The sequence below is a fragment of the Myripristis murdjan genome, chromosome 24, assembly GCF_902150065.1.
Source record: "Myripristis murdjan chromosome 24, fMyrMur1.1, whole genome shotgun sequence".
NCBI classification, from domain to species: Eukaryota; Metazoa; Chordata; class Actinopteri; order Holocentriformes; family Holocentridae; genus Myripristis; species Myripristis murdjan.
The window spans coordinates 24,221,831-24,356,986 of NC_044003.1; the positions used below are offsets into that span (position 1 = coordinate 24,221,831).

General features: G+C 43.2%; 11 protein-coding genes across 18 annotated transcripts; 4 read left to right on the forward strand and 7 right to left on the reverse strand.

Moving 5' to 3' along the window:
• Window positions 1-7,028: 7,028 nt before the first annotated feature.
• lrfn5b (leucine rich repeat and fibronectin type III domain containing 5b) lies at window positions 7,029-18,380 on the reverse strand. Its single transcript, XM_030047226.1, has 6 exons — window positions 18,039-18,380; window positions 11,774-12,690; window positions 10,759-10,933; window positions 9,185-9,524; window positions 7,891-8,191; window positions 7,029-7,724 (listed from the first exon to the last, which is right to left on the reverse strand). Exons 2-6 carry the CDS (start codon window positions 12,662-12,664, stop codon window positions 7,029-7,031), a joined length of 2,403 nt encoding a protein of 800 aa, XP_029903086.1. The 5' UTR covers window positions 12,665-12,690; window positions 18,039-18,380.
• Window positions 18,381-18,985: 605 nt separating this feature from the next.
• Window positions 18,986-22,358, reverse strand: LOC115356370 (sterile alpha motif domain-containing protein 15-like). The gene is made up of 3 exons (XM_030047507.1): window positions 22,159-22,358; window positions 21,428-21,526; window positions 18,986-20,397 (listed from the first exon to the last, which is right to left on the reverse strand). The coding sequence occupies exons 1-3, from the start codon at window positions 22,228-22,230 to the stop codon at window positions 20,224-20,226; spliced, it is 345 nt and encodes a 114-aa protein (XP_029903367.1). The 5' UTR covers window positions 22,231-22,358; the 3' UTR covers window positions 18,986-20,223.
• A 270-nt stretch (window positions 22,359-22,628) lies between these two features.
• LOC115356382 (methylmalonate-semialdehyde dehydrogenase [acylating], mitochondrial-like) lies at window positions 22,629-30,331 on the forward strand. The gene is made up of 12 exons (XM_030047525.1): window positions 22,629-22,867; window positions 23,173-23,214; window positions 23,415-23,489; window positions 24,010-24,171; window positions 24,657-24,735; window positions 25,768-26,070; window positions 26,413-26,534; window positions 27,200-27,389; window positions 27,531-27,712; window positions 28,401-28,580; window positions 29,281-29,379; window positions 29,498-30,331. Exons 1-12 carry the CDS (start codon window positions 22,829-22,831, stop codon window positions 29,600-29,602), a joined length of 1,578 nt encoding a protein of 525 aa, XP_029903385.1. The 5' UTR covers window positions 22,629-22,828; the 3' UTR covers window positions 29,603-30,331.
• A 974-nt stretch (window positions 30,332-31,305) lies between these two features.
• Window positions 31,306-40,488, forward strand: entpd5b (ectonucleoside triphosphate diphosphohydrolase 5b). Of its 3 annotated transcripts, none has more exons than XM_030046987.1 (14): window positions 31,306-31,428; window positions 33,529-33,761; window positions 34,194-34,273; window positions 34,582-34,725; window positions 35,263-35,338; window positions 35,861-35,896; window positions 36,259-36,347; window positions 36,442-36,524; window positions 37,071-37,132; window positions 37,542-37,643; window positions 38,060-38,203; window positions 38,516-38,572; window positions 38,785-38,900; window positions 39,459-40,488. In XM_030046987.1, exons 2-14 carry the CDS (start codon window positions 33,536-33,538, stop codon window positions 39,540-39,542), a joined length of 1,299 nt encoding a protein of 432 aa, XP_029902847.1. In that variant the 5' UTR covers window positions 31,306-31,428; window positions 33,529-33,535; the 3' UTR covers window positions 39,543-40,488. The 3 variants fall into 3 exon arrangements, with proteins under 3 accessions (XP_029902847.1, XP_029902848.1, XP_029902846.1); XM_030046988.1 differs by having other exon boundaries at window positions 34,197-34,273; window positions 39,459-39,595; XM_030046986.1 differs by lacking the exon at window positions 31,306-31,428 and adding an exon at window positions 31,460-31,971 and having other exon boundaries at window positions 39,459-39,595.
• Window positions 39,390-50,398, reverse strand: znf410 (zinc finger protein 410). 2 transcript variants are annotated; one of them, XM_030046983.1, is made up of 12 exons: window positions 50,273-50,398; window positions 49,782-49,869; window positions 49,630-49,681; window positions 49,319-49,451; window positions 47,650-47,835; window positions 46,187-46,408; window positions 45,133-45,292; window positions 43,712-43,893; window positions 42,972-43,061; window positions 42,707-42,826; window positions 41,317-41,436; window positions 39,390-40,832 (listed from the first exon to the last, which is right to left on the reverse strand). In XM_030046983.1, the coding sequence occupies exons 3-12, from the start codon at window positions 49,660-49,662 to the stop codon at window positions 40,732-40,734; spliced, it is 1,347 nt and encodes a 448-aa protein (XP_029902843.1). In that variant the 5' UTR covers window positions 49,663-49,681; window positions 49,782-49,869; window positions 50,273-50,398; the 3' UTR covers window positions 39,390-40,731. The 2 variants fall into 2 exon arrangements, with proteins under 2 accessions (XP_029902843.1, XP_029902844.1); XM_030046984.1 differs by having other exon boundaries at window positions 49,630-49,701.
• Window positions 50,399-52,108: 1,710 nt separating this feature from the next.
• cipcb (CLOCK-interacting pacemaker b) lies at window positions 52,109-58,466 on the reverse strand. Its single transcript, XM_030047239.1, has 4 exons — window positions 58,140-58,466; window positions 57,123-57,306; window positions 56,150-56,334; window positions 52,109-55,187 (listed from the first exon to the last, which is right to left on the reverse strand). Exons 2-4 carry the CDS (start codon window positions 57,229-57,231, stop codon window positions 54,252-54,254), a joined length of 1,230 nt encoding a protein of 409 aa, XP_029903099.1. The 5' UTR covers window positions 57,232-57,306; window positions 58,140-58,466; the 3' UTR covers window positions 52,109-54,251.
• An 846-nt stretch (window positions 58,467-59,312) lies between these two features.
• On the reverse strand, window positions 59,313-68,801 carry LOC115356301 (vascular endothelial growth factor A-like). 2 transcript variants are annotated; one of them, XM_030047416.1, is made up of 7 exons: window positions 68,690-68,801; window positions 63,909-63,942; window positions 63,617-63,813; window positions 63,373-63,452; window positions 63,249-63,278; window positions 63,096-63,167; window positions 59,313-60,049 (listed from the first exon to the last, which is right to left on the reverse strand). In XM_030047416.1, exons 1-7 carry the CDS (start codon window positions 68,753-68,755, stop codon window positions 60,028-60,030), a joined length of 501 nt encoding a protein of 166 aa, XP_029903276.1. In that variant the 5' UTR covers window positions 68,756-68,801; the 3' UTR covers window positions 59,313-60,027. The 2 variants fall into 2 exon arrangements, with proteins under 2 accessions (XP_029903276.1, XP_029903275.1); XM_030047415.1 differs by having other exon boundaries at window positions 63,096-63,170.
• A 4,665-nt stretch (window positions 68,802-73,466) lies between these two features.
• On the reverse strand, window positions 73,467-81,850 carry actr10 (actin related protein 10). The gene is made up of 13 exons (XM_030046772.1): window positions 81,656-81,850; window positions 80,481-80,553; window positions 80,292-80,374; window positions 79,774-79,882; window positions 78,856-78,963; window positions 78,553-78,620; window positions 78,262-78,341; window positions 77,443-77,478; window positions 77,146-77,225; window positions 76,871-76,944; window positions 76,453-76,534; window positions 75,164-75,365; window positions 73,467-74,625 (listed from the first exon to the last, which is right to left on the reverse strand). The coding sequence occupies exons 1-13, from the start codon at window positions 81,730-81,732 to the stop codon at window positions 74,444-74,446; spliced, it is 1,254 nt and encodes a 417-aa protein (XP_029902632.1). The 5' UTR covers window positions 81,733-81,850; the 3' UTR covers window positions 73,467-74,443.
• A 1,310-nt stretch (window positions 81,851-83,160) lies between these two features.
• armh4 (armadillo like helical domain containing 4) lies at window positions 83,161-91,532 on the forward strand. 4 transcript variants are annotated; one of them, XM_030046770.1, is made up of 8 exons: window positions 83,161-83,465; window positions 84,801-85,855; window positions 87,226-87,615; window positions 88,569-88,718; window positions 89,026-89,184; window positions 89,271-89,302; window positions 89,468-89,617; window positions 89,841-91,532. In XM_030046770.1, exons 2-8 carry the CDS (start codon window positions 84,820-84,822, stop codon window positions 89,913-89,915), a joined length of 1,992 nt encoding a protein of 663 aa, XP_029902630.1. In that variant the 5' UTR covers window positions 83,161-83,465; window positions 84,801-84,819; the 3' UTR covers window positions 89,916-91,532. The 4 variants fall into 4 exon arrangements, with proteins under 4 accessions (XP_029902630.1, XP_029902629.1, XP_029902628.1 ...); XM_030046769.1 differs by having other exon boundaries at window positions 83,161-83,459; window positions 84,619-85,855; XM_030046768.1 differs by having other exon boundaries at window positions 83,161-83,459.
• A 3,380-nt stretch (window positions 91,533-94,912) lies between these two features.
• On the reverse strand, window positions 94,913-99,761 carry naa30 (N-alpha-acetyltransferase 30, NatC catalytic subunit). The gene is made up of 4 exons (XM_030046773.1): window positions 98,726-99,761; window positions 97,351-97,474; window positions 97,016-97,071; window positions 94,913-95,858 (listed from the first exon to the last, which is right to left on the reverse strand). The coding sequence occupies exons 1-4, from the start codon at window positions 99,584-99,586 to the stop codon at window positions 95,721-95,723; spliced, it is 1,179 nt and encodes a 392-aa protein (XP_029902633.1). The 5' UTR covers window positions 99,587-99,761; the 3' UTR covers window positions 94,913-95,720.
• A 17,242-nt stretch (window positions 99,762-117,003) lies between these two features.
• LOC115356137 (homeobox protein OTX2-like) lies at window positions 117,004-120,039 on the forward strand. The gene is made up of 3 exons (XM_030047172.1): window positions 117,004-117,321; window positions 117,786-117,937; window positions 118,499-120,039. Exons 1-3 carry the CDS (start codon window positions 117,225-117,227, stop codon window positions 119,123-119,125), a joined length of 876 nt encoding a protein of 291 aa, XP_029903032.1. The 5' UTR covers window positions 117,004-117,224; the 3' UTR covers window positions 119,126-120,039.
• Window positions 120,040-135,156: the final 15,117 nt, after the last annotated feature.

Consider the following 135,156-nt stretch of genomic DNA (forward strand, 5'->3'; position numbering starts at 1 on the left):
TGTGGTTTAGTTACTAAGCCCAGAGGAATCGTTTAAGATAGGAGAAGGGGTGAAGGAGGATCACTGGCACCTAAAAACCAATTCTTCATCTAGGGAAGGGAAACTCAGATTTCAAAACTCCACTGCCTTGTGGCTATACCCATTCATGGGAAAATTTTCAGGAGTAAACCCTGAGGGAAAAATCCAGAGCCTGGGTTCTGAAGGCAGGTTAGTCATTGCCCTCCACTTCATTCTGGCAGCTTGTGCAACAGCACTAGTGGATTGGATTCATCAGTGACTTGGAGAGGGGGGATGTGCTGCATTGGCAACAGCCTGTCCTCCATATCACATTGTCCAGGCTAGGACCACAGCCAACCCAACCCTCTCCACTCACATACCACAACACTGACCCTGGAGAGCAAACTCCAGCTTCACCAGACACAACACAGGACACAACACACAGACAGTGGACTGCTTGAGTTCTGTGACTATTACCATCTACACATCATCAACTCATATTTCCAGTCCAAGCCCCAGCACATGGTTTCCTGGAGGCATCCACACTTTAAGCACTGGCACTAGCTGGATCTGATCCTTGTCAGGCAGTCTTCCCTTAGGGACAAATTTCTCACCTGCTCTTACCACTGCACAGACTGCAACACAGACCACTCTTTGGTGTGCTGCAGGACAAGGCTATCGCCAAAGAAATTTCACAGCAACAGGGAAACCTTTGCATCAACACCAGTAAGATGTCAGACTTGCTCACAGCAACAGGGAAACCTTTGCATCAACACCATTAAGACGTCAGACTTTGTGGAGCAGTTTGCAGTGCCTGGGGAGAGTGCCACCAAAACGTGGGACTGTGAGTCCAAGTCGAGTGACATGACTCCTGTCATGGAAGCCAAGCACATTGCCATTGCACAGTTCAAGTCGTCACTGAACAAGAAGAAACTGCAGATTCTCAGGGCTGCCAGGAGCAAGACTGTGCAGGCTGCCAGGTTCTGTGCCAACAAGTACTGGACACAGCTCAGCGAAGACATCCAGACACCATATCAGGCAACATTAGGGGGGTGTACTATGGCATCAAGAAAGCATTTGGACCAGCCCAAAGCAAGACAGCTCCCTTTAAATTGCCCACTAGAGAGGCAACTGCAGACAAGGGCAAGCAGATGAAGAGATGGGTGGAACACAATTCTGAGCTCTATTTCAGACAGAACATGCCCCCCTCAACCCTTGACGCCACTGATTGCCAAAATATGGGAGAACTAGACGCAGACCTAACCCCAGAAGAGCTCAGCAAGGCCATAGACAGCTTGGCCACAGGAAAGGCACCATGCAGTAATGGAATCTCCACAGACCTAATCAAGCACTGCAACACCACCCTACTGCTTCTTCTGCATGAGGTCCTGTGTCAGTGCTGGCAAGAAGGAGTGATACCACAGGACCTGAGAGATGGCAAGATTATTACTCTCTACAAGAACAAAGGTGAGAGAAGCAACTATAACAACTACAGAGGTATATCCCTCCTCAGTATAGTCAGCAAATCTATACTGGTGAGTCTTGACTCACCTGCAGAAGCTGGCAGAATGCTCCCTTGTTATAATGCAGCTTCTGAGCTGAAAGGTTAACTGTAGACATAATCTTCTCTGAGGTTCTGACCCACACCAGCACACTCTGCTCAGACAGTGCAGGCTATGCTACCTGGGCCATAACTGTTGTAGGATCCCCAAAGATCTCTGTTACAAAGAATTGGCAACTGGAAGGGGAAAAACTGGCTCCCCCATCTACACTAAAAAGAAAAAGTTCTGCTACAGTGCAGAGACCTGAAACCACATACAGAGTCAACCTCTGCGATAGAGACTGTCACTCTTGCATAGGACTTCTCAGTCACAAGAAACGCTGTCCCAGAGGAGCAGATCTGTGTTGTAGTTTTGCATAGCCAGACCTATCTCCACAATTTGTTTTAATGCTGTGACAGCGCTGGAGAAAGGTCTGACCCCATTATCCTTCTAGTATAGGGGGAACACGCTCTGGCTTGTTTGTAAGTCTTTAAAGGAGCCACAATTGTCTTGGGCAGAGCTAAGCCCAGGATGCAGTGACATGCCCTTGCAAAACAGTGTCGGGGGCTAGGAGAGGGGGACTATTTCCGTTGGAAAATAGTCGGCCAATGGCAGGCTTATACCCACAGGCTACATTCTGTGAGTCAGACTATGTAGGATGTGACAGCCGTGGTCGACCCTGAGCGACTGAGACCTCAATTAATACTTGTTCTGAGAAAAATTCCTGAAACAAGTGGAAATACATTGAAAATGAGTGGGATTATCTCATCCCACTGGTGGATTTTTTTTCACTTATTTTAAGATACACAGTGTGAGATGTGAGAATGATTACTTGTTAACTTGTTGTTTTTTGCAGTGAAATTCACAATCTTTGTGGGCTAAAGCAAAAATGATTCAACTATGTGAGGGTGAGCAAGGCCCACTGACATGGAGGCATATACATTAACGTAATAGTTCAGAACCACTAGATGTCTCTGAGATGACTGAGCAAAGCCATGTGGTCCACAACCTCCCAGCAGCCTCCCATCATTCATTAACAGAAGCCTGTAGCGACGAAGATTTAGCATAAGCACTTTTAGAAAGCCACTGAATGGTACTTTTAAAGAGGCGTAACCATCCCTCCTTCACCAGCAGTTGATAGATAGTTAGAGCTGACTGGCAGATCTGCTTGGTAGCTGCACTGTTCTCTTAGTGATCTCCAATGCTGACAATCAGTGAGAGATCCATCATTGGGGACCTCAGCGGAGAGACAGAGAGCGAATCACCTCCATAAGTGATAGCAGCTATCAAGCAAATGGGCAGAAAATGGTTCCTAATGGTGCCTGGTATGTCTGGTGTAAACTGCAGCCAGCGTCTTTGTCGTCCATCACCCTGGAGCATATGTAACTGAGAGAGGGGAGGCGGCAGGAGAGGCAAGGAAGAGGAGGAAGCATCTGTTCATTCAGCGTGGGAACCCCTCGGGGGGCAGCAAGATAATCTGGGTTCACGTCAAACCAAATCAGGTGTCTGTGCCATGGGATGTTGCTGTGTCACTTAATAAGTCTGTGTGTCAAACAGAGGAAGTCACTCTGTCAGCACCCCTGGTGTGTGACCTCCGTTCAGCCGGCTCCACGCTCTAATGGGAATTCAAAAAAGCTCACTCATTTTCTCTCCCGGCTTGATCAAAATCCCACTGGTAATTGAAGTATCGTTGACTCAAAAGCAGAGATCATAAAAAATGAATGATTCCATTCTCCAAACCCTTGAGCTCGCAAAGTCACGGAACACAACAGGTCAAGAGGAAACTAAAACAGCTCCGCAGATGTGCAATTAACATAATAACAGCACACGCGGCAGCATTAGTTATCAACTTTAGTCATGAGCTTGACTAGACAGTAACAGTTGGTGCTGCGTAAACAGTGAAGTCTTTAGTTTTGATTTGACCATTTCAATTACCTCTCCCTTGCCCAGACTGCTGTTTTCCCAGAAAAAGTAATCACATTCAGTATTAATGAGCCATGTTCATCCTGGACCCATTTACTCTTCTCAATAATGCATACTCTTTGGAATTGCCTGTACATATTTTACACTGCACCATCTCCCCCTCTGTGCACTCCTCAAGAGGGATATCACTCGTGTTTCGGTCACATCCGCTATCTGGCCCCAGGCTCTTTCTACACATACTCTTGAGGATATCGCTTGGCAGCAAAACAATGTCTCATGTGTAACTTCAACTGAAGCTGCCTGCTGCGTGGAGATAATGAAATGCTGAATTGCTGCATGCAGGGTGAAGGGTGCTAACACACTTGTTGCGGCACCTCAGTCTTCTTCAATTAAACATTCCTATTACTCCTCTCTAACTGTGATTCTAATAGGCTCTCCGGTTTGTTGAAATAGGCTCAACGATCTCTTTAAACAAGACAATTGACCACAAATTGGACACATCAATGCCCCAATGTGATTTTCACCGCATCATGATTGTCATTAAAAGGAAGCAATTGTGGCATCGGTGACCATGTTGGTTTAAGTGCTCCATAAAGAGACTTGTCCTGTCAGAACAGACTGAAACTCACACAAAGGAATGAAAAGTCCATTACCAGTGACAGCAGAAAATGAATTTAATTGGCGGAACGCTCAGGCTCCTGAGAATGGAAAAAAGCTAATCAAATTGCTGCTGATGATCGCTCTGGCCCAGTGGTAGTTGAGTAGAATATCAAATCAGTCCTTGACTCGACGGTGATTGGCTGGCCTAGCTGTGGAGGGCTGGTCAGACTCAGAAGCACAAAAACTGTAGGCGAGTCCTCAAATGGGGCAGTGGATACGGGTCAGGAGTTTGGATTTTAGTGGAGGATGTTCAGGTGTGAGACAAACGTTTTGTAGTTGAGTGAAATGAATCAGCCTGATCCAAGATAGTCAACTGGATAGGGGCAGAGGGTGGTGGGAGGTAGGTTGCAGGAGTCAGATGATGTGGGTGTTGAGGTTTGGTGAGGTGGGAGGCCAGGAGGAAGTCCAGAGAAGGGTCAGAAATGGTACGATGGGCGTTCTGCAGAAAGGGCAGGTCCATGCAGTGTTGAGAGGTGAGCGTGTGCTTCTGATTTTGCCGCGGGGCACACATTGCTTTGCTCATCGCCAGACCTCAAGCCGAGGTCCATCACCACCCCCCCCACCTCAACCCTCACCACCTCCCTCCTCACCCCTTTGTAGAGGTGCACTGAATGCTGAAGAGCCAGAGGCTGCATGGCTGGCTTACAAAGAATGCTCTCTTTTCCGTGTCTTGCACTCCCTTTCTGTTTCGCTCTGTTTTTTCTTACTCTCAGCTTTTTTGTGCCCACTTTCTCTCTCTGCGTCTCTTTTCCTCCATCTCTGAACCCTCTTACTTTCTTTCCACCTCTCGCTCACTCGCCATGCCCCCCTCCTGCGCTCCCTCCCACCCTCCTTGCAATATTTGTTTCAAAACCTTCCATCTACTCCTCTCCTCTTCACCTCCTCTCTCCCCCTCGTTCACTCTCTCCTCCTCAGAAACACATCTATTATTAACACACACCTCTGGCACTCACCAAAGACTGAACCAAGGTCCAGGCCAAGCTCCTCAGCATTTTAATCACCTGTAATGAGCAAGAAATAATAAATAAAAGGGCTGGAATCCAGCCTGTTTGGGTGACAGAAATTAATTAATGTGACATATTGTATGTGCAGCTCATCTTAACAATTTTCCCTGTATAACACTTCGTCTCACTGGGACCTCAACCCAATATGCTGCATCCCTTGGGGTTCTGCTGTGTGAGAGGCATACTAGTGCAAAAGTATGAAAAAATCAATCCAGCAGCATCCGACCACCAAAACGCATGGCGAATCAGGGCTCACATTCCAGGAGGTAATGCATATCATGTCAGTCCTGTGATCCGAGACATTAGTGAAACTGTAGCTTGGCTGTGCGCAGGTCCCCACTGCGGAGGCAGTGTGTTTAACCTCTCCTGCGGCAGGCTTCTGCAGTGCCTGCCATCCCCAGTGCAGAGTCTGAGGGCAGAGGCAGCACTGTCAGACGTGCGTAGATGTGCGGGCGAGAAGTGTCCCCGGTGACTAGCATGGCCTCTTTTCATCATCTGCTTCCCTCTTCCCTTTGAACAAACACAAGGGCTCAGGGCAGAGATCTGTCAGAGGTCCAGTGCTCACAGTGAGAGGGGGATTATGTTGCTTCAAGATTACTGAAACCCAAAAATCATTAGTGCTTCAGCTGGTAGAGCAGGCCAAACTGAGGGATACACCAATTGTTATGTGCTCTCTGATAGGTCTTTACTTTTTGATAGCGTAGATACAACCCAAATGTAGGCTACAGCACAGACTGATCCGCACTCAACTGCTGATGCTATGAAGAGGGACTTGGGGAAAAGTTGGGCAGCTGGCAAATTCACAAGGCAAGCTGAAAGTGAATTAAATCTGAGAGGATGTGAAGCAAAGCTGTATCACTGCATTGCTCTTAAAAAAACATGAGCATGTCGCTTTTATCACTGTTTTATTTATACTGGTAAACATCAAACAGAAACAACAGCAAAATCAAGAGCTGACATCCTCCCATACTCGTGATTATCGTTTCTCTTACATTGACAAGTTAATTTACAATGGTTGTCATTGGTGTGACATGATATTGTCAGTAAGTAAAAAAAATGGAAATGAACGATGTCCTTTTCCTCTGGATTTCATCCACAAGTAATATCATCTCTTGCACCTGTCATGCTGTTGGTGTTGGTTCAATTGTCGTTCAAACCAGTCATGACAGGAATCCAATCATTATTGAGTCTTTATGTAATTATGTGATAAAAATGTATTGATTCAAACCGGAGGGCAGTATTAGGCTGAGTCAACTTGTGCCACAAATGCCGCATTGTGCTGTGTCTGGTGTGTCGTGATGAAAAGATTCGGTTCTGTCTACTACATTCTGTTCCAACACCTCTGGGATGCGCAGCACATTCGTAATCTTTCCAAACCACCGCCAAGGTAATTAAGACATGTCACCATCTGTCTGTAGCCGGAGACAAGAATCATGTCCAAAGTCTACAGAGATTGTATCACTTTGAGTAACAGGCAACGAGAGTACGAGTATAATAACCCCAAATCCCGCCTGTTTCTCTTCCTTTCTGTGTTGTAATATGTCCAACAAGGTTACTGCATTCAAAACCACGTGAACACTTAACGGTTGTCTTGAGATATATCTCACACAACTAAACATTTTTTGTACATGAAGTTGCTTTATACATTGTTGTACCTTTCATCAAAGTTCGATCAAATGTCGCTATAAAGAAGACTTTGATAGGTTATAAGGTAGAAAACAAATGTGAAACGCTTCCCATAACCCTGTATGCCTGCCTTGCCCCCAGATATATGAGAGAAGCTTACAGGTCCCTCAATAGAGAGCACAAAAGCTCAAAACAAGGCATAAAATCCCTGTCTGTTCTACGATGGGCCACAAATCCAATCCAAGAAAACAAGAGAACCCAGGTCATAAACTCCAAATCATAAAGTGCTCTCTAGAAGCCACTCAGACCTGGAGAGCTTGTCCCTGGCCTGGCGAATGTTTGTTGTGCTCTCGAGCTGCGGCAGTTCTCCACTCATTGACAGGCTCCTTTTGGAGCGCAAACTGCCCCCAGCTTTGGGGTACGCTACATAGTAGCGCTCTTTATACGTGTCCACATTCAGGGAGTGCCTGCGGTTCACCCTCACACCCCCTGCAGGCACAGTCATGTAATGGCGGGGGGCCTGTTGGGGCCGTGGACCCCTGGGAACAGCAGTCCATTTGGTGGGTTGGCCAGGTACAGCCACTGTGACAGTGGTGGCCATTTTAACCTCTGAGGAGTTATTCCGGTTCATGTTATCTAGCTCAACATCTGCCTGAGCTTCAGCTCGGCGGGTCTCAGAGGGTTTTGAGGGAGCGATGGAACGTTTGGGCCTCAGGGTGCCTGGGGAGGCCGGGTGCCAGCTGTGGCTGGCAGCAGAGGTAGAGACAGTGCAGTCAGGGATGGAGGGTTTGGTGGCGGTTACCATGACTGGCAGTCGCTGCTTGGCTGACTCCGGGGGCGGCAGGGCAACTCTCAGACAGTCTTTGTCATTCTTCTCCGGTCGGAGGACCTGCTTCGACAGGGATTTGGGGATCCCACAGCCTTGTAGCTGCCCATCACTGCTCAGTGACCGGATATCCCCCATCTCTAGTGCCTGAGATAAAGTAGAGATGGAAGGAGAAACAAGGAACAAGTAAGAGAGTGGGGGATGGTGAGACATAGGAGTAAGAGCAATTCTTTAAGGCATCCTTTTCGATATCAACATCATCGACAACAACAGTGAACAGAAAAAGAAGAGCATAAGAGGAATCAAAACAGACCTTATCAACGTCTCCTTGGTTACAGACCCGGTAGCGCACAATGAGGAAGATGATAAAGGCGAGCACTGAGGCCACAATAATCCCTCCAATGATAACCACAATGGTGCCGCCGAGAAATTGGGACTGCATGAAGTGGCACCTCAGGTATTGCGGCTCTGTGGTGAAGTGCACACAACCGACCACCCTGGTGGCAGTCAGTGAAGTCACCTGGTCATCATAGATGGCCAGCACACACAGGTCATACTGTGTGCCAGCCGCCAGGTTGTTTATCAGGATGTTCTTACTGGTCGGGGGAATCATCCTGTAAAACAAATGTGTGGTACATTCAGATGTGGAGAGGGTTAAATGGCAAGAGACAGAAGGAAATCAGATTATCCAGCTTTATTGTTTTGCAGTGATAAAATGACATGACAATCATTTGTCGCACTGGGGGCTATTTAAGATCTGTCTGAGGCATAATCCTTTGTGACATTTGATTTATTCTCGCCAACATCATTACTGATAAAAGGTTGCTCTCAGTAGCAAGGGATGCAGGATGCCTCTGCTTGTTCACAACATTAGAATTACGGGGCTTGATTCCCTGATGGGTCTCCTGCATTCAATAGCCAATGCTGAGTGCCTTATGTGTTGTTGACTTGAAGTCCATTTGGCTAAACGTGGCTGTGTGGCGATCATATCTCAGTGATAAGCACTAAATATGGAGTGAAAGAGGGTAGAGATGAAAGAATGCTCGGTACACCAGTTTCTCAGATGGGCATGTGTGAAGCCTCTGATGCTTTTGTAAAACACTGGCTGGTTTCTCTTTCATCTTCCTATCTGTCTGCAGCTTAGTGCTGACATTCTATTTTGATTTTGTTGATTAGGCATTATCAAGGTTTTGCACATAGTAAATGATACACTCTGGCAAGGGGGATTATAAGTCAAAGAAAAAGATGTCTGATACAGTGCATTAGTCTGCCTCCCTGATAGGATAAATAGACACCACAAATAATTATGTTGACAGCCAGGTCCAGTCCTTAATGACTGAATTCCCGGTGGGATTTAAATTAGACTATAAAGGTAAAACATGGGTCATGAGATTTTTTATGACATGGTTCATTACGGCTTTTAAGCAAAGTTGACATACAATCATTCAGATATCAGGTTCATCTAACTAGATAAAAGGGGTACAAATTCTGTTTGTAGGCCAGCGCTTTGAGAGAAAGGAGCCTTGCTGCCAGTTTTGTTCTACAACCCCAGCATGATTTTATGCTTGATATCAATCCAGCACGACTCTATGTGTGTTGCTGCCTACCTGTAGACGAGTGAATCATCGTAGGTGCCGTTGTATTGGATTTGGAACATGCGGATTCCAGGAATACTCCTCTGGAAGTTAAACCTGACCAGGGCCGAGGTGGAGGTAGCCTCAGCAATTACGACTTTCTTCTCTTGACTGGTCTTTGCGTTCCCCAGAGGCACGCCTGCCGCCTCTGCTCCCGTCCCTGTCTTGGTCACCGTGGCGATATCTGATGATCCGGGGTCGGGCTCCTGGTCTATAATCGTGTTGTTGGTGATATGGGGGAGTTTAGCAATGACCAGCTCCATCGTCTGCTGGGCCTCTCCAGCCGGGTTGGAGGCTACACAGGTGAAGGAACCTGTAAGATGAACCCAGAAGATTATCATCCTCTCTGATATTTATTACGATACACAGATCAATACTACAGGCCATCCATCTATCCAAGTTGCAATGGAATGGCATTTTGAGAGCAATGCTTGTATTTCTATTTTGAAACATGGGGAGGGAACACTCAGAACGGGCCAGCAGTGTAAATGAAGGGAAAGCAATGTCTTAAAGGGACTATACCAGTGATTTTGCATGTAAAGTATAACATCTACAAAATGTCTACACTTCATGTTTCTGCACATCTTTTCCCAAAGCAAGCCGAACTCCTATATCATTTTCCCACCTTTTTGTCCAGCCATTGGATTCTATTCATTCCCCTATGATATGAAAATGCAGTTTCAAAGACTTAAAGCTTTCTTCACATCAGTATCCTATCACTGTAATAAAGTCGTTCACGTAAGCTTTCCCTAAGAGCAGCAGCACTGTTGTGTTTTGATGACTTGAAATTGGGTGGAGTGAAACGGTCCAGAAAATAGTCCATGGGGAAACGTTTGCTTTCCACAGCCAATTATCAGCTCCATGGTTTATGAATGGTGTTGACTTAGCCACAGAAGCAGAACATTATGAGGTGGGTGTTTGAACCAAAAATTTGTGTTTGAAAATTGAGGGATTTTGATGATACGCTGTGAAATGATTTGCAAAATGGTTTGTTGCTATATGTGGAAATATGTGGAAATTGTAGTAAATGGGCCAAACATTCAAAATCACCGGTGTAGTCCTTTTGCAGGAGAGAAAGGCAGCTGTATAAGTCAGGCAGAGACCTATGATGATTGATGTTTTTGGTATGTACTGCATGTTGCTGCCTGCCTTACAGTCCTCTAGATTTATGAGCTTATAGTCAAATGTGTTCTATGGTACTTACTAACATGGTATTATAGCATTCTGTTAAACTCTAAATTGTCCCTAAACAGTGTATGAAGGTTCATAATGGAGACAAGGGACAGCAACATCCTATCCTGACTACTGAAATCTAAATGGGTATAAATGATAACATGGCAGGAAGTTAGATTAGAATAAGTGAAAATGTCATTTCCTATTTTACTGTGACTTTAATCAGTGTGTCAGCCTACACACTTTCCGTTCTCCAAATTTTATCAACTGATGTAAACAAACACTTAAGTCCTATAGGCTACTGGTAGATGCAAGTAAACAAGTAATTTCATTTAAGTCAACAACACAAGCACAGCCACTGGGTGTAAACAGACCAGAGTCCTTGACAGTGCTGATGAGGATGTCCAGTGTGCCATCGCTGTGGACCACAGCCCTGGAGGAGTTGGACATAAGGCGTCCGTCAGGGGCAATCCAGTGGATAATAGGGTCTGGGTCGCCCCGGGCCTTACAGCGCAGAGTCACACTCTGACCCTCCAATGCTCGCAGCTCCTGCGACACAGCAATGCAGCGCAGTTAGTGGTAGGACCTCGCCATTCGAAATCAGATTATGCACTGCATCCAAAAATTGAAAAAATACTTTGGATAGATAGTTAACATGCTGCATGACTCATTTTCAACAACTGAAGTAAGGACAGCCTGAATGACTGAGATACTATAATTAACCCAATTATAACAATCTATGTTTCTAAATTGTTGCATTTCAACGTTTTAGTGTCTGATATGAGAATATAATCAGCAATTGATCATCATTATGATTACGGGAATTAGCATGATTAAGAAGGCCAGATAATCAATATGTCAGTACTTTTGGAGTGTATGTAAAATTGTCTTGGTAAAAAGTTATTTTCTCTGCAGTTATCTGAAAGAGGTTTCCTGAATGCAAATGAGATGATATAGCTGTGATTATTTAGCGAGGATTTGTCATCAGATGAATTTGTTTGCATGCATCAGTCGAGAGCTCAATCACTGTAAGCTTTCACTGTGTAACAAGAGCATCACAGAAAACACACCATAAACCTACATATTGCTTTATAGCACTGATAACTGAAAATCCACGCGAAAGAACCACTCAAAACATCTCAAGGCCACAAATTGATTACATTTTTAAAGTTAATCCTGGTTGATATATTTTATTTGAAATAATGTCAGTAGCTAGATGTGACAAAGCTCTTCTGGGCTTGTAAGGTAATATTTGGTGTGATGGGCAGAGAAAGCATACAATGCCATCTTGGATTAATTTAAGTAGATTCAAATGTCTGTTTCAATATTTTCACTGGCAGTTACTGCAGAGTTATACCTTACAGTGCATGTTCAAGGCCAAAGTTATACCTGGGAGTGCCTGGTGATGAGAGGAGGCTCACACAGGAACTCTTCCTCTGAAACAGTCCAGAAGTAGCGTCCAGCTAGGTGTTGTGGGGAGGCACAGGTCTCCAGATCATCCTCCCTCCGCAGCCTCCTCAGCCATAGCAGCTCACAGTTGCACCTCAGTGGATTCCCCCCAAAGCTCAATGCAAACGATGTAGGGCCCATTATCCCTGACGTGGCCAGGACCCCGGCCCGTTGGAAAACTGGGTCAGGAGGAAGCTTCTGGAGCTTGTTGGAGGTCACGTCCAGCCTCTTGAGCTTCTGCAGGCCGGAGAAAGTTCCCTCTGGAATGTAGCTGAGCATGTTGTGGTCCAAGTTGAGGGTGTGGAGATTGGACATCCTCTGAATGGCCACCCATGGAGCACTTTCCAAGTTGTTGTAGGACAAGTCCAGCTCTTCCAGGGCTGTGAGGTCATTGAAGGCTCCGATGTGGATATGGGTCAGCTGGTTGTTATTGAGGATGAGGTGGTGCAGCTTGGACATGCCGCTGAATGTGTCATTGGTAATGCGTGTAAGCCGGTTGCTATCAAGGTGAAGGGCACGTAGGTTCTCCAGGTCTTTGAAGGCATGGGGCGCGATGGAGCCGATAGTGTTGCGAGAAAGGGTCAGGTCCACCAGCTTGGTCATATTAGCAAAGTCTTTACGTTTTATGCTGGTTACAAAGTTATCACCCAGACGCATCTCCACTGTGTGCCTGTCAATGTTCGGCGGCACAAAGAGCAGCCCCTTTTTGTCACATAGCGTTGCCAGGTTGGGGTTAAGCACCTGGCAGACACAGCGTTTGGGGCAGATCTGAACTTTGTGGGCCTTCACAGCCATGCCGAGGACTATCAGATAAACCAGGAGAGACTCCATTTGGCTTTCCAGTCAGGTTAATACACCTAAACAACACAGGTGATAAAAAGAGAGAGAGGGAGGAATGCTATTTATGAAACAGTTTGAGAATGCAGAGCATGAAATGGTGTGATTGTTTGTAATTTGTGTAATCTCTATCACACCTGCACTGAGAAATCCCCTCCTACAACGGCACAGGGGGATTCTCCTCTAAAGCTAAAATGTCAGCTTTTGCACTAGATTTGAAATATTATCACTGACAGCTAGGAGCTAAGATTTACAGAAAACACACACTCTGAGCAGGTGACTAAACAAGGCAAGGCTTGAGCAAACCATAAAGGCTCAATTAGCTGTTAAAATAATTGTTCACCCCCATATTTGAGAATAGTAAGATCTTTGCGACAGTTATACTTTTTAGCCAATGCTCTGCTGATCCTACTTTTGATATGATAATGCAAATCCTTTCATGTTTGTGTACAGAGGGATGAAAGTCTAGACTGGCAGTCCAGTGCCTCATCAGAATTAGACTGATGTCTCCCAGGATCATATCGCCAATGGGAAGGGATGATTGGGCTCACTGCCTCACTGAGGATATGCTATGCCTTGGCTATTGATTTTCTCTCTGCTCTCTCTCCTGCTACTCTTACTTATGGCACAAGTAAGATGGGGATAAGGAGGGATCCATTTGATGAATCCTGAAACCTTGTCAGGGATATAGCATGTCATAAAACTAAGAGAGCGGAGATCAGAGCACATCTCTGCAGGTGCACCACACAATGCAGCAGATTTGGTGTGACATTAGCAATGATTACATTTAAAATGAGACATTTTTGTTCAACACGCAATATTCAACCCTCCGGGTGTCCTATTACTGCACACAGAAAGGAACACCAATCCAATCAAACACAGGGAACGAAAGATCCGGTCCCACAACTGTAGTGAAAATACAAAGTCTTAACCTTTAAATACAGAACAGAATGGCTGATTTATGATTATAGCTTCCTGTGGTGTGCTGGTAATGCCTCCATTGCCGACGTTTGGTTTTGGAGATTGTGCATAAAAGTCTTGCCTCAGCAAAGGGCCAGCTAACCGAGTAACTTTGTGCTTCAAAAGCCTCTGCTGCACCAGGAAACACAGAACTCACAGTCTAATAACCTTGACAGTCAGAATATGAAGAAAATGTCAAAGAGTGAAGAATACTTCAGACAGAATGTGAGTGACATGCTGCCATTTGGGGGAATGTTTTTCATGTTAAAAGAGAATGAAGCCTGGTAGCATCCACTGACAACAGTTGCATTTTGACAGCTGTATATCACAGCCTGACAAGGAAGGAGAAAGGAGGTCATGGTAAAATGGCCCATAACTGCAAGGGGACGACTGATATCATTGGAGGGAACACGCTGGCTATGACATTTTCATGAATACTGCTGATCAAGCAGCAATGCATCAGTGTCTTTCCTGACCCATTTTTATGAGGGACAACTTTGCCCCTTTTACCAAGTCACACAAGTGCCCCGTTTTAGCCCTGATGTGGCTTTTTAGCTATGGCAACGGCAGCAGCTGAGAAATGGACTGTAGAGTAATTGTTAAATGCTGTTATGACTCTGCTTAAGGATGGCAGATGACTTCACCATCAAGCAATGCTGCAAGGCTGTGTGGAGTGGCGTGCGATCACCCATGTGGAAGAGAAGATGTATACTTCTACAGTATATGCGTGTGTGTGTGTGCGTGTCTATCACGGAGTGGGTACAAAAGAGAAGGTGCATGCGAGTGTGTGTATGTTCCTGCTTGTGCGAATGTGTGCCAACCACCTTCTGCTCTGCTCTGAGTGGCACAGCCTCTGGATGTGCAATGAGGCGGAGAGGACCTGCTACTTCCCGACTCAAATGGCGCTGAAGACGTGATATTGATTCACTCGGTGGAGATGGGTTTTTTTTTTTTTTTTGCCGGTGAAAACTCAGCCAAACGTGAAGAGAATGGTTGCAACGGTAATCCCTACGAAATTCGTTTTGTGAGGACAAAAGGACAGCCCCTCGCTGCTGAGACGGGGCGGGGACTATCTGTTGCTGTCTACCTAATTTGCATTTAATTATGGGGTGTTCCACAGAGATTTGCATAACAGGTCACACTCATCAAGTACACGAACAAATAAGTAGATAATCAATCAATGACTTCATCAATCATGCTCTTCATCTTTAAATGTCACTCCCTCGGAAAATCATTATCCTACAGGTTGGGTTGTTCATTATGGTGAGGCGACATGGGAGGGCCACAGATAAACAAGAAAACAGATAATCTACCGATGCCTTAATGATAATCTCCCTCTTAGTCAATCAAATGTTCCTTTACTACCTCTGAGCAGGTCTTTTCTCCCCGAGAGCGCAGACTGACAGCACACACCCACACACGCACACCAGTGGGTGGAATTGTGCCTAATAGAGGTAGCTCACTACACAACAACCCCCAGCTATGGAGACAGACATTCATGCGCAGCAGCAGTATACTGTAGGAGAGGATATCTATGCTCTCCCCCGGGCAGCATTCGCCAAGAAAAGCCTTATGCAGCATGCTGGATGCCAATCGGCCGCTGAGGTCATGGGGGATATGTTTTCAGATGGTCTAACTTATGCTGGAGCTCATGTGAGAAAGCCTCTGCAATCCATGCTTGGGCAGGGAATCAGGGAAAGCAGCCCTGAGAGAGGAAGTTAATGAGATGAGGTCTGTTTGGTATGCCTCCACACAGGTCGGCATAATGGCACACAGCACTGTCTAACCTGGGTTATTCAGAGAAAGCAGCTGGATATCTACAGCAGCCAAAAATAAGCTTTGTTGTGTCAAGGAGGTAAACTGATGCTGCAATACATGATGGTAAAAAGGTATCGACAAAACAGTGAAATGGGTACTCAGTCGGCCCATTTTATGAGACCAAATGGAGCTGGTGCATCTGCTGAAGTGGATCAAATTTTGACTGAGCTGGTAGAAATTCTATTGTGTCTGATAAATGCTCTTGTAGCCTCAGTCCAAACATCCTGACCAAACACTGATGCTGTTACGGACATCTAACTAACACATCTGTGTTTGTGAATGTGGGTATGTGTTGTGACACTCTTTTCCAACAGAGTCTGCCAAATTCCCTACCAATGTTAGAATGCGATAGCTCTTGGGTGACAGCCTTGATACCATGGCAACACAGAAAACGTCAGTTTGGGGTGCGATGTAATCAGTGGCTCATTTTCAGATCACCTAATAATATTTACAACAAAGAATGTTCCCTTGAAGAAAATACCCCAGCAATTTAGGTTTTTGCAGAGGTTTGGTTTGGATGCCTGTGCAGGCCATTTATGACACCTACTTAACTCTGTACCAGCGAGCAAAAACAGCGGTGATTGTATACTCAGCTAATTCAGTGCTGGATTTGATGTTTGGAGTGACTGAATCATTACCATGCTGCCAGTCTTTTGCATAAATAAAAAAGAGCAATGGCTAGATGGGGATCTCTGATGTGGTTATTTTTCTGTTTCAGTGTGCATGCGCGCGCGCGTGTGTGAGTGTGTGTGAATGTGTGAGCGCCAGGGGATAGCATACTAAGCAGACCCCACTGCATCAATAGAAGTGCTGTTCATCAGCATTTACAACTCCCCCTTGTAATTCCAAATGTTTTCCCTCACAGTATCAGAGGAGATTCAGAGCTACCTTCACAGGCTTGGTCTTCTATGACTACTGCTTCCCTTTAGTCCAGCAACAATGATCACAGAAAACATTCTTTATATTTTACATGGTGCCATCTAGTAGCAAGCTGGAGACTAATCTGGCCGTGTTTAAATGCTTTACATTGATTTCAGGCCTTAATACCTGCATGGCGAAGAAGTGCCCTGATGTGAAGGGCTTATAACCTGGGGTTTTCCTCCTGAAAGGAATGCAAAATCCTTCAGGAGCACATCTGAATATCAATATGACCTCCTCAATTTAATATTCTTCACACTTTGGTCACAAGTGTATAGATTTTCATTTCTGGTGATGATGGTGATCTTACACTGTGCAATCTCTTCAGGCTCATTAAAAAAAAAGCAAAATGCCTACCTCTCTTGGTGAAAATGTTCTGTGACAAAGCTTCTCAAACATTTACATGTGACTGTGTGGGGAAATGGGGACAGCCAGAATGAAATCTATGATGAGCATACCCATTCACTCATTTTCCCCTTTTCTGGAGACCCTTAGGAACTTGTTTCCTCCCTCACACAGCAACAAAATGGCTAAATAATGTATAATGTTCTCTCTGCTTATTGTGTTGTGTAATCAAAAAAAGCTGCTGTTATAGTCTGCACACACACATACACGCTGCATGTGGGCCAGGTGTGTGTGCATGCAAGTTTGTGAATATGCCTGCGGTGATGTGTGCATTTATTTTTTTCAGATTCCCTGGAATCTCAATGAAAACGACTGTGAAAAAAGAAAAGCTTCTTTTGTATGAGGAGCAAGATTTGGGTCAACGAGTAGCTTCAGAGCCCGTCTGCACAAAGCCTTGGTGTGGTAGGACCATATATCACTTCTTTTCCATTAGTGAAAGATAGCAGCATAGGCTATATCATTGAGTGTATTAACACAGCAGTAAGAGCAAATAAATGCAGTAAAATGAGGCGTGGGCCTGGTTTCAGTGGTGTAGCAGTTACAATGGTGCCTCAGGCACTCATGAATAATAAGATATGTGATAACTAACACTCGACATAAAACAAGATCATTATAGCTCATCATTTATCAATCTCAGGGACAAAAATTTCAAGCGTCTGCACCAGTCACCTGGCAGTATATTCCCTTGCCTATACATACTTATCTAGTCATTAATTTTGCTACTTAGCCTGATTTAGACTTTATCACACCTCACCAAGTGAATGATTGACGCGCAATTTGCATATCAGTTGTGGTTTAAGCAGAGCACACACCTCATTACACCAGCAGATATCACTGCTCCATCTTTTGGCTGATTAAAAAAAGATGTGAAATAAAACACACAAACATGTCACATCTGAAATCAATCTCATCCTGCATGCATCTAAGAGCGGACAGGATAATGGGGCACATTAGATATGATTCAGTTTCACCTGTAGAAAAAAAAACCAGCATGCAGCCAAGTGGATACTATAAATAAAATTGCTATCTGACCGCGTTCCTTAGCAAATGAGGAGATTTTTTGACCTTGCGGTACAGGTCCTGGACTAGTGGGTTACAGCCTATACGGATAACCCCTGTCATAAGGGGGATTCTTCACCTTTTAAGATGGGTCCTGAGAGAACTACTTCAAGTCAACAGTATATTGCGCCTCCTGAAAGACACTTCCCCAAAAGAGTTCAGAAGCTATAATTCACACCATTTGCAGCCTATAAAATGCTGAATTTACCTTGCAGATGGAACATCAACCCAGTTCAATGGAGGGTGATATGGAGCTTTTTTCCTTCCAGTTGTGCTAAGAGCATACTGAAAGAGCCTCGTCTAAAATAGGACCGACGGTGCCTCTTGGAGATAATTCAGGTGTCCCGAAAACGCGCGTCTTGGCTCCTTACAGCAGCGTGTGACGGCCTGCGAAACCGCCGATGCCCTTCAAGAAATCCATGACCAACAGATAAAGGACGGCTCCTTCCCGATACCTTCCACCATTAAATTCTCACGGACAAATGCAGCTCAGCGTAGCTTGTCTGTAAAAAGAAATTTAATGTAACCTGAAGGGTCCCGGTATGGCTCTGAGGCTGCAGCTGTGCGGGATCGCCTCTACTGCGCATTCGCCTGCATGCACCTCCAGAAGAGAAAACGCCTTTGTAGCGAAAGGCTGCTTTATTATCTACAGCGCTGAGTGACTGGTGGTGTGCTGAATCCAGCCAGCTGTTCGTATCGCTTTCACAAGGGTTTCTGGCGACGCAGGGCTCAGTGTGAGTTAATCCAGATTGACTGAAAGGTTGCTGCCATATATTCCCCCTTCTGCCCCCAGACTCCTGTACTGTCAGCCTCTCGCCGCCACCGATCCAGCTCCATTTCTGACCAGAGGTGCTGTGCTCAGAATGGTAATCGGTGCGCCCCGAGCTGCACAGAGACCATTTGTGTGCATAGACAGATGCAATGCCTCCCAGCCTGTCTCACAGGCAGGAACCATTATTTATTCATGTAGATTGAACTCTACTGCACGAAAATGCAGTAGGCCTGCCCATAAGCAGTGGATTCTTTAAGAAAAAAAAAAGAAAGAAAGAAAGACTGAAAGGAGCTTATATGGTCAGTAATCGGTAATCATTTAGATGGACAATAAGAAGAACACTGCTAATGAACAGTCATTTAATGTCAGCGCTTTAGGGAAACATGAAACAAATATCAGGTGTATGTCTAAACTCATATGATTGTGACATTAGAAATCACATTGATATTCCTCTGGGTAAAACATTTGATGTGACGATTATTTACATTAGGCCTGGTCTACCTACAGTTTCTCGTAAATCAAACAGCAGTGTTTTACAAGCTTGGATGTCATAGTGCGGTTCTATATTTCAGCATGTATTACATAGGTTGTTGGCAAGAAAGTGTTGACTTGGCTTAAATTGAAGACACTGGCTCCCTGTGGGTCTGGCTGGCACCAGACCCATAACTATCAGATGCACAGGGTCACATGGCCTTTAGTAAGTTGGCAAGGCACAGATGCATAGGTCTATTACAGCAGCACACTGGTCTTTTTGGAGGGGGGTGCTTGCAGACTCAGAGGATTTATTCCCAAGAACAATGGCCTGTGCTGATCCGGGGTCTCTTGGCACTTCAAAATAGGTGTTTGTTGTCATCCAGAGAATTACCCTGAGGAGCTCTACTTGAGATCAATAGCTCCATCCAGTTACAACAGATGCACTTCAAATCAATAGGAATAGCCTGAGAGTTAGTAGTTTAAGCATTCATCGTCATCCAAAACTGGAATGGCAAGAGCAATCAAACGGTTTTTCACTTTTAAGTGTCCAAAAACATATTTTGACTTCATACTGTATGTGTGACTGTGACATGGTAGTGGGGTCGGTCCTTGTTACAGCAGGACTGGTGATCGTATCCACATGCAAAGTCTCAGTCTCTTCATGGGCCCATGTGGTATGAAACTAACATTTCAGTCAGCTGCCCACAGTAGGTAGTACACTCAAATATTGACTTACCAATTCCATTTCGAGGAAGTCATTTCCATTAGTCCATCCATCTATCTTTATACCTGCTTATTCCTAATCAGGGTGGTGGGGATGGAGTTTATATCCCAGCATGCACCGAGCAAAATGCAGGGAGACACCATGGACAGGTCGCCGGTAGGGCTAAGACAAACAACTTCAGTAACTTTCATACTAAAATAGAAAATGCTCAGGTTGACTCCATGCAAAAACAGTAGAGTTTTACAAGAAACCACCCAAATTCACTAGCATTTGATTGGTGGCGAGTGCTAATTTCAAGCCCTGCATGTGAGATATTGTTGTCTAATGTCCGTTATCACAAGTTAACAGTCCATCCCAAGATGTACCACTGACATGCCTTGATTTTCCTGTGCTCTTTTAATGTTGTGATTGACATTTGGGTTTTCACTGAGGCTTGTCTTCAAGGAACCGTTGGTAGGTGAGGCTGTCTGCCCTTTCACCCGTCTGGCTCTTTTTTTCCAGGAACAGCCCCATGCTGTCCCGGGGAGGGTCAGCAATGCTGCGACTCCACAGGGGCTCTGTGATGCCCAGGAGCTCCCGCACATGAGCAGAGATGACCTGCAGGAAACATGGAAGAGGTGATCACTTTGGAAAAATATACATTATTTATCCCACCTGTTTTTAAACAGGTGAGTGCCACTGAGACTATGAGGCCTTTTAAAGAGAGAGCTGGCCAAGAGAGCAACATCATGATAAAAACAAAAAAGCTGCACATTAACTTGAACAGTGTATCAACTCAGAATCCTAGTCAAAATCATACAGTAGAACAAGATGATTTTTTTTTTTTTTAAGTATACGCTCCAAAAGGCAATAGTCGATGAAATAAGGAGGCTTGTAGGCCAAACCTATTTGAACCATGACTAAATGAAGCAAAGACCTCCTTATTGAGCCAATCTGTCTCACTACCCTTCATTATCAGTTTAAACTCACCAAGAGAGACTAGTTCTTAAAGCTTTGTATTTAGCCTTTCTGCCTCATTTTACAGTGAGCTCCATAAAGAGGGAGCAGAGTACATAAAGGCACTTTTGGCTAATTTAGTTCTGACCTCAGGGAGTCATAACAAAAGCAATTCCTCTGGCTGTAAACAGCATATATGAGATATAATTATCTGGTGTTTATTGACAATGATGCTTGGCTCCAAGGCAAAACTGTACTTGGATGTCAAACCGTTATATTATGTCTGTGGTGCTAAAACTGATGTGAAACTGAACTGGCGCTGATTGCTCTTGTATTTCTGGTGTTGACTGAAACTTATCTCAGAAAAGGCTTAGAGGTTCGATATCGGTGACATAATGTTATACAATTTTTGTTAACCGGATCATGGGGTTTTCTTACAGGAGCTATGCTCAAACACCAACTTGAGCACTTTGAAATTTCCTTTTGAAGTGGTGAGGGCCACTATTTTTGGCATTTTGAAAGAACAGTACATTTTGATAATTGGCACAAAGGTAAGAGAGAGGAGAGCGAGCTGTTAGCAGACAAGAGGCCTGCATAATCACGCCACACCATCTGTAATTTATGACACCACGGTCCCTTGAGAGCTTACAAACAAAAGCTTGAATTTCTTCCTCTTCCTCCTCTTAGCTACCTGCATATCCTTAAAATCGGTGATCCCAAGTCTTGGAAGGTAGACACAGTTCACATAGATGAGCTTCCGTCCTGTGATGAAGTTTTCCGTGAAACACGCCTGCGACAGAGAAAGGATGAGGATGCTGAGAAATGAAATACACTCCCACTTATTTTTCTCACGTCAGTTCACATATGGCCTGTGGAAAGATGTGAATAATTTCAAGTTTTCCACAGATTTCATTCTTTTCTGCAGAAACATTACATTTTGTTGATATGTTTATGGTAACAAAGATGATAATGCATTTTTTAATTAATTAAATTTTACTGCTTGCCAAATTTCCACATAAACAAATGCAAATTTATAAACAAAAACCCTCAGTTCTGTGTGTTCATGAAGGAAATGGAATGATACATGCCACAAATTCCTTACAAAGCAAATAGCTATCAAAACTATTCATGTACAATAGTTTCAGTGTCTTAAAGTGAGTTGATTGCAGTACACTGGCTTTATTATTATTATTATTATTAGTAGTAGTAGTAGCATCATATCTTTTTGTTAAGTATATTTTGTTTTTGCTGTATGTCTCTTTTGCAGCCTGCTTTATGCTTTAATGACTTAGTGCTCCATCTGTTTGCAATCCACGTCGTTATCCTCTTTGTTCATGACTTGACATAAAGATTTACACACACAAAAAAAAGTCTGTAAGTTGGTGGAAACTCTTCTCTTAGTGTAAGGACAACTCAGCCTACTTTGTACTGTGGATATCCTATGGACTCAATCCAAGTTGCAACGTCTTGACAGCTCCAGCGTAGGACGTCCATGTTGCCTGTGTGGTTGTTGCCATGGAAACTGTCACTTCTAGGTGTTAGTTTCCTTAGCCTTAGCAGAAATGCAGTTAAGATTGGCGTTGAAAACGCCGAGTCTCTTGTGTTGGAAGTGCGGACTATTGTTAATGAACCTTAAATTTTCAAAAGGAAAGTTACTGAAACGCGTATGGGACGTTTCAAGTTAATTAAACAACTTCACAGGTTGACTTTAGCCCAATGAATCACACCTAAAAGAAATGAGGTGGGTTTTATCAGTGGTGGCTGGGGCTGCTTTTAGAGCAGCCAATCGGCTTCATACAATTTAGGGCGGCTGGTAATTTGCGCCGATTGATTGGTTGTTAAATTCGGTTTGTCCCGCCCACGTTCAAGAAAAACGGCGAATGTCTGGCCGTTGCTTTCGCAGATCAACAAATCATCGCCGCCTGTGCTAAAGCAGAGACAGGGGCCGCTGAGGCTTGGAGATCGTGGCAAAGCGCAGCATTGGCGCTTTGACTGCATGGTATCTGCCGTCTGAAGTTCTCTGCCATCTGGGTGTCTTTCGGGTCGATTGAAGGGCTCCGTAGCAGGAACAGGAACAAGCTAAACCTCAGCAATGGCAGCGTTTCTTGCCAGGTCCCTGTTGACCAAGAAGGTAAAGCTAACGCCTGTTCATCTTCTAGAGTATCATTGTTTTTGTTCGCAGCTGGAACAAGCTAGCCTAAGCCTTGCTAGCTAACAAAGTCAGTGCCTTTCACACACACACATTGCAGACAGTTCACCCCTTAAATATTTATGGTGCACTCTACGCAAGATTGGGTATGTAAAAGCAGGTTTTATTTGCATCACATGACCACAGGTGACAGGTCAAGTTTGCACTCAGACTTTGCTGCTGTTCCTGGGCCCTTGGAGTAGCAATTTAATAAATATGAACTGAAGGTGCTTGTTTTGCTCTTGCAGGCCCCTCTCCAGTTGGGTCGCATGTCCTACTCCTCCTCAGTGGTAAGAGTTTTTCAGCCTTCAAAACCTATCAATGAACAAATGCATGTGATTCAGGCAGTTTATAGTGTATGCAATTGGCTAACATTATGCATCACATCTATATATGTACTAGTGTAGGATTATATAAATGGTTACAGTGATGATGTAACCTGAGTGGAAGGTTGTTTAATAATCATTGTAACTTAACTGTAATCCTCCAGCCCACCACTAAGCTGTTCATAGATGGCAAGTTTGTGGAGTCCAACACGTCTGAATGGCTTGACATTCACAACCCTGTAAGTATCCCTCGATCGAGAGGTAACCCTAACCCGCACAGCTCCTTGCTGAAACAAGATATGTCCTGTACATGAACATGGACGGAAGCTGAATACACATAACTGATGTATCTTAAATGTCAACATGGTGTGAAGGTATTGAGTGGGAAAAGCTTTGATTTGCCAATATCTGCTAATTTAAAGTGTATAAATAAGAACCCACTCTACACAGCTAGTTGAACTGAAAATGCATGTTTATGTATTTATGTTCTCCATCAGTCCAGCCTCACTGGACTGTGAGTTGTCAAGTGTTTGCCTCTAGCAAGGCAACAGTTGATGTTTATAGAATGCAAAAAACAACCATGCACCCAAACTCCTTAAATTTTCATATCTGTAATGGATCAAAGAACAAAAGTGTTTATTAATTTTAATGTAAAAAATCACAGGAGTGATAGCTATTGCTTTCCCTGCTCTCAGTCAAATGTAATGTCATCTGACTGCTGTCCTGTACTGTTTGAATGGGCTGTCTCCTTTTCCATAGGCCACTAATGAGGTGGTGGGACGTGTTCCCAAAGCCACCCAGGAAGAGATGCTGGCAGCTGCAGACTCCTGCTCCAGGGCCTTCCAGTCCTGGTCCGAGACCTCTATCCTCAGCAGGCAGCAGATCTTCCTCCGCTACCAGCAGCTCATCAAGGACAATGTCGTAAGGAAATGCACTGTGCTCTGTTTTGACGCTGGGTGTTATGGCTGGAGTCACTTTCACAGTGACAAGGACTTTGTTTTGTTAGAATAAGGCTTCACCTTGCCCATGTTGAATAAATATAATTATTGTTGTCACAGTGATCTGCATTGTAATGTTAAGTTGTTACATCAAACAAAAATGATAAATTGTGAAATGAATGAATGAAATATTTTAATGAATATTATTTGATAATGTCAGAATTGAAGTTTATACATCCAAATAGTGTATCACAATATAAATCCACTTAGACTACAAAGGACACTGAATTATTGCTCAGCCCTACCCTGTCATGTCAGAATATGAAAATGATCAGTAACTGGATTGCCGTTTTTATCATTTATCAGCGTTTTTCCATTTCCTTGAGAACCAATAAGAAAGCAATAGGTTTTTGCTCCTTGCTGATGGTTTGAGTTCTAGCTCAAAGGGTTTTCCCCTTGGTGTTTCAGAAAGAGCTGGCCAAGGTGATCACACTGGAGCAGGGCAAAACTCTCGCTGATGCTGAGGGCGATGTGTTCAGAGGCCTGCGTAAGTAAAACACAGACCTGGCTCCCAGCCATGCTACTGAGTTGTGATAGTGGTACTGGAATAAAGAAGGCTGAATGTGTAGTCACTTTGTCAGATCACATTCCCTTATTGAAACCATTAGTGCTCTGTTGTTTTATATCATCTCTCCTGTGCACACCTAGGGGAAAGTTCGACACTAAGTGGCTGCAGGCTGTCCTATTTTTGTGTAACCAGATACCCCCAGTAAAACCAACTTTCACTGCAAATTAATGTGGTTGCAGGGTTTTTTTGTTTCAGCATTTGCCCCCTTTGGGATGTAAAGGCTTGCATGAATTCATTTTCAGCAATTCTTCAAAATGCCCAACTGAACAAAGCCGGTGTATAGAAACAGTAATCTACTGCATAGCATTGTTTGTCCCTTGTGTTGCAATGTGATCGTCTTTTTTGGGGTTTTACTCTTCCTGTTTTTTATGCCTTTTATAAAAACCCTAAACTCTGCTTTCAGTTGCATAACATAAAGATTCACTTTCCCTATAGGATTTCCCCTATTGAAAGGTGCTTGTTGACATCCACTAGTGACAAATATGTTGCTCATCTAAAAACAAGCCAGGATCTATTTGGAAATGTAAAGGAAAGTAATATTTCATTTGCAACAAGAAGCGGCTGCCAAAGTCTTTTTGTACTCCTTAGTGCGGTGCCCAGTTTTAGGATGTGCAAATGATTTTGGCTCACTAACTTCAACTTATCAGCTATAGGACAGGCTGCATTGGCAGGTGTGCCAGCATTAGATTAACTACAGTAGTGGGGAATGGAACAACTTGATGAATGTTTCAGGACAAAATAACAGTTTGCGATGAAGTTAAAAAAAGGATTTTTTTTTTTTTTTGGCAAGAGGCCTAAGTACAGACTGGATAATATAATGTAAGGTGCATCTTAAATCATCTCAAGCCATACATATTTCCTTTTGAAATGGTTTAGAAATGATCTCATTTCTCAGATGCTGTACCTCTTTTGTGGTTTGCCTCACCCACCGCCCTCCTCTTTACCCTGTAGAGGTGGTTGAGCACGCCTGCAGCGTTACATCCCTCATGCTGGGTGAAACGTTGCCCTCCATCACCAAGGACATGGACACTTACACTTACCGTCTGCCCATCGGAGTGTGTGCCGGCATCGCCCCTTTCAACTTCCCTGCTATGATCCCCCTGTGGATGTTCCCCATCGGCATGGTTTGTGGCAATACCTACCTGATGAAACCCTCTGAACGTGTCCCAGGATGCACCATGCTCCTGGCCAAGATGCTGCAGGACTCCGGGGCACCAGATGGTACACTAAACATCATCCACGGCCAGCATGCAGGTGAGCGTGCCTGTGTGTGACAGCACAGCATTAAGATGAAATATGGGATCGGGTAGCAACAACCACGTGCGTCTCATTCAGAAGCGGATAAATAAATTGTTTGCAGCGTGTTCAGCAAAAGTAAAGGCCAGAGATCATTTAAACATTTATGTTACACCCCTTGGCAACATGAATGTGGTGGATTTGCATGGTCTGCACCAACTGTATCTGTAAGTAATTCCCCACATGCCTTAAGCGAGAGAGATCCATTTGAATCTACATCAGCGGTCGATGTGCTGTTGTTCAGGGTGCAATTTAGATGAAGGGGAGTGGATTTACAGTATCCATTTGTGTCTCATGTAGCGGTGAACTTCGTCTGTGACCATCCTGCCATCAAAGCCATCAGCTTTGTGGGCTCCAACCAGGCTGGAGAGTACATCTATGAGCGGGGCTCCAAGAACGGCAAGAGAGTGCAGTCCAACATGGTACATCAAGAGCACAACAGTACTTAACATCCTTAAACTAAATAAGCTATTTTAAAGCATTGGGCAATACAGACAAAATCAAAATTATATATTTGAACAAGACAGTATTGTAGGGATGACTGGAACTTCCATAAGATACTTACACACGATATTTTTTAATGAACAGTTATTAGTAATGCGGATATCCACATGGATCACCAAGCAGGTAGAGGCAAATTATACAACCACTAAAACAATCTGCATTATAGTAAAGTTATTAAATTTTATGAACTCAGTCTTTAAAACCAAGAAAATACCACACTTATGTCATATCATGATATGACATTTCCATATGACATTTCCATAATCCCAGCTATCTGGACTTGTATCACAATATTGATATAATGTCAGTGTGTTGAACAGCTCTACTAATTATCTGTGTCACTGGGTAGAAACTGTTTGCCATGACAACCAACACATTATGCACAGTTTCTGTCGTCAGGTGCAGAAATATATAGACCACAAGATTTACTCCTGTTCTGATACTGAGACTAAACCTCAATTCTTGGCTGCAAATCCCTGATGTTTGTTAAATATGTGATTAGCATTTCGCTGAACCTATTTGATGTGCTTCAACGTATTGCAGAGAAATCCTACAGAGCTGTGTCCTACATTTTTCATTTTAGGGTGCCAAGAACCATGGTGTGGTGATGCCTGATGCCAACAAAGAGAACACCCTCAACCAGCTGGTGGGCGCGGCTTTCGGGGCGGCCGGTCAGCGCTGCATGGCTCTCTCAACTGCCATTCTCGTAGGAGAGGCTCGTGATTGGCTCCCAGAGCTGGTGGAGCGCTCTAAAGCTCTGCGTGTCAACTCAGGTAACTTTAAACAACATTTTCTTCTGCTAAACATCAGACGGATACAGTTTGCTCTCATGGATGTAATGGAAAATACTGCGATGTATGACAGCTGCCCTGTGAAAGGGGAAATTCTGGCCTAATTTTGTGTTTGACCCGAAGGCGATCAGCCTGGGGCAGATGTGGGTCCCCTGATCTCTCCTGAAGCCAAGGACAGGGTGAACTCTTTGATCCAGAGCGGGGTGGACGAGGGTGCCAAGCTGCTGCTGGATGGCAGAAATGTCAGAGTCAAAGGATACGAGAAAGGAAACTTTGTGGGCCCCACCATCCTGGCTGGCGTTTCGGTGAGAGGAACTGAAATGAGTGGCTGAGGGAAACTGATGGACCGACTGAGCACAAATGTGTTTTCAGTGGCCCTGGTTAAAGATGTAAATCTATTTTCTCATAGACGTTTTAGAAAACAGCAGCATGAGTGTTAAGCTCTGAACTGAACCAGCTAGCTACTAAATTATTAAGCTACTAAAACTACAAGGTGCTAAAGAAAATATACAGTCCATACATTACAAACCAAAAGGTTGTAGTACATGACTTTATACACTTTTTTTTTTTTTTTTAAACAAAGAATAAGCCAGTCATCCCCTAAAGGATTATAGGTGGTCTATTTTGATTTTCCTCTTTTAGCATTGATACAAAAAGTCCTAACCACATTATAAAAACACAAACAATCTTTTCCTGATTCCTTAAAAGAGAAATTATCTTGACAGCAAAACCAATGTCGGCCATTGTACTAAACATTTTTTTTTTTTTAATATAAGCTTGACAATCAGTATTGGATGAATGGAGAAAGTACATGGCCATTTGGGGGCCATGCACTTTCTGGGTTTCTGGGTCTTTTTTATTTTTTCCCTCAAAAGCTGTAATTCTTGGTTGGCAACGAGGGAGATGTATTTATGTCTTGACACAAATGTCGGTCAGCTTCCTCCAGGCAGTGTGTTCACAGGTTGAAGTGATCCGTCTGTTACTCTTCCCCAGCCGGAGATGACCTGTTACAAGGAGGAGATCTTCGGGCCAGTGCTCATAGTCCTGGAGGCAGACAGCCTTGACGAAGCCATCTCTTTGATCAACAGGAACAAATACGGCAACGGCACCGCCATCTTCACCACCAATGGAGCAACCGCACGCAAATACACACATGAGGTGGATGTTGGCCAGGTGAGAGATGCCGTCTCAGATGTGAAGACTTAGGCATGTCAGTTTCAGAAGGAGGGAAGAAACACTTTTCTGTCACCACAATTCATTGTCACTCCTTATTTCTGTATTGACTGTCTTTACCAGTTTAAATGCACTGAACAGGATGAAAACTGGTCAGCTTATGATCAGAAAAAGCCAGTGTTGACAGTCCAACGCTCTACTAGAGCTTCTTTCCTTTGCATCTTTGTCATGTCATTTTGCTGTTACTTCAACCCCCACACACCCTTTTTTTTTTTTTTTTTAAATTGGGGAATATTCATGAGACTGACTTGATGGCTCAAAGCAATGACCTGGAAGTACTTTTGAAAGTAATGCATTAATACAGATTTTCTACCCCACTTTGCTCATTGCTTTTTCATTTTTTCTTAAGTATTCATCCTTAAAGCCTAGTTACTCTTAAAATAATGTTGTGAGATAACCATGACCCTAAGAGTTTGTTTTGAGTCATCCTTATTTATTTAGTTTTTTTTTTTTTAAATACTTGTTTGCCTAAAAATATGTATAAATATATGGCCACTGCACCCCACACTACCTTCAGTATGTCTTCAGGTGCATCAGGTTGTTGACTCTTACATGTTTTTGTCCTTGGTTGTATTTGCTGCAAACATTAACTTTCTGATATTATGGGGACTTTTTATTCATTTTATTGTTTTATTAATAGATTGGTGTGAACGTGCCCATCCCTGTCCCGTTGCCCATGTTCTCCTTCACCGGCTCCAGAGGCTCATTCAGAGGAGACACCAACTTTTATGGCAAACAGGTAAATAACAAACATGAATTCTCATGTGCTGCCACCAGATGCTGTACCTGAAAACAACACTTGACACAATACAGCCACTCCCCAGGTGGTAACCTGTCATCGATGTCTGTCTCAACAGGGAATCCAGTTCTACACTCAGATCAAGACGGTGACATCTCAGTGGAAGGCTGAAGACGCCACCCTGAAGAGCCCAGCTGTTACCATGCCAACCATGGGACGCTAAACTGACAGTACATCCAGAATAACCCTCAGTGACTGCTGGTGTGCCTTAATGTTTAAGAGGGAGCCCAAGGAGAGTTTGGTTTAAGGTTACAAGTCCTTACTGTTTAGCAATACTTTCACGGGGGAATACTGCGTGGTGATTCTGTTACTTCATACAACCTGGATAGTGTTGTTGCACAAACATGAGTAGCATTTCGGAAGTATAGTAAGCCACATTGTACCTCATCACGAAGGAGAAACCAGACTGTTTCCATGGACGTTATATTTTGTACCTGTGAGACATATATATTTGATGGTTTGTCATTTTCATGTCCAGGAAGACCATACTTACCAGTGATTTCCCCCCCCCTTGATCCTTTGTGTCCTCAGACATCACCTTTCTGTCTGCTCTAAACCTCAGAGATCAGAGTTCTGCCATCACTGGTTGCTGTTTCTCCCACTTGTCCTGTATATCAGAGCACTGTGTTGATAATTGAAGAGGTGACAAATGAGGCAAATGCTATATCCAGAACATTGCGACACCTGTTTTCTATCACTCCTGACATTTAGATTGTGGTTGCAGCTGCTGTACTGAAAACTCTATGTCCTATACTATCCAGTATCTGGTTTAGTGTGTGTATGTGTCTGAATTTGACAAAGTCGCACTGTAGCTTCAGTGATCCTTTGTTACCGGCCATGTACGGTAGATAAGTTGTTTTACAGAAAATAAAATGTCGCACTTGATACATGATCAATTGTTATAATGAAATTCCTTGGAGAAAATGGTTTGTAGCTGAACTGTAATTATTTGCTAGAACTTTGGATCCAAAGTATGTAAGAAACCTCAAACTTTAGTGCCCTGGCTGCTGTTTAAGTAATTATGAGGTCTTCAAGACTCAGAATAAGATGAAGAGGATGATAACACTGAGGTTATTTGACTCGTCCAATCATCTTCCAACAACTGTATTCTGATTACTAAACAGTTCTCTAATTGTGTGCAATTTTTGATATGGGTCACAACACAATGGCTTTTTTTGTTGTTTTTTTTTTTTTTTTGCTTGCAGGATCAAACAGAAGATGAAGATCTGAACACGGCTCAGTCAACACAAGAGATGAAAGATATGTAGTATTACCATTTCAGCTTGATTAATTTGTGGCTCAGCAATACACAGCCTATAATTTTGCTGCTAAGAGGATCCTTTGGTTTTGACTGTTTGTAGGATGAAAACATTTCAAATATGCTCCTGCTGGCAGGAAGTTAATTACTAAAGGTTCCCCCTCCTCTCCATTTGGCTTAACAGAAATTGGTCTTGTGGCCTGTTTGTGTACTTCATTTCAGCATGTTTGTCTTTTTGACAATGGTGCTTGAACTGAGCAGAGCTGAGGCTGCTAAAACAACTTTAAAAGAAAAAAAAAACAAACAAACATTGGAGGTTTGGTATTTTTTAAATGAAATCTACTGAGAAAATCTGTCAATTTTAGTAGTACATTCGACAATGCAAACAAAAGCAGCCGTCTTACCATACACATAAATTGAATGAAGGTTAAGTGAGTAGGTAGTAATAGTAGTAGAAATAATAATTAATTAATAAAAAATTATTATAACATTTAGCAGTGTTACTATTCTTTGTTATGTTGTTTTATGTAGTCCAGCAAAAGGACTTAAGGAAAAAAAAGTTTGTTTTGTTTTTGTTTTTTTAAGTCGACATTTGTGTAAAAACAACGCACTCATCGACGTCATGACGTTTACCTTGAAGTTGGCTGTTGGTGAAACCGGCACGCTCCTGTCTCTGGACATGGGATGACGTCACGTGCACTCAGCTGTGCAGCGGCCAGGCGGACACCATGGTGAGCTCGAGCCGTGTTTAGCATTTAAAACTCCTCAGCTCATGTTTTGGACTCTGAATTTTTAACGACAAAAGTGCCGGGAGTTTCATTCAAAATTCATGTTCAGGTAGCCGGGCCGAGCCACTCAAGCACCTCGTAACAGGAGGCAGCTAACCAGCTAACTACTTAGCCTGCTAACTTCATTTGCCTAGTATGAACGTGCCGAGCAGCTCGTGCTCCTGCTAGTTGTAGTTGGCGTCGGTTGTGAGCAGCTTAATAATCCTACAAATTAAATGTGTGGTTGTACCAGAGTGTTTTAAACCTTTAACTTAACTGAGCTGGTGAGGTAACAAGCTTGCTGCTCACAGTCGGTGTAGTTAGTTATCCTCATTGATAAACAGTTAGCTATGAACTTCAGCTGTAAGCCCAAACAAGTCACAGTATTAGACACTGCCGTCTTATTCACAATCAGCTGGGCTTTAAAAAGCTCGTGTTGGAAGTGCACACCAAGTATTTCCTGGCTGGGGGATAAAGACATGCTCCACAGGAGGATATGTAGATTAGGTAAGTTACAGCTTGGACACATCTGTGAAGTCTCTCTCAGCCAGAGAGAAGTCCTGGACTGTTAATTTCATGGACACTGCCACAGTGAGTTTTATGCAAACATTTTCTGGTTCATATATATTTATGCCAGAACAAAATAAAGATTATTTAGATGTAAAAGCCATGGAGTCCACTGGTTCTTGTTAATTCATCCTCAGTGAAGCAGTTCCTAGAGTCTCCCTCTAAAGATATCTTATTCATTTTTCATCAGTAATGGCCTGTTTTTATTGTTTATGAGTATTACAGCTGTAAATTAACCCTTTAGGATTTCAAAAATGTCAACTCATGTCATGGTGTCAGCCCTGTGAAACAGACAGTGGCACTCATTTATGAAACTATTGCCGAGATCATTGTGCATTCAAGGTCAGAGAGGATTAGAAACTTTTTTACTGGTTCCATTTTAAAGCAGGATTCCACATTGCATACAAGTTATGGAGAGCACCAAAACTCCCCCGGCATTTGGCCAGCAATGAATTCACATCGACTGAAATGGCAGGTTTCAATAATTAATGTATGCTGGGTTATTTTGTCGTTTTGTGTTTCTGTTTTTTCAGAATGGGAAACCACTTTAAATGAGCATACACCCAGACCAGACATAATGATGTCAGTGGTACAATAAGTCTCAGATTGATATGGCCCATCTTTTTCAGGAGAGTTAGCGTACATTCATTGTAAGAGTACACATAGTCCTCAGTTTTTGTGTTTTACAAAAGCCCATAATCCTGTGTATTCTTAACACTCCTTAACAGATTAAATTTGTCGTCTGAATCATTTCAATAACCATCAATACAGAATAGAGGAGCGGTGGCAGGGTTGCTTAGTGGTCAGAGTCCTTTAAGGACACGGTCTTTTGTTTTCTTCCCACATAGCCTGTTGTTGTCTTCATGAGGAAGACACTTTACTCCTACCTCCCTCTCTTGTTTTCAGTCCAATAAATTTCTGTGTAAACAAAGCCAGTAGGAGGGTGGCAGTGTTTCAATAGGAGTTTGTCGATATGGCAATTTCTGACATGCGGTTTTAAGATATCACATTGTATTGTATTCAATCTCAGTTTTCTAGACAAAAAAAGAGAAGGTCATACTCACACATATTGACTGAGTTGTTTATTATTAAAGATAAAGCATTTGTGAATTCTTTTCAAAGGTGAATTTCAAAAAGGGAAAATGTTATAAGCCCCCCTGTTAAGGCTCATGATGCTGATTTATGGCCAACATGGTGCTATTATTTATTTTTTCCCCCTTTTACTCTACAAGAGTTGAGTCAGCAGGTAGGGAGGTTGCGCTGACGTAGGGATGTTCCCCCGCAGTTAGGTAGAATGACTAAAAGGGGTGTGGTCAAAGGCCAGGGTAAATAACTTCAGATCATGTTGTTTGGCACCTTCAGTTTAACATCTTCCAAGTGGAGGCACTTAGTCTGAGCTGTTTCATTCATTGGTTCTTTGCAGCTGCTCAGCTCTTAAAAATATCAGCCTTGCTGTGCCTCAGTAGGAAGACCTGCTGTTTTCTGCTGACCCTCTAGAGTGAAGATGAAGCCCGCCGTGTCTGTGCTGCTGCTGGTCCTGCTGGCTGTGGCAGGGCTGAGCCGTGCCCAGGTCAAGACTTCCCTTCTGGACCTGGCCAACAGCATAGGGAGCGTCCTGCCCAGTCTGAGCCGCCCGGCCAACTCCAGCCGCATCTTCTACGGGGTGATGTTTGATGCAGGGAGCACAGGGACACGCATCCACGTCTACACCTTCATACAGAGTGACTCAGGTAGAGTTGAGTAAAGCTGGACTCCTGCTGCCCACTGCCACCCAGATACTTTGCTGATATCTGTAGCCAGGCTGTGATGCACTTTAAATGAGGGATGTATTTTGTTCAACAAACGTTTTGTCTCATATGCTGTGTAAACATGGCTTGTGAAACATTTAAAGATGCCAGTTTATTCACAGTGTTAACTGAAGTGTGAACGAGCAGATTTCTGATTGGCAGACAGGTAGATGAAACGGCACTGAATATTTAGCTTTCTTCGCTGTTGATTCTTTTCTCACAATCTCATTTCTGTAAAACTGCAGCAATCTTTACGGGGATTGTACTTGACTTTGTTTATTTTTCAAGTAATAAAAAATCCTGTTATGTCAGATTCACATTAGCATGCATCATGTTGATAAGCAGATTTACCTCTTAATGCTTTATTTTTTTCAGCAGATCTGCCTGTTTTGGACAATGAGATGTTCCATTCCATAAAGCCTGGATTGTCAGCATATTCTGACTCACCAGAAATGGTGAGTTCATCAAATTTAATCAATCATTTCAAACCAAAGGAAAAGGTCTGCTGTCTCTGTGTTGTATGCACTGCCAAAAACCTGCCTCTGCTGGGAATCACACTAGTAATGAAGGCAAGCGGGAAGTGAGAACAGCTAAATGCATTTCTACAGATGTGAAGATTGAGGCAGCCACATCTGACAAATCACACCTCTAGAATTTTCTTAACTCAAACCAGCAGCCACCATTTTATCTTGTCGTTGAGAGGCTGTTGTTTTGTGCAGTGCTGTTTTGTTTTGAGTGTTGTCCTGTTCCTGTGCCTCTAAAGGCTGGACACACAGTGAGGATGTTGCTGAAGGTGGCCAAGAAGACCGTGCCTCGTCTGGAGTGGAAGAGGACCCCGGTGGTCCTCAGGGCCACAGCTGGACTCAGGCTGCTGCCCCCAGAGAAAGCCCAGGCTCTGCTCGCCCAGGTAAAGGACCGCACTGACACTGAGACATGAGCTTTGAAGACTTAATCTCAGGAGTATTGCGTAGACAGCGAGGAGGGCTAAGACTGCTGTTAGGTGGAGTGAAGGGGTGTGTTCTCTAGGAACTGTTAGACACTGTCTGAAACTGTTAAGGGAGAAAAGGTACCAATGCAACATCTTAGCCAGTTAGGAAGCAGGCAGAAAGTGAAAGGACAGCTTCAGTGGTATGACAGGTACTACTGAGACAGGGGAAGAAAAGCATTGTTATCAGAGTGGTGGAAAAAGCTTAGGGTGGAAGGCTCTAGTGGAGGGGATAAGTTGGTAATGGATGGCCCTGGGGCACCTTGGGAGATAAATGATACTGTATTAATCCCCCTGAGGGAATTAATTAATCCCTTCTAGTGGAGGGCACCTCTGGATGAGCTACCATTACAGCTGATAACATTAAGGCCATTTCTCTCTCTCTCTCTGGCTCCCTTGTGCTCGCTGCTCTCCTGCTCTCTCACTGTCTCTTTCTCTCCTCCCTCCCTTCTTCCTCAGGTTCAAGATGCGTTTGACGAATCTCCATTTTTAGTCCCGAATAACAGCGTCAGCATAATGAATGGTACAAATGAAGGTAACGTCTGCCCACCGTTGGCCCTGACAAGCACCACTCAAAAGTCATTCGTCAGCTATCACTGTCACTCAAGTTGTTTCTGCAATACTTTGTAGTTTGCATCCCTCACCCTGAGGTTTAGCACACTGCGCAATTTCTTTATGAAGTCTTTGTTTACTGAAGACATTTAACTAAATTGCTGCCGATTATTGCTATCTTTTATGATGACACTTTAGAAAATGGAATTGCTTTTTGCCACTAAGTTGTTGTGACCTTAAAAAGCTGTAATTATGTGGTGAAAAAAAATTATGGTCTTAGGCCACATGTTGTGCTACAGTGTAATTGATTTGTCAGCGTTTCAACCTTGTTTTTTGAATTATAGCTCTTGCTCAAATGTTTGCACTTGTGTTTGTATATGCTGTAACCATTGTAATTTCTATGAAAATATGTGGTTATCATTTTCTAAAACGAACTTGTAAGTTCCTCCTGAAATAATGGGTTTCTGTTTTTTGGTTTGCTTGTTTGCTAATTTCTGTAATGTAGGAATCCTGGCTTGGGTGACAGTGAATTTTCTCACAGGTGAGTTCTGAAAACTCATGTATATGCTTTACATCACTGCATTATTTATATACACGTCTTATGAGCTCAGCTCAAACCATACATAAGTTAATGTCAAGTTATATTGTCATGGAACTTTATTATAGAGCTTTTTCACCAGTAGACAGAAGCTGAAGGTTTACACCTACACTTTGAATTCCTCTCCCTAAAGGGGACGGCTGTGATCATTATCAGCCTCAAAGTCGTGATTTTATACTTTTTGGATACACATCCTGTGCCAAATAGGCCTTTTGAAGATAGCATCTAAGGTGTGACTGATTATGTCTGCTGTGCTGCAGAGTCAACTGCTGGAGTAAAGTAGGTGCTGTGTGAAACGTTTTTAGGTCACCTGAATGCGCAAATCAAGAACACAGTGGGAATCTTGGATTTGGGTGGAGGATCTACGCAGATCACTTTCCTGCCAAAATTGAGGGTTAGTCATTTGCATGTTTAGACAATTCTCTTCAAATGAAATGTAAACCTAATTGTGATGTGTAATTTGCTACGCACTTCATATCCCTTTGTAGAAAACCATTGAAAGCGCTCCTGGTCCTGATTACATTGCCAGATTTGACATGTTCAATTCAACATATGAATTGTACACTCACAGGTAATGGATTTGCTAATGAAGGCAATTATGGATTATTTTCAATACCCATTTACTGTCATATGACATACTAATTTCATGCTGCCCTTGCAATCGTTAGTTGTTCTTTTTGCAAGATATTAGCATAATTACAAGAGACAGCCATACTAAAAAAGGACTGAATTTCATTTGATTGCATAGAATTAATGTCTGTCTTAATCCTTATTCACGATAACGTCCATATCATCAACATACTTAGTGTAACTCCTCTTTCCACAGTGTTTAATTGGACTCCAGAATAGACCAGTTGCATTTAAAATGGAATCCAAATGAAACCACCGTGTGCAGTGAACTGACCTAGTTGTTGTAGCTATTTTCAGTGAAACAACTAAAAATTCTCCACTGAAAGGTTTTTCATCATAAAAACTTAATCTGTTTGTATAGTCATTAGGATGTGGGTAATAGGCAGAAGGCTTTTGTTTGTCCTACTTACAGACTAACTTACATGCCACATGACAGTCTTCTATGGTTGGTTTTGTAACTGCATATCCACACTGTGACTCCCTCCAGTTACCTTGGGAACGGGCTGATGGCAGCACGACTGGCCACATTGGGGGCTTTGGGTGCAGAAGGTACATGAATGAAAGACAGTCTGTTGCCGTTAACTGTGACTCTGCTGAGAACCAGCATTATTCATTTTAAGTGCATCTCAAAAAGGATACTGAGACACAACAGTGAGTCAGTTCTCCAAGTGTCTCCTTGATTTCTTGAACGTTTTTTTCCTTCCCTTCCTCTATAACCACTGAGAGGACATAATAATGAGAGAACATTTTTGTATGGCATTCTTTGAATCTTCGTCTCTCATCAGTACTTCCAGTGAGACCCAAAGAAAGGATGTGAAGTGCAGTGAATGACCAAAGGGCTTTTAACAAAATTGTTTTGTGGTATCTTTGTTGTTGAGTCACTGCCCATGACCATATGTGTGGCTGTTTTGCCAGTCAGAAGATTAAACAAAGCATGCACTTGTGTCTTTACTCTCAGGGTTGGAGTGGCGGGTTTTCAGGAGCTCCTGCCTGCCTAAGAAATTCAGGGATGAATGGAGCTTTGGAGGGCTCACCTATCAAGTCAGTGGGATCCCGGATGGTGAGATAAACTTCATTTTTAATGCCATTAGTCTGTCCAGTAAATCCAAAGCTGTGTGGGGAAACCCATCTGTAAGATATATTTTCCTCACGAGTCTCCTTGCAAATAGGTTTTTCTTATCAGCACTTTTCATATCAAATATTAACTATTTCACATTGTTATGGTACCTCGGAGGATTCTTGCAGAGTATTAACAGCCTGGGTAAAAATGCTATGCTAATATATGACAGATTTGAACCCACTGCATCTATGATTGAACAAAGTACATGAATAAACTGTGGCTGCATCACAGCATAAGCAGCCAAACATGGACAATATTGCTGGCTAATCCTATCAAAATGGACTTGAAGGCATTATGCAGCATTTCATGTTTTTCCAACACAAGGTGTGTACATTACAATTCAGTATCTTCTCCAGGTTATGCTGGATACAAGCTTTGTTATCAGGAGGTACTTAAGGTTGTGAAGGGGATTATCCATCAGCCGTACGAGCTCAAAGACAGCAACATTTTCTATGCATTCTCCTATTACTTCGACAGAGCTGTGGATGCAGGCCTTATCGGTGAGTATACACACGCGCACACAACCTCTCTACACACTTCATGTAATTACACAGACCCAGCAGGACATTATTCCCCATTCCAATTCTAGACAGAGGCAGGGAAATATGAGTCATCAGCACCTGTCTCAGTGGATTTGATGAGCTATAGGTGTGTAGTTATTACAGAAATCACTATCCTCCTAGTCCGAGCTGAAAGGTCACAAGCTCTATTATTAGTATTATGGAGATGTGCATGTAGACCTGCTTTCATTATAATGAATGGTATAGCATGTTGGATAAGAGGAAAATGACCCCAATCATGCCCTGCTGCAGATGGAGCCCAAGGTGGACTGCTGCAGGTCAGAGACTTCAAGAAGCGAGCTAAAGAGGGTGAGTTGGGCTCAGAGTCCTGAAACGTCTGGCAATGCATCATTACGACGACAGATCTGCAGCTTGCTGTACTCGAGACACAGTATGAATCTCAATAGTATGGACGTCTGTCCTCTCCTCGTTCTGAAACCCTGCCCTCACCCTCATAGCAGCATACAGATGACTGGTTATACAACCTAACAGAGACATGATTCCTCCTTTTGTCTGCTCAGTGTGCAACAAGATGACCAAGTACCGTCCAGTTAGTCCTTTTTTATGTATGGACATGACCTACATCACTTGTCTGCTCAAGGATGGCTTTGGCTTCAAGGAGAACACTATGCTGCAGGTAAGGCAGCATGACACAACACATTCAATAGGAACAGGGGCTTCATTCCTAAAAAAACAAAAGTCCATGCTCAACTCAGCAGCAGGGTAATTTTTCATTTGGGTATGCTTGAAGTTTTGTATCTTAGTTTTACTAATCATACTTGAAGACACATGTACTTAAATAATCTTAAATAAGCTTAAATAAATAAGATTAAATAATCTCCCATATGTAGTGTTTACCGTTGTTTTAATCATAGCCAAGACAAAATATGCCAGTTGGATATTTTTCTCTCAGTTAGGTTTGTAAAAACACAAAAACCTGTTAAAATCAGTTGGTGGCAAGGCCTTTGCAGAAATGACACCCCAGACCACATAAAAGAAAAACATCAACAAAAATGCATTTGATTTGCTCACAGACTGTCCTTAAAGGTGACTCTCGCACACGCACACACGCGCGCGCACACACACACACAAACAAGAAGTTCTACATGCAACATTCTGCTGTTACTTTTTTTTTTTTTATTTCAATAAATACAAAAAGGCATTTGAGTGATTTGGTGTTTTTTTCCCCTCCTAGTTGACCAAGAAAGTGAACAACGTGGAGGCCAGCTGGGCTTTAGGCGCCACGTTCGACCACTTCCGCAACCTGAAGATCCACTGAGGAGTGAATACTGCTGACTTAAGTGCTGCTCAATAAGAAACGCACAGAGTATTGTTCACTGCCTTATCTCATCACTCAAAAAATTTGCTGTTTGTTTCAAAAGGTTGTAGCTAACCTCATGAATGATTCTTGTTTTTTAATTAATTATTCTCAAGTGTTAATATATTGAACTGCAAACAAATACCTAGGGCTGGGCGATATGGATAGAAACAAGTGACATCTTTCAGTGAATACCTCAATATCGACATGGTAAGGATGACTAATGGTGCCTTAAGATATTTACACAAAAGATTTTTGACAATCATTAATAATGCAGATATTATGACAGCAGGTAGAAGCAAACTATAGAACAGCTATAGCAGCCTAATAAGTTCAGAAAATCACACCCTTCATTGAAATGTAGCTTTTTAAAAGTAGGAAAACCTGTTTGCTCTCATATTGCAATATGGATATATCGCCCAGCCCTAAGAGCAGCTTGCACCAGCTGAAACACTGGAACTGTTACCAATAACATATTCTGTCAGTGTAGCTGCCAGCATTACTGCATACACAATTGTTTGACACAAAGATTTGTTGTGCTGTGCTACAGCCCTGCGTGCCAGAGTGTCCCATAGTTGACGCTGACGCTGTGATCAACATTGGAGCGCAGGCCTGGCCCGTCAGGCTAGTTGTGCTGTGCAAGACAAGTGTGTCCATGCAGCGGTGTGATAGGCTGTGCCTTAGCAGTTCTCTTATTGTCATGTTTGTGTTAGTAGAGTGTAGAGGGGAAAACATGTCTGGTAGATTCCAAATTGAATATAGTTTTGTCAATTATTTTGTCAGCCACTGAACTTCTGGGTAAGGATAAATGGCACTCGTTTTGCATGAGGCAACCTCAAACTTGCATTACACTGGAAATGCAGGTAACAATGTGCGGTCATACTGTCATAAAAGTTATTTTTTGTTACACCCGTCTCTATTTCTTTGGGAGCATTTGTTTTCAAAAACTTGAGGAAAAGGTTGTTTTGTACAAACTTTAGCATTTCACACATTTCAAAATAAAACCATTGTTGGCTGCTAATTACAGATATCTACAGTGGTGAAAGTGAATGATGAACCTATTTACAAAAGATAAATGTATTTTAGTCCACTCATCTGACTGACTCGTAGTGCTGTTGAAATGGGCAGTGTGTGACATTTTCATGATAGACTACAGCAGCGCCACCACATCTTCTCCATACGCGTGTGCCTCGGTTGTCATAGTCACCAGTTCATGTGGCTGAGAGAGAACCACCACAGAGTCTGCAGAGCCTTGAGGGATACATTCAAAAACACCAAGTTCAATTCAAATAGAGTCAAAGCCATAACATCACTAGTATCTGGCATTAAGACGGATTTCAACCTATATGTAACATGAAATCCTGCTTTACATATTCAGAGATGGGATCTGAACTAATAACTTTAACACTACCAAACTCATTTCACGAGACACTTCTTGTCACCTTGCAGAGGGTAAAAAAGTTTCAACATTTGTCCTTGAGTTTCTGCAAGCTTGCACCTGGCTATGCCCCTTGGTTTTAATGAAAAAATCTGACAGCAAATTTTAACGACAAGCCTAACTTGTAGGCTCGTTGAAGTTCTGACAAATGGGGACAATTTTGCAGAAATCTAGTTTGGAGAAACCAGCCACGTGCGAGCCTGCTAGAAATATTTATCTCTGCATGTTACTATATACAATACAGTCCATAAACACTGTATGTGTGATACAATGTAGTGTGTGTGTGCCTTCTTGTACCTGGAGCTCTCAGCATAGCGTGGTGAAGATTCATGGGTTCTACTGTTGTTGTCATGGTGACCATACTGTCCCCAGTCTCCCCATCTGCCTCCAGCAGACTGCTGTGGGTCAGAGCCTCTCCTGTCAGTCACACACAGACAGCACTTCACAACGTGGCAGTGCAAAACTGGCAGCCTCTAAGCTGCTCAAAAGGTCACACTGGCATACAGCTATTAAATGTGGGAGAAAACACATAAAGTGGAGGCAAAGACACACAGCCGCTTAATCCCTGACCTTAACGATATCCTGTGTATCCTAACCTGTGAGCCGTATTAGTCTGATTACACATCTCTTGTTTAGGGGAGGAAACCACTACCTGAGTATTTCAACTTATATAATCAGTTGCTGTTACCTCCAGACCCTGATGTACAAAGTGTATCTGGTATATGTAGGACTGTGCCTAATCCAACATGTTTAAGTAACTGTTCAGATAAATTTGCTGTGTATGAATGCATCTTCAAAAACAAAAGGGGGCAGTTCTGTGTTATTTTTATTTGCACTGCTCTTACAAAAGAGCAGCCTCTTCAGGGAGGCTGACCTCAATAAATCTGTTGTTTATAATTAGAACTTTGGCAGTGGTTCCTTGGTGGTGATTCAGCTGCGGTGGTTCCCCACTGCTCGAGAGATCTGAAAACGCTGAAAATTCATTGTCCGGTCTTAATGTTTTGCTTACAACAAATTTAGGACAGTATACAAATTAGGCTGTATTTTATCTCGCTGAGAGCCATATTCAAACTATAGAAACTATATATATATAAAGAGGTGCTGAAACTAAGCTAAGAATAGTAGCAGGAGTGAGCTGAGAATCAAATTATCTCCCAGAGCTACAACAGGAGAATTACCTTAGTCTCCAAAACTATATCTCAGTCATTTTCTAAGGTGAGGGCAAGAAGGAAATTTGAATAAGGTCTGGGAAGCTTAGGGAGGTGAATTTGAGTTATCGTTCCCATTTAAGTCAGTGATTATGTACTTTTCAGACCTATTTGACTCCATCAAGAGAATCCCAACAGGACATTTTTTATGCTGAATTGTTACAATTACTCTGCTTTTTCTATGTCTTATGCACAGTCGGTGCCAATTTATCTACTGGTCACAATGAATTTTTTAAAAAAAGCTGAATAATAAAATATTTAAGAATACAAAAGTCATGAAGAATTCAGGGAGTAATCCTAAATGTAATTTTAACTATGGAACAATATCTGCATGCATATTTTAAAATGTATGGGCTACTCGCATCCACATAATCCAAGGATTCGCATTACCACCTATCATGTTTGTGTGTGTGTGTGTGTGTGTGTGTGTGTGTGTGTGTGTGTGTGTGTGTGTGTGTGTGTGTGAAAAAGGGAAGGACCTGTTTCTCTGCTTTCACTGCTGAGACCCTCCTCTCCGTGTCTCTTCCTCATGTGGACATTTCTGCTGCCAGACTGGGAAAAGGTCTTTCCGCAGATCCCACAATGATGGGGCTTTTCACCTGGTAAACAGCACACACACACACACACACACACACACGCCTGTGATCCCTGTCGGACAGAAATGAGGTGCTGAAAATGCTATAGCTGTAGCACAACAATTACAGGAACTCCTCAGCGGTCCAGCTTTAAGTTTGTCCCACTCACCAGAATGTACAAGCATGTGTTTCCGTAGACTTGAGTATTCGGCAAATGATCGCCCACAACCATCTGTTTCACACAGAAAGGGCTTCTCTCCTGAAAACCACGGCCCACCCCAAGTACACACAGGTGATTACACACACATACACATACATGCACCATTTCATTTCAGTCCATAACACCAAAGGATTCAGATAATTAAGTGTCTTACTGCAGAAATGCACTGAAACTGAACTCTTTTTATACAGATGTTTCAAACGTATCAACTGTTCTCAATGGTCCAACACACTCTGAAAGTAATGCATCAAGCCATGCTAATGCATTTGAATCACACTTGGTTCAATTTTAGAGCAAAATGACTATTTTTCATGAGGTTATTGGACCCCTCTTGACAACTGACCTATTTTGAAGCAGATGGACAGAAAAAATGTAAGACTTACTGCGAAGTAAATGATAATACAGCTCTCACTGAGCATTTTTTTTTATCCAAATGGAAGAACCTAGCCTCTTGATATAAGTAGCAGATAGAGAGCAGGTTATCAAAAATGTTTATCACCCTGTATAAAATATAATATAGCACTGCTGCTCATTGCACTTGTGAAATGGAGGTGCCTGTGATGCTGACGCTTCAAATCTCCGGCCTTGGTTGCACAAAGGAAGCATTAAATGAGGAGAGGCAAATGGGCTGGATTTAGTGCTTCCAACGTGTTTGTGGCCTTTCTATGTGCATGCATCCTGCTCCCCACCTGTATGTGTGCGTCTGTGGTTTTTCAAGTTTCCGGCGGTGGTGAACTTCTTGCCACAGTTGTTCTCTTTGCAGATGAAGGGCTTCTCGCCGTTGTGAGTCCTCATGTGAACCTGCAGCCTCTGCAGCACGTAGAAACTCTTCCCACAACCCTCTGCACCGCATCTGAATGTTCGGTCGTTCCTACAAGCCAAGATAAACGCGAGTCTCAGTGTCTCCTGTGTACCGGTTTATCTGCAGCAGCCCCATCACAATGTCAGGCTTGTCAACCATAGCTTTCTCAAACTGATATTAACAGAGCTCCTTTCAGTATATTTACAGGATTCCTTCCATATCTGAAATGAGTTTCTCTTATTCTCCTGAAAGCAGCAGCCCACGCACACAGGCCCACAACAAACAACCTGTGGGAAACACTACAACTGAACTTCAACTTAGCTGTCAAACATCCTGCTGATCTAGGATCTAACCTATATCTGAAGGGCACATTTTAACAGTTGATGCGGATTATTTACAGTAAACATGATATTAATTCTATTATTACTAAAAACCACTGTATGAGTGAAAAGATTGATTAATTGCCTCATCAGGTCAGTACTTAAAAAGAAACTAGAAAAATGCATTCTGATCTGAAATGTATAAAGTGAATTAATAAAGTTACAGAAAATCCATCACTTAAAGGTTCAGTAACTGATTAATGATCTGTGTGGTAATTCTTGCACTTTCTCAATGCACACAGAACAAAAGCAGCCAAGTAATTCTGGTAACTGGTGTGTTTAGATGAGCTATTATAGTTCAAAGATGGTTGAACAGCGATGTCTTCAGGGACATATATCCATATAGAAATAAGCCCACACGATTTAATCTGCCAATTTTCCAAAACTGATTATATTTCGTGACTTTTGATTTCAGGCTTGCCATCAAGATACCAGAAAAATAGGCAAGGAATTGAAATGTTTGTTGCACAGCTGAAACTTCTGTGTCATTTTGCTCCCCTGTGGGAATAAAAATTTGAGCAACATGTTGACACAGTGTGGGTTTATTTCCATGTGGATACTGATGATTATTGAGTCAACACACCTCAAATGACGCTTTAAAAATAGGGCCTGTGAACACGCTGTGAAAATCTCCAAATGCAAATGTCCTTTAAGCACATATTTCAAATGTGTGTGGGAAATATTCACTTTTCAGTCAGAAATGTACTGTCTGTGTTTCAACATGTGATAATTATGGTTACAATGGGACATTATAATAAAAGGGGTGGAGAGTGGAGCCTGAGATATAGGTATTATTTTTCAGTTCGGTCATGTCCAAAAATGATCCACCTGAGCCAGAATTTGAACAGGGGCCAGTGGCGATTGTTTGGAGACGGTATCTTGTTACCCAAAACCATGAGGTTCCACTCCTGTGTGCCAACACTGTTACCTGTGCGTTTTCAGATGGTATTTGAGATGAGCCGGCCAGGTGAAGGTCCTGCAGCAGCCCTCAAACGAGCAGCGCAGGATCTGCTTGGAGAGCGCGCGGCTGGTCAGAGACGGCAACTCTCGCTTTTCCCCATCTGATGTGAAACTGTGTGTGTTGTCACCTAGGCAACCGGAAAGAGGGAAGTGAGCGAGTGTGTGAAGGAAATAATCCAGGACTGCCAGGTGTCAGGTCTCTGGAGTCTGGCTCTATAAAAGCTAATCATCAGGGGCTGACTGGAACCCGTTGAAGTACAACTGCATGAAGAAAACAAGCCAGTGCCGACTGCAATCACTCTCTCTTAACCTGCCAAGGACTCCCCGCTATGAATGCGTTTATCAGGTCCAATTTTGCTTATGGCATGCCAGTAGCAATGCACCGATAACTGATATCCTGCTGCTGAAGGAAACCTGTATAATCTAATGAAAGGTAGTGGGAGGGCAATCATTTTTGGTCATTACATTGGCTCAGACACTGAACTTTTTATTCCATGCTGAAACTGGTTAAGTTGTACCGCAGATATTTCAATCCACAATACACCAAGATTCAAAGTACTTGAAGATAATTTTTGACGATTACACTAGCTTGGGGCGAAGACATTATGTTCCACAATGTGCGCAAGAAGAACTGCAAGGCATTGAAAACTTTCTACCTGAAAATCCTTTGAGGTGCTTATGCAAGGCACCGGATTTTAGTCTTTGGAGGTCAAGTCAGACGAAGACATGCAGAATCTTGAGGTGCTGATTAACCATAATACACATGCAAAATTTGGGTCACTGATATGATTAGTTAATTGAATGACGACAACAAATGCTATCGCTATAGGTGCAAAAATAGTATTAGTATTTCTGCTTCCAAATTTATGTGACACAAATGTCATGAGTGAAAATAATGACAAATAAAAATTTTGCTCTGCTGTCCTGACAATTTTGCTGTCCACTGTAAATCTTCTCTATTAAAAAAAAAAAAAAAGATTCATGGCTTTGTGTTTGTGTTGAGAGGGACAAAGTGACATTACTGTTATTGACACTTGCAGCTCTGGCGTCCTGGCTCGCCTTGGCGTCCCTGGCAAGCTGTGCCCGCGTGGCGGCAATTAGGCTGTCGTGTGCCAGCTCCTGTACCCGCAGATACCATGGAGCGCTGCCATCGATCCCGTAGTCCCCCGATGAGACCCCCTCATCATCATCCTCACCGGCTCCATCTGCAGCGAAGATCAGGGACTCGGAGGAGGCTGTGATGCCTGGGGGGAGCAGAGGGAGAAAAGGCAGAGGGAGAGTCTAATTCAAAAGCACCGCAATATTCTGTGAGCTTGCCAACACCTAAACCCCTCTAGGTCAAAGCCCTGGATTAATTACTGTCCTACAGTCTCACTGAGCACTCTGTGTTTAATTTCATGGCTCTATTGTGAAAGGCTGCAAAGATGCTGAAAAACAGTGACATAGGGGGGAAAAACACACAAATACAAGTCCATTCAGGATTTAAATATAACAGCACAATGAAGCAAAAGTGATTCTCTCTCTCCTGGAAATCCTTTTTATGTCCTCAACGCTACTCATTTGCAGTGTCAGACAGAATGCAGCAGACAGACACTGCACCGGGCTGTATGGCACTGTCCAAATTTCATTTTTTGGCTCTCCTGCCAAGTGTGGGTAAACCAAAATGTAACTGCCTGCCAAGAATCCTTTTTACCAGGCAAAATACTTATTTTTATTTCCCTGCATATTTTTGAACAAAAATATGTCACTCTGCCCCTTTTCAATGCTATTTTATGTGCGTGGAATCAGGTGCTTTGTGAAACACTGAGTGCACAGACAAGCCGATTTAGCATTTTAATTTAAAACTTGCTCACTCTCTTGTAAAATGGATCAAGTTTGTTATTCCAACTGACTGACTCTAATGACTCAACATGTGGGAGTACTGTTAGATTTTACAGCAAAGAAACAGGAGGAAAGTTTTCACAAGTTTAGACACTAACACTTTGTGGAGGGGGAGCGTAACAGACAGCCAATCAGGGAGCCTCTCTGACACAGATCCATTGTTTTGCTGTTATTTGATTGGCCCACAGTCAACGAGTGTGCAGTGGCCAGCAGGGCCAAAGTCTGAGAGAGGGAACAAAACCAAACACTTAGCATGTAACAAAGGATTTGAATGTTACCGTCTCCAGTGTATTGGGTGATGCTTACTGATTTATCAAACAAATACAATTTTTAGAGGCAGCTAGTGCTTGGTAGGTGTTTAAGGATAATACCAGTTATTTTCCACCTTGGCCTGATTGTACTAGTTTTAGCTATCTTGTCGATTGAGTGTGTTCATAATGTCACCACTTTCTTCACTCAGCTTTGCATACCTCCAGTTTTAAGTGAGCGCTGCTCTCCGACTGGAAATTGAGGCTCAGGTTGAAAATAACCATAATTAAGATTCAATTTAAGACCCAGCTATGCATGCGGACAAGAGAGGGTAAGTCGCTTGGTGTCCCTTTACCTTTTGCAAGGTTCAGCAGGACGTAGGAGGTACTGTCTGACTGTTGCAGGTCATGGAGAATAGGCGGGGGGCTGGGGGAGCCCCGTGGTTGGCAGTGTGTTTGGGCCACCAGGGGGCTTCGCTCTGAAGCACCCCCGAAATCTGACAGCGAGGGAGAACTGTCCGGCTCATGGCTGAGGCCACCATCTGTGGAGCAGATCAGAGTTTCTATGTAATGGGAGTTTTGTCCCGGATTAAAAAATGCACATCTTCTGCAAATTAAATCCTCACAGTAATCCATTTAGTTCACTCTATTTACCAGGTGCAATAAGTGTACTGGATCTGCCTCGGTGGCACTTTTGCAGACACCTTTGATGTATGGTGTAACAATACCTCCCAGACAGTGTGCTACATATTGCACTCAACATTTGCACATACAATATCTATAAATACTCATATCTTCATCACTGAATCTGCATTATCGTTTCTCCTTCCAGGTGCATTTTCTTGATCTATTAGACTGATGGCAGGTACAGACAAATCACACAACAGCATTAAATGTTCGACTGGTGGCTCTCATCCAGGGTCTGCCACAGAACTCTTAAGCAGCTACAAAAACCTTACAAGTGATGCATTTCTATATACGGGCTGCAAGTGGAGTTCACAATCACGTCTCCACAGTAGGCTCAAGTGGAGCTCATCGAAGACCAACACTAACTTAAATCATGTATGACTGAAAACACATTGAACCAATGCCGATGCCGTACACAATTGAGCCCTACTGATAAAGTCTCAGTGCAATTTAAGTTTTAAAATAAGAACAGCTGTCAGATCAGATTATCTTAAGGCATCATGGTTCTCTACAATGCACAGTTAAATGTGGCAGATGCCGTGTATCTTAAAGTACTGTGCATTTACACACCAGCTGCTTTGCGGCGGGTGACAATTACAGGAGAAAGCAACATGAAGTGTATTAGAGCGGCGTGGAGCCAACAGAGCAGCTTCAGTGTTCACAGGCATAGATTCACCAAGTCTCTGGAGGGGTTTCCTTTCATTTATCACCAATCTGTCTATTTCAATTGATGCCACTGTTCGTTATGCCCTCTTCAGAGTGGAGAAATCTGGACAAATACATTTCTACTAGGTATCAACTAGCTTGTATGCAACATCTCGAAAAAAATAATGGTGCTAGGCAATTATATGGAAAGTTTAGTGACACCAAGAATGGGTAAGTCTAAGTGGTGGGGCAAACAAAAAACAATACAGCATTATTATTGCAATATTTTGTGTGGCAACATTGTATCAATACACAGACACCAAGTATGGATATTGTATTTCCACATATTGATGCACCATTTATGACAGTGTTGAACCATCTGTCTGCTTGACAATCCCATTTTGCTGCACTAAAAATGCCTGAAGTGAAATGAACCTGACAACTTTACCTTATTATATAAAACAGATGTTGACAAAGTTTTCCCTTGTGGACATAATTTGCAGATGAAAAAAAAGGCAGTAAATCGCAATACATCACAATATGTGCTATCACAATACTGATGTAAAATGTTTAAAACGGCAATACTACCCTACCATGGCTTCAGTCTCGTGGTAATATTGTATCGTGGGGCCTCTGGTGATTCGCTGGCTAACGTGTTAGTATGTAGTCTTAAAGCAGAGAGCGGCTGCTGACCTGTCAGCTCCAGCGGGCTGCACAGCGAGTTCTCAGGCGGAGCCAGCAGAGGCAGGCAGGGATGCTTGGACTCGGCGTCTTCCAGACCCTCCACCAGAGGAATAGACGCGTTCTGTACAAACTGCACCAGCAGCTGATCCGAGACACACACACACACACACACACACACGAATTGAGATCGTAACGCCAGTGGGGTGAGACAAACATCAGTGTGTGAGGGCTGTGATATCCCACAATCTAATTTCACCAACAGTGTTCTGCCTCAACAGTAAATATGAGGAGTGCAAACAGGATGCAGGGAGGGTTATTACCTCAGGTTTGGAGTCAAGCTCATCAGAAAGCATGGGTCACACTTCGTGAAATCTGTTGAGCAAGATAACAGGCTGTAACAGGACATAATAATCTAGTTTATCAAAGGGATCTAAATGGGCTTAAGGTCACCGGATATAAAAGCAGCACATACCCACAATCGACCTGCTGCTTGTGAGATTCTCAGTCGGTCATATGTTTTGGCTCTGACTCATCTCTCACCGAGAGCCATCTCACAAGCTCTAAGGTCAAACACAACGGGACAGAAACGTCAAGTCCACAACTAAATATATATTACATCCAGCCTGTGCTAGCTAACATCACTAGCTACACATTTAGCCTAATTTAATGGACAAAAACTGGCAAACCAAGCAATGTGACTGTGTAACTACAGGCTGAAACTAATGCCAGTATTCATCGTCGTCTTCAGTCTAGTTACAGCTCGAAGTGCTTTAGATAAAATCTGTCTTGTCAACTTAGCTAGCTAGGTTAGCTCACAAACTAGCCCCGGCGAGTTTGTTGTTGTTCAAGCTAGCTAGCCAGATGTTAGCAGCTCGATGTCAAACCGGCCAGACTCAACACTGCGGCTCCGGGTCCCGCTATACCTGTCTACGTCGCCAAACGATTAAAAACGTGACAGTATACCTTGCAAATGAGTGAATTTAGACGACGCCGAGAGCCAACTGTGAGAAATGTGTGAAAACACTGTAGCAGGTTTGTTCTACGGAGAGCCCGATGGAACAATGTTTTGAGCCACTTCCGCGTTTCCTTCCAGTACAAGGAAACTGATCCATCGGTGCCACCTAGTGGTGAAACTAAGTGCTGCCAGCGTGTGTCAGTGGAAAAAAAAGTTGTAACGGAGTAATTAGATTATTAGGGTTTTATAGATCCAGGCATCTCAAAGTGTGTCAGTATCTGCAGCCCAGAAACACTTTGCATTGTCTATTTGTGATGTATGATTGCATGTTTTTTTAATTTACTGAGTTTGTTGTTGTCTGCAGAATCACCATTATAGTCTTGATGGTTGCCATGCAGAAAGTACAGGTTATAACCTTGTTTATTTTCTTATTAGGCTCAAAATGCTGACTGGCATGAAAAGCCTGTAGAAATCTGTAACCTGTTAAAGTGAGGAGTATAAAAATCACATCAAACCATAAGGACATGTTCCTTTGAAATGACATTTATTATACAATTAATGACGTTTTCTCTAGAAATTTACAAAAGGTGTGTGAGCACTGAACACCAAGCCCTCCACCCTTGGCATTTTAATGACCATTGATTAGTTGAGCTGATGTGATCCTCATTCATGGTAAGCACATCATCCTCTCACAGGTTGGCCACAGGACTCAAAACCGATTTCTGCACTGAGTCTGTGCAGCTGGACTGACAGACTCAACCAACTTGGCCAATGCCTTCGGTTATTTCCGAGCCTGTTTACAATCACACTGTATTGGACAAATTTCAAAATTTAAACAAACCAAGATCACCTTAAAAAACAATCCTCACTAGGGCTAATGATCATTGTTTTCAATCGCCGCTGCTGGTGCAGTACTCAAACACAGAGAAAATAGTCACAATCCTTAAATTCCCACAACTTTAAATAAAAACAAATAAAATTCAAAACAGCTGCCAACTTTTAGATGGGTGACTCAGACTCCAGTGTGCCGCAGGATCACAAATGACCTCCAGGCAAAAGAAGTACATGTTCACCTGTTTCACTGAAGTTATGGTGACAAGTGGGCCTAGTCTTTTTTATAAGTAATATACAATGAATGGCAAATGCATATACATGAAGCTCATGCCTTTCATTTACTTCTGTTAACCTCTAACACTGAATATTGCTGTGTTTACTGAATAAAGCAGTGATCACGTAATATCATCATGTCACAACTACAATTACAGTCCAAGAGACAGAAAAGTATGTATTCCAAGACCCAAAGAGCCTTTAGTTTAATCAAATTCAGCTGCACCGCGCTCAACGACAAAATCAATAAACAGTAACTTGAATTTGGGTAGACAGAAACCGAGGAATTACTGTCACTCCAACAATGTAAATCCCTGTAAACAGAACATTTTTAGGTACAGTGAGCTGATTGTAGCTGTATCGTCTAATGAGCAGATGTGCTGTGGTATAAAGCCAAAGGCAGCAGACAAGAGCAGCTCTCCGCTGTAAAAACGGGTCACGCCTGTGCATCAGTGTGCTACTGACTATTTTTCGGCTCTATCAATGCCATCATTTATTCCAATGGTATTCTAGCAATACAATCAGTATGACAAAAGTAGATTGACGAGTCAGCCAAATCACGTTTACAAGATTTGTATACTTGTGCGGTAAATCTTTGAGAGAGAACAATTTGTGCAAAACTCGCAGTCCCAGATTGAGGACTTAGTCTGAAGAGGGGTTATAATTATTCATTCTGTACCAATTAACCCAGAATTGTTTAATATTCTGACACTTGCATGTTTGGGGTGTACATTTTCTTTTGGAGTTATTAGCATAGGACAAAAAAAAGCACCAACAACATGGCAGGTAAATACATACAGCTGCCCTGAATTATGACCTGCAGCTGTAAAACCTGAAGCACAAACACACTGGCACCGCTTTTGTTTAAAGCCAAGGATCCTGCCTGTGGTCTTGCTGCTTGTTTATGGAGTTACAATGTACAATTAAATCTGGATCACCACAGAACACAAGATATTTCTCAATAAGGCCTGTCTTAAACATATATGGCATATTTTACTGGACCTATTAGAATAAAACTACACATATCATAGGCTCAAAAATCCTGTTGCTGTGTTTCTTATGCACACAACCTGAATTTGTTTGCAAAACGTCTCATGGCATTTCAAACCTTTGCTTAGAAGAGACACCAAGAGTTCTTTATTTTCAGATACATATGGCTAAAGACTGCAATAGTTGAAAAGAAGTCATCCATTACTTGAGGTGTTCCCTGTATGCCATTTTAAGTCAACATAAGCACACAGAGTACATTGTGATCATCACAAAATAGATGTACACATAATATGATAAAATTAAGAGCAGAATGCTAAAGGAAAACATTGCTGGTAAAAAAAAAAAAAAAAAAAAGCTCATGACAATGTCATAATGTATTGTCATTCATGAAAACTGTACAGATGCCTCACAATGCACTTCAAGTAAATTATAAAGAAAAAAAAAGACCTTTGCAGTTTGTGTTTCTGACATAGCTGCCTTGAAGGATCACTCAAATTGCTTCAGAGCCACTCTCAAGATATTTTAGTGCAAACACAAAAGGTTTGGATATTAAGGCCATAACTACAAACACAGAAAAAAAAAGAAAATTAGATATGCTGGCCAAAACTCCATGACTGATTATGAACTCTGGAGTTCATAAACTACAATCTGGACGTTGAATACCTTAACCAGAAGCTGAGCTGCTGTCCTCTTTCACTAATGAACCCACAGATTGATGTACCAGTACAGTTCGAAACAAAGGGAACTGTCTTAGTCGTTGTTTTTTCATGCCCATTTAGGTTTTATCAAGTTTCTTTCATAAAACTCCATCAAGGTTGATGCACTTTATAATTCCAAACAGAAGCTAAAAACCCAAAGTGTGCATTAAGGTAGGGAATTCATTAAATTACATCCCTCTTTATAACCGCCCCCACAAAAGATAAAGGCTACAAAACACACATCAAGCCATTAATAAATATTGATTGTTATGAGCTATAGGAAGCACGCTCCACTTGAATGGACTGCTCAGAGCTACACTCCCAGTCAGTTTTCAAAGTACAGTATTACAGCTGCCATCAACATGATGGGAAAGCTAAGCACGAAGGTGTCGACAAACTGTGCCAAAGCTTACATGCAAAAAGTTCCAAAATACAGCAGAAATTATGGAGACACTTTAGGCACATGTTCCTGTTTGAAGATGAAAATAGGCAAGAGGCCCTGAACATTCACTCTGACATGAAAATATAGTCTTACGCCTGATAATCAGAGATATAAAACTGCTGACTGCAGCACAAAGTACTTTAGATTACAAGCATACTTTGTCATTAGACTTTCTTTTTGAAAGACCCCTTCTCAGGGGTCTACACTGACTAGTACATGAATGTTAGCTAGGCAACACCTCAGTATCAATGGGACAGAGCAGAGCTACCATGAATTACACAAAACAGTTACAGCTCATAAGAAACATCAGCCTGCATAAGTTTATGTGCTGAGATGAGAAATTCTGTAAAAGCTGAAGCTTTTCAGTTTTAGATGCAAATATTGTTTCATGCACAAATAACCAGTCTTAGAAATTTACAGAATGGGGCTGTCAGGTTGAATTGATGAAATTAATGCAGTGACTGCCACTTAGTAAGGGATTTGTGCACAGCAGAGGCAATTTCAGTGAAGAGATCGAGCCAGATTGGGCGCAAACAGAGAACTGAGCTGTGGCTTTGCCCCGTGTGGGCTAAGGCAGACGGCAGCCAGAATGTAGGCCACAACACACTGTCTGTGTTAAAGAGACTGGGGTCAGTGGGCGTACTTTGGTCCCATTACTTCTGGTCCATCTGTCTCTGTGCTCTCCAACCCCCCCTGCTCTTTATTTCCCCATCTCAGTCTAAAGGATTACTGTCTAGCCTTAGTCTAGGTCTAATCTGCCTTTAAGCTGCTCTGGGCAACCTTCTCTTTCTCTTTTTCCCTGTCTTCCTCCTGAAGGCTGGCCTGCAACTTGTCATAGATGCCGCTATCACCACTCTGCAGGGCCTGAAGGAAGAGGTTGGTGTGCTCCTTCAGCCGGTCTAAATCGTTCTGGGTCCGTCGGTTCTGCCTGAGCAGCTCCTTGGTTCGGAGTGTGATGTCTAGCAGGCCAGATTTACTCAGGATGTTGTAGGTGTTGCAGAACCGCTTCCTCTTGTTATCAGGATCGCTGTCAGAGTGGTTACGTTCACGCTGGCAGCTGTTCTCTTGGGTGGCAACCTGGGACGGTGGAAGAGGGAGTGTCTGGTTCTTGGAGCTATTGGTGTGGTTTGAGGGAGTGAGGGACAGGGAGGGGGGGAACTCTGAGTGGCTGACAGCTGGTGTGGGCCTCTCCCTGGCAGGGCTGCTGCTGGCGCTGGTTTCTGTTGGGGAGAGACCGAGTCGCTGCTGAAGCAGAGGGGACATGGAGCTGGGAGGAGCAGGAAGACTTGGAGCGGTCGACCCAGGGTTACTAGGACCACCAGACAGATTTCTCTGCTGCTTGTCTCTCTGACCGCGTTCCCGGTGGCTAGAAGCCAAGCTGCTGCCTTTCTCTGACCCTGAGGAAATGGATGAGGAATAAGAAGAGGAGGAGGAGGAAGAAGAGGAAGCAGTCCCTCTCCCTGAAGAACTGGAGCTGTCTCCAGGGTGTGGGGCAATCTTGGGGTAGGACTTCAGGATGGGAAGATACTTCTTTGGGCGTCGATGTCTTGAGGAGGTGTCTTTGGAAGCTTGGTGAGAAACCACAGGCTGGAGGAAAACCACCTGAGGTTGCTGGACCACCGGCTGAACAACCTCCACAGCTGGACTGAATCCCCACGGCTTCAGAGCAGGGGGGTTGTCTCCAGGCTGTACGGGAAATATAGTCAAAATACAGAGATTAAAGAGGCCCTGCCCAACATCCCATTTCACAGGTTTCTCTCTCATTGTTCACAGTAGCTAGCTGACACTTGAGCCACTCACACATTAAAAGTAGCAGTATGGAGTTGCAACATTCTCAACATAATGGGAGAAATGAACCTAACTACAAACTAACATTATTATTAACAGCTAGCCTATATTAACTAACTAGCACTAAATTTAAAGAGAAAACAAAATAACTCCTAGCTTGCAACACATACAAGTTGTAAAAGTCAAAAAAGTTTCAGATGTGGGCAACTAAGTCGTGGTGGAAAATACAGAGTTTGTATCTCAAATCAATGAAAGTGAAAAACCAACAAAATATGCACAGACTAGACTGACACCATCACTGTTTCGACCAAAACTAGTCTTTGTCAGGAATGTGTGTGTGTGTGTGCCAGGTCTAAAAGCCTTCTAAAGACTGGTTTTGAACCACTAATTAAACCACTAGTGAAGCATAAATGCAGCACAGAGTATCTTTCTTCTTTTTCCACTGTGCTATCATTTATCAAGTCACTGCTTGACAGTTTGATGCTACAGCCGGACTTTATTCTGGCCAAACATGGCAGTGGCACTAACCACACCATGTATCACAACATCTCAAGTCGTAGATATGACGTCTCTCTTTCATGCTGCTGGTCAGCGATTAGTCTTGACACTATGAGAATGGCTTGTCCTTTTTTAGTGTGTGTCACATTCCTGGCAGCTGAACACAACATTTCAGTTAAAGTGAGTCACGGTCACACTGGACTGCCATTTCCCTGCTTGACCTGCTTTCTATTGCCTGTAATTAGAAGAACAAAGTTTGAACCTGCGAGCAGGAGCACAGAATGGATTAATCCTCACAGACAGTGCTGCAAGCTTATGTTTTGTATCATTAAGTGTGACTTTGGTGTAGAGCAGCCATGTACCTGCTTGAGAAGGACGTTGTTCATGATGATCATGGGGGAGAGGCTGGAGTAGGAGCCTCCCACTACAGCCAGCTGAGATGTCTGGGACCCGGAGCTGGAGCACTGAGACCCTTGCTGCACAGCAGGGCGGGGTGAGTCCTCAGAGTCTGTGGTGTCCATTGTGCCCGTGTGCTCTGAGCTCGCATCTACAGGTCATGGACAAGGGTAAAAGACTCGACTTTTACTACACGATACCACAGATTTTATAGGGCTGGGGCGATATGTTTATCTCCCAATTTGATACCATCATGATACTTGGGATTCAATAGGTATTGTGATTCTTAAGTACTGCGATTCAATATTACCATTTATTACATTTTTTTGTTTTTTGAATTATCCTCTAGTTTGTGGATGTAAAGTGCCACAAAGCTGTGATTATCCTAAAGGTCACAATAGATTTATACACTGACATCAAGTTTCAAAAAAAGGGTTTCACTACAGTGACATGATGACAATGGGGGATAACATCATCACACATGAATACAGTTAAGCTCATGGAATCCACAAGAGCCTCAGCTTTCCAGTCATATCCAATTTTTGCAAATCCAAGACTGTTTCGGCCCCAGCATGCACAAATACACCATTTTACAACAGGCCATAAGGAGGAATTTCTACTGCAAACAAAAAACTGGTACCAGCAGAACCCATTTTCATTCAGACATCTCGAGGTCAGAGGTCAAAGGACCCCTTTGAAAATGGCTGTGCCTGATTTTCCCTCACCAAAATTTGGCTGAACCCTGGGAGCAATATTTAGTACCCTTGCTGAAAACCTAACATCATATCCCGGGTACCAACAGGTTCCTTGGGTCATCTAAGTTGGCATGTTACAGTGATAAATAAATTTTAAAAAGAATCGCAATACTTAAATGAATCTGTTTTCCCCCTTACCCCCAATATTTCAGGCATGTCAGACAATGGAAGAAGGAACTCAAACCTGAGAATCCAGAGTCTCTCTCTGAATCTGCTCTGGTGTCCCCTGGCTTCATAGAGCACAGTTTGTTTGTTGCCCAAGAGTGACTCTCCGCCTTCCTCTTGGTGCTCATCTCGTTTCCTACTGCGCTGATGTCCTTGGCTGAAGCTCCCACAACATCTACATGAGCAGATCTAGAAGGCTGGATCTGAGAATCAAACAACCCTTCAGTAGCTCACCTTTTCGTGTTGCTGATCAAATGGAACGCTATACACGGTTATATGAAATATATTTATAGTTAGAGGGCACGTGCAGCCCACCTGCAGCTATCTATATATGACAAACGTATGTATAAACATGAACGTGACCTAGCTCAGAGCATCTGGACACTAGCAAGTAGGGCTGTGCAATATGGACAAAATTTCATTACTCCATATTTATACCAAATATCTCGATAATGATAAAACTATGTACTCACACTTATTAGAAATTTTAAATGTAGCAACTGTAAAAAATTAAGCATTCTTCAAAACTGCATAACAATACCAAATTGATATATAAAATGCAATTACTTCAAAAAAATCTTTAAATTAAACATTTTGGTGCAACCTCTGCTCTGAGACAAAGCTTCAAGAATATTTTGAAAATTGGGCACTCTTCAAAAAACAGCATAATGACACCAAATGTATGTAGAAAATGCATATACTTCACTTTTTAATCAAAACAGACTAATCACTGTCTTAGGCTAATCCTAAATCTGGCATTGTCCATAACGCTGCCTGTTGAGATATTAATAATAAATTACTGAGAACAATATATCGTTCAGTCCTGCCCCAAATTAAGTCCAGCTAAAGTGAACAAACACCAGCTAAATGAGCAGGTCAGCATGCACTGTAGCACGAATTACCAGCAGCGTCAATCTGTTTCAGCCTGGTTACCTGGGACACCGTTGCTAACGTAATAACCATAAAATAAGACTTGTTCTACTCGCATAAACATCGTGTAAACAGCTAAAAGAGAGAAGAAGAAGCAAATACACACCCTGTTCGTGTTCAAACCCGAGAGAGACGAGCCAGTCGATGCTTTCAGTCCTGCCTCGGTCTGGGTTTTTGTTGGTGTGTCGCTAGCAAGCTACCGTTGACTGGAACTCGATGTTACACGGTACTGTACACGAGACCGACCGCTCCTCCCCTGTCTGCTCAGTCACATGCGGGGCGCGATGCGGAGACGCGGCCGTTACACTTTGAATTTCTCTAAACTAACGCTCGTCTGTGGTAAGAAACAACTGCTGAAGTCTTTCCACCTCCGACATCGCCAACAATGTCTCCGGGTTAGTGAAAACGCAGCGGGAGAAACACGGGCACAGGATATTCACTGTAGTGCCACTACTGCCATATTTGGTAAACGAGGGCGTGGTGTTGCGCGACGTAGCGGGCACGTCACATTCTTTAGGCAGTTACGCCCGCCCACTTCCAAGATTTCCTGGCTTCCCATTGGCCGTTGCGTTGGCACTATGCCAGAAAACGTGAGCACCAGCGAATGTGTGGCAAGTTAAGGACATTGTGTTCGCCGAGCTAGCGTTAGGTGTACAGTGCAGGCATTTGAAATGTACCGTCGGGGAATTCAGTGACGTTAGATCGTAATGTTCTAGGGTATTACATAATAGCGCTGTTGGCCTAAAGCTAACCTCTGTCCAGGCAGCAGCTCGTAGTAAACAAAACACTCCCTCTGAGAACAACACGTCCTCACGTGCAGAGATGCTTGCTCTCGCTTTGGACAACTTGTAATCTCTGAGTCCTGAGCATGCAAATGAAAAGGAAGTTGAGATGCAACTCTTTCTGAGAGGAATAAAGTCAGGCAAAACCACACCATCAAATGCCGAGAGCCGCCATTCGAATAATTCTTTTTCATTCTTTTCATGCATAAGAGTTTTCTTATTTTGTTTCTGACCACAGTGCACGTCAGCATCTCACATGTCCTCTGAAGGCTGTGAGTGTAACACAAATTGATGATGGCTAACAGGAACCCCTTGTGTGCTTAGAGTGCAATTCCAGATAAAAAAGAGCTCACAGTGTCCTCACTCACTCACACGTTCCCCGCTCAAATGGTACACCATTACAGATGCAGACAGCACAGAGGCCCCTTGTATTTGGATTACGTTTTATTACATGGGTCTGTATTATCACAAAATTAGGCAAATTAATTCAACATGGATTCAACATTCACCCACAGACAGAGCTGATAAATAACACTTGACAACAACAGCACAGCTATGTCCGATTTCATTCTGTAGCTTTGCACAAGGGAAGAAATGCTATGCCTTCGTATCAACATATAATAAATGAATCACTCTGTAAAGGAGTCATAATAGCGAACGTGTAGTCATGGTGAAGATATCTGGCCTTTCTCTGAATCTTGGCCTTGCCTTGACAGTCGATCAGCAAACCCTCAGAAATAAATGGAGGCCTTAATCCCCTTCCCTTTGCAGTCAATAAACTAAGCATCCCGTGTCCATTTCCTCTGTGCCCATTAAGAGGAACTGGTCATTTCTGTCTGTATCCTGCATCTATCTTGAAAACTCACAAAAGGGCGGCTAGACTTTCAAAAGGAAAATTGAGAATCCATTTTGGGCTTTTGCCAATGGCACTTAGAGCCAAAGAGGTGAAAGGGAGTTTCTTTGACGTGTTCATTTGTTCTAATAATATCAACAGATTAAAAAACAATGTCAAGGACAGCCATATTGAGATTGTGATATCTGACGGATGGCCTGGATGAGTGTTCACAACCATCCCAGCACACTTGCTGTTTGTGGTGAAAAGACGATTCGTCCAATATCTGATGAATAAAGAGAGCAGGTGCTGCTGACCCTTCCAAAGTTGTGCCAGTCCTCTTCAGCTTGGGACAAATGTCTGAATCAGTGAAGATCTACCTAGCTGTGAGGACGCTGGCACCTGAGAAGACAATCAGACAAACAGAATAAAGAGATTAAGGTAGGGCTCTAGCAGTTGAGTTAAAAGAATAGCCTTTTTCCGTCTTACACAGACTGAGAAAAGATGTTCAATACCAGTTTCACCTCTGTGTTTCCAGTGGTTCAGCTTCTATGGGTAGCATTTTGTGTTAGCTTAGCATCAACTTAAAGTCTATGGGAGTCATTAGCCTGGCTCCATCAAAATGAAAAAAAAAAAAAAAAGCTTGCAGCAACTCTGAAGCTGTCTTATTTATACAATGAATCATGTGTGTTTCAAATACACATCTGGTGCTTAGTTGCCCCTTGTTTGCCTCAGTCTTGGTCTGGTTGAAACACCAGATCAAAGGTCATGTCATCAACAGTTTCCTCATTTTCTACAATCTTGATACCCACTCAGGCATTTTAAAGTGCTGACTGGCAGGGCTGATAGTAAATTTGGAAGAGACAACCCAACTCGGATGTTGGGCAATTTCAAACACTGCAACTCCTTGATGTACACTGCTCACATTAGCACACTACATGGGTGGATATTTGAAATTAAAGAGCTCACACAGTATAAGCACTAAAGAGTGTAAGGCTCTAAAATGCCAAAAAAAAAAGAAAAAAAAAAGTTTTGAGACACAGATATGGTCTCCTCCTACTGCAGAGGTGAGTATGGCCTGACCAAAAAAAAAAAAAAAAAAAAAACAGCAGACACGGGCCACACAGGTTGATCCCTAACAAAATAAGCCCCCAGTAGAGAGTCCAGAGTCCAGACTCTAGTTCAGCATGGCATTTGGGCGACTATCCCACAAGCAGGGAAACACCCTCCCACACCAAGCCCACCCCTCCCCCACAATGACCTAAATTCCTCTCATTTTGAAGAGTGGGTCTTCCCAGCCTCTCAACCTGCTCAGCATTTCCCAGGCCGGGCTATCCCGTGACAGAGCTGATTTTATCAAATAAAAGAGAAAGAGAGAGAGCGGAGGGAAGCGTTTATCCATCACACAGAGCATGTGCCCTCTTGACCTTTATGTGAAAAGAACCTGTAGACCAATTACAGGGCCAAACTTTACTGAACATATTAGAATATGACTGGAAAATGGCGGTACAGATATTTGTCAGCCCTGCATGTAATTGCTGTTGGCGGTTTAATTATATGGTGGCAGGTCTGCTCAAAATAGCCAACAACTAACCAAGTTCAGCTCAATCTCTGTGGCAATTGCTATGATTTGCGGTGGAGACAGCCCCTTTTGTATTACTGAATGACTTTAAACTTCATTAACCTTTTGCTATATGTGTGTGTGTGTGTGTGAGAGTAACTGACAGATTTGCCATATACTACAAAAACTGTTTCATTTGAACAGTGAAGGCTGCGAGCACACGAGCCACACCGAGCCAAATATATAACCTTAAAATGTGAGTGAATAGCCCTTTGCTTACTTGAGATCCATCCATTCATTTTTAATAAGCTCCGTGTGGGCTCTGTGAAATGATGTATGATTGTGTGATATGCATCTTGGGCGAGCGTATTGTTTATGTTCCCAGGGCCCTATGTTCCCTCAATGTAATTTTTTTTTTCATAGCCTACACAATTTTCAAACACCATTTCAGATGCTGTTTACTGAACATGTAGAATTTTGGTTGATATATCAAAGGACATGGATGTTAGGGACATCTTTTTTATGTTGTGTGTCATTAATGTTCATGCTGTTACTAATTCCAACTTTGGTAATGTTTTAGGATGTTAATAAATAACAGTAAATGAATAAGAGAGTATGTATTTGGAAGCAGCTTGATCATAAAAATTTCAAATACTGAGAACATAGGATGTTCACGACAGTGGGACTTAACTGGGCTTTACTTAGTCTCTCCAATAAAGGTAGTTACCCAAGTAGTTACGCAAGTTCAAAATGGCCATCATGGGAATAAGACCTATTGTGAGAACATATTTGTAGTATAAAAGGATTATTTTTAAGGTAGGGTTATAGCTGAGTTTAAAACACTCAGAAGCGAGGTATAACATGGTGGGCTGTAACATGCACTTCACCTGCTGTGTCCTCCTTGCCACAACTTTTGTCTCCCTTTTTGTGCAACCTTTGTTTATGTCTCCTGTGTGGCTGCCAGCCCTAATGAACACCATGCCACACAGAGATCCACTTGGTGCACAGGGCAGAGCTGGACTTGCAGAGGCTGTGCTGTAACCTTGCTTCCATGGAGTGAGCAGAATAATCAGCCTGGGTCGTATTTCACTTTTCCTGCAAAATGTGGCTTCAGGTTTGAGCTGAACAGGGATTTTGATGCCCTGACTCCAACAGAAATGGAGTAAAAATATTACTAGTTTTGATGGAGCTTTGCTGCATTTCTTGCTTGGACTCTACATAGTTGGATGGCAGCTCCAAAATTGTATTTTCCCCTCGGTTCAGAGCAGGTTTGGCCACTTTTTCTTTGGCCCCTTGCCAGTTTCATTCTTAAGGCCTGTGTCAAAGCCAATGTGCAGCTGAACTTATTTGTGTTGTGCCAAGTGGATAACCCATTTCTTAGCACCAACAGCATTATCAGATGTATAATAAACAGGTACAATAGAGATAAAGCTATGTATACAACTACATGGACAATGCTGTGTAATGATGTATTGGTTTAATATTGCTCACACTGAGCCCATCATGTAGGCCTAACAAGCTCCTCTCCTGTCTTTTCTTTTTCATGTTACTTAAATACAGATTTATTTTATTTTCAGACTATCCTTCTGCATTATCTGTTCCTGGTTGCAAGTATCAGGGACCTTGTGTATAAATGATCAAACTAAACACTCTGCAGCCCCGGTCAGATGCACAAACTTTTCGAAAGTGGCCGCTGGATTATAGGCCAAAGACAAGTGCAACATATCAAACAATATGGTGTGATATTGTTTCATCTCATCTGTCCTTGGCGGTCTACCGGTGTGGTCGAAACAGTGATAAATTTACCCGTAAATGTCAAAACATTATAAAATCTGTGTGTGTGTGAGTGTGTGTGTACGTGCCACATGGGGGCAATCCATCTCTTACTTGCCACAGTCCTTCACTCTCTTCCTGTGTTTCCTCCTCCGAGGTCTATTCTTGATAGACTGACTGCTGCTGCTGCTGGGGAGGAACAGGAAAGGGCAGTGAAGATATTGACATAATGTTCAAGAATGATGGATTAAATGCGCATCTACTGACCTTTCATTACTCAGATGCATCTGTCGGGGTCTAAAAATAACAAAATGCAGGTGGTTAGCCTCTCCAGCAGAGTCTCATAATGCATCTGGTAATTATTATGGGCAATTTGCTCTCAGCAATTTACCTGCATTCACATTCCTGATGCTCCACAAATGTGAGCTCCAGGTAATGCCCAGATCTCTCAGTGGGAGTAATCCTCAACAGCTGGGACACAAAGGAAAGGTGCTATGACAAAACTGTAACTGCATCAACATATGTTCACTGTAAACATATGCTCAGCATCACCATATAGGTTTTAATTTGTCAACATGTTATTTCCCAGGAGGGGAGCAGCTGTCTTTATCACAGACGAGGTTGTCGCTCCACACCTGCAGGGTGGTGTTGCGCTCCAGGGTAGGGTGGCACTCAAGGCTGTCGTCCCCACAGCAACCAGAGCAACGCCAAAGTGGGACACAAGCAGGACTAAAGATATGCTCCACTCCTCCAGGGTACTCTTGCTCCACATCCACCAGTCGCTCCATGGGCCGACACAGGCTCCTCTTCCACACCTCCTGGAACAACATCACTGCAACAAGAGCGCTGCCATTCAGTCAGTTTCTACAGGCACAAAGCTTGTCCATCATTACATTATTGTTCCTTTGTGAGGAGCTTGGCCCTTACCTCTTGAGCGAGCCTCTGCTGCAGGGTGTGAAATCTGCAAAATATGGCTAAGATAAGTACAAATGATGTTTAAATAGACTGATGCTTCAGTTTCATAGGATAAAAGAACTGACATAAAGTAAATGCTCAGTGTGACCCACAGCCTGCAGACATCTGGGGACTGACACAGCTGATCAGACTTGAGAGACTACAACAGAAGCTGGTTCTTTGGACGGCTGAAGAGCGCCCTCTTGTGGCAGACAGGGAACGGTGACCACAGACCTTGACCCTGCGTGAGTTATGATGCTTGTAACCGGGGACCGCTGGGTCATTGTGTGCAAATTAGCAGCGCACACATGAAAAAGCACCCTTGATGTCTCAATATGCCTTAAATGCTTGAGGTTTATAGCCTAAGGAGACAAAAAACAAACAAAAAAGCTTTCACGGTATGCAAAGTCATTGTTAGAGCTATTCCTTATGAACACAGACAGTCGGAAAATTCAAACCGCTCTGGTTGATGCAGAGCCTGGGAGTCTAAAGCAGAAAACCATCAATAAGATATGTTGAAACAGTTTGTGCCCTGAGGAAAGTTTGGAGTGCCACTGTGGTTTTCCCTTTGTCTCTGTAGATTCAGGCACATTTTGAGGCTTATCAGGAACATTCTTGTTGCATGAAAATAATTAATTTCTTCATAAGCGGGTTTTCCCAACTCTTGGGTCAAGATTCCCCGTGGTGACCCTTGACATCAAAATTAGGCCCACAAAAAAAAATTCTAGCCATGGTTAAATGGTTGTTGTAATTTTATGCTACTGTGTTAAAAGCAAAAACCACGACTGGTGGGTTTTGGACGGCAAAGAAGCTGCTGCACTGTGACAGTCTTCATTTCTGCCTGCCCTACACAGTTTAAAGGTGTTATAGGACAGACTAAGGATTATTTTTACTTCTACCTCCCTGTATCAATAATTGAAGTGTTCAGGTTCAAGTGGTCCAAAATATTGAGTTAATACAAATTTTCCATCCACACTCTGAGGCTCCTCTACCAAAAAAACCTGGGAGTCAATGTCATAACTTCAAGATCTGATGAAGTTTAATGGCTCAAAAAATAGAAATCTACTATGTTTTCAAGGAATGTAGCCTAATGTTTAAATGAACAAATGGGAACACAGAAGTGAGAGATGCGGCAGCAGCTCCAGCAGGCTTAAGCTAGTCACAGATGACTCTACATTTCCTCGCATAGAGATTTCAAACAGAAATTTGAATGAACTGAGCAGAGAAACACAGTTCCTGGTGGATCCTGCAAAGACGAGCGGTTGCCTTGGAGATAACTCATGGGGATTTGAATGCATAATAAACAAAGCTAAGATGGGAAAGAGTGCTGAGCGGTATCACACCACGAGTTTTGCAACTTCTTCGACCCGGCTTCCATGGAAAACGTTCCAATAGCCCCAAAGTGCACAACGGTGATACACCCTGATTAAACAACAAATTGACCAGAGGCACAAGTCCTGAGTTGATCTTGGCTTTCGTCCTCTTTTAAATATCAGCTGACTCTCTCTCTCTCTCTCTTTCTCTCTCTCTCAAGATCTTCACCTCTCTCCTGCTTTCCCAGTCCCTCCCTCTATCTATCTCACTCTGAGAACATTGATGAGAACATTTATAAATGTCACATGCGGGCTCCGGTCCGCTGCTTGGACAGGAATATTTTTTGTGGGACTTGATATTTACTGTCGGTGAGCTTAAGCTTGTATTTTTCCTCACACAGCCTAACGTAAATCTGTGCCATACACCACAAAAAGCAGAATCAGATGCATAATGAGCAACATTATAGCTGATAAAAGCCTGTATTGCATGACATGGCTGTGTATGACCTGGCTGGGTGCCGCTGATGCCAGATATCCCGTTAACATGTGATGAAATACAGCTCTGAATCTTTCTTTTCTTTGGTCTTCTCCCTTGAGTTATGTAACTTCTTCAACTCAGTTTCCATGGACTGTGCACCATTGTGAGACTCTGATTAAACAACAAATTGATCCGAAATTCAAGTGCTAAGTTGATCTTGGCTTTCCTTTTGTCTTTCTCTTTGGCTGACTCTGTCTCTCACCATCCCTCCCTCTCTGACTACCTCGCTGTTTCTCATAGTGCTTTATAAATGTCACATGTACGTTCTGGTTGGGTGCTTGAGCAATAAAATTTTTTTCTTGGGGTTCGGTGTTTTATTACTGTCGACTAACATACTGCAATCTCATCTGGGCTGGTTTAGAAGAAAGGAATAAATCAAAGTGTGACATGCAGACATCAAGTGGAGTCAAATCAAGTATGAGATCCATCTCACTCAGATGGATTGGCTCCAAGTCTGAGATCGTGATGCATTCCCAAGGCAAACTTAGTCAGATAAGTGGGAGCGTCTTCTCACACTGACATTGCTTGGCTCTGCCCTCGACAAATTATCACTCTTGAGATTTTGAAAGGATCGTCATCTCGTCAGTAATCTGTGTTTCAGGACGTATGTGGCTGAATATGCAGTATCACATCCACCTCACAAGATGCAGCTTCTCATTAGCATCAGGCTCACTGTTTCCTCTGGAATAAAGAAACAGAAAGCTCACGGTGGCCTGTTTGCTTGACTGGTCAATGAAACGAGCTACAGACTGAGAACAGGATGTGAAATTAGCCATGCGTAATGTAACATACCTGTGAATAAAGCCTGCAAAGGATGTGAGGTAAAGAGAAATATTTTGACACAACACAGTTGGACAATTTTATCAAGAATAATGACAAGAAGATATATCCACTGTAATAGATTGTTCTCCTTTGCAAATCAGTCATGGGTAGTGCTGTAAGCTATAGGACTGACATAACAGGCGTCATGAACTTTAATGAATATTTACAACCGCTGTCATTGATTGTCATTCGGCCAGTTATGTCACTTTCCCTGCAAGCTGATATTTGTCCTCATCTGACAACTTGATGTTAGCCAAGCCAGTGCTTACTTTGCAGGAAAAAACATAACTGACTGAATAACAATTAATGGCAAAAGTCATAAATAATTCCTAATGCTGATGATAGGGCTGGGCATTGGCAGGACTTCATTATACAATATGCATCGTAACATGGGGTCACAATATGATTCGTATCATGACACACTGCAATACACTACACCAGCGGATCTCAACCTGGAGTCTTTCAATTTCACTATTATTTCATTGACTAGAAGATAGTCCATTGAAAGAATGTAATGTGAGAGTGCCTATTAAATTAATTGGTTTTACACTCTTCACTGTTACTCTGCTAGTCTATAGGATAGACAGTAATGGAATAACTAAATCTTCTCAGATGGGGATCTCTGAGGCTACATCTTATCAAATACGAGTCCACGGCCTGTACAAATTTGGGGGTCCTGGACTCCAGACAGGTTGAGAGCCACTGCACAACACAATTCACAGGAACAGAGCTTAAAATACAACCAACTCCATAACACCTGCGTTCACTAATAAAACATAAAACATATTATATAAAATTACTCAAAATAATTTAATTCAAAACTCAAATTCCCATTTTTAAAACATAGTCATCACAATACATTTACTTAACAGGAGAATGAATACAGTGCTGAAAAAATGAACTATTCTGCTGTTTTTTTTGTTTTTTTTTACACAGCTCTATTTCATGACAGTTATGTTAGTCTTTTGTGTGATCACAACTTCATGAAAATGTATATATGTATAGATAGATAGATAGATAGAATTAAAGATATTACAGTGAACACCAGTACTGCAACTTTGCTGCTCAAGTCAAATCCCATTCAAGGCGTATCACACTCCCTCCACTACTACTCAGAGCTGTATCCCCATGTGAACCATAACACGGTCTATGTCGTCGAGGGTCAGATGCTCCTTTAGGAACAGGAAGCACCTGTGCAAAACCAGAGAGAGCCATGTCGACCACTACACTCACATCACACCCACACCCATGGGACACACTGCAGCACTCAGCTTGCCTGAGGAAAGGCAGAGGCTGTCCGCTGTCAGCCAGCAGCTCTCTCTAACTTCTTTAGGATGATAGAGAACCTGTACTGTGATGCATCTACAGCTGAGCAAAAGATGCATTGGTTTAGTTTTCCACAGACCAGGTTCTTCAGAAATGTGTCTGTGTAAACCTCTATGTCTTATCTAGGATCACAGTAACACACAGCAGCTGCATCTACTAAGGCTGGTAGAGTAAATATCTGTGCACATGAGTGATTACCATTATGTCGGCTGAGTAAACAGCACTTAAAAAATCCCAGCTCCACAACCCACAAATGAAGATGCATGTGGTTTGTGGAGTGAGCGGCACACACACACTGGTAAATCTACTGCCAAAATGTGCAAATACTGGTGTGTAACAGCTGTTGCACACACTCGCAGCTACATATGAGGGGGCAAGAGGAGCCCACCATTAAAAATGTGACTCTTATTAGCCTACTATTTCACGTGAGGTGGTAACAAGAGTCACATTTAGAGTCAAGAAGGAAAGTGGGCAGACAGCTTGCTGTTATGCAAAGAAGCAATTTGCAGCCCTTTTAAGCAACAGTTCAGTAATAGCATGCAGAGACTTGAGTTTTGGTAATGCTTTCAAATTGGAAAAAAGTAAAAAGCGTATTTACAATTCAATCACCAGTATCAAATTGCATTTTCTATAATAACAAAAAGGTTAAGTTAACAACAAAGAGTGTCTGGGCATGTGGCGCCGCATTTCTAATTAATGATAATAATGAAAAAAATCATTAGACCTGTTGCATGTAATTAGTGTTGGAGGTTTACCTGCGCAGGTATCAGCTGCAGCAGAAGAACTGCCACAAAGTGTGAGGATCCGATGAAACTCTGCATGCTGATCGACTCCGACCTGACAGAGAGAAATATCAAAGCAGAAGGGAAGTCGTCCTGCAGCGGCTGAGCTTTAGAGGAGCGGCGCATCGTCCCGCCGTGTGGGGTGAAGCCCGGCCGTCCCTTCCATAATTAACAGCGGAGGATCAATTCAGAGCCGCTCCAACGTAAACTGTGCACAAATGATAAAGTTAGTGCAGATAGTCGATGAGCCGTCTGTCTGTCTGCTTCTCTGTCTGTCTGTCTGCTTCTCTCTCTCTCTCTCTCTCTCTCTCTCTCTCTCTCTCTCTCTCTCTCTCTCTCTCTCTCTCTCTCTCTCTCTCTCTCATTAGAATGTCTACTATTGGACAAATGCTTTCCAAAAAGTTAGGGGAAAACACGCTCCTACGAAAAACGTAATCATAACACAGGGAAATGCCTCAAGGTTTACACTAATTCAATAGTCTAACACCCCTGGTGAATATAGGTATACTTTTTACATATTCTCAGTTTCTTATTTCTGTGTTATTGTTGGATTAATGCACATATTTCTACATTATACATCATGCACACACTTTTTTTTCTCCAAATTTTAACTAATGTACATATATTTCTGTTTCTCCAATTTCTTTTTCTTGTTCTTATAATTTCACTTATGCTTATAGATACTCTTTTGGGAATTGAGCAAATGCAACTGACCCAGTTTCCCCTTAGGAATCAATGATTCTGGTTCTGATAAGCTGAGACACTTTTCCTCCCTATTCTTTTCAATTAGCCTGTAAAGGTCACTGTAATAAGTTATATAATAAACTATAACAAACTGCTTGGAAAAGGGAGAAGTTGCTGTGATTAATGATGGCAAACCCACAGCGCTGCATGGCTTAATGTGGACTACATGAGCCAGCTGCACATAAGCTTGGGTCGCGGCTTGTCAGTTCTGTTATGTAGAAGTGTCAGATGAGCAACTTCTGTTTGATCAGCCTATTTATAAAGCCTCCGTGGCATTTGTGAAAATAAACGGGCTCAATAATGCTGTATCCACCAGTCACTGTGGTGTGTTGACTTCATGCCATTTTTCTCAAAGTTTTGCACCCAGGCATCCTGGGACCAGAGACATTTTGGTTTCTGGTCACTGTGGACCCACCATAAAGACACCACCATGCCCCCTGTTTTTGCTGGCATGTAGGGCACACCAACTCAGCAGCCTGGTTGTGATAGCGATAGGATGGAGGGGTTGGGTCATAGTGCACTGACCTCCCCTCAGCTGTATACTAACTGCCAACACACAGCTGCTCTGGTCCATTTTGGGGATCTGGCTCCTTCTTTAAACCTTGTTTATACGAGTGTGGCCTGTATAGTCTTGGCACAAGCACAGACCTGAGGTTATCAACCCCGCTGCGCCAAGTATGAGCAGAATGCCTGCAAGGGATCCTCCTTCATTCCTGATTTTGGCATGTTTATGCACAGTCATATGTGTACTACTGATAAAATGCCTCAGTTGGGTATTCGTCCTATTTACAGTTATTACACGTTATACAACGCGGTGGTTTGGGTTTTGTTAAATTTGTACACTCATATGGCTTAATGCTGATTCTCAAAGATGCTCATACTCGATAATAATTACTACCAGGTGCCTTAAGTAAGACCACACCATACAGTTAATGTTTGCTCAGCTTGCAGGACATGGTCTGCAGGCAGAGAGATGCCCTTACATTTATTATGAGGGCTTAGATGTATGTTGTTGCAGCCAGTGTGATTTACGGGCTAATTGGCTCGGCGTGTTTTGAAACACAGTGTCTGTGGAGGAGATAACCAAGATAGATGATTCCTCCCGTCTCGCCACATTGCCTCTCCCTCCCTGCACACTGTGATAGTGCGTCGGTTCGCCATCGTCCAGGAAGAGAGTCATGTTTTCCTGACCTCGTACATGAAGTTAATGAATTCATGAGTGATGAACTTTGTAATAGCCCCGCTGTTTCCAGTGAGTGGTTTGCAGAGGTTTTCCTATAGAAGGCAGAGGCTCTTCTCATCCACTCTCCTGCGCAGGGAGAGTCAGGGAGTCCCCTTCCCACTCACACTCCCAGTCCAGTAGCCAGAGGTCAGATGGACAGCTGCTGCTTCCTGTCTCTGGGAACCACGCTGATGCTCAGGTCCCAGTCCCCATCAAGGGAGAATGGGGTTTCCCTAAACCAGAGGAGCAGCAGGTGGGACTGCACAGCTCTATATGGTCCACCACAAGGTCATATATCACCCCCATCCCCTCAGATGTGGGCCGAGCCGCAACTGACCCAGAGTCATACCCTGGCGAAAGGATCATTTGTGCAGGGATGCTGTTCACATACAGTGACTCACTCACACTTTGGCACACATCGACTCTGCATGCGTCACTGCAACACATCTATGGAGACAAATGCTACATGACTGGCTTGAAAGTCATAAAAACCAGCAATCATATGTTTTATTTTTTTCTCCTCTTCAAGATCAGGCTGAAGTGGAGAATTCCCAAGATATGAATCCTCAGGGGAAGTCGTTTAACTTGTAGGCCTTAGGGTCTGCTGGGTTTACTGCTGCTTCTGATACAGGCAATCCTCCAGGCCTATAATGGAGCAGCATACAGAATGATTTGGGAGGGCAAGGAAGTAACAAAGAAGGAGAGAGAGAGTGAGACAGACCCACCACATGGGGGCAATCTATCTCTAAGTTGCCGCAGTTCTTGGTTCTCTTCCAGTTCGTGTTTACGCCAGTTGTGTACTCTTGTGATAGCAAGCCAAAACTGTATGTGATTTCCCAGAGTTTCTGCCAGTCTTTAAGCAGTAGGTGCATTGTGGGTAATGGTACTGGTTCCCAAGCCCACAGTAGCCAGGAGGACCAACATTCAGTGATGAATGTGACCCAGAAGGCCAAACAGACGTAATTCCATTCTGGGACACACACATTCAGAGACACAGACACAAACAGTGACTTAGGGCGGTGACCAGTACGCTTTGTTTATGATTTAGGGAATAACATGGAGTGTGTTGTAGACGCGTGGACAAAAGTAAATACTGATGTTAGTTTAATACATCTTGAATGAAAAACTGAACAGGCTGTTTGAGGCCCCCTGGTGGTGGTGGTGGATGTAGATTTGACTTGAAGAAACACTGGTGGCCCTGTGGAAGATGTGGCAGACAACAAGAGGCAAACAGCTTCTCTCGCTGACTACACACACTTGTGTGTGTTTTGTCTATTCCTGCATTAACCAATAGGTTAAACATAGTGTCCCTGGTACCCAGGATGGAGCAACACAGAAAGGCACATATCATGTAACAACACATAAAAGCAATTCCTTCAAGATCAGCATTTCTAAGCTGATCATCCAAATCAATCACACACCCACAGCCGATGTTGCAAATATATGTAAAGTAGGCTGAGTCAGTTGCTGTGAACTAAAAGAGGCCAGGATGCTACTTCATCAGGTGATTCCTACAATCTGTGCTTTCACTTCAGGAATTAAGCTGAAACTTTAATCCAGAGCAACAGTGGCCTCTAATAACCTTAGATTTATAGCCAGGGCCTGAAAATCATGGTGTCCCATTAGGATCATGTAAGAAAGAAGTGCTAGGATGAGAAATAAAGTACAAGGAGAGAGAAAAATCAGATATACAGTATTTAAAACAGTCGGAGCAGAGGTTCTCTATCGTGTGCCATCAAGATTCAAGAGTCTGCAAGTTTTCATTCTTTTCAAACAGTATCACAGCTGATTTATTCATTCCTAGTTCCTTCCCTGCTAGACGGCAGCTGAAATCACCTGCTGAGGTGTTTGGATGGAATAATAACCGCCAGACTCACGGGCCTCACTGAAACACTAAGTCAGACTGAGCAGAGAGGAGGGGATACGATTCAGCCGAGAGAGGGTGAAGTGAGGTACTTCTTGAAAATACACTCTTTTTTTTTTAGCCTATGACGCAAGATGGGGAGCGACTCTGTTGTTGTGACTGGAGTGAGAGTCACTTAGGGAGCCAGCAGGTGGAACAAGTGGAAATAGGAAAAGTGAGCCAAGCAGCTGGTATAGACGGAGCATGTTTTCCTGCCACAGACTGGCTGCACAATCTACAACTGATGTCCCTGTTTTGGATGTCATTCGTTTTGCATTGATTGCTGAGGAAAGCTCAAGCTTATACAGAGAACTTGGCAATAACACTGCACTTCATCTACTGATGTGGAATGGAGATATAGACATTTCTTTGTGTAAACTGCGCTCACAGTCAAAAGCATCATTGCAGCTGCTGAAATTTGTTCTATATGGTTGTAAGAAGTGGAATGAACATTTTCTGCTGCGATGCTCTTGGTGAGTCCCTGATGAAATATTCACTGCATGATATTATCTTTTCTATTGTACAATCATCAGGAGAAAGAAAGGATAGTGGTTATGACAGCGTCCTTGGCAATTGTCTGAAATAAAGGTACTTTTTGTGTGTTGGTAATGATAACACTATTTTATGCTGAAGCTCATTTGCAGATTAGAGTGTTGTGTCTGTTTTCTAGCTCTGAGAGGAAGGCCTGTGGAGCGTCATGACACTTACAGAAGGAGAATATTGTACATAGTTCAGGCTGGTGTCTGCAAACTATCTTCAAAAAATAACCCTGACTGCTCTGCTATCTCTTGGAAAAAAAATATGAGCTTCCAGTTTTCACTTTTAAACATGTTAGGATAAAAATGCACAGTGAGAAAAAAGGTTTGAATCTGCTCAGGGAAGAGGGTTTGAGGATTCCAGTAACATTTATTTTTTAGTATTTGTATTTAAGGGTTACAGGGCAAGATGCCATTGGCTGCATGTTTTAATGAATCTAACAACCACTTTACAATGTAAGATACAAACAATAAATAAGCAAAACACTGATTTTGAAAAAAAAAAAATGCATGGGACTTGCCTTGAGAAATACAGATTTCTGCACCCTATTATACATGAGACACGGGAAAAGAAAACACTTGGTTTCTGGTGCTTCCTTCAAATTTGCTTTGAAAGTGTTTTTCAGGTCAATGTGATACTTTTACAGAGCAGGATAATGATAGCGAATGATGGGCATACTAGTCGTTTCTGGGACTGACTGTGATCTTACATTTATGGGATGATCTCTCGCACTAAAACACACACACACACACACAAAGCCTTCTAGGTCTGTCAGTCTCATCCCTGACATCTCACAGACAGCAGCTCACACTAACATACAGACCACCGTCTATAATGCGAGTGTCATAAATGAAAACAACTAGCCCAGTCCCAATTCAAATGTTTTTTAGTGTTGGGATTACATAACATCTTATATACTAAAAGGGACATACAGTACAAGAAGTGGCACAGAGAGACACTTCAAACTGAAAATGCTGTGATCACATACCCCCTGATATTAACACCGAGTGGAGCATTACTTTGAAAAACACCAATGAGTGGCCATCTTAAGTAACTGCTTCAACTCACTCCTACCTGGTAAGGAGAATATCTTACCCTCCACTGTATCTTACATCGCCTATTATCCAACAGTCCAGGATCAGTGCATACAACAGCTATGCAGATGGCAACTAGATATTAAGAACAACCGTTTAATGTGGTAAAACACGTTAACCAGGTTTGTGTTGAGATGTTACATCCAAGATTACTGAACTGTTCTACCAGGAAGGGGTGACAGGAGTAGATTGTTTGAGATATGAGGTGACAGCGGATTTTTGAAGGTCTATTTCTCTGTGGAGAAAGCTCTCTTCATGAGTGGAGGAGGGGTCTTCCCTGCATCGAAAACAGATTCAGGGGGAGGAGAGCTAAGGCAGCACCAGTCTGGGATGCGGCCCGTCTGATTGTAGTAGTCCCGGGACACCGATCTGCTGCCCAGGATGTCCTGCAGCGCGCCGAAGATGGCACCTGGGGAGCGAAGACAGAATATGAATACATGGATGTTCAGCTTGCCTGGAACGGCAGATGATACGAGACAAATGCCTTAAATGAATTTCAGGTCCTGAAGCACAGTTAATCGAAAACAGAGTTAGGGAACTCTGCTAGCCAAAAAGGTTTGACTGGCAAAGTAGGAAACTGGACTGTGCAACACACTGGTGAGACTTTTATGCTCCTTATCTATTTTTATCTACTGCATGCTAACCATGCTGCATGGTACATTAAGTATATCTTTTACATACTTGTGTGTCCAGAAAAATATAACATATATACATAGAAATATATAAAACATTACAGTTTTGCGTCTATACTTAAGTCTAAACACGGATACAGACAAAACTGTTTCTCTTCTGTGATTGTTGAATTTCTCTAACACTAAATTTTGAAATGAGAAATATCAACCTACAAAACAGTTTTATAAATTCAGCCTGATTAAAAAAGGCTTCTTCAGCAGGCAATGTACAATATCAATAACTGGATTTGGCCTAAGCGGCCCGTCATGTCTGACCTCCGAGCCAGGCAGTGCAGTTGGGCTTGGCAGGTGGGGAGTGCAGGCGGAAGCTTTTTGTAGCCAGGATGTCGCGGTACTTCGGTTTCTCCACTAGGAGGCGTATCTCTGCCAGCAGACGATGCAGGAAGCCTGGCAGCATGGCTGTGCCTCCAATTACTACCAGGTTTTCAGAGAGCACTTTACGTGTGTCAATGGGGCACTGATGGGTGTAAGAGAGAAACACACACACACTGAATTAGACAATGTGCATAAGTAGCATTATATAATTCACTGAATGATGTCCACCCTAGAAAATCATAGGTCACAAGGGAATTGCAAAATGTTTTTGTTCAGCTTTTTTAAATCATAACCCTTGGAATTATGTACGGAGGAAGGAAGTTCTTGGATTACAACAAAACACTGATATAATGAAGCACAGCTTTCTAGAACATATGAAACATACTGAAAAATGAACTGCTTTGCAACAGAGGAACCATACAACAATTTATTTGGTAAATTTACCATGTAATCATTTCACCTCATACCTTTCAGTACACAAATGCGTTTGAATAGAAGAAATGGAACCTAAACAACTATCATTCAGCTCATCCGATGCTGTCAAACTGGTGCTGTGGGACAACAGATGCATCAGGAGGAACAAGCAATTCTCCCACAACAGGGATCCATTTTCTGGTCATCAGCACAAGTGCAGACTAAGGCATAAACAAATTGTGATGGATGAGGGTTACTGTGTCTGGCTTTACTGCAGTGCCTATCCTAGTGGTCACAGCTCTGCTGATGTCTCAAGAGAAATTCTTTGTTTCAGTAGATCCTGACTACTGTACTGCTGTGGGCCTCCACAGAGAGCATGAACTGGGACTGGGGTTTATACTGCTGGTGCAGTGAAATTCTGATGTAGTGTAATGTCTGTTTCTGTGCCTATAGAAATTAATTAGGCTGTCCCGGCCTGACCTGATCCCCACTTTGAACAAACCACCACTCTCATCTTATTGGAACGAAGACAGCGGAGTGTTGCCATAGTAACATAGTATGAGTCCATTATACACTGGCTCATTCTGCTGTTTTCACAATACAGAAAAAAAGGAACAAATTGGACGCTGCCTTCCACCTGCCTTGATAATTATAGAGCTTTGCCAGAAGGAGATCTTTTAACTGGTTCTAAATCTAGGTTAGCTCATCTAATTAAGTAAGTGACTGCACAAATGCAAAACCCTTTGACTCACTTTTTTCTGCTTTAATGTGCTGCCCTACCACATGCTAAGTGACTTGACTTTACTTTCATTTACCTTGACGAGAGCATCGAGTATTAAAGAAGCCACGCTCTTCTCCTCGTTGTCCTGCTCAAAGAGGATCTCCATCACAGAGTCCCTGCAAAACAGAGGGGACCTCATCAGCCACAACCAGAAAGCCAAACAATCACAACGATCCCAACACGCTGACCAGACAACCAGCAAGGAAAAGACAGCTCCTGTTTCATTATGGCTGTCCCAGAGATGGATAGTACAGCAGACAGACAAACTACCTTCCTGAAACATAAACACCAGACCAGAGAATCTCATTTTACTGAAGGACCATGCTCCATGAGAGAGGGAAAGATGATTGATGACTGCATACACAGGCAAGATGCACAAATTTTAAGTTTGGAAACTTCAGAGCTTTGAGATGTAAGATATCAGATGTAAGGAGCTGTTTCTGACCAATTACCTGATGGATCCCTTTATATGAAGGATCTTCTCTCCATCCAATGGATAATCAACATCAGGGGGTGGAGCAGGGCGCTAGATCATAATGAAAAAACAGTCTTAGTCAAATCTAGCAGACATAACACTGTGGAATACAAAACCAGCTACTAACTGAATGTACAAATACTTGTGTCTACAGACTGAGAATAATGAGGCAACCAAAATAACACACTGTGGCAGAAACCAGCCATTTTCCTGAGAGCTTTGCCTTATTTTAAAAGGCAAAACTTCACTCACTTCAGCTGTGCCATCCAGGTTAAACTTGGCTTCTTGGATCTTGAAGCCTCTCTGCAGGTCACTAACGAAACATGTTCTCACTGCAAGTAAAGAAAGTAACGAACCGTTACAGAGCCAAGCTACATGACAGCTACGTTTACAATGACTGACTTTTGTAAACTTTTTTTTTTGTTACTATTGTTTTCTTTTGGGAGTACTGCCTTTGGCGGTGATAAATAAAAGAGCTATCCATTAGCCTCGGGGGAACAAAGTCAGAGGAACGGAAATGAAATCTCAAAACAAGTCCTTCAAACATACCCTTGATGTCCTCAATGATCTCCTCTGGGATTGTCCCTGAGGAAAACATGCAGAGAGAAGAGAAAGTAAAACTTCCTTATATTTGGTTCACTTATCCACAAGTTAAACAGACTTGCCCTGCTTCACACACAACTTTATAAGAGGGCTGAATCATCATTTCGGGAAGTAAACACTTGTTGGGCTGGCAGTAGATATCCAGTTCCCAGCGATTAGACATCCCCTGATTCGCTTGAGTAAAGTCCTATACTGATGTTGGCTGTTTGTTCATTTCTGTCTAGACCTGGATAATTTACAAGTACTGGATGGACCCTGGATTTGGGCAAAAAGGAGAACACCAATTCAGCTTCCTAACTCAGGTACAGTATACAGGGTTGACTGCATGAAGAACCCAGCTCTGTTGTGCCAACTGCAGGACTGCAGTTGAGCGGTAAAGTGAGCTGGTCCTGGTGTCTGTCTTAATTATTGATGTTCACAGAAGGCTTGCCTCTCTCTACTTCAGCTGGAGATGTGACTGCTCGTCACTACGATTCAGTCAGAGCACTACACTAACCACCATCAAGCAAGAGAAAGCAGGGAGAAAATATCTAAAATAGACTGTATGCAAATGTATAATTCACAAAGTGAGACAGGGATTCACTCCAGCATCACACAGAAACAATTTCTTATGAATAGTAAATGCTGCATAAGCTATTAAAGCTGTTATATTTTTGGCTTTACGTGTTGCAAAACAAATGAGCTGCCCCTTTAAAGTTTATTTATTCATTATGCATCATCCCTGATGGCATCCATTTAAGAATAGATGTGGTTTATGTCGATTACCGATGACAGTAGGCACACTTTGTCCGCTGCTGGAGTCTGTGTCCACTGTGCACTGCTCCACAAGAAGTCCATCCATTTCTCTGCAAAACATACAGAAAAATGGAGTGACATGGAGTGCCTCCAAAAGAGAGTCCCGTAATGTGGTAACAAGATGTTCAATTAATATGTGAACACAAAAAATAGAGGGAAATTGTGTTCCTTCCCTTGGGCAAACTGCATAAAATAAAATAAAAAAAAACAAACTGACATGCAAAGTCACAAGCACATCTTAAATTCATAAGAGCTACTTACTTATGGATGGCCTTCCCACCCAAAGGCAAAGCCTCCCAAGCTGGCAGAATAGGGGTGCACTCATAGACCTGATTTCAAAGTTAAGGTGGTAGGGCTAGCTTTGGCGAGGTGAAGTGTATAAATGATACAATACACGCCCTCTGTCTTGTAGTTATAAAAATGGAAACAGAACAACAAAATAACTAAATTTTTTAACAGCAAAATGTGTCTTTGGGGGCGTCAATGTTCATTTTTCTGTGGTAAAGCTTTAACAAAGACAGACAAATCAGAGGCCAACAGATCGTGATGATGGGAAAAGGATACAGGCAGCACCAGCGTCTCAGTGTAGCCACAGTCCATCACCAGGGCAGAGTTGATACCCAGGGTCATGATGGACATGAGGTGACTTGGGGCAAACAGCACAGAGGGCACCTGGAAAGCGCCACCAGAACATGAATGGAATTTCAAAAAGCCATAAGTGCTTATAGCTGACGTTAGTAATTACTAAAGCTGTGCAAGGTTGTAAGGTTGTGCAACTGTGTTGATGCTACAAAAGTGACATAATTTAGACAAAGGTTAAAACACAATACCCTCTATTCAGTCTAACTGAGGTGCATGCAAAGTTGCATTGGAAAAAGGGTCTATACAGGTATAAAAAATAAATAAATAAATAAGTAAATAAAAAAATAACAATCCACATTTTATTTTACTTTGTAAGTACATGGCCCAATTGTATTTCAGTGGGCATTTTATGCTGCTGTCCCTCACAACCATTAATTATAACAAGAAAAGTGGTTTCCTAAAACAAGAATTTTCTCAGCAAAGTATGCATACATAACTAAAAAATGTCCAAGGCTGTAAATGGACTGTCTATGGAAAGAAGATTCAACATCTTTTATCTTAAGTATATGAATTAAATACGGAATAAGTTCTCATTTAATGAGTGCAAAAATGTTAGGAGTCTCATGCAAATGCTTAAAACAATTTTGTGCACTGAACACAAACGCAATGGAATTTGAAGCAAACAGCTGCTTACGAATCTAAAACAGTCTTATATCGTCTTATTTATTAGGAGGGCTCAACATTCATCTGGTCCAGCTGTGGTGCACAGATTTAATTTGAAATAAGACTTAACTATGACTTAATCAGCTGTTTACAGGCCTGCATGTAAAATTAGTGGCTTGATGTGTAACACTGGTCAGACACAATCCTCACAGGCCCAGATCTGCTGGAGATTTGTACCTCAAACTGTTTGAAGAAAACCTTGGTGAGGGTCTCCCTGAAGTGGGACGGGCAGAGGATGGACTCGATGATGACCACTCTTCTGTCGCGAGGGTTCACCAGCAGGTGCCTGGTTGGGGCAGACGGGAGGACAACACTCGATTTGATGAGAATGACCAAGTCACCTTTTAGTTGCCAGCAGTAACATTATCAACAGAGCCAAAAGTTCACTTTGCCATTTTAAATCTATGTGATAAATGAAAACAGTGACTGGAAATAAACCATGCAACAATATTTATTCATACATGCATACAAAGTACTCACATATATGATTCTCCCTATAATTTCAGGATTTTTGCATATACATTCATACACCTCTATTAATATGGTGTTTTCAAGTATTGTTCCATTTGTTATATTCTTATAAACTAGAGTATATTTATGTTTGTGTGTTGTAATCTTATGTTATTATAACAACATAACATCATCACTCCTGCTATCAAAAATGACAGCAACTGATGGAGGCAGCAGAGTCTCACCTGAAGTAAAGCATGTGGATAAACTCTTTGAGGTTGACATACAGCTCTTCTGTGTTGATGTTGTACTGAACTACTTTGATGGCCTAAAAGTGAGACAGACAAGGTTAACATACAGTTTTCTGTTTTCCCCAGGTCTTTCCAGTGACTACAGGGATTTTTATTAAAGTGTAAACCATGATGATGTTGCACCTGTTGCTGTCCCGGTTTCCGGATCTCGCTCGGAATGATGAACCTGGGCCCCGTTTCTCCCGCGAAGCCGCATCTGCAACAGAGAGCAGCTGTCAGCTGTGCTGCCACTGGAGCGGACATTAGTGAAACTCAGTCATCTTTACTGACAAAAATAATTCAGAGCTGAATTTGTAAACATTCTTGAACAGCAAGAGAAATACACTATTAGACTATTAGAGACAAATAAACCATACTATATATAGACTTTGTGCATGTCTGTTTGGAGGCCGAAAATGATTATGATAAAAATTCTTAAACAACTTGATGTTGCAGGTACTTCATGTGTCTGTTGATGACCCAAATAGCCCTTTAACTTTAACTATCAGTGGTTCTGGCACCACTACACGTGTGGTTATGTTAGCTGAGGGAAGTTTCCTCAGTGTCATCCAAAACAACTAAAGCAAATATGCATAACATGTGTACCATATTTCTTATATGTTTTATACAGCTAAAAAAGCCTGGGGTCAAACTCATCAGGTCCATGCTAATATGTTGGTCCTGTTGCCCCCGTTAAATTAGGAGGTGTTAAACACTGAATGGGGACAAATTGAAAAAACATGACTAGGAGGGCCTGAACTTTACGAGCAGGGAAAACTCTTGTTGTAAATGTAGAGACAAGACAGATCTGTGTTCAACACCATGAGACCGTAACTGCAGACAAAAAGCAGGGGGATAAGACAGTGGGCCACTTGACTCTCAGCTGACTTGCCTCGGGCTGGTCTCGTCACAACACTCTCTAGTTTCCTCTCTTTCCTCACAACCGTACGCAAAATCAGAAACTTAACATTATGGCCATATTTCCATCTGTGCTGCCACTACCGCTAACTGTATTTATCTTTATTCTTTGAGCTAACGTCCACCCAATTTTGGCATAATCTCTTAACAAGGATAAACGTGAGCTAATTGGCTACCTAGCTAACGCCGCTAGCTACGACAATTATTGTATTTGTATTGTTGTTCTGTTTCATATGTAGCTGACGCAATCTTAAACCACAGCATTAGACCTATCCATATACAACTGGTTAGTAAACAAAGTATTACAGTACTTAAAGAGAGCCACATCCCCATATTTAGCATAGCATTTGACCGTTACCATGGAAAGCTAGCTCTCTGCGGCGCTAACGCTTGGCACTCACTTTGTGTACGCTGCTCCCAAGTCAATGACCACGGCAGTCTTCTCTCCGCCGCTTCCCAACGCCTCAAATAAGGGCATTTTACTGCTTTTGCTCTACCTAAAACTAAAATTATTTCTCAAATTTACCCCGGAGCTTTTGTATGCATCCGGGGCGAAAAAAATTATTGTCTTCCTGCTGGGCTGGGCTGGGGCTTCCAAGACGAAATGACGTCAGCGAAGTTTGCCTGATCAGAAATAGTTTTAATGTCGAAAAGAAAATAATCAAATTACGAGCGCAGTAATAGGTATTTTAGTATTTTCTTTTGTGACAACAAGCGCAGAATTTTACATTTTAATTTTGTGATCTAAACAAAGATCTCAAATAGCCTCCTACAGCAGATCTCACAGCACAGTACTGATTGACAGTTTGAACAATCTAATTTTCTTAATGTCGCACATTGTAGTTTGCGGTATTTTTGTGTCTATTCTCCTTTGAAAGGTGATATAAACATTGCAGTGTATGGCTAGTGACCATGAGGGCGGTATTGTAACAGCTCTGTGTGGACAGAGTGGAGTCCCTATAGAAAAACAACCAATAAAACTGTTATTCCCACTCAACTGGACTGGCAGGTTATAATCTCTGCCATAAAAGAGCTGGAAACAGAGATCAGTATTGACTGTGTGTATGCCATGAAACTCAGGAGGCTGACAACAGGCTCCAGGGGCAGCTGTGGTACATATTCTAACTTTCGGGTGGCGTTAATGGCAATTTATGCGACGTCATTGCCTCAGGTGGAGGAGCTGTCCATTCAGCACCGCGCCCAAACAAAATACCAGCCCCGCCTTGTTTTGGTCTCTTTTTTCTTTCTTTTTGACCTTTCTATTATCTTTGGCGTCAATTTGAACCCATTCAGCGTTTAACTAGCTTCATCACTTTCCCTGATTTGATGGGAACAAGTGGGTAAACATGAAATTAACATGATGATATTCTTCAGTGTTCTGCACATTTGATACCCATAAGTGTTTAACTGGGGTCTATATGATCTCAGGCTCTTTTTTAAGCTGTATAAAATATATATAAAAGGTACCAGCAGTTTACTCAAATGTGTTTTAGTTGTTTTGGGCACTGAGGAACTATTACATACCATTTATAATCTTCCAAAAGCCTCCCTCTGCTTCAAGGCCCTCACCAAACATAACTACACCTGTAGTAGTGTGAGATACACTGATAATTAATGTGACCTGGAGGAGGGAAAACACTGGAGGTGAGTTGGGGATGTTATATTTTATTTAAAGAGCTATTTAGGTTGACAACAAAACACATGAAGCACCTGACACATGAGCTTGGGTGACAATTTTATTGCAATTATTTTCTGGAGGTGTAAATGACTAGTATCAAATTGAACCCAGCTAATAAATAAAAAAAAAATGTTAATACATGTGAAGGCAGGAAATTTAAGAGAGGAGTTGCGTGGCAGAGTGAAACAGCGACTGACACGAAATAAACAGACAAATGTACCTGAACGGAATAACACACCTATCATAAGCCGAGGACTGAAAGTGTCAAAACGGATAAATGTTTGATGTGAAGCCCTGGTGGCAGCACTTGAGGAGCCCGGGCGGGCATACGTAGAGAAGACTGAGACTTTCAGTCAGTGACGTTGGGCTGCACAACAACAAGCCTCTCCATCAGCTTGCCTTTCCACACTATTTCTATTGGGGGGGTATACATGCTCAATTTCTATTCGTATATGAATTAAATTGTGCAGCCTGGAAGAGAGGCTTTACGCGCTCCTGTCAAGGCAATCCGACATGAATTCTGGCAGGTAAAGGTAAATTTTCATTCCTAGCCATTTTTAAAGCGACGTTAATTGTTATCTGATGTAAATAGGCTGCCGTCGATCTCCATAGGACGATGTGATAGATGCGTTTTAGGAGCGGCTGCAGGATAGTCTCCAGGCAGGGCTATGAATAGCAACAATCTTATATTTCAATATAACCATTTCAGATGGATTCGTGCACCGGGCTTCAGCACCGCAATGTAAATGTATTTTAATGGTGTGACAGGGGCTTATGTTTGGTTGATTACATTATCAGATCAAGTGGTGGAGCGGCTACTCTTGCTGTGTGCGTTACATCAGTTATATTGATCGCGGGCATGGTGCGCAGGCAGACGAGAGGGGATTCAGGGTTACATTGAGACATTGTTGGACTGTGCATCATCATGGTTTGGTGATGATTTCTCCGAGACGCTTGTCTGACTCAGGCAATATAAAAGGGTGTCACCCTGTTTAACACAGCGGAATTTCTGCGTGTCGTGTCGCCTCATTTTCTGCAGCACTGATTGATGTCTTTACTGCGATCACAACATGCATTTAAAATCAACAAATGTACCATGCACAATTTTCACTTCTTCTTGCTATTATTATTATTATTATTATTATTATTTTAAATTCAATGTAGTATTTAGTGATATACGCCTACCCTCCTTGAAGATTGCCCTATTTTGAGAAAAGCTTACATAATTTGGCAAATTAACACCCGCGGATCCAGCTGAATAGGATCTGGGAGGATAGGGAACCTGCAGGTGCTATTTATAGTTTAGTAAAGTGCGGAGGGGTGCAAAGGATTGCTGTGTCAGATTCTCTCTCTGTTTGTCTCTCTTTCTCTCTCTCTCTTTTTTGTCTGTTTCTCTCTCTCTCTCTCTCTCTCCATCTCCCCCTTGCGCGTGCATGTACTTATTCCTCCGTATTTCTCTCTGTTTATGGCAAAAGAACACGTGAGTCATAGATGAAAAGGAATATTATACAAATTAGTTGAGCTATTCAAAACGGCACAACTACAGGATCAAAGCAAAGGCTGACAGAAATGCAAACTTAATCCTCTTCTCCCTGGTTATCATCGGTTTGGCTTCAAAAATAAATAAGCTGGGAAGTTCTCAAATGAATAATACTTGGCTTTTAACTCTGGCCCTTTCATCTGCAGATGTTGCAAACCTTTGTAATGTGGTCTGCCACCTCATTTTGCCTCATCCCTTCCAGGCACTGCCACTTGTACTTTCTCTCTCTGCCCACATGGCTGCTGGTTGAGGTCTGAACAGGCTCTGTTGAGACCTCGGCTCAGCCTCCTGGCATTTATCATTTGCATCCCCTTTCGACTTTCACCAGGCACTGAGAGGCGGCAGAGATGCTGATGTCTGGGACGCTTCACCGTCTCCTCCTGGCCGGAACCTGTCTTTGTGTCTATAGCACCCCGATCCGTCTCCAAGTCCAAAACAACACCCCCACACAGGACAGCAACTGTGGTGGACAATGTGGATCAACACACACCACAGGGATAAACTCTAAGTCCTCAGATACTGACAAGTCTGCCTTTGGCACATCAGAACATGTGACTGGTCTCATAGTGAATGTAGGTGCAGAGGGTGGGGCTGGCCCAGATGGACAAAAAACAGGACCTGAGGGGATAGTTCCAGTGACGCAGGCTGGAAACGGGGACAGCCATGGTGGAAGATCTGGGCCGAGTGAGGCTGATGAAGAGGCGTGGAGTGAGAGGAGTGAGGGAAAGTCAGAGCCTGCTGTCGGGAGCTCATCTGAGATGGGAGAGGCTCAAAGGCAGACCAAAGCGGCTTCTGTGCTGTCCGCAGCCTCAGAGAGCGAGCCAGCCGCTGCCGAGGACACAAAGGAGGATGCGCCTGTCATCAGTGAGGCCGTGTTGTCTCCTGCCGGTGAGAGACAGCAGCTGGCTGTGGCCGTGAATACCCCAAGACCAGCCGTGTACGGATTTTCCGCCTCCTCCGTGGTGCCACCACAGCTAGAGACATACAGCCTGAGGGTCACAACCTGGGAGCGCAAGGGACTCGACCAGGGGAGGCAAAGAAATGGCCCATGGAGCGAGGCGTACGACAAGGCAACTCTGGCCAGCTTTGGGGCCCCTCCTCAGGGCAAAGAGACTGGTAGAAGCAGGCCATCATCCACACAACTTCCTCATCCTTCTGCTTGGTTCCAGAGACTGACATCCCACAGTATCTCTCTCCTCAGTCCCATCTCTCCCTCGTCCTTTCTGTCCCCTCGAACTGCCACGCCTTTGTCAGTGTGGGGCCAGGAGGGAGTGACTGCCTCCACACTCCCAGACCCCCTTCTGCCTGATATCGGACCAAACCTCACGCCCAAAGAGGACGGCCCAGAAAACCTCTGGACTGAGGCAGTGAGACAGAATGGAGGTAAGTCCGAAAAAAAAAGCACAAAGGCACGTTGGCCCAGACAGATAAAGAGATTACATGTGGGACCTAATAAAGTAAAACTTTCTCTACTCTGGCCTTGTTCCCTAATTCCCTGTCTCACAGCACACAAAAGCCCTCCCCGGTCCATAGCGTTGTAAGGTAATGCTCTGCAGTTATTGTCACCCAATAACAACTCCTTCCATATTTTCTGGCTTGTTGGAGTTTGCCGGGTTTCAGGAGGTTTCATTAAAAAGTGCGGAGGAAATGAAAACGACACGTCTAGTGGCAGAGATTGCCTTTGATGATTGGCAAAGAGGCGCCTGCTTCTCCACGCTCCACTTTGAACCCCAGCGGGGACCCGTGGCAGTCTAATTACTTTCTATTCCTGACTTGGGTCTGTAAAAAAAAAAGAAAAAAAAAAGAAGTGAACACAACTGCCAGGAAAGGCTGGTGCGGGGGGTGCTATACAAGTCTTTGGAGGATTCAGCCCCTCTCTCTCTCTATCTAGCCCCTAACCCCTCTCTTTAACTCTCACCCCCAACTCACCCCCACCCCCAACACACACACACACACTCCCCATCCAGACTATTGTAAAGAATGAGGCAGGTTATTATTCAGTGAGGCAGTAGAGGGAAATGGATTAAAGGAGTCTGTCTGAGCCAATATGTGTTCCTGGCGTCCGTAGGGGGATTGTCTGTTTGATGAAGCTTCCCCACAACAGAAAGGAAGCTGGCAAAAAAACTCAATTCCCAAAAGGGTATTATGTAAAAGGATTGCAGTCTTTATAAGCATTTTTCAGCCTAGCTTTAAAAAATGCTTTGGACTAAAGGAAATGCCGGAGAGATATGCAGTAAAAGCGTGAACGGTTCCTCCTGTGACAGCCCCTCTGTGGTAGCCTCTTATCTAGAAAGAGCCAATTTTCAAACAAGCCTCTTTGCGCTGTGACTTAGCTGCATTGGGAACTTAACTCTGAGTATTGCTAACGTGCAAATTGCATGTCCAAAGAGGTACCTGTTTCAAAAAAGCTGCACTCTTTCATAAATACTTCACCGCTGCATGCTGATTTCTTGCTGAAATAGAAAGCTTATACATTTTTTATTTTACCTGCAAGCACAGTTGTGGCTGAAACACTGGATGGTCCTGAGAATTCACAATAAAGATGTGAGCACCTATAGAAACCTCAACTCCATGTCTTTCTTTTTGGTTTCCTCGCTGAATTCAACCAAACATAATGACAAAAACAACATTTTCAGACTGCAGCATTTTGCTGTGGTGTAACAGAAGGTTCCTAACAAATCTGTCCTTTGGGAATTAAATTCCTGTGCTGTGTGTAATGACCGTCATTCTGCTCTGTGTTGATACAATTACAGCGGACACAGTGCTCCCTCTGTCCCAGGACGAAGCCACAGAGGGCACCATGTCATCAGAGGCCCTCCCTCTCATCTTTGAACCTTTTGATGATGCCACGCCGGAGAGCGCAGCAGCGGTGGTCACCCTGGCACCCGGCAGCTCTCAGCCTCTCGCTGCCATGGCAACTAGGGGGATGCTTCTCTCAGAGGCGGACCTCAACCAGCTGGTCACCGTGGAGACAGACAGTGACGGTCCCTCGCGGACCCCACCCCTGCTGTTGCCAGACTGGACGTCACCTTGGCAGACATCCGGTGCCGAGCTGTTAGAGCCAATCAGCCCGTCGGGTCTGTCTGTTTCCCCGCCCCCGGCCGAAACCGAGCCGGGACTGCTGGAGGATCGCTCTGAGAAAGGTAAGAAGTGACAGGACGTCTCTATGTCCAGACGATGCTCTGTGGACTTGAAACTGCGGACTATACTGACAAAATGTAACAAGTCACTCAGTCTCAAATTCAGTCTTAACACTTTGTTGTTATTAAAATAAGTGGAAACAATCCCCTATTTTTTCTTGCAATAAGTATAAATATGTTGAAACAAGACAGAACAGGGCAGATCCCACTGGGGTCAAGAAAATGACAAGAAAGAAAATTCCTGACACCAGCATTAGGAAACCAGTGGGATTATCTCATGCCAGTGGCAGATTTTTAACTTGTTCTAATAAAAACAAGACTTTTAGACTCAATGCGAGACTAAGCTACTTGTTAAGATAAATTCTGCAGTGTAGTCTTTGATGAGGACAATTGATGTGACAGGACTTTGAAAACTGGAGACTGAGGACTATAGGCTGCAGATAATGGACTCTGCCCATGTTGACGTAAAGGTGCACATGGAGGTGTTTTTATTAAAGTCAGTCATTGGATACAAATACATTTTGAAGTTCACCTGAATGTAAGAGCTAAAAGGTGTGGCCCAGCAGGCCAGCATCACAAACAAAAATGGAGAAAGTGAGCTTTTTGAATACTGAGAAAAAAAAAGTTGCACATGTGTAACTAGAGAGTTTAACACAATGTGCATCTTTAAATAATACACTGGGTACAATGTCCTTTAACCGTTTGTTTTTGTACACGCTGAAGATGCACATAATATATACTGTTGCACGTATGCAATAAGCAATTAAAGCTTTTTCTCAGCATCCAGGGACCTCACTTTATCGTTTTTTGTTTGTAAAAGTTCGTCCAAAGTGATCTGGACTCTGGGACTAAAGTGACTCAAGTCATTAGATAAAGGCGTCACATATTGTGCACACAGCGCAAAACCCTGCACAACTCTCGCTTCTTCCCCTTGGGATGTGATTTGTGGTGTCCAGCTCCTGACAGGATACCAAACCTTGAAGCAGCTCTGCCGACTACAGGCCCCTCTGTTTCATCCATCCAGCGCTCTGTGACAACGGTAACCAAGGCAACCCACCGACTTGTGTCCAAATCCAGATCAGGGTTGGAGGAGATGGAGTCTGAAGGTAAATCGAGTTTACACCTCACTGCAGCATTGAAAGAAAACACCTTTCATATCTTTTTTTTTTTTTTTTCAAAACTTTTAATCATATTTCTTCATGTGGCAAGTTGAAGATGCAAACTGGACATTGATACATGACCTGAGTGTAAGTGTAATTTTAAAAAAACACACTCCCCTCACTCCACTGAGTAGTGAGGCTCAAACCTCCCTGAGAATCGATACACTGAAAGAGACAAATTCAGTTCTTGGCTGAAATAGCCAAGAGGTCAAATAGGCAGGAGGCACCATGAGTTTCCTTTGTCCCACAACAGAGGAGCCAGATGAGGATGAGGAGGATGAGAACACAGAGGAATCGGAGGAAGAGGACAGCGAGGAGGACCTGACGGAAACACCAAAGACAGCCTCAACGCGGCCCCCGTACAGCCTCATCCCTCCACCTCCTGTTTGGGTTCAGCGCAACCAGGGCCTGAGTAAGAGAACACGGACGCATTTAAACCTCAAAAATACTCGTAGTACGTGCGCCTGTTATTTATATGGCTCCTTTCTTTCCTTCCAGTGCGTAGCTGGGTAGAGCTGATCAGGGAAAAGGTAAGACTGCCCTCTGCTGTCACTGAAAAGCCTTTCATTTCCCACCTACTCACAAACTGGTGCAAACATTTGTTAAAGTTGCTTACATCATGGCTCATTTCTGTAATTGGTGTCTATTAAGTGTCTCTGCCCTCTCGTCTTCATCTGAATGTTAACCCCTTTCAGGCAGGTTATGTGTCTGGCATGTTGGCCCCTGTGGGCATTGGCATCACAGGGGCCCTGCTTATCGTAGGGGCCCTGTACAGCATCCGGATGATTCACCGCAAGAGGAGGAACAGCTTCAAACACCAGAGGAGGAAGGTCAGGCAGCCAGAGGTCAATACCAATACTTGTTATAATCACTTGTTGTCGTTTCCTCAGTGTGGATGTTTGTGTAATGCAGTGATGATGAGGTTTATTCAGCAGCTAGAGACTGACATGAAGAGGTTATCAGCGGAGGGCTAATCCTTTACACACACTTGTTGCTGCTCTCTAATTCAGCTGAGCTGCGGCTAATATCGAGTTACTGCTTCACCCCCCCCCCCCCCCCCCCCCCCAGCAACCTCGCGAGCCCGGCACCAGCCGTCAGGACCAGGCCATGCTGCTGGCCGACAGCTCCGAGGACGAGTTCTGATGAAAACCCCCTGGAGTCCTCTGTCAGTGACCAACGGCTGACGCGCCTCGAAAACGGAGGCTCAGCGAACATCACCATCGCTATGACTACCACATCTCCAATCACCCCTGGGCTGTTTGGCTATGACTCATCTGATCCACAGAGTGTGATTGAGCAGGGCGCATTTTGCACAGGCTGCACAAAGGTCAGCGTTGTAACCCACCCTCCCCTTCCTCAAGGTAGCAGTGTGAGCACGTCTCTCTCAGTGTTGTCAGGTGACGGTGACTCTAGAGGGCTGGTAATGGACAAATGGGCCACATCAACAACAATGGTGTCATTTAAAAAAAAAAAAAAAAAATGAATCCTCCTGCCTGAAAAAGCATCGCCTGTGAATTGAGGTTTTGGCTTTGTGCAGTTAAGGGGAATGCGTGGACCAGTGAGTGTTGGTCATGTAATAAAAAGGGCTGTAGAAGATTTCAGACATTGCATAAACTGTGTAAATATATGTATATGTAGCTGACCGAGGGTCAGTCATGTTTGTGTAAATAAGGTTTTTGTCCCCCTTCTCCCACACATAACAAGTTAACTGGAGCCAGATTTCCACACATAGTAGAAGCAGAACAATGACTAGTTTAGCATCTAACGCCTCGCTTAAGTGTGAAATTAGTGAAAGTATAAATGTTTTATCCGGACACGTTTTTAAAAATCGCTGTGTGAAGAGCACAGAGTGAGCATCATCATCCTGCAACCGCATGTAGCATAAACAAGTCAGCAATTTGATGTGCAATACAAATCTGTATACTGCCTGATGTTATTACTCTTTCTTTTGTCTAAATGGAAGACTCTTTTTTCTTTTTTTTCTCAAGAGCATGACAGCTTTCTTGGCTGTAAAAAGAAAAAAAAAAAAAAAAAAAAAAATTAATAAAGCTTAGCCTAACTCTGCAGTCAGCAGCTTATCCATATACTGTACAAACCCACTGCCGACATCATTCTAATGAATTAAGTGAAATCCATGTGTTTTTGTCCGCTGGCGTCAGCGAGAATAGCACAACCATTGAAGACACTGGGGCATAAGATAATATTTTCCCAACTTTTTTTTTTTTTTTCTTCTCATGCTTAGTTTGCACAATAGTTATTTTTGTGTGGTAATCTCTTCCAGACAAGGGCAGATAAAGCAGAGTCTTGGCCGAACAGTCACACTATTGAGAAAGGAGCAATAACTTGAGTTGCACAGTCTGATCAAGTTTAGGGTAAGAAATGTCCCGACTTTATGACTTTATGAGGGAAAGACCAGAGGCATCTTGTAACAAAAAAAAAAAAAAAAAAAAAAAACCTCTACTTCATAAACACAGGATGCAAGGATGCAAGATTTTTCAAGGCACTGAAATATGTGGAACGTAATTCATTTGAACAGTGTATGAACCACCACATTTGTAATAATCATCTTCTTGTTTAAATAAAACGCTTCATTTTATGGGACTTCATGAGTCATCTGATATGCTTGATATACAACCATACTGCCTGTGCATATGCAATAATACTGTTTTAGGTAACGTGTGCTGTAAAATAGTGGACACTTTTGGTCTCTTTCTGTAGATATGAAACAAAATGAAACCACAAATAAATGATTGTTCCCGATGGAGGTCTGTTTGCAACTCTATGATCATGTCTCCTCCCTGCAGGACTCATCATCTCACACTTAATCTTAAACCATGTTTTGTTATGCACGAGAAAACAGATTCAAACAGACAAGACAATCTAGCTTACAGCATTAAAAAAATCAAATAATTTATTTCTGTGTTCTTTTTCCACATTAAATAAAAGCTATCGGACACTTTCAGATCAAAATCAAGAAGAGGAGACAGGGAAGAGGAACAAGGGAAACAAAAATCTGACATGCAAAAAAACCCCTTTTCTCTCCCCTTTGCACACTTGGTGGATGGCGGTGCGGGCTGGGGTGGGTGCTGGTCACCCCTGAGGATCGCAGGGAGGCCCTGTGGTTGGCTGCGGGGACCGTGGCGTGCGGCGCGACGCCACCGCCACGTCAAATGCTGCTTGTCTCACCGGCAAACTGGTAGGAGTGGGGCTGTTTCCCGGGATTGTTAGCTTAAGTTACCTGGATGGTGCAGTGGCCTCCCAGGAAATACAGGGTCTTAACTGCAAAGAATTACTGCCTTTGACATTTGTGAACACTAAACTGGCATTACAAGTCACTTTTGCCCTCTGTAGTGGTGAAAACCTAGAACTGATTTCAAACGCGGAGGAACTGGGTAGTAATTACGTGTCACCACAGGCCATGGCTACAAACTGATATTGATGACAAAGCCCTTCAATTGGTGTTAATGGTCTAAACCGAGCTGTTTGGCTCTTTGCGGTGGGCTGTAATGCCCGTACAGCTGATGGCACTGCCAGAGTTTCACATGATTTAAAACGAGGAGGGAAAGAAAACCGACACCTTCTTTTAAAACCAAATCCGAAGGGCGTGCCCCGTTTGTCAGAAATCATCCCTTCAATACTGACGACTAGTTTGAAAGAACGTCATTCAGTGTAGTCCTTTCAGTCAGTGCTCAGTGTGTGAAAGAGGAAAGGGCCAGACAGTCAGGGGGCACAGAGGAGGGAAAATAATTGGTATACAAAAAAAAAAAAAAAAAAAAAAAAAAAAAAAGAAGAGAGACCCATATGAAATGGACAGGAGACTTAAACCGCTAGAATAAACTCAGATTAGATCAAGATGCCACAGTTTGGGACAGGGAGATATATAGAAATCTAAATGGATGAACAGTACAGAGAACAGTTGGCTTCCACCGTCTAGATCTTTTGTTTTTTTTTTTTCTGTTTTTCTTGTATGACAACTGTTAAATGCTCATCAGTCTAGTTAAACCTCTGGATGGGTTAAAAAAAAAAAAAAAAAAAAAAAAGCACAGAAATGAAAACAGAAAACCAATAAATCAACCAAATGCACCCTCCCTCAAAGAATAATTCACAAAAAAAAAAAAAAAAAAAAACGTGCTCTCAGTATATCCAACGAATAGAGAACAAACACTCGTATACAAATCTGAAAAAAAAAAAAAAAAAAAAGTCATCTGATCTGTTGTTTCACACACACACGCAGACACAGACATACACAGGCTGTTGTGTGGGGTGGCAAGTCTGTAAACATCTACTCTCCCCTCCACTCCCGGGCTCCTCTCGGTTGAAAAACCTCAGCTGAACTGTTGCAAGGGAAAATGAACCCAAATCATGATTTTTGAATAATTTGAGGCTGGCCCATCCATTAATTCATTCATAGCAGTTTCTGTAATCGTCTGAGCAGCACAATCCTCAACTGGAGCTATGTCAAGAAAATATATCAGTGTCAATTACTATTTCAAATATTACTGGCAGGGTAAAAGTGCATAGACCAATTGCATAATTTGAGCCATTAAAGAAAAAAAAAAAAAAAAAGCCTGTTTCACTTGAGATTGCTTGTGCAAACTTTGATTTGTTCCCCAACTTGGCAAATATTGAGGCAGCTTTTGGAAAAAAAAAAATCAAAGTTAATTTTGGGTTCATTCTCCCTTCAACGACAACTATCAACAAATCTGTCTCCGGTCCTTTCTGTCACGTCGACCACTCACCCTAATCCTGGAAAGCTGAAGAATGTGTGCTTTTGTTCCCCCCCATTACTAACTGGTCCTCTCGTCCTTATTAGTTCCGGGCTGGAACAAAAGGCTGCACCATAAAAGCTCTGAGTTTCCTATGCGGGGCCTCTGAAAGTAGAGAAATAAAAGTCCAAACAGAACCGAGTCCACACCATTGTCAAAATAACAACACACACACACACACGCGCACACACACACTCATACGTACACGTGCACACTGCAGCAATTTCCAAAAGAAGTGCATCTGACCTTTGTTCATTTTACTGTGTTAATAAAAAAAAAAAAAAAGCTGCTGATGCAAACTGTCTTTGCCATGATTAGTGTGGATTGGAAAGTCCCGTCGCACCTGCGTGTCCCAGGCTGGATCTTTCATGTTAGCGAGGTTGGTTGTGCATCGAGTTAGGGCACCTGGGAAGTGCATGCTGGACTCAGTCGCTACGGGTAGCATGAGGTTGTACAGGTGTATAGTAGAACAATCTAAATAAAACTCAAAGCGAACAAAAGAATAAAATATCATCTGCTAAGAATACTTGTCTTTTTTTTTTTTATCCTTTTATCAGAGAGAAACACACGTACACAGCATTCGCAAACAGGAATCCAGCATCGTGTTTAATAATACACCTCCGGTCAGGTCGCCAAGGCCGACCGGAGGCAGACCGAGGCCGCGGCGTCCCGCCTGTTAGCAGGCAGAGTGCTGTCGCCGTGGCCGTGAGCGGCGCTGGATTAAGAGTGGCACTTACATTGCAGAGAAATCAGAAGAATAATCTGGGGGTTGGGGAGGGGTGGGGAGGGGCAAACTGCGATAGCTGGGGTGAACTTGACCACCATTGGCAAAGGCTCTCTGGAAAAGATTCTCCTTTAGGGAAAATTGCAGTGGCTGGCAGTGCATTTTTGGAAAATACGCTCTGATCTGCAAAAACGGGAAGAAAAATAAAACAAGCATCCTCATCCATACACCTTCAGGGTTTGAACTGATTTAGAAGCAAAAAAAAAAAAAGAAAAAAAGGGTAGCAGATCCACCAGCTGGGCACAGTTTGAGGTGCTGAGGGAGTGATTTGTTTAGATCAACTGCTTTTGCACCAACATGCGTAACACCTGCTTCAGCAGAGGGGGCTGGGAGGGGGAGCGTCAGGCCGGGCCGAGCGCTCGCTGTCAGTCAACAAGCACCCGTCACACTCATCTCCTCGCTCACGTTAAAATAAATGCATGCATATCTTTACAGGTGTCAGCCCCGCAGGCCGAGGCAGCTGATGGAAATGGAGCAGCAAGAAAACTGCTGTGCCCGCTTTACAAGATGACAAACAAAAACACACATTGGGAGAATACGCACAAATCAGCTCATACACACACACACACACACACACACACACACACACACACACACACACACACACATGCTCCCTCACTCAGAGTCAAACCCATTACATCACTTACACAAGCACACAAAAAACAGGCCAAAAAAAAAATGCTCACTTTCTGAAAAACACGAGGCGGTGCAAACACGCAGTCACACTATAGCTTTTCCATCCCCCCCTCAAAGTCTAACTTACAAGGTTAAAAAAGAAACACAAAAATAAACTCCATGAATATTTTCTTCCCAGTCTGTTTTTTTTTTACCACCCCGCTTCCTTGTTTCACTTGGTGTTGGTTTTTACTTTTGTCCGTTGTTGTTGTTGTTGTTTTTTTCCCTGTGTTCCGCAGGACGAGTCGGAGAGGCGCCCCGTCTGCTGCGACTCGGACTCGTGTCCTCACACCTCGCCCTCCTGGTCAGTATGGAGCACAAGCTTGAAGCTCGAAAAAGGTCATCAAGTCCCAGTCACGGTCATCCCAGAGACCGCCCTCACTTGCCTCCTTCCTCATTGCAAAGTCCAAAAACTACCAAAGGGCCCCTTCATGGAAACATCTGGTGGGATTCCTGTCCATTTCAGCCTCGACGAGAGGTGTTCAAAGAGGTCAAGGACAAAATATAGGGTGTGTTTGCGCTTGTCTATGCATACCTATGTGCATACTCTCATGTTTGTACACAGGTGTATGTGTACTGTGCGTGTGTGTATGTGTGGTTGTGTGTGTGTGTGTGTGTGTATAAGAGTGAAATGACCGGGGCAGAGCTGAGGCTGTCAAGCTGATAGTCTAAGAGGTGAGCAGCACCCACTGTCCCGCCCTCCCCCGTCCCCTTTTCTTTCCTCTAGCGAAGCCACAGTTTGAGCCGCAGTGCGTCCACACCGTTCAGGTAGTATCTGAACAGCCGCTTGTCTCTGACAAAACCCAGGTTCTCGTACAGCTTCAGGGCCGACTTGTTGGTGATCTCCGTCTCCAACACAACCTGCGGACAAACGGAGAGCAGTGTCAGTGGCCTGGATCGGTTCGCATGTACACGGACGCAGGATGAAGTCACCGTCAGGAAAACATTTCTTTTGCTTGTTTTGGACTGTTTTCTTCACCCGCAGGGCACAAAATAATGCACCGAGCCAAGTATTTATGATTTTTGTTTGGCCGCTGCTGGTGGGAAGCACACAAAGGCGAGCCTGTTGGTACAAAGCCCCGATGCTGAAACTGATACAGCCTTCATGTCATTACAATACAATATACTTTATTGTCCCCGTAGGGAAATTTGTCTTGAGACTCAAACGCTGCACACAAGACATATCGTCTTATCATATAACTGCCTCCATCGTCATAAATTACAAAAAAAACATATAAACAAAGCAACACATACTGTAGCACATCACAACCACAACTTACACACACTGACATATTACACAACCGGTGATGAGAACAAGCAGCGTATTGCACAACCTCTCACAACATATCATTAGTTTCTTACAAGCTGTGTTTGCAGTTGCCTCACTGTTTGGACTTTTATAGAGGAATATTATAACAAAATAGGAGGTTAATTTGCTCACCACCTGTGTATGTATTGTGTGTGTTTTTTGGTCTCAGTCGTTGAGGAGGTGAATCTCGTTTTTTTTTGCCTTAAAAATGTCCTTTTTTATCTACAGGTAACTACAACAGTTTGTGCTTTCAGTAGGAGGGCGAGCAAGTATGCAGCTATTACATGCCCAACAGAATGGGTGAAATAGTTTACATTAGTGAGAAACTAGTGCATGAGAGCTGGTGACAGCCGGACCAAGGTTACCGGCAGACTTAGATAAGGACAAACCAGCAAGAGAGACAAGAACCTTGAAATGTTAGTTCTACATTTTCCAACTAGAGTCGGCCATGGCCAGCACTGAACAGCCAAGAGCACAAACACACAGTGCTCCTGGTTTGGACAACAACAACAACAACAAAAAACTGAAATAATAAGAGAGAAATACAGAAATATCTGATTGCACACGATATGCTGCAAAACACTGAAAGCTTGGCAAAGAGGAAAAAAAGAAAAAGAAAAATCACATTCCTGATAACTCCATTACCAGGGATATTAAATCACAGGGATATATACGCTGTGCTGGCCTTTGTGGGGATGAGATGTCTTACCTCGTCACAGTCACCCTCCACCATGGCATAGATGGCCTTCTTCACCAAGTTAGTACCTGAAACAGGAGGGCACACGTCAGCCGCGGCACGCAGACAGAACAAAGAGCAAATGGTACAGAAATGAATGCCGGGTTTGTCTATCTTCGTGAGCTGAAATCTGATCTCAGAGCGGAGATAAAAGCTGATAGAGGTTCAGCTAGTCCCACTCGGATTTGCATAAACAGATCTGGCTGTCAAAGAACGCATTAAGACGCTGCCACAGCACTTGGCCTGGGCCTTGGTTTGTTGGATTTTGCATTATTCTGTAGCAGACGGGGCGGCGTCGCGGGCCTCACCGATGCTTTTCCTTCTGTGTTTCGAGTCCACAGCCAGCATGGCGATGTAGCCGCGGCGGAACATCTTCTTGTGCATGTCCAGCTTACACACGATGGCTCCGACACACTCCTGCTCCACCATGGCCTGGGACACACACACACACACACACAAACACTGTTATGTCTTGTGACTCAGAGGTTGTCAGGGATCAGTCCAGGGATCTCCAGAGGTCTTTCACAAAAATGACACTTTAATTTCATTCTCCAGAAAATGTTAGAGGTAGAGGAAAAATGTGCAAGCAAGTATTTTTAGGTAAAGTTTTAATCCCATCACTTTGAAACTACTTCATTGAAACAATTTCATGCTAAACACAAATCAAAATATGTTTTTATATCAGGGTCCTGATGGCACAGTCACTTCAAATGGGGGGGTCTGCATCTTGATGACAGTCAACTTTGGAGCCGAAAACATGAACAAGTTTGAAAAGCCCTGATATCATTTACCGCTGAGGTATTCACTCTGCCGTTCCTCTCGTTCTGCTCATTCGCAGGGCTCTCCGTGCTGACCCTTGACCTCTACTGCATAGCACTTCCTCTTATGTCACATGCCGCATCTGAGACAAACTGGTACCAGGAAGTTTATGACCTCCAAGCTAAAAGGATAAACAAAGTGTGGCTGCAACAGTGTAAATGGGAGGTGTTGAGTAAAGTCACACCACATGCTGTAGGTGCTATAGGAGGAAATGCCAAGTCAGAGTGCCTGGCGTAACACTCCTCTCCACTCAGACTTGAAATTTAACAATAAGAGAAGTTTGTATAAGTGCCTGCCACGCAGATGCCTGGATAAAAAAAGACCTGGCGTCTTCACAAAGCTAACATAAATGACAAAACGGGTTTGATTATGCTGATTCATTTCTCACTTTTCCGCCTTAGTTCTGACTGTCATACTTGAAACCAAAACAAGAAAGAAGGATTTGTGACAGAGAAAAAAGGCTGTTCCACCCTGCCAACACAGGAGAGCAACACTGAGGCTATAAAAATTCCCAGCCTATTGCCTGCTGACTGCAGGATATTTATAAATGTGTGTAAGCTATATGTGGTCAAGCCTACATATCAAGACTGTGTTCAGTGCCCCTGGGACACACTGACAGGTGATTATTTAGTGGCCAGGAAATGTGCATGCCCACTTAAGCAGTCACGCCCAGTCTCAGTGGGAATGCTGTATAACTGCAGGTATGTACACTCTCAAAGAAGGGAGGGTTAACTCATTCTTATCTGGATGATCTGACACAGGGAAACTAGAGGGAGCCCATCTCTAAAGATAGTTCAGAGCACTAACAACCAGCTTGACTGAAAACCGACTCTACAAGATGGGTGTCTTTAGTGCCGTACTCACCAGAAAGCAGAGCTGCGGCCAGTTGTGGATGAAGTACCTGTAAGTATAAATTGAATAAGGCTCGGACAAGTCCTTGGTGATCAGTCTCATGATCCATGGCATCTGCAGCTCGGACTCGTAGCGGACGTAATGAATGCCGTGGCTCTCCCCCTCCACTCTGCCGGGCGAGCTCTTCAGGTCAAGCCGGGCCAGCTCTGCCACAGGCGGCTCCAGGTGGGCTTCCCCACCGGGCCGGGCCGCCTCCTCGCCCGGCTGGTCCGGCGGCTCGCCCGGTGGTCGCGGCGCTTCCGTCGGGTCGCTCTCTCCTTTCCTCTCGTCCTCGGGGTGCTCTCCGGTTTCGGCTTGGCTTTGCCCTGCCTCAGTTCTTGTGATAGCCGGCACTCCGTTCATGCTATTGTTAATCAAGAGAGGGTGGCTGCCGTTTTCTGAAAAGGGGCTGTGGCCTTCGTGCTGGCAGCGCTCACTATTGTTTCTGCCCTCGCCGCTGCTGTCACAGTTCTCCGTGGACGGTCTCGGATTGTCAGGCCGGCTTCCTGTGTGCTGCTGGCGGCTGTGGCTGTCATCGTCCTCCGAGGGGCTGACCAACAAGCCGTTCAGCTGCTGCTGCTCCTGGGGCTGCATTTTGAGGTGTAGCGCCGTCGGGTTAGCATGTGATAGCATGTTTTTCTGCTTTTTCTTGACTGACCGTTTGACCTCGGTGACCTGAGGGGTCTTCCCCGTCCCGGCGGTTCCAGAGTCGTCCCTGTCGCAGCCTGGCTCTTCGTCTCCCCCCGGCTCCACGCTCCTACCCCCGGGGAAGGGAGTAATTTCAGCCGGGGATGCAGGCAATGCGCTACTAGGCCCAGTCGGCACTGTAGCCATCCCACCGCATTAAGGTGGAGAGTCGCGCTTGAAAACCGTTAAATACAATTTCATTCACAAGGTGAAGGGATATACAAACTATATACAAGTTACTTCACCGAATATTCTGTAAATCCGAGGAATTTCGAGGCGATATCGGATTCGCTTGCGACGTTTGTCGCTGCTTTCTCCTCGATTTCCCTGCTGCCGGAAAGTGCTGTCGCAGCAAACGCCATTGCAACAGTAGACAGAGACGTTTTACGACAGTGGTGTAATTCACCAGAGGAGCACTTTTTTCACAGGCCCAGGCCTATTCATTTGCCTCCAGTGTTTGATTAAAAGTTAATCATTTGGTTTTGCCCTCTCGAACTTGGTCACGTTGGGCTTGTTTGAATGTTTTACAAATCGTGATAGCACAACTCCTCATGGTTTGTGTTTTATCAGTTTGCATTTCATTGCATTCCTATCTTGTTTGCTCTGCACGTGAGGAGTTAGGCCATAGACTGATATATGTTAAACAGCTGGTCTGGCTGACGTGTGGTCCTTGTTGTTTCCAAACGACCAATAAAGAGTTAACTATTTTATGTTTTATAACCTGACTTATATTTATAGTGAGATGCACTGCCTGTAGAGCTGTTCTCCTACCAACAGGGGGCGCCATCTAAAAAAGAATACACAAATCTGTCCTGCAGTGCGGTAGTTTCTCCAGCAGATGTCGCCAGCACATCAGGCTTAGTTCCTTATTGATCAGCCTCCAGCAGGGACCAGCCGGCGGGTGTGTTGCGGCTCCTGAAGCTGAAACTGATCACAGGAAGTTGTTTCAGCACCACCAGAGTCTGGACAGCGACGGATCAGCATCAAGTTCACTAATGAGCAAAAAACAATAAAAATATCAGATCACACTGCGCCCTGTGAACTCGTCTTTCATTCCTATAGGCACTGAGCAGGCATACCTCACTTTTTAAAGTCATTTTTATTGAAGCGAAATACCCATTTTCCATAAACAGATATGCATAAATAAATACACATAAATAAAGGAAAGTTCCCCCTCCCTCATTGTTGAAAAACAGAAAAATAATAATACAACCAAGTGAGGTATGAAGTCCTTACATATAGTAATAAAGAATGTGTTACAACATCAATATGGGGACAGGAGGGCAAGCTTTTGTACTGATTCCCAAACTGAGAAGATGCAATGATGGAGGTAAGGCCAGAGGAGAGCCCCATGTTTTTTCCTCCTCACACGATACAGGATCTTTCCAGGTGTAGTATGGGATGTTCACTTATTGGGCCATTGTTTCTGTGAAGGAGGCAGGCCTACCTTTCCCCTAAATATCCCCTAGGTATTATCGTTCACATAATGTACCTCTTTCCACTATCCACTGTAATACTACTAACGCATTTTCTGTGGATACTCTTTAATTTTTTTTTCTGAATTTCTTTTGTTTTTATAGTGATCGGAAGACACTTGTGTCCCTCTAAAATTTATACTAGGCTTTCTACAGTTCTCTTTCATAAGGGATGACACATTTTCAGATTATAAGTAGTGCTAGTATTAACAAAAGCATGGAGCCTGGTGGGGTGGATGGCAGCACGCAGGTGGTATGAGGGGGTTGGGGTGTCATGTTACCACTTTGGATGCTGTGAGCTGATGGAAAGGAGGAGGAGGTACCGGTCAGCTGTGTAGCTGTCATGCAGATTGCCATAGTTACAGCATACACATATATCCCACGTCGACATGCACGCACACACTAAAATAAAATCAACTGCCGCACACAAAAACACACACAAGCACACAAGCCAGTAGAGACACACAAGCACACTGTAGCTTTCCCATCCTCCATCAAACTCTCGCAATTATAGAACAAAAATTAAAGTAAACTCTATAACACCCCCCCACCACACACACACACACACACACAGACACAAACACACACATACACACAAACACACACAGTTCCACTTCTTTTTTTAATTTTAGTATAATTTTTTTTTACCTCTTAATTAGCAAGTGAATTCAAGCAAATCAAGTCAAACTGACAGGCCACTGAGGGCAGGTCTTGGGAAATTATCTGCAGTGTGCTCTAATACACCTAGGTGGCAGTGTTGCTCTATCATGTGTAGACTGTAAGACCCTTCATGTGCTCAGAGTTGGACCGCTGGACTTGCAAAACCAGAATGTGCGTCCTCAGCCTCTGTAGTGCCTGGTTTACTGAGTGAGCATGCTGAAGTTAGTATAGGTGCAGGTATAAACACTGTGCATGTAATATACAGCCAAGACCAGCTGTGTGTGTGCAGAGCATGCAAAACACAGGTCTCCTCTGACCCAGCGCACTAATAGATAGATAGATAGATAGATAGATAGATAGATAGATAGATAGATGTGTTTATTCATTTTTTTCTCGTGAATTAATAAACTACAAATAGAGGTGCCATTCCTAAACCGTGACATATAGTATGTGAGGCAGTAAGAGAGATGTCTTTGTTTTTCAAAGATATATTCAATGGCCATGAATATATTTGTGTTTGCCATTGTGGAAAGAGGGGGATATACATTTTGTTTGTAAATACGTGTGTGTGTGTGTGTGTGTGTGTGTGTGTGTGTGTGTGTGTGAGGGAGAGAGGAAGAGAGAGAGAGAGAGAGAGAGAGAGAGAGAGAGAGAGAGACGGCCCTTTGACAGCTAAGCCTTGGGGCTGAGAACTCTCTGAAGAGCTGGAATCAGACATGCACAATCAGTTCCCCTCTTCAAATCTCCTTTACAGGCCTATCTACTTGAACAGGCTTCTCTTAATTACTTTCTCTATCACTTAGCGAGCTGTGACTGGGACTAAGAGCAGTGCCGTGCCAGAGACACTTGGCTGGTTTGAACCCATATTTTTTTTTTTTTTTATATCTTCTTTCTCAGAATCCTGTCCGTACCTTTTCCCCCTTTTTCATTCTGTGCTGCTCTTGTCTCTCTCTCTCTCTCCCTCTCTCTCTCTCTCGCTGTGGCTCTCTCTTGTTCTGTCTCCTTTTCCAATATCTCCAGGGCTTCAGTTGCATCATGTGACTGTGGTGTGCTTGTGATTACAGCAGCTGGCACCGGTTCCCGATCTATCTATGCGGACTGTGCGCTGAAGATGCCGTATATCCGAACTACCTTGAAAAAAATGACAGCGGGTACGAGGAGGTCACTATAAGGTCAGCATGGAGCTCGGCGGAGATTTATGCATCAGGATATCCCAGGCTACAGCATCTGACATCGAAACCAAAACTACCCTCCTCCTCCTAATCTCTCTCCCCTTCTCCCTCTCTCTCTTCATCTCTCTCTCTCTGACTGAACTAGTCTCAGGGGCTGAAGGCCAAGCTCCATGTTTTGTTTCTCTCTCTCTCTCTCTCCCTCTCTCTCTCTCTCCCTACCCCTGCCTGTCATGTTGGCTCCCTCCCCTCCCTCACTCTCCTCACTTCCCTACGTCCTTCTCTCCCTTTTGTCTGGCGTCTGGTCCACTAGAGCTGTATTTAATTAGTTTCTGTTGGGTTAATTAGGGGCTAAAGTTAGGGGGTCGGACCAGAACAAAAGCAGGTCAGGCTGGACGGATGCAGGTGCTCCAGAACGGTTGCCAGATTCCACCGTTCAGATTAAGATGGCTGCAAACTGTCTGGAGTATTGGAGAGAGCGACCAGCAACTCACAGGGGAGGGATTTTCACTGCATATGGGATGGCAGCGCCTCACGCCCGTGTTGGCATCATTTTGCCCAAAGTTTGATTGACTGAGTCTTATTTGAGAAATATTGACATCTCTTCTTGAAGCGATCACTGCTTTCCAGGGAGAAAAAAAACAAAAAACAAAACAAAACCAAACACACTTTATTCACACGATTTGCCCTCGTGTCTTTTACCTCACTGACATTGTGGATGTGTGGTGCGGGGTAATGTATGGCGTGTGGAAGTGATGTCTTTGCCAGTCTGCTTCTGTGCCACTGCCTGGCCAAACAAGGTGCTGTGCTGCTCGCTCTCATTCATATCGCTCCCAGCACTCGGCCCTTTTTCATCTGTAAGTGGCAGCTATATACCCTTTCCCTCTGCTTTGTTCATTAGCTGTGTAGCATACAAAACATGTGAAGGGCACATCAAATGCCCGGTCCAAACAAGTGAAGTATACATAAAATGGCCGAGGGAAGCCTGTGAAGTGCACATCAGTTGTTCCACTGAAGTGATCGCGTAGAAATGAAAAGACTGGCGGCGAGAGTCTAGCAAAGCTTTCGCCGGCAGCAGTTTGAATTCTTTGAAGGTTACCTGACTGCTTACTGTACTTATGGTATATGATTTAAAAAAAAAAAAAAAACATGGCAATTTGTGAGGGAGATGCTTTCTTGTGGGCGCAAGTGAAATAAGCACACGGCGTATGACTTTTGATGACAGAGGTAAACGCTGGAAGAGGGAGAGGAGCCAAGACAGATACGACCTTTTATTACATCCTGTGGAGATGAAGAGAGATCAGATGAAGAAGATGAACTGATAGAGTCAGAGAGGAGAGGAGAGGAGAGGAGAGGAGAGGAGAGGAGAGGAGAGGAGAGGGCATCTCTGGCATGGCTGGAGCCCCTCAGTGTGTGAGGGTCCTAGGGCCCTTTAGACAGGCGCCAGCCCAGCAGGGAGCAGAGACAATCACGCAGCACCAGATTCAACGCACAGAGATGGAGGGATGGAGGGAGACAAGGAGGGGGGAGGAGGCGGGACAAAGAGCACAGCTCAGAGGGGTGGAGGACATGACAAGGAGACAAGTCAGCCCAGGTAGGAACGGAAAGAGTTGCTGAAAAGAGCTGAGAGATGAGAGGTATGTTGAAAAGAGGTGGATGGAGAGGGAAAAAGATAGTCTGGATCAAAGAGAGAGAGGGAGAGAGAGAGCAGGAAAGGGGGTAAGAGCGAGGGAGAGAGGAGGAAGAAAGAGTGAGAAAGAGAGAGAGAGAGAGAGAGATAGCATATATTCCCTCTGTAACAGTCTTTATCACCAGCCCAGATCGTGGCGTATGAACAGTGATCCAAGTCAACCATCTGCTGAGGCTAGATAAGCCTGGGAGAGCTGGGTATTGAGCTGTCACTCAGGGAGGAGCAGAGAGAAAGAAAGAGAGGAGGGAAGAGAGGAATAGAGAGAAATCAAGAGAGTGAACGGGGAGAGTGATCGGGAGGGAGGGGCCTGCGCAAGGTGGAAAAATTCAAAAGAGGGAGGAAAGATTTGAGCAGACGTGATAGCATCCCTCTTGTTAGAGAGAGACTTAGCGTCAAATAGATGTCCAGCCCTGTCCGACTTAATCTTGAAATATTCCTTTCCCTAATTATAATGACAATAAAAAAAAAACGAGGCAGTGTTTATTGCTCTCCATTTTCTTCAACTTCACTCCGCTCCTTTTCTCCCTCTCTCTCTCTCTCTCACACACACACACACACACATACACACCACGTTCACACATCATTGTGGCAAATCATAAGAAAGACACAATGAGGCTGCTTTTGCTCTTCTTCATTTTCTCTGCCACCTCACTTCACTTCATACACTTTCACACACACACACACACACACACACACACACTCAGAGGTCACCAGTAGTGGTGGAGCGGATGAGCCTCAGTGTGGAGGACAGGTTACCCGTCGGTTAAGCCCATGTGGCCGGAGCACAGGTGATTAACTTAAAACCACTTAAACATACACCACTAAACCCCTTATAGCATAACTATGAATGAGATTATCCTTCAGCGGGAGTGTGTGTGTGTGTGTGTGAAAGAGAGTGAGAGGAGAGAGAGAGAGAGAGAGAGAGAGATAGAGGGAGTAGGTATGGGAATTGTGTTTACTGGTCTAGACACTTTCCCTGTGTTTTTGTCTTTTTGAGCTGTTTCGGTGGGTCCCATCTTTGGAAGCCTGGGTGTGTGTGTGTGCATCTGTGTGTTTGTGTAAATGTGTGGCACTGTGGTGGTGTGGGCCATGAGTTGGGGCTTTGGTGGGGGGCGGCGGTGGGGGTGGAGGCTCAGGCCTGGGGGTGGGGGTTAGGAGGGGATTAGCCGAGGCCAGTTGGATCATTTTACAGCCGGAGACCCCCCCTCACCCTCCGCAGTCTCCTGGACAATGAGGATTAAACTCCTCTTGTTCCTCAACTCTGAAACGGCAGGACGACAAAGACACTATTCCTCCTGGGTCCCTGGCTGTGGCTGGGAGCTGCGTTGAGTTGAGTACGGGAGGGGAGGGAGGGAGTGAAGAGGAGGAGGAGGAGGAGGAGGAGGCAGGCAGGCAGAAGGAGGCAGGGGGTCCATCATAAAATTAATCCCTTCACAGTTTCCTCTGGGTGCAAAGTGAGATATGAGGCAGACATGTCTAATGAAACGCTGCAGTCATCTAAGGGCACAGCGATAAAGGCATACATTAAACTAATGGAGCTCGTCATTAGTGCCTCTATTAAGCGGATCGAGACGGTTGTGGTCCCCTTTGATGATTGGCACGCAAGATTAATCAATTCATGACATTCCAATCACTACCTTCCCACACTCTCCCATGTTTCGGTCTTCATAAGTGTATGGCAATATTTACGCTTCACACGGCGTTTGCACGATCCTCTTGGTTGACGACCATTTGGTTTCCAGAAAGCTCTAGTGCTCGCTTTCCGTTTGCAATCATGCTTTACATTAAAATCACATTGTTTAGCACGAGAATCCGGCGTGCAGTGTCCTGTGAGCAAAAAAGGTATCCTGAGCTCAGTAAATTGAATCCGTGCAAAGATAAAGCCTGTTGTAAAAACCTGGTGTTGAGCAGTGTGTGATCATAGCCTGAGGCACAGCGATTAGGGATCCCTATGTGGCAAAGTGTCCACCCTGGGATGCACTGTCGGGCTCAGTATGTGGCAGAGTGTCAGGAGAAAGAGAAGGAGAAGGGATTTAGTGGCTGTCAGAGCTCGCGATTACCATTACTGTAACTATTTCTGTTGCTTTTGCCATTGTTGTACGCCTGTACGGACAAAAGCTATTTTGTGTTGTTGTCTTAAGCCAAATTTTGCCGAGGATCAATTTTACTGGTCTGCGTCCAAGTGACAGGGACAAAGGAGGCAGGAGACAAAAACAGAGAAAGGTCCACTGGTTTTAATCTGGGAGAAAACGAGGGAGTCAATATAAGAGAGTAAAGAGAGGAGTGAAAGAGAGAACCGAGGAGGAGGGCGAAGGAGCACAACAGCACCAGGGGGAGTTAGAGAAGAGAGGAGAGGAGGGGCCTTTCATACAAAAAAGGCTCTCTTTTACTTTTAGAGGGCAAGGAGGGGGGGAAAAAGAGCAAAAGAAAAGCTTCTTCTCGCCTCCTGGACGCAGTGTCAAACCCAATCAGTGTCTGGTCTGGCAGTGCTGCTCGTCTCCCAGGCACCAGCTCACAATGGAGGCCAGCCACGGCCGCCACACCTCTCACTTCCAATCTCCATCCTCCGGGACGGGCCCTGTGGAGCCGCTGAGAGCAGGGGGCCACGGGAGGCACACAATGCATCTCCAATGTTTAAATTCTCATAACAAAGTCTTGCGCAATGAGAATTGGATTACCGAGTAAAAGTAAAAAAACACTCGGAGCGAAGTAGCTTCCGATCGGTTCGCGTCGTTTTGGACAGTTAATATCATTTTTTTTTTTTTTTTTATTTCAGAGGAGTTGGCATAAGTGTGGCTTAGAGAGTAAGCTGCCGGGTGTAGGTGAATTATTGTTCCTCAAGATTTCCTATACAGAATGGGACTTAGTGTCAGGGTGTGTATACGTTAAGCAAAAAAAAGCCAAACACAAACATGGATAAACTGCTCGACGATTACAACGAGTAACAATCCTTGAGCCGTGGACTTCCCTCACTAATAAATGTGAGCAACAAGGCTTGATCCTTAAAAAAACCTCGCCACTCAAAAAAAAATGTCTATCTTGAATAGACACCCCCCTAAATCGCATTGTTGAACAAATCCTGTATTAAAAGGAAAGAGTTAGTCTGCATTTATACTCTTGAAGACTTTAGTTAAGCCAGTGCCTCTGCCACTTTGGAGCGCGGGCTTCATCGAGCCTGAGTAAATCCGTCTCTCAATGGCGATTGGCTGAAGCCGAGGGGGCCATCTTTTTCACACGCTTCCTCGCTGCTAAACTCCCCCCACCACCCCCAAGCTAGTGTTTACCCGTCACCAAACAATGGCCGGTTACTGGCAATTAAACAGCATTTTCCGAGGAATCCGTGGCACTGGTCTAATGGCATTACTGTTGGACGATTCAATCCTTGAATAGTCAACAGGATTTTGCCTCTCACCAGGAAAATACTGCTTCATCGAATTACCCGTATTACATAGATTTACCCAAAGCTTATGATTCAGGGTTCACAGATTACTGCTCCTCTAAAGATGGCGGGCGAAAGGAGTGATAGGCCAGGAGAATGATGACTCCAACGCCTCAGTGCCGACGCCAGGCTCTGGTTCCGCTGGCTTGCTCTCCCCAGAGGGGCTTCGGGCCGACTATACACGCGCGAAAACCTGTGTGTATCTGCCGCTTCTTTGTCATGACTGAGACACCGGAGGGTTCACACTTTGAGACAAATTCGTGTTCTTTTACTGTGCAAATAAAGTGTTTCTAACTTCAACCGTCATATCTATTAGATGTTGCAAGATGTTTACATTACCTAGAGAGGTTTAGGCGACATAACCAGAATCCAGCGACATCGCTACAGCCTTGACAACACTACACACACACGCGCGCGCGCACACACACACACACACACACGCACACACATATATAGGAGGCAAACTGCACATGGTGCCCTTTGACCTTCTATGGGTCGAGTCGGGCCGGGCAGCTCAGGGAACCAGCAAGACCGGCCAAGTCCATTATCTCACAATGAAGGGCTAATTACTGGGCCTGCAAGCCTCAAATCACACGGCAGCAGACTGCCTGTCTCTGTCCTCCTCTCACCCAACATCTTAATTGCTCTTTTATTCTCTCTCTGTTTTACTGTGCCTCTCTCCCCAACTCGCTCCTTCTCTCGCCTCAGCCATTTCACACATAAAAGCTGGATGCTAATTGCCTGCTATGGAAATATTGGGCCTGTGATTAGCAAGGCGGAAGGTTTGGCTGGCCTGTGTTTCCCTGTCTGTATTGCGGCAGTGTTGAGCCAGCACGCCGAGCATAAAAAAAAAAAAAAAAAAAAAATGCCAATAAGAAACTATGATCGTCGGGCGCAAAAAAAGAAAATTCATTTTTCTGTCATTCACATGCAGGGCAGTTTTGAAAGTGCAAGGACTGTCATTGTGCTCTGCTGGCAATTTGTCAAACTGTTATGTTGGCAAAATGTTGATTGACAGAAACAAAATCCGCCTCAACAAAATTACAGTGAAATTAAAAGTTCTGTTACTTTCAGTCAGAGTTGGTATTGTTAGACAATTGTTATTGTTGGCATTGACGGCGTCCTTGTTTTACAAAAAAAATAAAAAATAAAAAAGTTTCAACCCCTTATATTCTAAATGTGAATCATGACAGCGTCGCCAATATCCTTTATATTTCCACTGAAGCGGTATCCTTGAAACTGTTTAATAAACGCTGGAAAAGGACATTCCAGGATGGTTGTGTGTCACTAAACCCAGTATAAATCTGCAGTCTATCTTTAGGATTTACACTCTATGGTGTTTGTTATCTGCGGAGAGTAATTTAGCCAAAGCCTCCCTGCTTTATCCTCTCTGACCCTGACTTATTATCTCAATCTACGAGTCATTCGCAAATAAAGACCACACATAATCATCTACTAACTAGTCATTTTAACAACAAGGGTTAGGCTTAATAGACTCTGCAATCTCTACATAAGATGCTTATACATATGGAAATGAGACCCAGTGGGGGAATTTGCAGAATGCACTTTTATAGCCCTGCTTTTTATCAACTGTGCCCTCTAACCTGCTCGTTCTTTTGTTAAAACATCATAGATGAATTGCTACTTTACTGACTTGTTACTGCTATTTTCTCTGTTTCACCGGAGTTAACGCCGCAACTTCAGTCTCTTTGAAGTAATGTAAAACCCACATCATTTAAAAATAAAAATCCATGCAAAATACATTGTCTTAAGTGTGCATTATTGATTGCACGGTCGAACTTTGTGCTCTGTGTGCTTTATGTTTGCAGGTTAAACTACAAAGCTGTTAGTTTGAATAACTGAGAGTGTGTTTCTTCCATAGTTCAGTGACAGTCACCTGGCATCTGACCTGTACCTTGTTGCACTGCTGGCCAAACCAAAGTTCTTTCAGAAAATCAGCGGATACTGAAATGCCCTTTGAGACACTTTTTTTTTTCTAGTGGTTCCCCGAGTGCTTTGTCCAAAATGTTGGAAAAGATGGAAAAAGGGGAAGAAGCTAGTTTTCCCAACGGTAGAAGCGATGGAGTGTTTGGGCAGCGGTGAGTGGTGGGGGAGTTAGGGGGCAAGGGGTGCAGGTCGGCTGTTCAAAGGCTGGCTTTTTGCATTGTTGGTCAGTTGGGGATTAAGTCCCTCTATGCAGCAGAATAGCCCCTCTAATTAAAAAGGATAAGAAGGCAGAAAAATAGCGAGAGGCACGGGAGGAAGCAAAGAGAGAGGGAGAGGGGAGAGCAAATTTGCAGAGAAAAGAAAAGAAAAGAAAAACTGTTTTCAGTGTCACTCCTGCAGCCGGACCCACCGATTCATACTGGATTAACTTTACACTCCTCCTCCCTTCACTCTCTCTCCCTCTCTCTCTCTCCCCCACCCTCTCTGTCTCTCTCCAAACTTTGTGCTCCACTTGCACCTTGTTCTCTCCGTAGCTCCTGTGAGCCCCAATTACAGTTTAACATCACATCCTCAGCATGTACACAGATCTGAATGAAGCATCGCTGTACTACATTTCAAGTTGATCTCTTTACAAGCGCTTGATCGGTTGTTTCTAAAGCCTGTGCTAACAATGCAATAAGTTTGATAAGTTTTCAGAAAACTTCTACAGCCACTGCATCATGAGTCCTTCAACTTGTGCGCTGTCTACTGCCGGGCCTAAATCTTTCACCGGACAAAGGCTTGCAACTCTTTTTAGATGCTGCCACATTTGGCAAGAGTGAATTTGTGTGCATGAGGTATCTTTTCCTTTTTGGACGAACTACACCACTTTTACCTTTCTCTCTCTCTCTATGCGTGTGTGTGTGTGTGTGTGTGTGTGTGTGTGTGTGTGCATGTGTGTGTGTGTCTGTCATCATGTGAATGTGAATAGCAGGCAGTGTGCTGTGCCCCAGATGCTGGGTGACAGTAGGTGGGCTGTTTGCTGTGGGGATGCCAGGTTGTGTTTTTGTTTGGCCCTCCTCTGTCCCGCCCGCCTCCCTCCCCTCTCTCCACAGGGGTCTTGGGCTCCTGGGGCCGGACCCTGCTGACCAATACCCAGGTATAAGGCCTCTCAGTTTGGCTAACACTAGCCGCAGGCCACGGGAGGTTAACGAGGTACCAGCAGGGACAAGACACTCTACCCTCCCATGGGTAACTCACTGGTAGTGTATGTATCTCAATGAAGGGCATGCATAAGACACAGAGGCAGGACAGTGTCATGTGCTCCGGTGGAAGGAGTAATACTGCTTTCACAATGTAAAACAGCAGAATGAGCTTCTCTCAAGGGAACACCCCTCAGGTCTCCACCAAGTCATTTCAGAGGCAAATCATTTCTCACAAACAACCAAGGTGTTGCCTTTAAATGTTGCCTCACAACGCCTAAAAACACTTAGCCTAACACCTTGCTTGATCTTTGTCGCCTTTATAGTAACAGTGGTGGAAAGGAGTTCGTACAGTTGAGTACAGTTTTGAGATACTAGCACTTTATTTGAGGTATTTCGAGTTTCTGAGGGAAAATTTGTATTTCTGCTGCAGCCTAAATGATGGCTGTAGTTGCTAGTTACTTTGCAGGATAAGGTTTTACTTGTAAAACATAAAATATGTTGCATTTTTAGAGAGTAAACTAGCCAGCAGTATATGCAGTAACACTGAAATGATTTTACAGGTGAAAGTATTGATAATTTAACACTGAAAGGAATGATTCTTCAAAAATCACTTTTACTTTTCGCACATTCTGCCCAATATGTCTACACGTTTATTGAGGTGAACATCTGAATGTTTGACCTCTACTTTTCAATGCAGTATTTTGCAATTGCGGTACTGCTATTTTTACTTTAAAAACATAGCATTTGAGTATCCACCTCAGTACAGTAAACACCTGCTCTTCTAAGTGACCAGACTCCTCTGATAACAGCTCAATATTAGTTGACGCTCTCTGTGGTTCCTTGTAGAATAATCATCAAGAGCTACCACCGCCATGTCTATCAATAAAATCCATCAGTGTGGATGTACAGTGCAGATGGCAGAAGATAGGCATCATGTGTGATACAGTGTGTGTGTGTGTGTCTGTGTGTGTGTGTGTGTGTGTGTGTGTGTGTGTGACAGATGGGGGTGGTAGAGTGGGCCAAGTCATTGATTTGACCTTGAGATGGACAGCTGAACTGCACTGTGGCACAAATTGATTAAGATTCATCAGTCCACCATATATTGAGTGTGTCTATCAGTAGCCAAGAAATAATTTCATCCCTGTAATTAATTAGGTTAAATCCAAATATGTCCATAAGAATGTGTTATGATTTTTGTTTCAATCATTTATGGTCTGTTATTCAGGTTGAAGGAGGCAAACAATAGGCCTGCTGCTGCAGGAAAGGCGACAACACATCATACTTTTCTCATGCCAGCAAGAATTGGCCATTGCTGTGAGACTATATCTCAGTCCCACGATTCTTAGCCTCCAATTCGTCTCCCTAACAGCAGGAGAAACCGTGACTTCGTCAATTGGCCCGGAGACAGGGGGAGGGCATATTGCCACAGACATTAACAAGCGCCTTCACCTTTTTACAATCACGGCCCCGTTTAGCTCAAACGCTCCCCGGGGCTATTAGATATTTTCCGATGAATTATATATCAGAGCTGGAGATGAAAGGACTTAGCGTGAGCCAAGAACATCGCTGTGGGACAAGGGGACGAAATGGTTAAGTTAGGCTGTTTGTTTTGTATGATCAGGCAAAACGAGCGCAGCAGCGAATTAAATCTGCATGCGTGATGGGCAGACTGTTATTATAATTAGGCCCACAATTTATGACACACATCGCGCTGCTCTATAAATACATATTTGTCTATAGAGCCACGTGTGAGACTTTTCTCATTCACTGCAAAACAGAAAAGTCTTTCATTGAGAAGTTGCTATTGATTTTAGGCTTGCCTAACAGCCCGACAGCTTCACAGTCTGTTAATCTGGCATGTAGACTCCTAATTAGGTCTGTAACCTGCTGCTTGTTTGGGACCGTAAAGCGGAGGCAAAACCCATTATTCAGGCTTGCGCGGGACAAGGGTTTATCAAAATGATGGGTTATGAACCTTCATATCCATCCTGAATTTTAACCGATTTGAGCAGGTTACAATTAGCCTGTTTGATAATCCAACCCAGACGTTTATCTAATCCCAAAATGCAACGGGCCCCCCGTGGACACAAATTGGGGAAATTGGGGAGTGGGGAGGCGGAGACGGGTTACAACGAAAAATAAACAAAGAGAGTGACACCTCTACATGTTTTTGTCAAATACCTCATGGTGTAACCTCCAGGCAGTCCAATGAAACATGCACAACTTTTAGATAACCCATAGATAAACTTCATAGCGATGTCAGAGAGAGAGAGAGAGGGAGAGAGAGTGAGTGTGAGAGAGAGAGAGAGAGAGAGAGAGAGAGAGAGAGAGAGAGAGAGAGCGCAGTTTTTTTTAATCTCCTTTAGAGGGTTACAGGATCAAACCGTGACAGATCCCCAAGAAGTTATTTTCACCCCCTTGCTGCAAAACACACAGACCTACCATGGCAGCACTCAGAGTTTGCTTGCTCAGCTCTTTTGACCATTAAATAATCCCACAGCGGTAGCTGCTATTAATAATCTCTGATTAGGCAGGCTTGCATTTTATAGAGAATTATTAACTGTAATAACAAAAATATGTCATATCCTCATGGAACTCTTGCTTACATTATTTATTTTCTCCAATTAATTTTTGCGGGCCTCGGGTCTGACTGGCGGCTCTGATTGGCTGGCTCACGTGATCGCTGTTAAACGTCACACCTGTAGCCGCACAGCTGGATTAGGAGAAATTATTAATAAACCGAGAAAAAAATTGCAACTTGTTTTGTTAAGATATGTGTAGCCTATCTCTTAGCAACCGCTTTCTTTAGCTGCCGTTGCTTTTCAAATGAAATTGTAATTGATACAGATTTAAAAAAAAAAAGAAAAAAAAAAAAAGATTTGCCCTCTTTGACTACAAGTGTGTTCTGCATAAAAGCCCTAAGTCCCGTGAGGCCGTGGTTTACAGAGAGCTTAAACACTTGGCACTGGAGGCCACTTTGCCACAGCTGAGGCAAACGTTGCAGCACCGTTTCACACCTCTGCCCATCATAGGCTATATTTCCTCCCGTTTCCATTGGCTGCTAAAATTCCCCGCAAATCTCTGCCTGCATAAATACCGAGCATCACTTAGCATTACTCACATCCCTCCGAACAAGCATATCCAAGGAGGAAACGAATCAAGCCAGCTGATACTCCCCTGCTCTGCCGAGGACAGGCATTTAAAAATACATTAAAAGGCAAGTGAATTATGACTTCAATAAGTGACAGGCAGGTGCAGTTGCGGTAGATCTTACTGTGATTGAGGCAGGTTATGTAATCTTTTCTTTATAGCGACGGGGCTACCAGGAGCTGCTCGGGATGGAAATACCTACCGCTGCATACGGCGCGATAATTAGGGAGGCGTGTTTTAAAAAAGGAAACTTTTTCCCCCCTCAGTCCTCTGTGATCGAGGGGGCTGCACGGAGGGGCGTTCAACCACAAAACAGCAAAGTGGCCTGCTCCAGTCTGGTGGGCCATGCACGTTATTTACAAACAGGCCTGTTAGAGTGCAGTCTGACTCCGAGCTTCGAGATTTCTCTGTAGATTTGGTTATGTTCCGGGTCAGTTTAACCACCTTTTAAGAGTGACGTAATCTTTTAAATGCAAATTCGTATGGAGGCCTCCACCACATAATAAATAGAATTAAGATGGCATATAGCCTATAGAGATACAATCAAATAGAGAAAAAATAATGTTTTATTTTAAAATATAAATGATGTCTTTTGGTGGTCGTTTGCGTTATGATAATCATGTAGAAGTCATACAGTTTTTCATTATTGATCACTGAGTTACTGGTTATATTGATATTCTGTCCTGTGTAATGCAGAATGACATTAAAATTATTTTTCCATTCTTAATGAATGAAAAGTGGCTACAGGCCCTTGAATGAATACTACTACTACGACTACTATTACTAATAATAATAATAATGCTAATAATAATAATGATACTAATAGCCTAATAATGATAATAATACTCATAATAATAATAATGACAATAGTGCCAATCAGTAATTTCTCTGCTTAACATTCTCCATTTTCTGCTGTCCATATGAAGTTGTATGTGTCAGTTTGCGAAAGTGAGTTGTGTGGCTGGATGTGTTGGGATGGGGGGGTGTTTGAGGGGTTGGGGGGGTGCAGTCTGGCAGTCAGCTGGTCTGATAAATACAATGCCTGTCTTTGTTTTATTTTCGTGACGCAGAAAATTAATGAGGCCCGAATGCGGAGTCGTGGCTGGCGTCCTGTAATCAGGCCAGCGCGTGCCGTCCGGATTATCTCGTTAATTTCTTACAGAAAGAAAAAAAAAAAACTTGTAGCCAATAATAATTAATTGTTGGACAGGGCAGGCTATTTATTATTGAACGGATGTGGAGCAACCGGTAGACGGGGTCTGGGTGAAAGAAGTGACAGATTGAGAATAGGAGTGGCCGTTATTGGCTGTATAAAAACGTATTAGGGGTCCGAACAGGCTTGAAAACCATAAACAGAGGGACCCTGGGGACCTGGGAACTTCTGCAGGTATGTGTAATTTGAAAACAGTACGGAAAAACTACGTTAATGCGTGAAATTTAGCCTGAATATTGCATATTAGTTTTTTTTTTTTAAATTACAAAAAATAATAGTAAAAAAAAATAAGCCTTATTAGACCTGTAAGATTTACATATCCTTATCATGGCTATTATTAGGCTTTTAGTTAGTTAACCCACAGGCTAATGGATTTACTATTTGGCCTGAATATTCCTGATACTGTGATATGTTTGTGACCTTCTCCTGCTTTATTTATTTATTTATTTTTTACTTTTTTTATTTCCTCGTTTTTACTATAGGAACTTTGTGTTTTACTGTGGTAGCATATCATGCTTGTAAATTGCATTACCGGATTTTTCTTATTTTCGTAATTTGGAAAAAGGGCCATATTAAGCTGTTTGTCTCTTTTAGTTGATCGCCAGCTATCATTGAAAATGTCAATTTAAATCCAGTGACTAAATAAAAAAAAAATCTGAGCAAATAGCTTAAACAACTGATTTTCTATTTTTATTTTTATTTTTTGTAGACTATATAACGTTTGTCTCACTTAAGATATCCTTGACAATTTCACCTGCTGATAAATAGGCTTTGCCGGGCGATCTCCTTGTTTGTTTAGATTAAGATTAAGTGTTCCTTTCTAATCAACACTTTTCGATAGTCTCACCTCCCCAAATCTAATTACCGGGGGCAATTCATTAGGGGGGAAATTGCCCGGGGAGTGTCGATATACCGTCAGTAAGACTTACACTTTAGGAATGCCTTCACGTTTCTAATTATTTGCTGAAGTTGTCATTGGTATTTTAATTCCGTTTCATTTGAATGTACAAGGGTTTTACTCCAAAAGAAAAGGCCCGAAACAGAAATGAAGACGGCGCGCGGTTGTATTTGAATGAGCACATGAGTTAGCAGTATTGCCGTCTTTGTTTGTTCCCTAAAGGATCTTTTGTTATCAGCATTACTTATCAGTCAACAGTGGTCTTTGTCTCTGCAAATGGCCCCCCAATCAGCTGTCTATTTAGCTGCTCCTAACCTGTGGGTATATGCTAATTGGGTGCCTGGTTGGGGCCCAACGAGAGTGCGCATTTTAACGACAATGTTTTGTTTTTTATGGTACTAGGCGAGGAGTGTGTGCGTGTGTGAGAGAGAGAGAGAGAGAGGGGGGGGGGTGTACTGGAGAGACTGGAGAGTAGGGTGAGGGTGTGCGTGCGTGTTCGTGCGCGTGCAGGGGTTAATAAGGGGGCGGGGCCGTAGTAGCAGTAGTGTGTGTGTGTGTGTGTGTGTGTGTGTGTGTGTGTGTGTGTGTGTGGAGGGGGGGTGATGGCGTAAACGCCTGTCAGACAGAGCATCCTCAGTCCAGCAGGACAGCTGGGGGTCTCCACTCGCCTTTAAGAGCCCTGCAAGTCCAAGGACGCCCACTTCTTTAAACCCACCTCGGTGCGTAAAGAGCGCGCGCGTCAAATCAGCGAGCGAGCGAGCCGAGGACACAGACCATTCTGACCCCAGTTTATTTATTTTTATATATTTTTTCCCCCTTGTTTTGTGTCCCGTTCAGGTTTTCTGGAGGAAGTGACCTAACAAAGGCAGACGCGACAGGATTTGAAAAAAGAAACACATATTTCTGCTCTTTTTGGTTTTCTGAATCCTCTCCATCGGTGCCCCTCGTCCGGACGCCAGCATGATGTCCTATCTGAAGCAGCCGCCGTACACGGTGAACGGACTGAGCTTATCTACCTCCGGCATGGACCTGCTGCATCCGTCAGTGGGATACCCAGGTAATAGCCAGCGACACATTTTTTTTTTTTTTTTTTTAGAAGGACAACTTCTCAGACAATGAATCATAAATGAATACAGCCTGTGTGAACAGTCCGCATATTCTAAATTATACTAATTAACAATAACTCTTAAAACAAGTGACAATCTTCATGGGTCCGCACATTATAACATTTTCTGATAATTATAGACCTTATTTGCGATTACAGCAAAATGATGAGTTATCTAATAATACTATAATAGCTACTTCACTCATAAGGAAGCCATCATTGTAGTCTAGGCCTTAAAGACAATATTTTGGACATTTTCTGAGACAAAGACCCATATGTTGATGCAGAAATCTTTTAAATGAATAGGCCTGAGTCTTTAACTCGTTGAAATCTACTTATCGGGGGCTGTGTAAATTAATTTGTTAGTGATGTGTTAATAATTTACTATTTCCACAACCATTTTTTTTTTTTTACAGCAACCCCGCGCAAACAGAGGAGAGAGAGGACGACCTTTACTCGGGCCCAGCTCGATGTGCTGGAGAACTTATTCGCCAAGACTCGTTATCCTGATATCTTCATGAGAGAGGAGGTGGCCTTGAAGATCAACCTGCCTGAATCACGGGTTCAGGTGAGTCTTTATGCGGCCTTTAGCTGAACGCCAAAAGTCCATTTGTGGGTTTAACGCCGCAGTTTATTAATTTCTCCTTGGAGGCGAGAGACATCCTCATACAAAGTACCCTCTGTTGGAGAGCTTGTTGTGGCAGCCACTGATTATTGTCCTCAGGGACGATTTATTTCTCCATTTTTATCATTTATTTCCGTCGGAGATTGCTAAATCTAATAGAGAGACAAAGTTTGCCCACTTTGTAGCTGACGATAAACCATAGTGTGGTTACATGTAATCACAGGTAGCCTACTATCAAACTAATAGCCTATGTTATGAACACATAAAAAAGTTAAAGTTATAATGAAAATGAAAATGCCTTTTGTTTAGGCCCACATTGTTGGGCTTGTGGCTGCACAGCCCATAGCCTATAGTTAATTATCCTTTAAATTTAGCCTACCACTAGGCCTACATATAGGACCTCAAATATTGGGAGAAATGAGAAGTAGGCCCACACAAGCCATATTTTAATTACTTTGGTAGAAAACGGAATCAGTTTAAATGTGTTTCTTCTGCTCTTTTCAGGTATGGTTCAAGAACAGGAGAGCCAAATGTCGCCAGCAGGCCCAGCAAACCCAAAGCGGAGCGCAGAGCAAAACCGCCAGGCCGGTGAAGAAGAAAGGCTCTCCGGTCAGAGAGGCCAGCTCCGAGAGCGGCGCCAGCGGCCAGTTCACGCCGCCCTCGAGCACCTCAATCCCGGCTGTGAGCAGCAGCGCAGCGCCGGTCTCTATCTGGAGCCCGGCGTCCATCTCCCCCCTCTCAGACCCGCTGTCTACCTCCTCCTCGTCCTGCATGCAGCGCTCCTATCCCATGACCTACACCCAGGCGTCGGGGTACAACCAGGGCTACACGGGCTCCTCGTCCTACTTCAGCGGGATGGACTGCGGTTCTTACCTTTCGCCTATGCACCACCAGCTTTCTGCGGCGGGCTCCGCTATGAGCCCCATGGGCACCAGCGGGGTTTCCAGCCACCTGAGCCCGGCGTCTTCCCTCTCCACGTCGGCGTACGGAGCAGCAGGGCTGGGCTTCAGCGGCGCCGCAGACTGCCTGGACTATAAGGACCAAACAGCCTCCTCATGGAAACTCAATTTCAACGCAGACTGTTTGGATTACAAAGACCAAGCCTCATCGTGGAAATTTCAGGTTTTGTGAGAGGACAAACAGCTGAGAGGTGTTTTTTTTTCTCCTTCATGATTTTACAATAAACTTCAGACTATTCCTTAGCCCTATAGGTTGGGAGCATGAAGTCGTTGAAGTGGAGTAGGAGTGGTGTTTTCCACGACTAGGCCCCAACTTCTACCTCGGGCAGGACAGTGTAGGACTGCCAGCCAGCTGTCTCACTTGTTGGGTTAAATTATTGAACATTCAGAGTGAACTCTCCTTAACTTTGATCAAGGACACGGAACGAAATTGTTGACCAAGAAGAAAATGATCAAGAGAACTAAAGATTCAATACTTGGTTGAGTGTGGGGAATAGGTCAGCTTCTCCTAAGCTTCTTAAGGACGCCCCTCTCCTCTTTTTTTTTACTGGCAAACTGAAGGGCCCCTTTGATCAGAGCGTCGTACGTGTGTGTGTGTGTGTGTGTGTGTGTGTGTGTGTGAGAGAGAGAGAGAGAGAGAGAGAGAGAGAGAGCGAACCGAAGGAGAGCAGCTCTCAAGTGAACCTGGATGCACTATTTAATTTATGAGAAAAATGTTTATAAGACACTAGTTATAAGAGACAATCAGTCCGTTTGCGTGTGCTCATAAATGTTCCTGTTTTTTTTTTTTTTTTTTTATTATTATTATGCTTATTTTTTATTTCTGTGTTAGATTTTTTGAGATTGTGATTCTTTGTACCTGTATGCAATTTTGCCTCGCGCCACGCGATACAACCCAGCTGTGAATTTGATAGTTTTATTTTCTATGTCTCGAGTGTTAAATGATAAATTATTATTATAACGATATTAGTTTAAAAAATGGGCGAGTGCAGGATGATGAATCTATAGCCAGCAAGACAAGTCCATTTGAGCATCTGTGACAATTGGTTGTAAACTGCGATGAGAAGGACACACACACTAATAACAATAAAGAGCAAATTGAACTGACCCAACATTGTGACTGCATGTGTAAATCCATCTAAATCCTCTCTGGTTACTCCCCTACACAATAACAACAAACATGTATCTTAGTGGAGGGTAAATCCATTTGTGTACAGAGTTTTACCACTTTCTCTGGGCTGACATAAATCACCATGACCTTAATTTATTTATTAAAAGCATAGCAAAGCAAAGCAAAAAAAAAAAAAAAAAAAAAAAAAAAAACATGAAGTGGCTTTTTTTAATCAAAGCCACATGCAATTTTTGTTCAAATTAGTGGCTGTTTGGAAAACGGGGCGATAGCTCTGATTTATCCACCTTTTAAATTTACCAGTAGGCTACATCACTCTGCCTAAACCCCATAACCATAATTTCTGTCATGAACTCCCTCCATCGAGTGTAAGGCAAGGAGGAATGTGAATTATGGGAGAGCTATGTTAATCCCGTCTCATAAGGAGGATAATCCAACATTTTATTGACGGCTGCTCTTTGGTTCAGGGCGCACTGCGGGCCAGTTCACACGCTGAAGTGAGTCCTGTTGCTGAAAAGTGCAGGTTACTCTGACTCACACAAGTTAGGTCAAAAGAAGATGATAAGGTAGGCTCTAAGTGGACATTTTAATTCAGAGTGATGTTGCATGGCAATTAAAAAGCTGGGGAGAGGCGGGTGACTCGCAACCTCCAGTTTGTGATACCAGTATGAACAAATAAAACAAAAAGCATGGATTATCCAACCTTTTTCTTTCTTGTAAGAGCATAGGCTTACACTCATATATCTTGCATCACTTTCACTATAAGCTATATCTCATTAAGAACTGAGCGGGCAAGCAAAAACATTATTCCACTAATAAAACGTGGGCAGACTGAGTTGTGGTGGAGGTTTCCTGATCAATCTTTGGCTATTATCTAAACAATTGGCCCAGCCCCCAAATTATATGTTTTCTCAAATCATTGTGATAGGCCTGCTTTCAATCTTTAAGTCCATAGATGACTGGCTTTATGGCTTTATGGGAACACAATCTCTAATAAAACCACTTTAGCACAGCCCAGCATCTGTTTGAGGCTTTGTGATCAGGCCTATGGAGCATATGGATTTGTGTAGGGAGCAGAAAACCAACCGGCCTGTTTGGGGATGAGGAGGAGAGAGTATCTAAGCCTGGGCTCGTCCAGGGGGCCCATGGATTAAAGAAGAGGATTCATATCAGTCTAATTAGGGGATGACAGAAGACGTCAAAAAGGCCTCTAAAAACTTTGGCGTGACTTTTGCTGCCGCTGATGTGCTTTGTTGGCCAGTTGACCCCCAATTAGCAGCGAATGACACAAACAATTAAAGAGCAACAGGACAAACAGGGGACTGGTCTGACGGATCCAGCAGCTCCAAATCACATCTCTCTAGCATTGATCTGTACACTAATTTTAATTAGGAAATCCAGCTTTCCATATCGAAAAAAAGGATTAAAAAAAAAAAATCATATTGACAAACAATGAGGATTTAGCACATTTAGTCTTTCAGTCTTTCAGAGGCTATAGCCTTATATCATTTTACTACTACTACTACTACTACTACTACTACTACTACTACTACTACTAATAATAATAATAATAATAATAATAATAATTGTAAAAGAAAAATGAAAATGATTTGTTTTCGTCAATAATAGCTAATAATAGCTTAATAATAGCTATTTCAGGTATAATGCGGAAAATCGAGTTTTAGTTAACTGATCAGATGTTTTCGCAAACGGACAATTGGACTGGACTACGAATGATTTTTTTTAAAATTATTATTATTATTATTATTATTATTATTATTATTTTTTTTGGTCTAATCCAGTGGGTTTCTAGATAAATACATAGCTAACATTTTTTTAATTGATCATTTATTCATTTATTTTAAAATATTAACATTTTTTATTTTATTTTAATTATTGTTTCTTTTTGGTGGTAGATTTCCACATGAAAAAAAAAAAAATCACAGTAATAGCGTGTTTTAGAGAGCCTTGTATTCTCTAGGTGTTGGCGAGTCTCAGTCGTGGTCCTCAGGGGCCACAGAGCCAGGTGAATGTAATTAACTACCAGGCTGAGGAGAAACCCAGCGTGGGCTCTGGCTTCTGAGGACCAGGACCTGGCTGCGTTTTTCTTTCCTCTCTTGATCCTGAATTCATATCCAAAGCCTCAACAGGTTCAATAAATGCCCCATGGATTCAAACTTAGGATCTAAAATGTCAACAGAGAGCACTAAGTCACTCTTCATAAGCAGGAGGCCCGGGGCCCCCAAGTATCCATTCGGTTTTAATTAAGCACCAAGCGGCACTAAAGGGGACATATGGGTCCGGCAGACGCGCTTCATTAATCCTCTCATCGCATTTGAGGATGTTAAACAATAAAAAAGAGCCTCGGAAGCCTCTTCTTGGCCGAGGCGACAGCATATTTTGTCGACCGTCGCCCTGAGGCAGGGCTTTCCCAAGCGACCCCACTTCACCACGGCCAGGGATTTCCACTCTGTCCCCGACGGCAGAAAGAGGATCCGACACTTGGAAGGTGCTTACTGCTTCCAGTGGTGCTGGGCTGCCTACTCGAAGAAGTAGGTCCATTTCCTTATAGCCTACTGATGTCAAAACTAATAGGCTATGCTACAGTAGAGCTACTTTCCATAAGCTTATATTATTCTTTATTCCCATGGGAGCAATAGGCCTACCAGTTAGGCTAACTGTCATCACACTAGCCTTTGACTGAATATTACAGTCAGCCTAGAAATAAAACCAGCGGTTAATTCTGACCAGTTTAAAGAAAAAAAAAAAAATCTGTTTGGGAAGTCAAATCTTGTTTCCAGTCAAACTTGTGTTGGGCTAATCTTTACCTGAGAAAGTAAAGTCAAAGTTTTAGGCCTACCTCATGTCTCATATAGGCCTAATAGACCTTTTCCACAGCAGCCATTTTGGCATGAAATAGCAGGGTAAACATGGGTGTTACTAATGACATTAATTAAGATTCTGTTTCTTTTAAATGTAGCAGAGCCTTTCCAGTGAGCCAGCGTGAACACCAGGACCCTGGTGCTGTTGGTCTTTGGCTAAATGGAGCACAAACTCAAATAATGTCATTAGCAACATCCAAGTTTACCCTGCTATTTCATGCTAAAATGGCTGCTCTGAACAGGTCTATAAAGGATGGCTATAAACTAGTTACTGAAACATATAAATCAATAGATTTATACGAAACAAACAGACTGCAATTTTCCCTTCAATCTTATATTTACATAGCAAAAGACTAAGTTTTATATGTTTAGAGACAGCTGTGTTTCTGAAACTGAAACAGCAGGCCTAACGTGTTATAGTGTAACTGCATAAGCAAAGTAATCACATTAAGGCCATGCATTACTAAGCAACGAGTTGCCACCCAGAGCTGCTTCTCAGCCCTGCCATTCTCAGAAATATAATGTGTCCAAATCCATTATATTTGGTTATTCATTTTAAATTCAGTAGATCGCAGTCCAAACAGAGCATGAATTACCTGAAAATAAATGACTGAGAAATATTCCATAATGAAATTTCACCATTGGCCCATATTAGGCCTATATTATTCCTACAGGTAAAGGGTTAGCCTAATCATCTCAATGGTGGGTTTACAGTGACCTTTTTTCAATATCCCTTTGTTAAAGAAAAATAATTCAACAAATGCAATTTAAAATGCAATCATGTTCCTGAATACTGACTCACAGTTTTGCTGAGATTTTTATTTTATTTTATTTATTTTATTTATTTATTTATTTTTTTCCAATAAAAAAGCCCATGTATCAGCTTCAGTTAGAGCTGTGGCAACAGTGACTGGGCTTTTTGTTCACACCACTCAGGTTCAAACAGGGATCAGACAAACATGTTCACTATAGTCTGGAGGAGAACAGAGGCAAGTCACGAATCACCAAGAAATGTCTATGATGCAGTAATTTGGGCCTGCCGATAATTTGGTGATGAAGATTAACGATGCCCCTCATAAATAAATCAAACAAACAAGTCGCATGTAAGTGTAAATATAAGTCAGAGGGGCAACGTTGGCAACAGGCCTCAACATTTGAATAATTGCCATTGGTAAGTGGGATGTGAACCTTATTTGTGAGCAGCAGATACATAAAATAAGCACAAACAAGATAAGCTGAATGGCTGTGTGTGTTTTTTTCCACAGAACAGAACCTCGGAGATAAACGGCCAATTTGTTGGTGAGAATTTAACTGAAGACCATTGTTATGCAGAAGCATGTGTCCTACATTCCCACGGAGGCAATGTCTATCACATATCAGCACACCAACACATACATAATTCATCCACAACGACAACAGTCATGGAATCTCATTTAAATTAATCAAACAATAGCGTTTCTGTACTCCTATATGGCCCGTGAGTCTGGCGGCTGGGGAATATGGTAAATGCTCGTACACAGTCCAAGGTTAACGCCTCCTGACCTTCTCCATGCGAGTTAAGCCATGTCATGTTTAGAGTGATTTCATCTCATGGATTTACTCTGTTGGATGAGATTAAACTCTATTTTATCAGATGCACACACTAAATGTTGCCATGTGCCATTTTAATGGGACTTAAAAGCAACACAAAATGGTCCTTTAATTGCTCTCAACACTGAGGAACCACTGGTTAGCTTTAGCTCACTCTGAGAGTCCTGAGTTCCTTCGCAGCTCTCTTATTCTGGTGTAATTGCAGCATAACAAAATATAAATTAGGAATCATTTAACATAGAACTATTACAGCAAATAAATATATATTTATATTATGTATTTCCATCTTTTTCTAATGGTGTATTTTTCTGAAGCTACAATAGAAATCAGTGAATCAGGTGAATTATCAGTCTATAAATTTCACTTTGCAAATGTAATGCAATGGCAAACTCGGAAAACGGTTACCTTATTTTATCCCATCCATCACTTATTTATAAAATCACATAAATGAGGTTTATCTGTTGGCATGGCTAGTGTTACTGCTGAGTTGCAGCATGATGCACAAACATCACTTTAATGTAAAATTGTATCTTTAGATATTACACATCAAGAGAAGCACGGCTGGAGAACGGCAGCTATTCCTTGAACCGTGGAGGTAAAAATGCAGTTGTAAAAAAAGTACAATATACACTAACTGATAAAATTTGATAACTGGTGTTAATTATTGTTGTTTTATTTCTTAGGATAGAAAAATCTGTGTTATAGCTCCAAGTTGGCCCTGTGTTACAAAGTGAACAAACTGTTGGTAATCACAAGATAAGTGTTTGACATTGTGCTTAATTTTGCCGGGTATGAGTGTGAATATTTGCATTATTGTGCACAAAAATGGAGAAAAAGAGGGTATACTGTGTATAGTGGGTTCATGTGAACATTTATTTTGGACCTGTTCCAATTTCTAATGAAAATTGCTGCAAAAGATGCTCACACAGCGGACCTCCTGAGTGCCGCTATAATAATAATAGCTGCTTTCACCTTCTGTTGATGCTATTTTTACATTGCATGTATGACACACGGCATGCATGATTTTAATTTCCCAAAGTCACGTGTTAAAACTGACACCATGACGTGAGCAAACAGGATGATTTAAAAAAAAAAAAAAACATGAGATATAATGAGATACAGTGATCAGTTTGCTCCTCGTGAAATGCAGCTCCCACATCCATGAGCACGTTTGAATTGAGGCCAGAATTTCCATTCACCTGTATGCAAATAGGTGTCGTGTCAGCAAGTTTGCCCCATTTAGGAAAACCTGTGTAAAGTACAGATTACATGAGGACTGGCCTGCTTCAAATCATAAATGTATGTGGTATATTTCATAATCTGTACATTAATCCCACCTAATAATAATTCACGTTATCCAGAATTGTGGATAATGATTCATTTTCAAGTGATGAGTGTGTTATGAATCTACTGAAAGCCCTTTTAATGTACGAGCTGGTGAATTTTGGAAGTAAATTATTATGACTTTTGAGTGGTATTGTAATTTAAGTCAGGTCGCCACACTTATATGGTCTGAGTTAAAGATGTGCTATTGTCAGCAGATGAAATGCAGCTCAGTACAAACACACACACACACACACACAAACGTACACACACACACACACACACACACACACACACACACACACACACACAAACATACACACACACACACACACACACAAAGCTGAAAGCTGATTACAGGTTTTAAAGAAAATCCAACATATGTAAAAAAAAATAAATTGCCATTTGAGAATTAGAGCTTTACATAGAGTTAATGCCTAGTTAATGTTTCTTTCCTCCTTTTTTTTTTCCAATGCACCCATTTCAACCTTTCAACCCCAGGATTATACTGACAGTGGACGGTCAGCCAACAAAGCACTCCTGCAGCCCTTATGCGAACAGACCATTAGTAGGGGGGAAAAAATCATAAATCTCCTCATAAGAGCAAAAGGGAGATGTTCAAATAACGGATTACATGCATCTAATGGCCAAATTTGCTTCCATAAGCTTGTTGTGAGGCTAAAAGCATTTGACGCAAACAGACGATTGAGCGAGGCTTTGTCGAGCGGGGGGTGTGTGGGACCCAGAGGAGTGCATGCAGATCCAAAAATAATAAAAAAAAAAAAACCTGAACCTGATGTGCAATAACAATGACATAAAATGAAAAATATATATACCTGCACAGTCGGATGGTGCTTAGTTGCTGCTTTACTTATAGCAGGAATTTTAAATTAAGGTGATAGTGACACCTCCACTCCCTGTCCAGCTGTCTATAAACCACAAAATACGTTTCAGTCCACTTGTGTGACGTGTGTGTAGGTGTTGTGTGTGTGTGTGTGTTATTTTACACCCTGAAACACTGAGCTAGAATTGCTGCTGAAATTACTTGAAATTCCCCTGCCACCCGGGTCAAGGTCAAAACTGTTAACATTCCTGTGAATAGGAAGTTTGATATGTTGCATAAAGTGGAGCAAACCTGAACTTGAATTTTACTTGTGCAGTTTTTTTTTTCCTAGCAATGCGCGACTTGTTAGACGAGCAGAGACGTCAACTGCCAAAAGCTACCCTGTCCTAGCGTTACAATAAAGAAGTCAAAGGTCATGGGGCCACCCTCGCGCCTGAGACACAATGGTACAGTGTGGCAAATCTAGGAAACTTTATTATAACCCCATTAGAGTCCATCATCAGTGCAAATAGTGTCTGTCATCTGCTTTAAAAAGAACACGATCCTCCAAGAGGAAGCAGAGATGCATTTAGGAACGGACGCCGTAGGCCTTACATTTATGGGTTTCCCAGCTTCTATCGCTCTGTCACCCCTCCTCCCCCCTTCTCTCTCTCTCTCTTGGCAGATGGAGAGGTAGTACAGTAGAGGAGGATGGATGCGGAGTTTGTTGACAGATGCCCCTCACACCACCCCACCCCATCCTGGCCCACCTGTTAAGGACAGCCGTGGGCTCCTGGTAGCGAGCGTGTCTGTTGTGGATGCACACGGTGACGAGGCAGGGGAGGGGCTGCCTGGAAATGCTGGCACGTGCTCCGTCTGATTACACGTATTGTGCATGTGTGTGTGTTTGCGAGCGCGTCTCCGTATGCGTGTGAATGCGTGCAGGTGTGTGTGTGTGTATATATATATGTGTTCGCTGTGTCCTGTAGCATATAAAACAAAGAGTGTGCAAAAGCAATGAGTTTATGAGCTGGCGGATCAGTGAGTGTGTGTGCATTCGTGAGTGTGTGGGTGTGTGTTTAGGGGAGCAGGAGGAGTGTGCCCTCTCTGCACCCCCACAGCCGCCACACGCCTGACCACCTGCTCTGGGATTAGAGAGCATGCGGATTACACGCGTCACAATGGAGATACACAAACACAAATATACCCGCGTCCAACAAAGGACACACACACCGGACAGCTAATGGCTTTTAGCATCTTCAATATTTCCATAGTTTGGAAAATAATGGGCCCAGACTCAATACATGATATGTCAACTTGTGGGCATGTCTACCCGTACTTACAGGTGCAGCAGAGATGATGGGCATCCTCATTTTGACAGCAAATTTTGGGCATATAATTGACAAATATGACTTTCAGATTGGGTTGACATATCAGATGAATAGTTTCTCTTATTTTCTGGGATTCATATTTGCATGTGTTTATTGAAAAAGGCATTTATTGCACCATTCCTCCTGGGGAGTGGCTGTTTTGCATGCGAGTAAGCCGCCCGGCGAGGTATTTTGCCATGCCCGCTCCACTTTGACCCACAACAGATCTGCTGTCCTACTTAACACACATAAACACACTGTGACGTCAATGCAGAGAAACCAACAGGCCAGCACGACCAAGAAACAAGGTCAGGATTGCTTCGGAGACAATAAAAAAAAACAAACAATAACATAACATTAACATGGACAACAAAAGCGGGGCCAAAATAAACAACAACTGTCATTCACAGTAACTTATAACGGTGCTAAGGACACTATCGGTAGTCTTTGTACGTTACATCAGGGCCCCATGCTCAAACCACAGCCCAGACAAATAGCGTTTCTCCAGACAATGTCCTCAGAAGAATAGGGATGACAGGGACCCAGTGGAGCATGCTTAGCCATTTGTCTGCATGTCCTCATATCATTCGGAGGTCGGGAACATAGAGGTTATTCAAATCAACATATTTTTTCATCTCTGTGATGATGTAATGTGGTAACAACATGATCAATAAGCAGTTTTACAATCAGATTTTGATGGCATGTTTGAACTCAGCTCAGGTGTTTGAACATATCACAGAAATTTCTAAATAGCCATGCAAAAAGAATGCCTGAATACTGTTTTTTAATTTCATTGACCAGGTTATTTACGATAATCTGGTTTCTGGTGTGCATGTAATTTTAGACATTGCTGGCCCTGGCATTTATGAAGCTGCATTATCTGGAGCAAAAATCTTCAGTACACATGAAGTGTCAGGCGTCTGACTGTAGAGGGTGGTTGTCACGTCCCGTGTGTTTCATTAACCACTTGTTAGTTGATGGAGGTGTGTTAGTGAGGAGCGGGAGGCGGGATTTGAGGGAAGACGCTGTTCCTTTGGGTGGCTGGTGTGTTTCCATTCTGGGGGGTGGGGTGGGGTGCTCTGCTGTCCCCCTCTTCCTCGCCTCCTTGCGCCCCATGGGGTTAGTGGGTTTGTTTTGCTAATGACCCCATCCCGTTATGACCTCATTCGGTTTGCGCTCAGTAATTGGTGGCACACTGACACACTGCGGGGTCGGGGGAGGGGCTCACGCATGCAGGCCGATCCCATTGTAAACATTCCTCCTTGACAAATAAGGTATTGTTATTGACGATTAACGGCAATGAGGGACAGTGTGTGTGCATGTGTGTGTGTGTGTGTGTGTGGGCGAGGTAAAGGCTGGGGGGAGGATGGTGGTGGGGGTATGGGGAGTGATGAGGATTAGGGTGACGAATAATGAGAAGAAGAATGAGGATGATGAGGACACAGTGATGATTAACCTCAGCATTCTGTACATGGCTTGTGGCAGTGCTGATGATGATGACTTCAGCAATTTATTTTTAGTTCTTTCTAAGATTATCCACACTTTCAACAGCTACGAAGTTCACTGTGACTGCGCCGCACTTGTACAGTTCCCACATGAAATAGGAAGTCTGGCCTCTCCTGTAAAAATGAAAGTTTAGTTAATGTGAAACAGACATGCAGAAATGCAACATATGTACAGGGATATGTAAGGGATTTCCATAAATGGCATATATGACCACGTTATATATCTATAATTGAAACATATTCTAATTTTGCACCTTTTTATATGTATGTAGACAGCCACTACACTCAATGGCCACTTTAGTAGGTATACCTGTACAATCTAATACCATCCAACCCAACTGTTCTGCCATAAACTTTCCTTACCTGATGCCTATAATGCTCCGGTTTTCTTTTTGTCACAGTGACAGAGGTGTTCCTTCAATTCTATGTTTGGCATTGAGGTCATAGTTAGTGCTGCTGATGTACTGGACTGAATTTTACTGAGAGGTGTTTCTAATATTTTGTTTCCCTCATGTATATATAAGTAGGAAGGACAAAAAAATCAGAAACACCTCTGAATATAATGTGGTCCAGTACAAGACCTCTTCAAAGTACAACCTCAGTAATAAACACTGAATTAAATTTCCACATTCTTCACAATGTCAACAAAAACAGAACATTATAAGCTTTCTTAAAATGAAGAACATGGCAGAGCTGCTGCATTGAACTGCATTAGATTGTACAGGTGAACGTCATAAAGAGTGGCCACACACAGTGGTCCAACACATATGACATTGCTTTCATATATGGATATGTATAATTTACACACATATGTTTCACATTTATACACACATACACACAGTGATATAGTAATATGTTTGGTTCATGTATGACTATATATGGAGCATATATTCTGTGGTATGGGGGAAATATTTTGATAATTTTCTCTCACACCCTCCATCTCTCACCCAGCCTCATTACTTTATATGACTTACTGTAACGTGACACATAATTATCACCTTAAGGTCTGCGTGTGTTTTGTTTGTATGTGTGTGTATGCTGTATGCCTTCTGTGAGAAATGCCTGAGGTCATCCATGGGGATGCCTAATGTGTCTGTTTACACACCATTATTCAAATGAATGCCAGGCCGACTGTGTAGTCATGTGTGTGTTCATGTGTTGGTGTGTTTTTATGTGTGCATATATTTTAGTGAGGAAATGCACCAGTGAGCCCAGACAAGCCACATGAGAGCAATCAGTATGAATTTGAGTAGTTACACAAATTCTTATTAATTATACTGTAATTATTGATCTCAGTTAATTATCATACTTTATCCACTCTGGGCTTGTGTGTTAATGTGTGTGTGTCAGGTGTTAACTATGCCACATGCCAGTGCCCACCACAGGATCCTGCCAGAATAAGTGAGAGGTTGACTATTTGTTTATACCCAGACAAAAAGTGCACACACTCATCACCACACACGTGCACGCGCGCTCACAAATGCAAACATACACACGCACAGGCTTGCTTTTCTCTCTCAGCGGGTGGCGTTTAAAGTCATTTCTGCAGTTCCACCCCCCTCCTCCTCCTCTGCTCCCCTTCTTCCCTCTCTTCATCCCACTATCACATCGGACAGGGTCTACTTATAGTACCACGCCAGAGAGAAGAGAATGGGGAGAGAAAGGGTATTATGACAGTGAGGAGAGAAAGAGAGGGAGCGGGAGAAAAGAAAAGGCAGACAGGGTATTATGAGAGAGAGGGATGAGAGCAGTGAAGGCATTTGGAGTCTTTATTCGCCTTCCTAAGCCACGGGCTGCGCTCCCAATCCGATTGGTCGATACGGCCAGGCATGTAAATGAAATGCAAAGCAGAGAGACCCTGACTTCCCTTTGCCAATTTGTGGGCCCCTTTTTTCCCTCTTCCTTCGCTGATGGTTTCTTTCTTTTATCAATCTGTCTTCCTCGCAACGTGGTGCCTTTCCTCCTCAGTATCACTGTGTAGCTCCCTCAACCTCTGATTCTCTCTCTCTTTCTCTCTCTCTCTCTCTCTCTCACTCTCTCTGTGGAAGATAATGATTTGCCTTTTCTGTGAGAGCTGAACTCTGCACTTCTCTAATGTTCAGCTCCAAGGATTTAATCCACCGAGGCTTTTTTATTTCCTGGGAAACTCCAGTGGTGATTAAGCATATGCTCTAGTGTCTGTGCGTGTATGTGTGTGTGTGTGTGTGTGTGTGTACACCCTTACATGTCCTCATACACTGTTTGTATAGGGTGGGCACTGAGTCCATTAGAGGATGCTTGCTCTAATACACCATGCACGCTCTTGCATCCTCTTCGGCTGCAGTTTTCTACAACTGATGTGAACCAAAAAGCTCTCAACACATTATTTGTTTTCTAAGATTTATTAGTCGGAATATCACGAACCACTCCATGTGGGACAGCCATCTCATTTAGGGCCTGCATTGAACACACACACACACACACACACACACACACACACACACACACACACACACACACACACTAATAAATAAATAAATAAGTAAATGTTTAAATGAGGGAGGGTGTGTTGACACTAAACTCATCCCAGGGGGCAGAGTGTCTCTAATGGGGGCTCTGGCTGCGTAAAGCCCTGGCTGTGAGATTTAGGTTGCAGTTTATTTATTTTTTTAAAGAATCTAATCAGCTCCAGCAGTCTTTCGTGCTTTTTTTTTTTTTTTTTCTTTACAGAATGGGACGGGATGACAGGCCGATAGATGGGGCAGGAGTGATGACAGTTTTAAGTGCAGACAAATGGTTCAGTCTGTCACAGATTAAATATGCCCACCACCGCTGTAATCCCTGTAGCTCTGCCAAATTGGGCTTTGCTTCCCTACCCGGCCTGAACTGAATGAGTGGAGACAGGAACAGGAGAATGGACACGCACAAAACCAACCGGACTCTGCAACTTCAGGTTCTGACTTTTTTCAGGGTTTATTTTGTGCTCACAAAAGATATAAACTCTCAGGCTCAACTTGACCTCAAATGCACAAAGACGGGTGAAAGAGCTGAGGGTGAATTCTTAAAAACTACGAACAGCAAAGTAAGTAAAACAGTATTACAAGCACACATGACTGAGAGAGAGAGAGAGAGAAACCATTAAGTAGGTTATTAGAATTGCACATGCAAGTGGCGGCAAAATGAAGTTCAGAGAGGAGATCTCCTCCAGTGGCCAGTGGTCACGGTTTCTGATTGTTCATCATGCAAACACTGCCACCTGCAGGCCGCTGCTGTAAATACAGTTGGTTTACAGCATGTTTATTCACATGCATGTACTGAAAGACACACACACACACACACACACACACACACATAGCACACAAAAAAAGAATAAAAGACACAGCAAATGAAGACAGAGTTGCCTGATATCAATGAATGTAAAAACAGCGTAAATGGAGCAACTGCCATGACGTCATTTGTTTGAATAATTAACTGACAAAATAAGCAGTGTGAGACAGGACTTCATAGCAGAAGTGTGGTAACTCGGTTGAATTGCCTGTATCAGATGCGCAGCATGGTGTTCATGCCCAAAGTCACCAGAGTCTCCCGACCATCAATGTACTTGAGTAAAACTGCTCTCCCGTATGATACATGAGAACTACAAAAAGGCACAATTCTCTTAAGATAAGGCATATAATATCCAAACAATTAATTAATCTTTGAGCTATATAGGCTACAAGTATTGCAATGATCCCCTCAAGACATTTCTACTCACTGGTAGAGTGAGGCCAACATTAGCCAATGCTCTACTTAAAATTTTGTTGGCCAATGAAAGGTGGTGAGCGCATGTTTTGTGTGTGTGTGTATGTGTGTGTGTGTGTGTGTGTGTGTGGGTGTGCCATCTTTGCCAGCACTCCGGCTAGGCAGGAGTGGCATGTGCCGTTTCATGAATGCATGGCATCAGCTGTGAGGATGTTGGTGTTGCTCAGTCAGTGTGAGTCAATATGTTGTCACCCAGGAAAACACATGCATTGAAATTTTGTCATGTCATGTTAATCCATTGAGAAATTCTGTGACTTCTGTGGTATGCCACACCCTCACCCTTTTAACTGAATGGTCTGAAAGTTACTTATGTCCTCTGTGGCCCATGACACAGCTGGTCAGAGTTCGGTGATGATGTGTCAATCCGCTCAGAGGCTATGAGCCTTTTCCTGATATGCCACGCCCACTGCCATGCCCCCTTTTGGCCAAGGGGTGAGAAAAGTTTGCTACTTTCTCCTTGGCCCATTACCAACCTGTAATTAGGTCCTCTTGGAAGCCCTTCAAGAATCCCTGAGGGACCTGACTTTGAAAATCACTAATCTAAGTCACCATTGTAAGGATAATACATGTGTGTGTCTTTTACATGCTTAAACTAAGTCCCAGTGTCAATTTGTCTGAAGGAGTCTGAAGGAACTGCACAGCATGTAACATGCGTGATCGGCACGTATCGTAGGATCCTATCAAAAGAAAATTAATTCATCACACCTCAGTGACCCTAAGTGAGATTTTTGTTTTGAATAAGACCAGCATCTTTATTGCTGGACAGAAAATCCATGACACCGTGTTGCAAGCAATAAGCAGCATTGCTATGACAGAATTACACTCACACACAAAATATCCCCCACCCCCCCCCCCACCACACACACACACACACACACACACACCCACGCACAACTTCAAAACAAGGTAGAGGCAGTGAGGCACTCAGCAAAAAGTAATTGTTGTAATGTTTTTAAGAAATAGGGCATGTTTTAGACTTTAACTTTTAAATACCTTGAGAACCATTACATTATTATTATTACTACTATTACTATTAGCCTACCACTATTACTACCACTATTATTATTATTACTACCATAATTACTGCTTTCATTGTTCATTTTCCTTCTCTATTACCCATAGATTTCTATCTTCTATATGGGAAAGATAAACACACAAACAAACAAACAAATAGATAAATAAACCCAAAAATGCTTTATGTAAAGTGGTTACAAAAATAGAATAACCCAGTGCCAACAGGGAGAGACATATATAGGTAAAAATGCAGCCTGCTATGCTCATTACCCAGTGAAGCAGGTGTGTGCTATGCCACCGTAATGCTGACATCACTTCCCAGGTGTGCGGTTAGAGACTGAACCGGCCTGGTAGGACTGTCCCGGGACAAATCCTCCGTCTCACAGCAAGTGATGCACTTTATATTTCTGGAAAACAGCAACAGCAGCTTTGTCTGGAATAATACAAGAGCTGGGTGTTTAGCATGAGCAGCGGGCCCGGGCTCTGTGTATTTTGTCTTGTGCTTAACATGTGACTCCTGTTCACTACAGTATAAGCAATAATAATAATAATAATAATAATAACAACAACAACAACAACAACAAAAACAATAATAATGATAATAATAATAATAATATAATGATAATGAAAGTGAAATCGTTTAGTATCACTTGGTGCATATGCGTGTGTGTGTGTGTGTGTGTGTGTGTGTGTCTCGATGTGTGTATTGGTTGGCAGGTGTGTGTGAGACTGCATCCTGAAGTGAGCTACAGTACACTGACAAGGAGGAGGCCCACCACAACACACA

What these genes read in the sequence shown, in the direction of transcription:
- lrfn5b (XM_030047226.1), bottom strand. Translation starts at nt 12,664, where the DNA reads ATGGAGTCTCTCCTGGTTTATCTGATAGTCCTCGGCATGGCTGTGAAG. An exon ending in TCATCACCAGGCACTCCCAG is followed by an intron (nt 10,934 to 11,773) that starts GTATAACTTTGG and finishes GCTGTGTCGCAG; the next exon opens with GAGCTGCGAGCATTGGAGGG. An exon ending in CAGCACTGTCAAGGACTCTG is followed by an intron (nt 9,525 to 10,758) that starts GTCTGTTTACAC and finishes TTCATCTTACAG; the next exon opens with GTTCCTTCACCTGTGTAGCC.
- LOC115356370 (XM_030047507.1), bottom strand. Translation starts at nt 22,230, where the DNA reads ATGGACGTCCTACGCTGGAGCTGTCAAGACGTTGCAACTTGGATTGAG. An exon ending in TAGGATATCCACAGTACAAA is followed by an intron (nt 21,527 to 22,158) that starts GTAGGCTGAGTT and finishes TCTCTGTCGCAG; the next exon opens with GCGTGTTTCACGGAAAACTT. An exon ending in CCGATTTTAAGGATATGCAG is followed by an intron (nt 20,398 to 21,427) that starts GTAGCTAAGAGG and finishes TGTTTCCTGCAG; the next exon opens with GTCATCTCTGCTCATGTGCG.
- LOC115356382 (XM_030047525.1), top strand. Translation starts at nt 22,829, where the DNA reads ATGGCAGCGTTTCTTGCCAGGTCCCTGTTGACCAAGAAG. An exon ending in ATGAGGTGGATGTTGGCCAG is followed by an intron (nt 28,581 to 29,280) that starts GTGAGAGATGCC and finishes TTTTATTAATAG; the next exon opens with ATTGGTGTGAACGTGCCCAT. An exon ending in CCAACTTTTATGGCAAACAG is followed by an intron (nt 29,380 to 29,497) that starts GTAAATAACAAA and finishes CTGTCTCAACAG; the next exon opens with GGAATCCAGTTCTACACTCA.
- entpd5b (XM_030046987.1), top strand. Translation starts at nt 33,536, where the DNA reads ATGAAGCCCGCCGTGTCTGTGCTGCTGCTGGTCCTGCTGGCTGTGGCA. An exon ending in CTTCATACAGAGTGACTCAG is followed by an intron (nt 33,762 to 34,193) that starts GTAGAGTTGAGT and finishes TATTTTTTTCAG; the next exon opens with CAGATCTGCCTGTTTTGGAC. An exon ending in CCCAGGCTCTGCTCGCCCAG is followed by an intron (nt 34,726 to 35,262) that starts GTAAAGGACCGC and finishes CTTCTTCCTCAG; the next exon opens with GTTCAAGATGCGTTTGACGA.
- znf410 (XM_030046983.1), bottom strand. Translation starts at nt 49,662, where the DNA reads ATGCTTTCTGATGAGCTTGACTCCAAACCTGAG. An exon ending in TACCATCTGAAAACGCACAG is followed by an intron (nt 43,894 to 45,132) that starts GTAACAGTGTTG and finishes CTTGGCTTGTAG; the next exon opens with GAACGACCGAACATTCAGAT. An exon ending in ACACATGCTTGTACATTCTG is followed by an intron (nt 42,827 to 42,971) that starts GTGAGTGGGACA and finishes GCTGTTTACCAG; the next exon opens with GTGAAAAGCCCCATCATTGT.
- cipcb (XM_030047239.1), bottom strand. Translation starts at nt 57,231, where the DNA reads ATGAGCACCAAGAGGAAGGCGGAGAGTCACTCTTGGGCAACAAACAAA. An exon ending in GAGAGACTCTGGATTCTCAG is followed by an intron (nt 56,335 to 57,122) that starts GTTTGAGTTCCT and finishes CATGACCTGTAG; the next exon opens with ATGCGAGCTCAGAGCACACG. An exon ending in ACAACGTCCTTCTCAAGCAG is followed by an intron (nt 55,188 to 56,149) that starts GTACATGGCTGC and finishes TTTCCCGTACAG; the next exon opens with CCTGGAGACAACCCCCCTGC.
- LOC115356301 (XM_030047415.1), bottom strand. Translation starts at nt 68,755, where the DNA reads ATGCAGAGTTTCATCGGATCCTCACACTTTGTGGCAGTTCTTCTGCTG. An exon ending in AGCGCAACACCACCCTGCAG is followed by an intron (nt 63,453 to 63,616) that starts GTGTGGAGCGAC and finishes TTTGTGTCCCAG; the next exon opens with CTGTTGAGGATTACTCCCAC. An exon ending in CATCAGGAATGTGAATGCAG is followed by an intron (nt 63,279 to 63,372) that starts GTAAATTGCTGA and finishes TGTTATTTTTAG; the next exon opens with ACCCCGACAGATGCATCTGA.
- actr10 (XM_030046772.1), bottom strand. Translation starts at nt 81,732, where the DNA reads ATGCCCTTATTTGAGGCGTTGGGAAGCGGCGGAGAGAAGACTGCCGTG. An exon ending in GGTGGGAAGGCCATCCATAA is followed by an intron (nt 78,342 to 78,552) that starts GTAAGTAGCTCT and finishes TATGTTTTGCAG; the next exon opens with AGAAATGGATGGACTTCTTG. An exon ending in TACTCGATGCTCTCGTCAAG is followed by an intron (nt 75,366 to 76,452) that starts GTAAATGAAAGT and finishes TACACCCATCAG; the next exon opens with TGCCCCATTGACACACGTAA.
- armh4 (XM_030046770.1), top strand. Translation starts at nt 84,820, where the DNA reads ATGCTGATGTCTGGGACGCTTCACCGTCTCCTCCTGGCCGGAACCTGT. An exon ending in GGCAGTGAGACAGAATGGAG is followed by an intron (nt 85,856 to 87,225) that starts GTAAGTCCGAAA and finishes ATACAATTACAG; the next exon opens with CGGACACAGTGCTCCCTCTG. An exon ending in GGAGGAGATGGAGTCTGAAG is followed by an intron (nt 88,719 to 89,025) that starts GTAAATCGAGTT and finishes GTCCCACAACAG; the next exon opens with AGGAGCCAGATGAGGATGAG.
- naa30 (XM_030046773.1), bottom strand. Translation starts at nt 99,586, where the DNA reads ATGGCTACAGTGCCGACTGGGCCTAGTAGCGCATTGCCTGCATCCCCG. An exon ending in GGCCGCAGCTCTGCTTTCTG is followed by an intron (nt 97,475 to 98,725) that starts GTGAGTACGGCA and finishes TGTGTGTCCCAG; the next exon opens with GCCATGGTGGAGCAGGAGTG. An exon ending in ACACAGAAGGAAAAGCATCG is followed by an intron (nt 97,072 to 97,350) that starts GTGAGGCCCGCG and finishes CTCCTGTTTCAG; the next exon opens with GTACTAACTTGGTGAAGAAG.
- LOC115356137 (XM_030047172.1), top strand. Translation starts at nt 117,225, where the DNA reads ATGATGTCCTATCTGAAGCAGCCGCCGTACACGGTGAACGGACTGAGC. An exon ending in TCCGTCAGTGGGATACCCAG is followed by an intron (nt 117,322 to 117,785) that starts GTAATAGCCAGC and finishes TTTTTTTTACAG; the next exon opens with CAACCCCGCGCAAACAGAGG. An exon ending in TGCCTGAATCACGGGTTCAG is followed by an intron (nt 117,938 to 118,498) that starts GTGAGTCTTTAT and finishes TGCTCTTTTCAG; the next exon opens with GTATGGTTCAAGAACAGGAG.